The following is a 143,086-nucleotide window of genomic DNA, read 5'->3' on the forward strand; positions in this document are numbered from 1 at the left end:
AACCTAAAAGCGTAACCGCGTAGAGACGGGCCGGCGCTGCTCGGAGGCGCGAGTTTTTCCCGGGAGAGCCGCTGCCCGCAGGGCTGCCGGGGCGGCAAGAGTTACGGGACGGGGCCGTGACGCCACGACGTTGCCTGGGAGACGGCGCGCTGTTTTCGCCAAACGCCCAATAGGCATCGGGGGAGGTGATGTCATGCCGCCGGCGGCGACTTCTCATTGGCTGGCCTTGGCGGCGGGGCGGGAGCGGGGGGGGGGGGGTGTCGAGGACGGCGGGGAGGGAGGCGGGAGCGGCCCCCGGCGGCGTGGGAGGGCGGTGGCGGGACTCGGAGGAAAAACTATTGGGGGGCGGGAAGAGAAAGCGGGTCCCGGCCGCGGGGGACAGGCCGGGCCGGGCCGGGCCGGGCTCCCCGTCCCGGTGCCCGTCGCCCCTGCAGGGTTGTTCTGCCGAAACCGAAGCGCTCCCGGAGGTGTGAGCCTTCGTGCAGCAGGTTTAGAACAGACGCGAGGCACTTCTGGGACGCGTTTTAAATATTGCTGTGTTTCAAAGCGCCGTAGCAAAACGAGTGTCTTTTGTTCTCCTTTACTGTAATTAGACAACTACAAAAATAGCTTTTCGATTTTTTTTTTTAGCGTGTCCCCGCCCCCCCAGCTGCAGCAGTACCGTATTAAACAGTACTTGATGATTGCATAGGAGTTCCCTGGGTTTTTATCAGCGCTGTTAAAGTTTCTTAGTAAAGAAAAATAGATGTTTTTATACAAATTAGGTCTGAGTTGCGTTCTCCCTTCATCTGGGAACTTCTAATCCTCTTTCCTTTTATCCTTTTTAATTACTAGGAAGATTTTAATACGAATACGAAAAGCAGATGGAGCTGGTTTTCCTGCAGAGAGAGCCCTGTAACGGTGCCGATTTAGCATGCTTTCCTTCCAAGCCTTCCTTGAGCTTTTGAAGTGCTGCTAGCAAAGTGCCTGGCTTCGAAATGGGCATCCCGCGTTCCGCTCCAGGGAAGGGAAAACTTCCCTCCCCTTAAATGGGTGTAAAAAGATTTGTGGTGTTGGGGTTTTTTTTTTTGTTCCGGACAGCCCAATCCCAAGGTGGCTGCCTAAGGCCGATCCCCCACGCGGCCAGGGCCGGGACCCCACCGGGGGGCGGTGGGAGGCGGCCCGTGTCCCCGGCGGGAGCCGCGCTGGCCCCTCCCGGGGGTGGGCGGCAGGCGGGGCGCGGCGCGGCGGCTCCTCCTCACCGGGCCGGGGTTAGTTTCGGAGCGAAGCCGGGGGCGACGGTAGCGCGGCGCCCGGTGGGAACAAAGCGGAGGGCGGGCGGCGGGGCCGGGCTCTTCCTGCAACAGGTCTCCTCGGGCCGCCGGTCTCCCGCTCCGAGCGGCGGGGCCGGTACCGGCCGCCCCCATGCGGTTCGGCTCCAAGATGATGCCGGTAAGTCCCGGGCGGGCAGGGCCGCGGGGGCGCGGAGCAGAGCAGCGCGGCGGGTGGCGCCCGGGAGCCGCCCCCGGGGCGCGGAAAGTTGGAGTGGGGCAGCGGGAAGGGAAAATGGATCCTGCGGACGTGGAGGGGGGCGACCCTCCTTCCCTCCGCGGTGCTGCAGCGCAGGGGCTTCCCCTCCCCCCCCCCCCCCAAACCCGCCCACCCCACCCCCCGCCCTTAGCTTTTCCTTTTCTTCGTCTTTCACGCCGGGATCAACTTGTTAGACGGGCCCGCTGGAGCAGAGCCAGCACGGGGGGAAAGGGGGGGCCGTGGGGCCCCAGCAGCACAGGTTGCAGGGGAGGGAGGGGGACGGCGGCGCGGGGTCCACGGCGCCCGGGACCTTCCCCCTCGCCCCACTCCTGGGGGGGATAAAAGACTGCCCCGCTGGGGCTGATCCCTCCGCTCCCCGCCGGGCAAACAGGCACCTCCTCTGAACCCTGCTTTATTTAAGAAAAAAAAAAAATGGTATGAAGTTCTTAAAGTTGGCTTGAAACAAGCCGCATCTGCTGCTTCTAGGGGGTGGTGGTTTTGTTTTCGAGTGCCCGGAATCCAAGAGGAAGATGGTGTCCATGTTGTTTACGGTTCAGAAGGATTAGGAGCTCTCGGGATTAGGTATTCCCAGAGTTTCAGGAGTTGTTCACGGCTGTATTAATGTTAAACATGCCTTGCTCGGGGAGGTGTTTCTCTTCTAACACTTTCCAAAGGGACGGGGAGGCACCAACTCCTATCGGGAGTTTTAACATGAATTTTAAAACGGCACCGGTTTTGTCATCTGAAGTTGGATGAAAGGGTAGCACAGCAGCTTTGCAGAGATTTCAGCACAAAATACGTGAAGGTGATGACATAAAATACTTAGTTTCCTTAACAAGTATGCTTGGCTCTGAATACCTGGTTTTGCCAGCAGGGATGCCCCATGGAATCCATAATCCGTTGTTCTGAGAGACTGGAATATGTACAGAAAATCCCAGCAAGCTTAATGCCTGCTTAGTCCGAGTCGAGGGTGCTTTAAAGTGTTCTCTCTGCCATCCTCGCCTGGGCGATATGGCGGGCCTTACCACGCTCGATACCGAGTAGCTTTGCACACATATCTTTGTACCCTTTCAACAGCACTCTTCTATTAAAAGATTATTTCCAGTGTAACTCTTCCAGAAGCTGGCTGAAGCAAGCAGGGAGGGAATTGTACTGGGAGGTGAAACTGGGAATCTCTGCTGGAAGGGAATGGGTGTTTCAGGGATGCTTGTTTTGCTGTCCATGTGAGGCTCTTCCTCTGCAATTAGGAGGAAATAATGAGTGATGATTTGATCCCACAGAACACTAGAGAAGGCTGGGTGACTATTGTCGTAACTAATGAGAGAGGAACAGATAGAATGTGAACCCAGCTGGAGATGAAATAGCCATTGTGTTGTGCAACAGTGGTGTTACCTACCTATGAAAAACTAAGAAAAACATGCAGTAAATATAATAAGGTGTGAAATCAACCCGTGTCAAAACCGAGCCTAGGTAATCACCCTCATGTAACAGCAAAATCTCTGAGATACGCTGTTGTTGGCCAGTTCCTTATCACTGAGTTCAAATAAAGGAGAAAACAAACAGGAGCAGACTTACCCCATCAGTGTTTGCAGGTGACAAGTTCCGGAGTATGCATCGCCCTCGTGGCTCAGACTTTTCTTTGGCTGATGACTCAACTCATTAGTGATTCTGGTTTTTAACCCATAAATAAAGGGATGGATCCAGCCTTTTCACATTGTGTTTACTGTGGATAATGAAAGATTTGTGAGGGTTGAATGTGGCTAAAGGAATTAAAAATATAGGTATTATGAGTATTAGAACTTTAACCTTTAAAAAATAAATAAACCCAAACTAAACAGATACTGAATTTCAGTATAATCTTCAGAGGGGTAAGATGTCCAGCAGTTATATAAAACTGTGTAGAAGGTTGTTAAAAGTGCTGTGGTCTATTGGCTGTAGGGCAAATAAACAGGCACTTGCCACTTTGAAAACATTTTATAGTAAATATGTGAATCTGAAAGTGGGGAAAATGCAGTGCCGAAAGTAATTCTTACTATTTGTCTTTTTTTGTAAATATTTCTATAGATTTGCTTGTCGTTTTTTTTTTTTTTTAGGTGCATTCCCCCCTCACCCCCCGAACTAATTCTCTTTTCTCTTTATACAGAGATTGAAAGAGTTTGGGGTGGGAAGAGAAGGGGGCAGCACATCTGAGTGCCCTTTTATATATGCACTAGTGAGGTGTTCATGGTCTTGAGTATCTTTATCTGCCTTGTTTGAGTGGTAGGCTGGCCCTAAACCACCTGCAGAATGTTGTTTCTTGCTTATGATTTTTACAGTGTCCCTCTTTCCCACGCTCCAAATAAAATGGTTTATATAAGATTTTAAGTCTCTGCTCCAGGTCCATCTCTCCCCTGCTCCACAAGGTAAAGTGGGCAAGGGATTAAACAACATGGGAGGAGGGCTCTGACCCCAAGTGGGGAATACAGCAAGCATGAGCCCAGCCAGGAATTCACCTCTAAGTAGCTGCCAGTGAAAGGCCTGGAAACTGCTGTAGCAGCATAACTACTCGTGTTCTTGGGACACTACCCTGAAATGGGAATGTTTTTCTTGCGGTGATGACAGATAGGAGTTAAACTGCTGCTGTAACCATATGTCAGGACAATGTGATTAAAAGTGTGCATAAGGGTGTAATACCAAGTAATTTGTGTGTAGCTGTACTGATGAAGGTAATAACAGGGTTAACATTGGCAAGCTGTGTGAAGTTGTCTCACCTTTCATCTGCGAAGGCTTGTGGGAGTGTGACTGGTACTGTTAAGTAGTGAAAAGGAGCTGGAAACACTTTCAAAAATAGCATATTTTTCTGCAGCATAATTGCTCTGTCTCCCTTATTTTACATTATTACCCTAAAGATGAACATATATTGAAAAATAATTTGCATCATTATGCATACTGATAAATGGCTTTTCAAAGGTAGTAGGAGGTAACGCAAACTGAGCTATTCTTTAATGCCCAGTGAAGTTTTTGGATCAAACCCCCTTGTTGATTTAAATAAGGGCCCATTTTACAATTTGTTTTACATACAGTAGTTACTGGGATCCTCCTTGAAATCAGGATGGATCCAGACATGCAGAGACATTGTTAGGGTTAGGGACTAACTTGGCAAACTGGAGAGTGCTTAAATTCCTTCCATCATCAGAAATTACTTAAATTTCTGAAGTGGAAGTTTCCCCGATAACCATGTGTTCTTTCCTAATCAAATTAAACTATACTTTAATGCTGCAACTTTGATACCACAAGGAGTTGTGCTTTCCTTCTACAGCCTGTTGAATGCCTTGTTCCAAGTGGTCTTCTCTAAGCTGTGTGCACTAGACTTAAAGTACATATTTTTCATTGCAGACTACTCACTACTTTGTGGATGTGTGTATTTTTTTTAAATGTATTTTTAACCTTTAAAAACATCCTACAATTAAAGCTGGTTTGCTTGCTCCATTAGGCAGTTAATTGGAATTGCCATATGAATTCTGAATTACTGAGAGAGTGTAGTAGTAGCAGCCTATCTTGGGCAGTTTTCTTGGGAAACACTTCTCTTGCTGCTTAGTTAAAGAAATTTTAACAAAAATTAATCTCTTGTGCTTTGTAAGAGCAGCTGTAAGTTTATAAACAAACTGACACCCCCCCCCCCCTCCTCCCAAAGAGTTTAACAACTTGTTATAATACCAGTAAGTGATCTGCAGGATCTCAGCCCCATTGCCTATAGTCTTTTAATTATTTAAGCTCTTATCTGGTTTATCAGTCATTAACAGTTTTAGGTTTTTTTTGTCTGCCTGTGTGGATTTCAGTGTGTGAATGGGACTTCAGACTGTGAGCTCTTCCGACCATATGCCTCGTATCTTCATCTGACTTAAGTATTGAGTATGAGTTATGTGTTCTTTTAACTGAATTTCCATTTAATGTTAGTCATTTAAAAGTTTTAATATTGTGATTGTATTCAGACATTTAATGTGGTATTCAGTGATTAAAGTATTTTGTCTAGACTGCTGAATAAAACTTAGGTGATTATTTTGCTGAGCTTTCTTACCTCTAAACTTTTCCTACCTCTTACACTTCTCTTATAAACTGTGACCTGTCATTATGACAGTAAGAAATATTGCTTTGAGGTTCCCAGAGTACTTCCCCCTGCCCCCTTTTCATGTTGTTATAACAAGATCTTTTTTCTTTTTTTCTGTCCTGTGAATAATTGTTCCAGGAATAGTTTTAAACGCATTTAATTTCTCAAATTACTTTTGGGATACCTTAGCCTTCCATCTGCAATTTGTGTTATATTATGCTGCAGTATGTTAAGTATCTCTGTTTCTTTGTGTGGCTTTTATCAGAAATGGGGGAAGGGCAATATTACAAATTCATACCAGGTCAAGCTGTAGAGGCCATAGGAATAGCTAATTATGCTGCTTCTGATCTGTTCAACAGTTCAGCGTGTGAGTGCCTCGTGGGGCTCTTGCAATTACTGTTTCAAGGGCCAGTATGCAGTGATGAAGTTTGGGATGGGTGGATAATTCACTGGATTTCTCTCTTCTTTTTTTTTTTTTTTTTTTTCCCCGTGGTGTTGCCAGATGGGATCTCTGCTTTATTAATGAGCAGGCCTGCTTTGTGAGATTAATTTACATGCAAGTCATTTGGACTTCAAAAGAGACAGGTGTAAAGGTTATTTCAGTAGAATAAACTAGCAGAAAGGCAATGGCAATGTGCCTAGCATTCCTTTCAAATTATTGATTAAGAAACTGTCTTAAAAATACTCTGTTTGTCTAGCCGCTGTCCTTGTTAACAGTCTGCCTCGGGGACTCTCCTTTCTTTCCCACTGTGTCTGTTATTGAGCTTGTTTAATTATGGGCAGAGTTGTGCCTTGCTGCTGTACAGCCTCTCTGAAGAGGGAGCTGGATAACTCCAAGGAGACTGACTCAAGTTACCTCCCATGGCTTGGTGGCACAGCTGGAGGAGGACTTCTTGCTCCCTTCTGTGTGGGTGCACTGATAACAAAGGAACCCCCAAATCCTTTTAATCTGTGGCTTTTGACTTCCTGTGAGGTGTGAAAACTTACTTAATGCTCTGGAAACTGGAAGGTGCTCCTATTCAAAAGGTAAAGAGCAGATAAAACTCTTCTCTTTGCTCTCAGTTTTATTATCTTTAGGCCTGGTTTCTCTCAGCTTAGTCACTTGTGAGTCAGACAAAGTCTTTTTGATCCTCAGTTCTCAAACACTCAGATGATATTGTGTATAAAGGTCACTAGAAATCCTGGACATTATGTGGAGTATACTTAATTACCTTAGTCACTGTTGCTTAACTGTTCTAGAGGTTTCAGGCCTTTTCTGTGGAACAGAAAAGTAGCGTTCCACAACTATTGCTGTAGTTTAGGGTAAATATTTTAGGGAGAGGGAACTGTAAGTGAATCAGGGAAAGAATAGCAGTTGTGACACTGTCATGATACTGAACGTGTTAAAAGGCAGAAACCAGTCTTCCACTTGCTTTTACTATTTGCTTTTTGTTAATCATTAATATTCTGGATCTTGCTGCTGGTGTTTGGAGTTAGTCATGCGTGTGTCCTCACCAGTTGTTTCACCATAGCGATGGCATTACACGGATGCTGCACCTAGTTGTTTATAAAGGATGAGCCCTTTGTTTTTTTGTTGCTGTGGTGTTAACAACAAGAATTTTATTACTGAGATGGTAACATCATTTCTGTACCAATTACTTTGACGCTACAGTGATGCTTCCAGGTCTTAATACGATATGATCTTTTGATAGATGGCTGTGTGCAGTGCGTTAGCTTTTTTGGCATCTCTTTCAAAAATGAGAATTAGGGGAACACATCTTGCCTTTTTCTGGATATTTTTTTATCCTACTTTTACACCTTTATTTAATCCTTTTGGAAAGTAAAGCATATGCATTTTAAAATCAAATGTGTACTGCAGTTATCCCTTGTTTTGCATGGTTGTCTTGATGATGAAGTTGGTTCTGGAAGACCTTTACCTGCAGTGTACCTGGGTCATAGGTGTAGTACCCAAACTCAAGTAGAAACGTGGACACTTTCAATTGCTGACTTGAAATCTTCTGGCGTTATAATTTTGAGTTGTTCAGTAGCAAACATCTGGTCTGTAAAATACTGACTGCTATGGATCAGAGCATTTAATAAAGAAGGTGGAAGCTGCAGGGAGGTTAAGCCAGTTGTTAAAGGTCATGCAGTGAGTTCAGCCTGGGATCTGGGAGACCAGGATTCCCATAGAGTCAAACCAACTGGTACACTGTGGTGCAGCTGGAATACAAGTCTGTCATATCCAAAGTAAGTGATCTTGCTTAAAGTAATTACACTGCCTGCACTCCTACTTCTGTAGGGTTAATCATGAAGGGGGAGAGACCATTAATGGTAGTTCATACTGTTACATGCTTGAGAACAGTCCCCAAAAGAGGTGCTGGTTGATAAATCCTTTACATGTGTGAAGTGAATATTCCCTTTTCACTTTTTAAGGCATATCTTGGATATAGGAAGCAGCATGTGGGTTTTGTGTGTTTTTTCTTTTGTCAAATAGGTTAGATTTTCCTTGTCTTTTGATACTTTTGTGAAGCTTAACTGCTTAAGGAGTAATTTAGATCTAAGCTTAGATTACTAGTTTTCCCCTATTGCTATAGAGTGTTAAATCCGATTGCTTCTTTCAATTTAAAGCTAAGGAAGAATCTTTGGAATCCCATATTTTTCTTACCTTCAGTTTCCTTCTGTCATTTAAAAGAGGGAAAAAAATTCCATATTTTCTTAGAGCTTCTTCAGTGGGTTCTTTTTTTTAATGCTGTCATTGTTATCGCATTGGAGCTCTATGCTGCACCAAACCACCCATGTGCTCTGGTACTTCAGTGGAGCAGCAGCCTGCCGGTCTGTGAACAGGTTGCAGCCTTGCAGTGTGCGAATAAGGAACTGGAAGACTATATATAAGCACTGGTGTAGAATATCCCTCTTGTGTTCTCAGGGTGTGGAGGCTTGCCCTTCTGCAAGGTGACTGTCCCCTTCTTTGGTTTCAGTAGCCACAAGCCTCTTCAGCAAGACACACAGGAATCTCACCCCCCTGGTCCTTAGTTTTGCTGGACAAAGTTCAAGTTGTGTAAATTGGCTAGGCTAGCAAATCACACAGAAATGTACAGGAAGGCTCTTACCCCCATAGCTGCAGCTCTTACTCAGCTGTTCCAGTCATACCTGTGCGCAGTTATAATGTGCTGGTAATTTCCTTGCTACTTGAGAGAGGTGGCTTTTCTGGTGTGCTCTTTTTTTGGTGCTTTTTTTTTTTTAAGTGTATTCAAGCACCTTTTTTCACCCTGGTCTCTGTCCTGCATAAGTATATGCTGCCCTGAATGCAGAACCTCACCCAGGTCAGTGTTTGGGCTATGCAGAGCAGTGATTGATTGCTCCTGCCCCGGCTCCTCCAGGAAAATGAAACCAGTTCCTGCCATCTTTGGGCATCCTGGGGCTGGGAAGACCCTCTAAAGGATGGGATTCCCAGAACTTCTTTGAGGTTCTCTGATCTCAACTGTAGTAAGACTGTGTGTGTGTCTCAGCATAATGAGGTGTTCAGGAAAAGCTGACACGGCAGGGAGTGTGATTGATTTCTGGCTGCAAAAGAGGGAGGGAGATGTTGCTGAGTCGTAAAAGGTAGGGTGCGTAGGGGCCAGGCAAAATACCCCAGAATGCTGTGAAGCTCTTTTGTGAAATACCAGAAATGACAAAGTGACTCTGGCATGGGTCATGTATGAGCCATGTTTCTGAAAAGCCTACTTACTGTGCCCCCCATGGCCACTTTATCAGTGATAGCCATGCTGTGCCTTCCAGCAGTTTGAGAACACATTTTACTACAAGCAAGGGTTTACGTGGGGAAGCTATGGAAACAGCACTACATGCTTCTTGTCTCTGCATCATTACTCCCATGCTATTGTATCTAGGTCTTGCCCACAAGGCCTGCGTGGTTTTCCAGTGTTGCACAAAAACATTGTTATTTAGAGTGCATCTCTTGCAAATAGCAGTTCGTGGGCTTGGGTTAGAGAAAAAGTTTTCTACCTCCAGGGAAGCAGAATGAGTGGCCAAATAGCAACAGGCTGAGAGGGACAATTTCTGGAATTCTTGGGGCAAAAGAAGTCTGTTGAGGAGCCCAGCATAATATAAATATTGATTTGTTTAAACTCTACTCTAATTCATTTAAATATCTGTGATATCACTTCAGTGACTGCCATTTCACACAAGGCCATCTGCGAAGACCACTGTCGTGACTTTGCAGGTGACAGCATGCAGAGCCACCCAGCAAGCCTACTGCCTTGCTCTGATGATCTGCTCTCCCTTCACTTCTCAGCTGGCGTGTCTGCGTAGAGCCTGGTATTGAGCTCTGGTGAGCGCGCAGCACTTAAATAAAACCTGTCAGACAGTGATCAACTGTACAATCTGCCACCCTTCTGCAGCTTCTGTTATAGTAGCTGAATGTTTCCTGATGAAAGTTAAAGCATGTAGAGTTCCGCGCTACAGGAGCAAAGGTTAGATCGAGTGGGGTGCTTGGTCAGCTAACAGGCTGACTGATGAGGGAAGATTTCTCCTTCCCAGTTCTGCTGTAGGTGTGTAAGTTGTACACATCCCATTATAGTGTGGTTGATTAAGACCATCTGACCATCCATCATTTCCAGTGTTGGAATAGCCTCACTGGTCCCTTTTAACTTGCAAAATAACAAAAAAGGTCCATCTGTTTTGTTGCAAAAGCTCAATGTATCTTCTGTGCCAGTTGAATGCCGTGCAGCTGTAGTGTAATATTCTTCAGTATCTGTGCAGTTACTAATGGCTTTCTGCGTGTTTGCAGCCCAGAAGTGGTAGGACAAAACCCCTCTTCTTTATGGCTTTGAATAACAACTTTAGCTGTTGTTGTCAGATAGATATGATCATCAAGCATAGGCGTTTCATGCTGGTTGTTTTTGGAATTGTTGGTGTCTGTATTGGTTGCCTGGGTTGCCATCCGTGGGCTGCTTACTCTCAGTGCACTGGCAGTCATCAGGGTTTGACAAGTGAAGATCTTTCTTCAAGGTACACTTCCATTGCAACAAGGGTGCGTTCCCACCCAGAACTGGTGGTGAGTTGGAAAGGGCTACCCTTCTGAAAAGGTATGGAGTGACATTACACCTAATTAATTTAATAGTAGGATGCTGCTCAAATGGATGGTCTTGTTCCTTTGGTTTCCATCCCCACCCAAAGCCACGTGTCTTTTGTAGCTTGAATTTAGTAAGGAGTTGGGTGACGGTTAGGAGGAAGTGCTACCTACACTAAAGGCAAAAAGCAACAAAAAGGCTTTTGTGGTGGAAGTGATTTGCCATGTGGCTGCACAATCAGACATGGTGGGGGGGATTTGAGATGAGCATGGCTTGCTTCTGTCAGCTCACCATTTAGGTCAGCTAAGCTGTAGCAGTCAGGTGATACCTTATGCTTTCCTTAACCTCCATGTTGTTTTGAGAGGTGATAAGAGGGGAATTTCTCCACCATCCTTGGGTATTCTCATTCACTGTGGGGATTAAGTTGGACTAATACAAACATATATTTATCCTGGTGAGACTGAGAAGCTCACATAGCAGGAAGCCTCTGCTTCCTGAAGGCAAGTACATAGGAAGCTGGAGCTGACCTTGAAAGCAGTAAAGCAAGCAGACTGTTGCACTTTGTGGTCTGAAATCCCTGTTTTGGGTTTGTTTCTTTTTTGTTTGTCCTGAAGTGATGTGCTAAATGGCTGAACAGCATGTTCTGGGGTCGCAGCATAAAGGAGATGTCAACCTGCAGTGTGCTAAAATGCCCCGGAATTTCACATTGTAGTAATGCATTTTAGGACAGACTGGTCAACTTTTATCACAGAACAGCCCAAACAGTCTGTCCTATGACTTTACCCACACTGGAATTACCCATGTGGTTAAACATGTGTCATTGTTTCAGGTGCCAGAAATGGTGTGCCCTCTGCCTTACCTGTGCATGTCATGAGTGTTTTGGTTTGTCATAGACCTGTTTCGTGGAGGTAGGACACAGATTTTGGCAGCTGTTTTCCCAGAGGAGTGACTAACATGATGTAAGGAGTAGTGTTTTCAAAAGCATTTGGCACTGAGCTCTATGAAGTTGCTGGGATTGGAGCAAAGCAGTGTTCTATACTTCTTTTTTTCTGACTTGCTACATGAGTTGTTTTGTGTTACTATTAAATCACAGAGCTTCTGCTCTCTTGCTTTGTTTTTTTTTTTTTTTTAAACTGTTTGAGATAGACATTGTCTCAAAAAAAAAAAAAAGAAATCCTCCTTTCTACTCAATACTCTGCATCCCTCGTGAGTGGTCCCAGGAGCACAGCCCCCTGTTGCCAGTAAATAGAAGGTAATGAATTTACTTGTTGTGTGGGTCAGGCACTTGTTGCATGATAAATGTGGATTTGACTTGCGTGTTCTGGTGGGCTGAGGTTGAGTGCTTCCTGGTGTGAATGTTGATCATCATCTTATTGGTAAAATTATTGTATATTGACTGGAAAAGCAGAAAATGAGCATTTTTAAACCTAGTAAAGAGTTGGTGTCTCAGCCAGTGGTGTGGTGTGGGTGGCATAGGTACCAGTCTACTGTGATAGCCTGTTTTGTTTAGATGTAGGTTGTGTTAAATATGCTTTTATCCCTGACGCAGGCATAACTTTGCTTTTCTTTGTGAAGGGTCCTGGCTTATACAAAACCTTTTTTGATTGCCAGGAAAAATACTAGGCTTTCTTCTTGTAACAATATACGTGCATCTTAAAGGACTATTTTGAGAGGTATAATTCTCAAGCATCCCAACAGGCAGCACTTAGCGTGGCTTTTGTTGGCCTTTAGCCGTCTAGGAGGCTAAGGGAATAGTAACACTTATTCCCAGTGCAGGGGTGTGTGCAAAACTCTAGAGCAGCAAGAGGAGCTTAGTTTCTTTTTTATTTTCCCTTTTTTAAGGTTTTGGTGTGGATTGGTTTTGGGTTTTGGGGGAATTTTTTTTTTTTCCCCAAAGACTGCCTCTTGGTTTGACGCAAGTACAGAAAATTGAGATGAGATGATTCAGGCTTAAGCTTGAGTTCATAACCTTGCTCATTATGCTTGGATGTTGCCTTGGCTTTAGGCTCTTGTTAGGCGCAATATGTATTGCGATGTTGAAGAATCGGAGGAGGAGCAACTGTAAACCCCTGTGGTTATGTTGTATGAGTTGGACTGTTAACCTTTTCCAGAGCATAGTACATATTTAAGAATTATGTGGTATCATTTTTTTTACCTGCCTGAAAATAATATTAATTACTTTCTTCTCGTGTACCAAGTGTTTATAACTCAGTGCTGAATGCAGAGGTGAGGCAGAGTTTGCCTGAAGGGGCAAGCCTCCAGAGACCCAGTTCTCCTTTGCTGACTCTAAGAGGAGGAGGAGCAAGCTTCAAGTAGGACACCAACAGTACAAGTCCAAACACTGTGTGTAGGCTTGCCTTTCTGCCAGTCAACTTGCAGCGGGTTTTGGTGGAGCGTCCTCAACAGTACAGAAGTGATGGCTCTAAGGAGCCACGAGGAAGAATTTGGGGAGAAAGGGGAAGAGTACTTGGGAGTGGAAGGGATGTGTAGAGGAAAGGAACTTCACAGATGGTAATGAGGAGAGATCTGTGAACATGCTGCCGTGTGGTACAATATGAAGAATGTATTCAGGGTTTGTTTACCCTGAATTCCTGCAGTTGTTTAACTAAATTGGTGCAAATCCAAGTATGGATTCAGGTCTGAGCAGAATGAGCTGTACATGACGTGTTGGCAAATGTGGGTGCTCAGTAAAAGGCTGTGGTTTCCTACATATGTTACTGAAACCAGTTTAGTTTATGTATCTTAAAAAACAAACTGGCATGTATCTTTTAGGACATTTTCTTCTGCTTAATGCTGATATTGCAATAGATACCCACAGTGCAAAAGCATAAGTGGCTTTAAAAGCTGCCCTTGATTTGAGATGTTCTTGCCTTCATTGATAGGTGGTAGCTCAACCAAGGAGCATGGAGTGTGTTGCTCCTGTGCTTAGTTTTCATCCAAAATAGTGAGCTTTGTTTGCATAGACCTTTCTGATGTCTGGCTTGTAAGAGGGCTTTTGGTCTCTTCTTGTGTATGAGAATGACTGAAGAAAAACATCAGGTCGGAAAATGTAACTTGGGTTCAAAGTAAGAGTCTTTATTTGGAAACATCTCTTCTTAATGACCTTGTGCTCAATGCCCTACTGAAAGAGGGGGGGATGTAGGTTAGGAATCCTCTATTTAGCGGTCCTGAGCTATGCCTAAACTAAGATTTAGGCATAAAATGGCTAAACTAAGATGACTATTTTCTATACGGTTTGGCAGGAAGATTGTAATTGCATCTTCCTCATTTATAAGCCTGAACTGAAGCACTGTGTTCTGTCTTTGAGGTCGCAGTCCATGAAGTAGGAGGGCTGCGAACTGATATCGATTAATTTCAGATGGTAACAATGCTTGGCCAGAACTCAGACTGTTTTCCTTGCAGCTCTTCAAATTCCCCTAATGATGATTCAGATGCATGCCTTATAGTGAGACGTAATGTGACGCTTGTGCTATAGCGTTTGCCCAGTTTAACTAGTGTATACCAAAAGCAGATGGCTTTCATTCTGTTCTGTCTGTGTTAAGGATAAGAGGGAAGGGGAGGGGAAAGCTTAGTCTTTGCTATTTCCAGTGCACATAGATGTACATTTTAACTTCTGGAAAAATTTGACATTTTTACCAAAGATAAAATACAAATACATAATAAACTTATCTTTAAAATAATCTATACAAGCAGAAACTACCATGCCTTTGAGAGTAAAGGCTGAGTCTTGTTTTCTCCTGTGATACAATTGAAAGGGAAAAGGGCTGTGCTTTATATAGACTGGGAATAATCTGAACAATCCCACAGTGCTTCCTACTGTACTCCACCTACCATGCATCATAACTTCCTTTCTCATATTTATGGCCAAAAGCCAGTACAATATAAACGGAGTAGTGTGTGTGGCAAGTGAGACAGCAAGAACCTAACTCCATGTGTTTGGGTGTGGCTATAGGCAAATATTAAACATTACCCTGTGTTTCTGTTGAACCTAGTTTGATTGAACAGCTGAATATGAAAAGGATCTGGGGATAGAAATCATCCCATGTGCTTGTCTTCTAGTAAGTCTATTACAATCTTTGCTTACCTTAAGCTTCAGGTAGAATAAGCAAGCATGCTGCCTACTGAAGGACTGATTTAGAGTTCTGAGGAACTCGATGCGAAAGAGTTGCTGAATTACTTTATTATTGAAATATACTTTGCGTTAAATGGAGAGCTGTAACTATGCACCAGCTCAGAATGCTGCCTATCAGAACAGGAAAATGTGCCATTGTGCAGAATGTCTTCTGTTGTCTAGAAAGTTGCATCAAGTCAGCAAAAATTTCTATTTTAGCAGCTGATTTCTTTGCGGCTATCTGGGAAGGTGCAGCATCAGTGTTCCCGCTAGGTAAGATGTATGACTTCCATTTAAAACTCTTTGTTTGGAGGGATTTTATAGTTATCAGGAAAGACTCATCTGTGGTTAAAACTGTGGGTATCAGGTCTGTGGGTGGAAGCAGTTATTTCTTGTTTCTGTCATCTGTACTTGAAATTTGATAGTTAATTTATTCATTCTGAAAATTTTGTTGCTAGTTTTTCAGCTACCTAAAATTAACTTTCAAAAATAGATTTTTGTTCAGGATGTAAATTATATTGTTGTAATTATTTTCCACCCCATGCAATGTTTTCTTAAAAAAAACCCGTTTTCATATACATGTGAAATATATGTTCTGTATTGGTGTATATTGCTGCTGTGTAACCACACTGTGTAGAAAAGTCATTGAAGGGATTGCTATGAGCTCCTCTTTGGAGGCTTTTGTTTATACAGCCCATCAGGTGTACATGCTCTCCATGTTGCAGGAAGATATATTGCCGATGTTGAAACATTTGCAGTGTAATATGACAGGTATAACTCAGATAACAATAGAGATACTATTACTGCACAGCTTGGCATTGTCAACCTTAAGAGTGACTTTTAATGCCTCCTTAAAAATAAGAGCTAGGAAAATTTCTTACACGAGGTAAGACCATTACTTAGCTGTGCTATGGAAATATAAAAACCCCCAACGCTAGTCTTGTGTGGTACAGGGGTATTAGGTTTCTGTCTAAAATGCAGAGACTATGGCATGTGGTACAGAATGAAGATATTAACCCTAATGCAAGGTAATGAAATGAATCATGATTTCCAGAGGCAGTATGCTTATTTGGCTACCAAATAATGTTCTTGTCTCTGTCATTGCCTTGTTGTATGCTTCAGTTTCCCTGCCTGTAAAGTAGGAGACTGCTTGCTGGTGTCATGACTTCCTGGTCATAAGATGCTTTGAAGATGAAAAATACTATGTGAATAGGTGCCACAGTTTGTATTGTATATTACATGCTGTGCAGGAAGACTGTGTAAAGTTAGGAATTAAGCTAATGGTGAAAACCAAGGTGGTTTTTTTAATAAATTCTACACTTGATTATAATAATTTATAAAGGACTGAGTTTTGCCCTGGAAGATTGTTGTCTGTTGTTGAAATTTTATGATCTGATTTAGATATTTTACTAGAAACTGTTTTGGGGAAAAGTATGTTCATCCTTTAAACTCATGTAGTTTTAGGAATTAATGAAGTCCTTGTATTTTAATTTGCATCATGCACAGTAACAGAATTTTCCTCTGAATACTTGCATCCTGAATAATTAAATATTATTAGTGTATTAATTAGAAAATGTCCAATTTAGCAACCTTTTAATACCTAAGATGTGTGATAGCAATTTTATAATAAGTAGGGAGTACGAGAAGTCTGATCCTTACAGAAATACCATCAAAGCTGAAAAGTAAATTGCATTTCTATTTCTGCCCCCCTTTTAATCAATAATTGAGGTCTTCTGTCTCAGGAGAAGATTGATATGAAGTCTTTGATATGAAATGATATCTTGATGGGTGTAAATTGTAAGGCATGTGTTTCCTCAGGTTCATATTCTAAACAGGTTTGGAAGCTGTGTGTAGTTGTGGTTTTTTTTGTTAATATTAAAAGCAGGTAGCAAAATGTAGTGTGGTTGTAGCTTACCACTTTTGTAGAGCTAGCTATTCTTAAATATTTTACTTTTATTTGAAAACTTGTTTGCAGATGTTAAGACATGTTACGTCGTATTTATTATCAGTGCAATTGTACGAAATGATCTTGTTGATGAGCCTAACGACAGATGGGTCAGATTTGCCGGCAAATGTAAGGATATTTGGGACTGATGTGGAGAAGAGTTGCAGGATTATAAAGTGGGGTGTGACTTGCTTTAATTGGTGCCCTATTCTGTCCTCCTGTTTGATTGCTTTTCTTGCTACATTCTCTTCCTGTTCCTGGGTGTGTTATAGTCCAGACTTAGTGGCTGTAGTTGGAGGTGATGCATAAATAATATGGGTTGGAACAAAATTATGTATTTCATGCTGAGAGGACTCAAAGTTGTAATTCATACCATTCTGGATTTTTTTAGATTTGTCTTAGGTATAAAGGTTTTTTTGAGACATAAAGTCCTCCTTTATGTTTGGTGCAGTACTTTGCCGTTCAGTTGTTTAAGTCATATGTAGCAGTAAATCCCTGCAAAAAACTATCCCTTGCTTTAGCTTACGTGTCCTTGATCACACCTCTGATGCCCTTGGTGCATCTGATCGAACTGCCTCATTTGGTGGCTCCATAACTGCAAACTTTTATTTTTCTAATCAGTAGCAGTGTCAGCCGAAATCTGTGATGGGATTTTAAAAGGAGCTGCTTCAGTAGGTACAGAACACATCCCTGGTTTCCTGTCAGTATGCCACAGTACTGGAATGATTTTACGTTTTAAAGCTTTTCAGTACCTATAAATAGTGAGTATGTCTTGGGACTGGGGTGGGCAATGAGGGGGAAATCTTTTGAATTTAATTAAGGATCTGACTCCTGTTTTAAAAGTGCTGAAGCTATATACTGGCATTCCTAAAACTCAATCTTTAAAAGTTTGAAAGAAAAAAATACCTTGATCCAAGGCTGTGTGGAACGGTAGATATTCTGGTATTTGCCTGGGTGCTATCTTTAAAAGAAGTGCAGGATCTGACTGAGATTTTTCTTCCATTTTTTTAATCAAGTCTTTCATTTTTGCCTAGTTTAAAACTTAATTTTTTGTGTGTTGTTTTTTCTTTTCCTTCTGTCTTAATCCCTGGATGCCTGTATATAACAGTTGTAACATCTGTGGTTTCAGGGAAGGGCAAAAGACCACTTAACACTCTAGCTTGATTCAAGCTTCTGAACAAGGTGTAATGAGAATATTCTTGTTTCCTTTGTTTTTCGCTGCTGCACAGCGATCAGTCGGCAGCATAACCTAGCTGTTAGGGTGATTAATAAATGTTGCATTTGAGCCATTCTCAGGAGGATGATGATTTCTTGGGATCCTAATGTGAGATGGTGCAGGCCATAGCAGTCACCAAGGGTTACAAGAAGTGTCGAGAAGCCATGGCGGGCTTTTGGTTCATACCAGCTTCTTTACATTTTCCAGCCCTCTGTGGGGAGAGAGACATCTCTGTGATGGGTGCTCCCTGCTCAGTGCTTGCCCTAGCCTCTGCAGCCAGGCAGGGAGCAGGCTGCCCCAGGAGACCTTGCAGATACACAGGCAGCGGAGCAGGCAGGACTAGCTCCTTGCCTCTCCCCTGCAAGGTGGTAAATGTTACAGCCATTTGGGTGGGAGAGGAGGGACGCAACTACGTAGAGGTCTTCTGAATCACCTCAGCTTTGTCCCTGGAGCTAAAGGGAAGTGGGATGAGGTAACTGTGAGGGTCACGTCAACTTTGTAGTATTTTAGTTGCTTTAGATGCTTAGGACTTTGAGGTATGCTTCTATGGAATTTGCAGAGTTCGGTTGCCTTCCCCCCACCCAGTTCCTAGAAGATGTGTGCTGGAGGTAATGCAGATGCCACTAAGTCTTAGAGATGGCCCCCACACACCAGGTTTGAGTGCTATTGGCTTAATCTATTAGTAATTATCCTGCCCATTGTGGATAGAAATGGCAACCTGTGATCCTTCCCGCGTAGTTGTCTGTATTGGTAAATCCTAAGGATTAACAACTGGATATAAACAGGCACACTGAAGAGTGAACAGCCCTGCTAGGGTCAGATTAGTTCTGCTTTGTGTATAGTACCATGGTTTTTATAATTTTCTTTTAATTCCATCTATGAGCTCATCTTTTAAAACTAACTAATGTTACTACAGATAATAGCCTGTGTGATTTGGTGGCGTTTTGAATACAAAGTTACACAGCATTTAATGTGTGATACATTTTGCATACCTCTATAACTCTGTTCTAGAGCTATTTGGGAGCCTTTTTTTATTTTGTACTTTTCTGTCCCAGTTTTTGTGATTAAGTGGCATTCTTATGTGGTTGCATCCCTTACTGTCAGCCTCTTCTAGAAACACTATATCTAAAAGATAGCATGTGCAGCGACAAAAGATTAAAGCTGAGTATCAGAGTTCCTGCTTGGAAAGCTTTGTCTCTTAATTTAGGTCACTACTTCAGTGCACTATGCTGTAAACAACATAATGGTTGCACCCATCTTCACTATATAATAAATGTATGTGGTAAGCTGATCTACCTGACTGCTTGCCATGCAGCTCTGGCCCACACAAAGCATACCAGAGAGAGAGCAGGGTTAAAACAAATTCTCTGCTGCCTGTGGGTGAGCAGCTGTGACCCTGGCTGGCAGGCGGGATGCTCCCCTCCAAGAGCAGAACTGTGGAGTAAACAGCAGCCAGCTAAAATCCTCAAGCACTGGGTGTCCCGCTCCATCTGCCTGCCTGCCCGCCCTCCATGGGATTCACTGGCTTTTGTCGGTCAGTAAGTGGAATTTTGTTGCCACCTTTGCATTTTCCACATTCTCTCTCCTAATCCTGTCCGTAGAAGTTCCAAGTGTTTGTTTGGGGTGGTTTGTTGTTGGGTGTGGTGTTTTTTTTTTTTTTTGTGTGGTGTGTTTTTGTCGTTGTTTGTTTTTTTTGCCCCTGTAATGTGACAAGGAAATTGTTGGGGGATCTGAACGTTATCCTAAGAATTACAGGCAGTTTTGAGCTCTCTTTCAGCAGGCTTTTTCAGCTCTGAATATTTGTAGAAGTTATTTAGGAATTTATCAGAAACCATTGCTTGAGGAGCTGGGCAAAACCAGAGATCAGAAATTCTGCATGCTTTTGGTGCAAAACCTGGTGCAGTGCCAGGGCCTGAAATGCTATTAGCAAGTGTTTATACTGTCACAAGTGGGACAAATACTCTGTATAACAAGGCATACTCTGTGTGGAGTGTTTTCGTAGAAGTTTTTAAAATAATAAAGGCAGCTTCTTTCATAGGGATGGAGGGAATCTTGGCACTCGAAAGAGCCCTGGAAAGGCTTTGGAGACATTGGGAATGTGCATGTGCACTGTCATATTCTGGGTGAATCCCCGAGAGGGGGTTCCTGATACTGTGAAGATGATGGGGCTAGATTTCACTTTGCAGTAGCATCAAAAATACTTGTTCCAGAGTATTCACAGAAAATCACAGAAATAATGCTTTTGGTAATGTTCGGGTTTTTTGGTTGTGGGGCTGGTTTTTAAGGTTTTTTGTGTTGTTGTTTTGTTTTGGTTGGTTGTTTTTTTTTAGTTTAAGAGGATATTTATACCCCTCTCTTGCCTTGTTGATTTGGACTTCTTATTTTTGACCTTTGAACTGTTGTTCATGAGGATGTATACCCCTCTTAGTCTCTATAAATGAGGACAGGCAAGGATTTGTGTCTTTTCCTACAAAAACAGCTTTTCCAGCTGAATGGAAAAGATTGAATTATGTAGCCTATTGATAAGTTTTCTATTGCTTGAAATGCTTAGTGGAATAATTGCTTTCTGGAGACATTTGACTGACTTTTGTGTGGCTGGAAGTTGTGCAACTAGCAGCCAGTTGATACTGAAGTTGAAAGTAGGTCTCAGAAGAGAATCTACATTAATTTTAGCTAGCAGCTAAACTTTGATAGCAGTTTAATATTAATAGTGTACAGCAAGGTGGTGTTCAGAGGCGGTAATCATCAATATTTTCTATCAAATAAAGCAACTAATCTTTAAAACGCTCCTTTTCTGGTTGTGGCAGGAAAGACATGAGCAAGAATAACACCTAGCTGTGTGGTGTGTTTATACAGAATAATAACCAAAGATCAAGGATCCTTCTACAGCTGTGAAGAGGAAGCCAAAGTAAAATATCCTTGCTTTCCTGTGAAAGGCGTTTTGAGGGGAGACCTTGTATTCAGACTGAGACTAAGGGCGCAGCAAGTTGACTTATGGTTCTAAGAAATCTTCCGATTAAAGATGTTATGGGAATGCAAATTATGTTTGCACTTCAGTGCATATGTAGTAAACTCTGGTCTTTTTCTTACCAATGTAATTGCCATTGTTTTTCACTATTAAACATTTCTGAGTTCTAGATGACTCTTTCCCCTGTTGCGTCAATGGGTGCAGTATATACCTATGGTAAGGTGGGAGCAGTTCTGACACATCACCTTGAGAGAGAAGGAAGGAGCAGTAGGTCCAGATTTTAAACCAAACAATCCTCCAGCAACGTAATTTAGTTGAGCAGAGAATTGCTTCTGTAGTGTCTCACTTGCTTGTATCTTAAAAAGAAATTTGGTTTTGTTTTGAAAGTTGGTATGCACAGTAGATGATAATGAATGATGTTATTATGTTGAAAATAATGCATTAAATGAGAGGGTTGTGACTCCAATGTGCAGTCTGGCTTTGTGCTATAAAGTAACTGTGTGCTGTTGCCTTTGTCTTTTCCAGATGTTTCTGACAGTGTACCTCAGTAACAATGAGCAGCACTTCACTGAGGTGCCAGTCACCCCAGAAACAACCTGCAGAGATGTGGTGGAGCTGTGCAAGGAGCCTGGTGAGAATGAGTGCCACCTTGCAGAAGTGTGGTGTGGCTCAGGTAGGTTAAACTCGCTGAGTTTCTGGGCATTCACCGCTTCTAATAATGTAGCACACAGAGACCTGACAGATGTGGTCCTGTCCCAGAGGGTTTCTGCCTTGCTGTTTTGTTAGTCTTTCTGCCAGACCTGCTGTATGATAGTGCATCTACTGAAGGATGCACACACATAAAAATGGGTTAAATGCGACAGAAGGAGAATCAAGCGTGCAGGTGTTATGTGTGTGCAGTCCTTCTCTGATTCAAACAAGCCTCTGAAGGTTATGGGGGAATTGTTTTCTCTTCCTTCTCCCCACAGTGAGATCCCAGTGGCCTGTGTGGGGTTTTTGAAGTAATAAGTACCCGTAGTTCTGTGTCACAGATGGAATCTTCTCTTTAATTGCATAGCCATTTTCGACTGCAGTGGCAAAGGAAAACTTCCTTTTTTTCTGATGGTGACTCTGTTGCACCTGATAATGTTAATTGAGTTCGGTAATGCAACTCCTACTTCTGGGAGGGAAGGAATCTGTTGTGAAGTGCTCTAAAGAAGGTGTGTGGTGGGTGGGAGAGGAGAGGTAGAAACTACCATGGACTGTCCTGTTTTTTAAGCCTGTGGAAGAGGGGTTTATGTATGTGATTGGTTGTGGCTTTTTTCCTCTTTTTTTCTTTTCTGTGTTCTTGCTGAGTTTTGCCCTGGCAGTTCAAATCTCCCTAGCTTGCAGTGCTCCATTGGAACTGGAGAACATGTCAACAAGCAAATCAAAAGCTAACGTATGGCTAAACATTTCATGGCTTCAGTGGGAAGGGATTCTCTGCTATCTCCTATCTCCATGGTACTTGTTAGATCTTGGTAGTCATCCAGAAGCATTAAAAAAAAAAAAAATCACAGACAGGATTTTAAGTAATGAAAAATAATATTTGATCCAACTTTTTTAAGATGCTTGAACAAAATTATAAAAGTATTGGATGATAAGGCCATATGTTCCTGTCTTCCTCTGCTGTTGGCTCAGGCTCACACCTGTTCAGAGAAGTCTTTGGTGAGCTGGATGTCTGTTTCATAGCATGAGATACCTGAGTTGTCTCTTTCTTTTTCGTAGCCTCTTCTGACAGAGATGTAGTGTTTATGGTATTTCTAAGTTTAAGTGCAACAGATTTTTTTGCTTCTTATAAAAGAAAACATCTTTTCATTATATATGATAATAAAATAAAATCACCAATCTAGCATGGAAAGAGATCTTTCCAGAAAGTGTTTTTATTGTACATCTCTGTCCAACTCTGTCTAAATCAACACAATACCAAAGTCTACAGTGAAAGACGAGTAAAATAAAGGTTTGGGTAAAACCACTGAATTTATAGTTAGCCTTAGCAGTACGCCCTGTTAAAGAGCACAGGTTGTGATGGTGAGGGACGGGGTTCTCCTGTCACTACCAAGGTTGGAGCCCGGCTAAACACCAAAGTCTTGATGGCATTCCATGAGAACAGATACCTAAATATTACTTGCACATTTATTGCCATAAGACCAAAAATCATAATATCCATTTATACTGTGAAAACCTTAACAATCGTTTTAGGAACCAAACTGTTCCCTTCACTAATCCTGTCATATTTACAAATTACTTCTACATACAAACACTGGGGTGTGTGTCTAAAACCGTCTACAGTTTCAAATTGTACTTGGTAACAAAAAATGCAATAGTCTCAAATCATCTAACATTAAGAGACTTGAGTACTTCATCAAGTACATGCATGTTGTTTTGGATGATATATATCCTTTCTTAAGCATCTGTATAACATCTAGTAGCAACCATTTGCAAAATATGTTTTCATGTGTATCTAGGATTTTTCGGGGTGGGAGGGAATGTGATACTTTTGGCTTTTACGTAATCTCATTTTAGATGTCAGTGAAGTTCACTATCTTGTTTTGCCAAGATACACCATGACTTCTATTTTGTTTGTATTTTGCACTGAACAAATTAAACTTTATTTTAAAACAAACATGGCACTCAGCAGCTAACCTTCCGGGGTAGAAAACAAAAGATTTATGTTGGAAAATGACTTATCAGACTCCAGTTACTGAGATCCTTCTTAGATCACTTCTCTCTCTCTTCTTCCGACGCTTGCTCAGGAATTTTAGCTTCTATTGTCAGACCTTATTAAGCATACTTTGGAAGATTGCTGCAAGTGCGCTTGAGGCACTCTGCTCCCTGAAGGGGGCAAGTTTACTACTCTCCCTGTCCTCCCAGTTTTGCTTGAAATTTGATGAGTATCAGGGCAAACTTTCTTCATCTTCCTATTACTGCCAGAATTCTGTTAGGTGACTACCTTGGCCACCATGGAAAGCAGTCCAAAGGTGTGTGTATGTTTGAAGATTTTTTTTTTTTTTCTTTTGAGACGGGGAATAAGAAGAATGAAGTCTGGTTGTCCTTTCTTCAGCTTTCCAAATGTAGTTTTGTTTGGTATTTGAAAACCTCTTTCACCTTCCCTTTAATTCACTGAGTGGTATTGACAGAATCCTTGTGCAAAGGACATCTCCCTTGATTGCAGAGTTTCAGTTGAAGTATCACTCAGCTGCTAGAAATCTGTCTCATAAGCCTGCTGTATATTCTTTAAGATGAAAATCTGACAGTGGTATTGTTTTTCTGTTTTTTGCCTTTTTTTTTCCCCTTGAATTAAGGTTTAGCAGATGAAGAGCTTTTTTAGCTGTCTAGACAAGTAACCGCCAAGAGACTGCTTTTTCTGTAACAGTGACCTACTTGCTTATTCTGTAAAGCTAATCTTTTCTGACAGTGACTTCAGAAATTTTCCTTCCTAGATTGCTTGAGCACAGCTGCAGCATTTTCATTTAAAGAAACACGTTTATGTTGAAAAGAGCTTTTCGCATGCTGAAAACATGTTAGTGACTCCCCCCTTATGAAACTGAAAACGTTTATACCTAACACCAACTATTTTTCCCCTGAAATGATTATTCCATATTAAGATAGGGACTTTGAAAGATTCTCCACTGAATATGAATGAACTACTCTGTGATCCCGCCCCCCCCCCCCCAGCTTAAAGAATGAAAGGAAACATCCAACAAAAGCAATGTCAGGAAAAAGAAATGGGTGCAAAAGTGGCGGTATTTCACTTCAGTCTTTGCTTCTATTATTTCTCAGGCCAGGAACAATATCTTCTGTTTGGCTGACACCCAGCGCAAATGGATCCAATCTGATAATGAGTCTCAGATGTTGTCATAAGATACTATGACAGTATCCTGATGACGTAAAGTTTACTACTGTGAGACATTGACTGCATAGTTGCCATCACTTTTAAAATAGGCATAAAAATGTGTGGTAAAATGTCTAGAATAATAAGGGAAAGGGCCTTGTGTAAAGATTTAGAGACCAATAAGTAATTCTAATTATATCCTGTCTGTGAATGCCCAGCTATGAAGTATGTAAATTTTGGAAGAACAGGATGAGTACTGGTAAATGAAGTTAGCAGATGTAGACTCCCACTGGATTTTTGTAGTATCAAAAGTCTACAAGTAAGGTTTAAAAATTAGAGATGTGACTGAATCCCAAACTTGGGAACCAGAAGAAAGAAAATTCAGGGGAACTTGTGCACATAACTTTTAAAGAAACTTCATCTTAACTGTCTGAAAGAAAATGGCAAGTTCTTACTGGAGTCACTTTTTGCTGTCTGATCTTTTTTCCCTTTGAGCTGTGAATCCAAAATAGTTCAGTTTTTCCATGTTTATCAGAAGTGGGGCTTTCAAAACGCATGCAGTTTGGACTTCATGAGATCTGCTGTCTGAGAGAATGAGCCAGATTTATGGCTGACAGGAGCTATAGGGGAATACTTGAAGTGACAGGAGCTTGCTGAGGATCAGACCCGTTGGGTACTGCCTAGGAGCCTCTTCAGTGTATTTAGTGCTTCTCCCTTCAGGGATGGACTTCTAAAGGGCTCTACCTGCTTTTCAGAGGTGTTGGTTTAATTTCAGAAGCGAGTGGTACAGCACCTTCCTAAGGGAAAGGTAGAAATGCCTTGGGTGAGGGCAAGGGTTAGGGGCACACACTACACCTGAGTAATAACAGGTGTTCAAGTGCAAGATGATGGACAGATATCTTTGTTTTGGTATGTGCCCAAACTATGTAGGGATGTAGTAGTCAACTGGCTTTTTACCTTTTCAGAACGTCCCATAGCTGATAATGAACGAATGCTGGATATTTTGCAGCGCTTTGGAATGCAGAGAAGTGAGGTTCGTTTCTTTCTTCGGCATGAACGCTCTCCCTGCCGGGAAGCAGGTAGGTATTAATCTCAGCTGGTTCATTTGTCTAAGTTCCGTTTCATTCCTCAAGGTTAAGGAAATGGCTTGCATATGTTCTTTATTCATGTTGGTAGTAAGTACAGTGTTGCAGCCCTTTTTGGTCTGATTTATTTTCCTATGAATAGAGAATGCTAGTAACAGAAAACGTGTTTGTTTTAGTAAAGAATTCATCCTCCATTGCCAGATCTGGGGACATTAAATCCAAAGTGAAACTTTTGCAGGTTTTCTAGAGCTGGTCATCATCCAAGGACGTCATCCTGTGTTGGATATATTATCCACAGCTAAATATCTAGAGATCTGTGATAGACTTCTCTTTTAAATCTAGTAAACAAACTGTTGTCCAGTGATGTAATTTATTATTTAGGCTTAGTATGTTTCACCTGGATAATACTTTACCAGGGTGATAAAGTTAGCATACTTGGCAAAAGATGGAGGTCTTTGTTTCTCCCACAATCTACACATTTCTATTAAGTTTCAGGAATAGAATTAAGTGAACTGCCTAGTCAAAATCTCTGAGAATGTGATATCTACGCACTGCAAATCTAAATGTGAAACCTACAAAGAAAACAACTTTTTGCTTTTTAAGGTTTTCCTATGCATCCCATATTAATCTCTTCAGTAAAATCCTTAAGACTTTTACCTTTTAAATCAATCTACTGGATTCTTCCTCCCTTTTTTCTGTTTTCATCCTTGGTAATCTTCCTCGGTATCGGAAATGCTGCATATACGATAAGTGACGTTGTACCCAGCATAGGTTTAGCCATTTTAACATATCTTGATGTTTGAAATGTGTAACGATGATAGAATGAGTATATGAAAAGCTAAAGCTGTGCCATCTTTGTCTACTAAGGGTCTCACAGTGCAGTCTAGTTGTCAGGATGTAATTTTTCAGGTCCAGGGTGCTTGTAGTATAAAAATTATTGGCATTTTATTGGCCACAGCATTGCTAAGCAATATGTTTGAGGAAGAGCAAATTAATAGTTAGGAGCTCTACAGTTAGTCTTGCAGGAATATGCTCTTGAAATAGGTATCAAGTGGGCAAGATGCTAACAGATGGCTTTATGCTGTACTTACATGTATGTCCTACAGGGAAATGAGCGAGCTTGGTATTTGGCATCTGAACACCATTTGTACTTAAGTTGATGGAAACATTAAAGTACGATTCTAGTTAAGTAGCATCTTTTCTGTCACAGTGACTGCCAGGAAGAGGAAAATTTGTGCTTTTAAACTTTGTGCAAATAATCAGCTGTAGATTAAATGGTGCATCTTTCATGACAGGTGACTAACCTTTAACTATTGTTATTCATGTTCTCTGAGACAGTTGACAAAGGCACACCAGAACATCTAGATGCTGGTTTTAAGACACTGTGGTCCAAATGGCTCTCTGTGAATTAACCAGATATTGTTGTGTCATTTGCAGAGAAGAACATGTTTTTGTAACTGTTGATCTGCAATGCAGACTTACTAGAGGTCCAAATGTTGGTTAGCTTTTTTTGTCTCCTTCTAAACAGTCTTCTACCTTAAAATAAATGTTGACATTGAACAGTAGCCTCTTCATGAAATATCTTGTGTCATTAGTTAAGTTTATCTTAGTGGTAAAAGCATGGGAAGAACAGAAGTTCAGATGCTAAACCGAAATGATTGTAATGTCTCTCCTTTGGTATTGAATGCTATGTCTAAAGGGATAGGAAAAATCCTAAAATACCTTAACATCTTTGAATCTCCTGTATTTATGTGTAGGGACTGGACAGAGGTCTCAAGATCCAGCCTTAAAAAGAAATGGTGTGAAAGTGCCTGGTGATCGAAGAATAGAGAATGGAGTAAGTACTTGGTAAAATGGCCAGTATGGTGCAAATGGAGGCTTCCCTTCCTTTGAGATACTGGTGCAAGTCCTACTATGGAAACTAAGAGACTATTTTGAGAGGTTTCTAATGACTGCTCTAAACCAGACACAAAGCCTCTAACAATTATCACCCTTGATTACTGTTCTTAAGATGTCTCTGAGATCCATTGGCTGCCATATCTGTTTTTGCTGCTCTGAGAACACTCAGAAATTCAGCATACTTTCCCTTTTCTACTCCCATTGAAAATTATCTGTGTTTTCCTTCAGTTCATTGATCATTTTCATGTTCAGTTTTATGTTAGATATTCCTTTAGTTCCAGATTTCAAGTTGAGGCGGGTTCGTGTTTCAGCATTGAATCCTTTGTCTGTTACTTTTTCTTGCTTCTGGAGATATAATTATGGATATAAGATTGAATCTAGAGTCAGGAAACATGTGAACAGATAACTAATGTAATAATAGTGCTGCCTTTGAGGGCGGTGGTGTGTTTTTCCCCCCGCTATATTTAAACTTCCCATTTTCTTCAACTTACGTTGAAGTGCTTGGAATTGCAACGATGAATTGCAGCTATGATCACAGATCCATCCTGCTGTGTGCTGAGCATTCTGGGCTCAGTCAGTCAAAGCTGATTCATGCTGAGCTTAATAATAAAGAGCTCTGAAATGCCTCTTTAAAATGCTGCCGGGATTTTGCTAGAAGTATTAATGTTTCAAGAGATGTCAGCTTATGTGTGTTTTTTGATTGGGCTACACATACGTATGAGCTTACAACTATTTATTCATTTACCATGGAAATATGCCATTTCTTTCTAATTATTTTATTGGGTACTCAATTGTTATTTTTTAAGACCTTTAGCATACTTTTCTGCAGTAACTCTATTGCACACCAGCCAAATTAAAAATTCTAGACTTAGCATGCTTTGGATTTTCTTTGACAGGTCAGTGCTCCAAGGATGGATATGACACTGGCAGAACTTCAGGAAATGGCATCACGCCAGCAGCAGCAAATTGAGGCTCAACAGCAAATGCTGGCTAACAAGGTGAGTTTGGAATGAGATTGTTTACAACTGGGTACAAAGGTAGTAAGAGTCACATGAGATGGAGGGAGGGTTAGGGATTTGGGGTTGGGGTTTTTTTTTTTGCCTCTTAGAAAGGGAGTCCTCTGTTTATTTGGCTCCCTTTTTTAAATCTGAAAGTCAACCTGTGCAAATATCCAGTAGTAAAACATTAAAATAATGTCAGTGATACAAGTGACCATATAGCTTACCAAAAAAATTAATCATATAACATTAATATATTATCATTCATCCTGGTGACTCTGCCAGCCCTATTTGTGCTCCACGTGGTGACCAGCCATTCACTGGTTTGATCACTGAACAGCACTTTTGTCTCTGGATATAATACTGTCCTGTAATGATATCTTGCCTTCTCCTGATAGGATTCAATGTGCCTGGTTTCCTGGGGCAGCTGTCTGAAAAAGATGGCATGTATGTGATAAAAGTAACTAGGAGAGTGATTTATAAAATTCTTGTTGAATGATAACAGAAAAGCTAATGAAGGCACACAAGGTGCTCCTGACTCATTTAGGAGAAAAAAAATCCCTGAATGCATCTGCAGAATGGTGGCATGGATTTCATATTCGATTTAAGGGTGGTTGTTACACACTACTCTTGAAAATACCATGGTAAATGCTGCTTTTGGCATTGTTAAATGCAAGCCATCCTGAAGAGTGCTTGGCTGTCTGGGTGGATGAGTTCCCGTGCCTTTCAGAATGTGTTTTACAGGGGAAGAAGGCTGCTCTGGGGCTCTTGTCTTGCTACTCTTCCTCTGTCAGAAGCCCTGTCTCCCTCTCTCCTTTTGAGATCAGCTGGGTTTTCCCTCCCCCTGCTGTATGTTTAACATCTTGTTTGGTTTCCTTGGCTTTTAGTAGCTGTATCTCAGGGGAGTGCTTAAAACTATGGCTTTCTAATGGTTCCGCAGCACCTGCAGAATGGTGTTATGGCCTGTCAAAACAACAAATACAACTTTCTCTGTTTTGTGGTAATAACTGGTATGAAGAAGGTGCAACTATAAATGTAAGAAATCAGTCGATCAACCAAGTGATTAGAGTTTTCACTTGAAGTTCAGCAACACAGTTAATACCTATTCTGTTCTGATTAATTTGCCAAGGTAGAATATTGACCTCAGTTCCAGCTGAGATGTCTTAAATATAAAAGAGAAGCCTAAACTTCTGTAACTTTTGTCTGTTTCACTCACAGGTGATGGTAATAAACCTTGGTCTTATAAATAACACTGCAGTCACTCTATATATGTATGAAATCAGAAATAGGAACTTATATATATATTTACTGGAAAGGGAGTCCTGTCAGATTTTTAAAAAAAAAAAAAATTATGAGTTTGAGTCTGGACAGCTACCTATCAGGTAGGTGTCTGCTGCCTGTGGTTTGAAGAAGAGTAGCCTTATAGGCGGCCCACCATGAGAATTTTTCATTTAATGTGCCTCTCTGGAACTAACTTGCTTTCTTAGATGCCCTTTCAAAGGGAGGCTTTCCATTGCCTCTTTCCTGCCTTCTGAAATCAGTTGCAATATTAAAAATAGATTCTGAGGGGGGAAAAAAAGGCACTTCCTTCTTAGACAGGGGTTGTAATATCTATTTTTTGACATTTTCCTATGTGGGATTGACTCTAAACTAGTGCATACACTGTAGGTGCTGCCAGATTCTCTCTGGAAGGCAAGCTCCCTTTTTGCTCTTCCTTTTCTATTCAGAGTGCACAAGAATCCCTGTTCCTAAATATAACTGGTGGCTTTTTTTGGTTGGTTCTTTTTTGGTTTTAGAAAGTGTTGAGTTCTAATGTTCATAAGCAGTGGTAGTCTTGACTGTTAGTGGGTGCTTGCGAAAGTCTTAGTAGTTCTTCTACCACTGGAAAAACCTATCATCTCCAGAACTGGAAACCATGTGTAATGGTGAGTGATTTAAAGGAAGTCTCTACAGGTGATCTAGTGGTTTCTCTTAGCTCTAAACTGTAGACATCTGTATATAGGAACTGATAGTGTACCATTTTACTGTTACACTGTGGAGAGGCAAAAGGATCCTCTCCCCTGCGATGATGTCTGTTGTATAAACGGGGACCGGGTCACTGAAGGTTTTCCTGTGTATTGAATCATCCTGTGTTGTGATAGCAGTGAACATTACCGGGAAACAATAACTTTTCAGAGCTTTGGTGTGCAGTGATCCCCCACCTCAAGGAGGTTCTAGCAGAACTACTAAAAGTACAGAGAGTGATCAAAATCGTCAATAATTTATGGAATACCTTCTGTATAATGAATGTTGAATATTCTTCAGCATGACTTAGTCATTCAAAATGTGACATATGGTAGAGATCTGTAAAGTACAAGCAGTGTGAAGAAGGTAGAGAGGAAATAATCATTGGATCTTGCAACTCAAGAGCCAAGTAGGGATTAAATGAAACTAGCAAATGTCATGGAACATGAATGCTTAAATTTTTTTTAGACTTCAAAGGGATTTGAGCAATTTCAGGGAAGACAAATTTAACAAGGGCTGTCAGACAGGATACCACCTCTGTTTCAGTAGATTCTTCTACTACAGAGTGGTTGTACCTGGAGGATTTTATTGGGACAGAATCGGTATGTGTTTGCTCTGTTCTCTCAGACTTCCCTTAATGCTCTGCAAAGCCAGGATACTGGGATAAAGCTGATCTGTGCTGCTGTGGCAATTGTTTTTAAGTTTTGAGACTGTTTCTGTCAGTACCTTACCAGAAGTTAATTTAAAAAAAAAAAAAATTCCTTGTCTTGATGTCAGGAACAGCGCTTGAAATTCCTGAAACAGCAAGATCAACGACAGCAACAGCAAGCTGCTGAACAGGAAAAACTGAAGAGATTGAAGGAAATTGCTGAGAATCAGGAAGCCAAACTTAAGAAAGTGAGAGCACTGAAAGGCCATGTGGAGCAAAAAAGACTCAGTAATGGGAAATTAGGTGAGTTGCTGCTTGGGAAAAGTAGCCTGTGATTTTTTTTCATGAAGTGTGGTTCATGGAACTCTAAAATTTCTGGTGATATCAGTGATTCAGAGGACGTATTTACAGCATCCCAGGAAATGTTAAGATTAACAATTTCACATCTTGTATTTACCAAGAAACTCCTGAATCACCTAGAACAAAATATATTTTCTTACTCTATCTTAAAATATCGCATAAGGGCACCCTGTGTTTTGAGCCTAGCACGCTTACTCTCTAATTACAGTGTAGGTTTTTTCCTTACTTGAATATCTTTGTGTGCCACAGTAATTTTTTCCATCCTTGATGTCAATTCCCCACACGTTTAGTGTGTTATTTCCTTGGCCTATAAGAAAGCTTGGCCTGATACCCATGTTGCCTCTTATGCAAGAGGTAACTTAATGGCCAAAATGGCTGAAAAATGTAATCTTTTTCATTAGATATCCAACTAGTGTCTAGCTTGCTACAGTACTAGTTGGGTGCCTGCAGTTCAGCATGTTGATGCAACATTAAATATTTGTGCTGGTGGACAGCAGGTTGATCATGAGCCAGCACTGTGCCCTTTTCACCAAGAAGGCCAATGGTATCCTGGGGTGCATTAAAAGTAGCATGGCCAGCAGGTTGAGGGAGGTTATCTTCCCCCTCTACTCTGCCCTAGTGAGACCACATTTGGAGAACTCTGTCCAGTTTTGGGCTGCCCAGTTTAAGAAGGACAGGGAACCGCTTGAGCAAGTCCAGCGGAGAGCTACAAAGCTGATCAGGGGACTGGAGCATCTCCCTTATGAGGAAAGGGTGAGAGACCTGGGTTTGTTCAGCCTCGAGAAGACTGAGGGGGGATCTCATCAATTCTTAAAAATATCTGAACGGTGGGTGTCAGGGCAATGGGACTAGATTCTTTTCAATAGTGCCCAATGACAGGACAAAGGACAATGGGCACAAGCTGGAACATAGGAAGTTCCATCTCAATATGAGAAAAAACTTCTTTACTGTGAGGGCAACAGAGCAGTGGAACAGGCTGCCCAGAGAGGTTGTTCAGTCTCTTTCCCTGGAGACATTCAAAACCCGCCTGGATGTGTTCCTGTGCCCCCTGCTCTAGGTGTCCCTGCTCAAGCAGGGGAGTTAGACGAGATGATATCCAGAGGTCCCTTCCAATCCCTACCATTCTGTGATTTCAGACTTCATATCAACGCATGTTCTTCTGCCTACCTTTTCATTCTCCTATACATATTATATAGAACTTGTAATTTCTAGCTGGACTCAAATGAAAATATATTGCTATTTAAGGTAAAATATAAATATATTATTTTATTAGGAAGCATTGTGCTTTACAGATGAAGCAAAAGTGTTTTCCTTTGGGGAGAATGCATTTTCTGTTTGGGTTCTGTTGCACAGAATAAACATCAGTTTAAAGGAACAGAAGGATGGTGGAGTAATACAAGATCTAGGAGCATTTGCATCTGTGTTCCTGCACCCTTCCCAGTAGGTTTGATCTTGGTACTTCGCTTGAACAACCAATTCCTTAAACTTTGTTCTATAATGCAGCACTTTTGGCAGAGGGAGCAGCTGATGATAGCTGTTTGTAGTAGACTCTAGAAGGCTCTCTGAGTCTTTGTTTAATATAACAGCTCATGTGTTTAGTCACTGAGTTCCTATGACCTAGATTCAGAGTTTTAAATACCATAAATATTCTGTGTGGTTGAGTAAGCGTCTTCCTGCAGAATTCAGCATTAAGTGAATTTAGGCTTCTACAGTTGAAATTCAGCCTGTGGTAATGTGGTTTTGTTTGTTTTCCATACTTCAGAAAGTAAAAAAATGTTGTTCTTCCCTCCCCATCAGTGCCCTAAGTAGACCAAATTTACATAATCTTGCTAGTGTGTTTGCTTTTACAAATGCTTCAAGGAAGAGCTGGTTTGACAGGGACCATGAGTTTGCAGCAGCTGGCTGCAGCCTCTGTGCAGCAGTGCTCCAGAGGCTGGCAGGGCGCTCTCTGTCCCCTTAACTGCTGCCTTGGAAGCAGCCTACGCTTGCCTGTTTCTCAGGGCAGCTATTGTGCTCTCTCGTCCTCTCCAGTGGAGGAGATTGAACAGATGAACAGCCTGTTCCAGCAAAAGCAGCGCGAGCTGGTGCTGGCGGTGTCAAAGGTAGAGGAACTCACCAGGCAACTGGAGATGCTGAAGAATGGCCGAATTGATGGTTACCACGACAACCAGTCAGCTGTAGCTGAGCTTGACCGCCTGTACAAGGAGCTGCAGGTAATGGAAAGCCAGCTCGTGACCCACAACGAAGGGCTAAAAAGTTGGTTGGATTGTTTCTTACCTTGTCTGAAAGAAATCCCATTGCTCCTGTTTCTGACAGAGCTGCGTGGCTGCCTGCATGCTGAGGATGGAGGGTTAGTTTTACTGGGTTCAAGGCAGACAGGGGAAGGAACTCCCAGTGTATATACCTCTCCTCTCTGCAAAATTTGGAGACTAACCAACATTTTCTCCAGAGAAAATAATCTGAGTTTGCCAGCATGACTTGACTTTTTAGAAGGCTTTTCTCTTTGTAACTGTTTCCTGTCCCCCATCCTGAAAGTTAATTTGTTTTGATTTTTGTTGTTTTTCCCATCCTCCCCACCCCCCTGCCCTGCTTTGTGAATTTATTCAGTTGAGGAACAAACTGAACCAGGAGCAGAATGCCAAGCTGCAGCAACAGAGGGAGTGTTTGAACAAGCGCAACTCAGAGGTGGCAGTCATGGATAAGCGTGTTAATGAGCTGCGGGAGCGCCTGTGGAAGAAAAAGGCAGCTCTGCAACAGAAAGAGAATGTACCGGTAAGTATGGGATATTTAATAACACAAAAATTAGTCTCATTTGTGGCCCATACAGTCTGAAGTTAAAAACTTGCTTGTAGGGAAGGCTGTTCAGGTGCTAGGCTTGTTTTTATCCATACCTGGTGGAAGCCTTGTATTATTAAAGTACTTTTCTTGGTACATTGGTGTTAATCTACTTATTGTTTATGGACAGGAACTCTTCTTATGCTGACGTGGATTTTTTTTTTCTATTACTACCTTATGTTTATATCGCTTAAAGCTTTTTTAAAAAAACCTTTTTAATATTGGGGTATCATTTTCTACTTGGTTTATCTTTTTTGAGTTCTATTCCAAACTCTGATGGATGGATACTGCAGCATAACATTCTTTAAATTTCCTTTTTCCCCCCCACCCCCAAAAGGTTTCTTCAGATGGGAATTTACCCCAGCCAGTGGCTTCTGCTCCAAGTCGAGTAGCAGCAGTAGGTCCTTATATCCAGTCCTCTACTATGCCACGTATTGCTTCCAGACCTGAACTTTTGGTGAAACCAGCTTTTTCGGATGGGACACAAGCTTTGCAGGTACCTGATGGTCCACTGAAAACACAAACTCTGCCCAACATGAGAGCTGGGAGTAGTTCACAAGCTAAAGCTCCTGCAGGTAATAGCTTACAATTAATATTTCTTTCCAGAAATGTTTTGCTTTCTTATCTAACAGTTCTGTCTCTTTTCTGCTTTCTTTTTTTTTTAAGCAAAGTATTGAGATGTCAGTCTTGCAATTTTCCTGCCTTAGTGAATATATTTTTATAAGGACTGAGGTTATACGATTCAATGTGTTATAAATTAAGTAATCCTCTTAGTGAGCAATTTGGGTTGTTATACAGCGTAGAATATAGGAGGATTTTTCTGTAAGCTAGTAATTTGTTTATTTATATTAAAATACTCCTAAAAACTATACAGCCGTCTTTATGTTTCTAGAGGCAGCTTTAGGACATACATAGTAACAACCACGCACCTGGACTTAAAAAGTAGCAAAGCCAAGTTTTCTGATCCTGCATTTTGGAAATGACACATAGAAAGGATTAACCAACATCACAAGAAATATTATAAAGGAGGCAGTTGATTGTAGCACAGAAATAGCAATAAACTTGCTGACATGTTGATGGTGTAGGAATATGGAGAGGCATAAATCCAACACTTGGCATGAGGCTTGGTCTCTCCTGCTTGTAGTGTTAATGGAGATTTGCCTGGCTCTTCTCTGTGGCTTTCTCCTACGGGATACAGTTTCAGCTCTGTGACAGTTGAAGTCTGGAAAAACTGGAGAGTTACAAGTATCTCTTCTGTGCTATCTTGGGAGGAGAGGACTCACTTAGCTGGGAGATAGGAGAAACTCTGATCTTCCCAAAAGCAGAAGATGGGGGCTGAGGTTGTAGATTAGTTCTGTTATCTTTTATCTCCCTCCCTCTATCTCCAGTTCTGGCAGATATTATTAAAGTAGCCAGGACACAAAACCATTCCAATTGTCTCTTGCTGTACTGGAGAATGGGGAACTGTTCTGTTTTATCCAGTTTGTAGATCCTAAAACCACTTGAGTGGAATTTTAGCTCTTGTCCATATGAAACTTTCAATTTTGCTATATGAATGTGTGGTGGTGTGCTAGTTGAGCTAAAACATCACTCCTTAATTTTTAGCTTTTGGGAAAACAACTGCTTTCCTAGAGAGATAGCATCTGACACTTTGTCAGAATGAAACTTTTCTCTTGCTCCTTATCATTACTATTTGAATTTAATATCGCTTAGAATTTAGTAGAGAGCATTTGGTGAAATATTTAGTAGCAAGTTGCAAGCATTTTCTTAATTTCTTTGGAAGCAGACCACATGTCTACGCCATGAATGTAGACATCAGCCTTAATGCAGTGTGCCTATATGCACGTTGAATGTACAGATTTTTCTATTGTTTTGGGTATCACTGGCAGGATATATTTATGCTTTAAAGCATCATGCTTTTCTTTGCACGACATATCTTTCTCATCCCTTCTTACCATTCTGTCACTTAACTTACTGTAAATGTCCAAGGGAAGTTTCTTACTAACTGGAGAGAAGGCAGTCTGGAGATGTTTCTTGTCTGAATGCTCTAAGTGCAGGCATGTGCTAGGACAAATAGTTTTGCTGCTGCTTTGATAGTTGTTTCTGAGCTTGGTTTTACTTTCTCTTTTAAAACAAATGAGCAAAAATCTGAAGTGATAGGAGTTATAGCAGTTAACCTGTATATGATACTTGTACACTGTCTAGACCTGACTCTTACAAAAAACCCAGCTGTAATAAATAAGTCAATAAAAACATTATTTTAGCTTAATCTGTTCCACTTATTCTCTCCTAGGTTCAGTTGCCCCCAGTGCAAAACCTTCCCCATCTGCCACTGACTGGAGTAGTTCAAACACAGACAATCACATTAGTCAAGGATCAGCTTTGACTTCAGGAAAAGGACTTGTGACTATTGAAGGACAAGGTATGTTCTTACATGCTTGGCTAATCTTAAAATATTCAGAATCTAGTTAATGATATCTCTCTCTTCTAAATGCTTCAGTAAATACATAGAATTCATTTGAGAGCACAAAAAACCCCAAATAATATGGCCATATAAGCTTTAGTATGGTGTTGCAGGGATTTTTTTTTTTAAAAAAAGTTGTTTCAGGTGGTGAAGTAGGTACTAATGTCTTCATACATGCTCCTGTTCAATTTGCAAGATAGAGCATTTGGCAGGCCCTCGGGCCCTTAGTGCAGGGGTAGAATGGGTACAAGAAGCATCCCTTGCTTCTTGTACACTGTCTTTAGTATTGCACAGAACAAGACTCTTATTCCTACAATTCTGTTGTCCCTTTTAAAAGTCGTCCTCTCTCAACAGCTGAAGGAGAAACTTTTTTACGAGACAAAGAAAAGAAAGTGCGTCCATTCTCAATGTTTGATTCTGTGGACCAGTCCGCTGGACTGGGCACATTGAGAAAGAACCAGAGCAGTGAAGATCTCCTCCGAGAAGCACAGGTATGCAGGAAACTCAAATTACTACATGCCATCTGGCAGGGATTACTACACAGCTTTGCAAACATTGCTGTCAGGAGGCTCTTTGAAAAGTACCTAGGTCTTCTTTTAAAAGACTGCTTCTAAAGGAAAAAGTCTCTTAGGCTTTTAGTGGTAGTTGGTAACTCAAAATCGTTCCCTACAGTCAGTGTGGTGAAAATCTACATTTTGACTGAATAAGTAAAAATAGCTGTTACCTGCGCTAGTGTGTACGCATTTTTTTTTTTTGCCCCAAAGATTATATGTGCAGAGGCATTTGCATGGGGATTTTTAAATCATTTACACACTTATTTCACTGTTTAATGCAGCAGTGTACTTCAGATGTTTGATTGCAGCAAGACTTCCCACCTAAATCTTGGCACAAGGGCATGATTTGATCAGGTATGGGTGAAGTAACATAGAAGAACTGGGGATGACAAGTGCTCCATTGGAAAACCAGCTTCTTGCCTATGGATGCTACTAACTGCCTCTGCTATCTCTAGCGAAATTACTGTGCCCTGCCATTGCTTGATGTTTTAAACATAGCTGCTGCAGAAAGAATTAAAGGGAATGGGTTCAAAGTATAAACAGCTACAATGATAAAATGTTTCAAGAAGTTTCTTTGTGTTTCCAATGATGTTGTAAACAGTGTTGAAGCAACAATAGAAATCCTAGATACTGTGGTGTTCTTTGGGGATCTCTGGCCCTTCACGGTATAACTTCTAAAACATGTTTTGCTGTTTAAATCTTAAATTAACTTCTATTTGTCTTTCAGATAGCCAATAAAAATGTGACAAAAGTACCACCACCTGTCCCCACTAAACCAAAACAGATAAACTTGCCTTACTTTGGTCAAGCCAGTCATCTGCAGTCTTCTGATACTAAGCTAGATGGAAACCTGCAGAAGCTGCCTTTGGCTATCGTAACCATGGGGAACAAACAAAAGCCAGTGGCACAGCAGCCTTCCCATCCTTCTCAGCAGATACAGCAAAGGATTTCTGTACCTCCTGCAGGTCCTTCCTCAAGCCAGGACCAAATTCTTCCCTCCTCCAAACAGGAGAGTCCCCCAGCAGCAGCTGTGAGACCTTTTACCCCCCAGCCGTCCAAAGAGACTTCACTCCCACCATTTCGAAAGCCTCAAACTGTGGCCACAAGTTCAATTTATAGCATGTACACTCAACAGCAGACTCCTGGGAAGAACTTCCAACAGGCAGTGCAGAGTGCTTTGACAAGGGCACAGACCAGAGGACCACACTTCCCAAGCGGTAAGCATATCTACTGTCTTCATAAATATGCTTCCACCTGGTCTGTGGGTACAAAGCTGTTCCTCAGAGAAGTTAAGGAGGTTAGTGTAACTGTAAGGATCTTAGGTGGATCTGGCATGTTGTATATCAGCATTAACAAAAAGTGCAGAATATGTGTCTTGCATTTGCAAAATTACTAAACACGGTAAACCTGGTTACCAGGTTAATTCTGTTTCGTTGATCGTAACGTTCTGCTTCTTTGCCCTAGGTAGGTGAATCAGGTTTTGTGTTGTTCTTAGGTTTGTTGGTCAAATATTCACCCTTGTTTTTTCAACACCCCTCTCTGAACTGTTTTGCAGTGTATGGCAAGCCTGTGATGGCAGGAGCTGGTGTACAGAATCAGCTGCCGCAGACAGAGAATGTCTACTCGAACCTCCAAGGCAAGCCAGGCAGTCCAGAGCCTGAGATGGAAACAACAGCCTCCGCTCATGAGAATCACGAAACAGAGCGAATACCCCGTCCTCTTAGCCCAACCAAACTGCTGCCTTTCTTATCCAATCCATACCGCAACCAGAGTGATGCTGATTTGGAAGCACTACGGAAAAAGTTGTCTAATGCACCCAGACCACTGAAGAAACGTAGCTCCATTACCGAGCCAGAAGGACCTAATGGCCCCAATATTCAGAAGCTGTTGTATCAGAGGACCACTCTGGCTGCAATGGAGACTATCTCAGCTCCATCACATCCCTCCAAACAGACTGCATCAGCTGCCAGTCCTGAAAGCCCAGCAGAAATCCCAAATCCTTATCTAAGTGTAGAATTGGAAAAAGAAACAGCTGCTTCTATGCCAGAACCGGCTATTGCTGAGGAAGCAGAAAACACACCAGCAGATCAGAGTGAAGCTGTTCTTCCGTCTGTAGCTTTGGACACTGTACCTGAGGGAATATCAGATGGTGATGAACCCACGCAGCCAAAAATGGAAGAACCAAGCCTAGAAGCTTCACTGCCACTGGAGGTATATATGGAAGAATATCCTCCGTACCCACCACCTCCCTATCCATCAGGGGAACCAGAGAGTTTGGGAGAGGACTCACTCAATATGAGGCCTCCTGAAGTTACTGGACAGTTTTCCTTGCCTCCTGTAAGTATTAGTTAGCCTACAACTTGGGTGGCCTGCCAATAAGTCATCTCAAGCTCTGCCATAAATCCTGTGCATTTTATTGTAGAGCTTATGCAGATGTGGGAGAACAGTCATGCCGAATAGGCTAGAAGTCTTTCTGTGGCTATCTGTTCTATTTGTGTGATGCTCTTACTCCAGAGTGAATGGCAGTAATGAAAAGTCTCTGTTGTCTCTAGAATTAATGACATGATGAAAAGTTTCAAATGAAATTTGATACACAAATAGTAAAACTCTCCTGGGCTGTAAAGAACATTCCTTATAGAAGTCTGCGTACTACATCCAAAATGTACTTCCTTCTTGAGAGAAATTAAAATTATCTTTTTTTACAAGCATTTCCCACTATTGCTGATATGAGATGGAAACTAATTATCTTAATCCTGGATTGGGTTTATCTGAAAGTTCCCTGCTTGAAAAACAGGGAGAAACAGACTTCTTCAGTTTCTGCTTTAAAAACTCATTTGTACACACCAACTGCTTGCACTTCCTCTAGTGAAATGTTTTCTGAATTTTTCTTTGGAACCTGATTTAACATCAGTCAGTTCTCAAGTTGCATCAAAATGGAGTCTCTTTGGGCTAAGGGGAGGCAGCATTTTACCATCTTGTTTATTTTGGAAGTTACCTGTCTGTGGGGTACGGTCTTATCTCACTGTTATAAACCAGAAATGCTTACTGCTTTCAGTTCCTCAAAGAGTCTCTTTTAAAACCTGTCGTGAATGGAATTTTAATAACTTGGTACATGAAAGTGTTGGTGTTTGTGTTTTGTTCCGCGCCCCCCCCCCCCCCGGCCCCAATCATTTCAGTGCAGAAGAGTTAAAAGCTTTAAATATGCTTTTTAGCCGCCTTCATGGAATAGTCACTGCACATTTTCATGCTTTTAAGACTTTTGTCCTTGCTCCCTCTTACAAGGCAGCCTGAGTGGTAGGATTTCCTAACTTGTAAGCGCTTGTTTCTGGTTGGTTTTGTAACAATTCTGTGATGGCGAGAAGAAACCGGCCCAACTTCTTGATTTCATATTTAAAACTTGGGTTGTGCTGACAAGCTCTTTCTTTAAAAAGCCTGTACTTTTTGAGATTATGTATAAATCAAAAGGCAAAAGAGTATCTTCTGGGAATCTCTTCTTGTATATCTTTATCTTCACATGTTTGCTCTTGCAAAACACGAGTCATTTCTATTCATCTTTGCCTGGACATCTGTCAGAAATTTACATACCCTTATGAATAGTGTTTATTGCTGCTGCACAGCCAGCTGGGGAGAGCGCTGAGCTCATGTGTGCATATTCTCTGAAGGAAAGAGTACAGACTCAGCTATAGAAATTCTTGGTTTCCCGTATCACTGGGAACATCTAAAGCATTTTCTACACTTGGTTCTGTGTTCTTTCCAGAACTATTTTCTGTAACTATTTCTGTTCCTGTTAAACACTGCTAAACCTAAGGAAATGCTAGGAATTTAGCATCAGTGCTTAAAAAGTAGCATACTTTGTGGAGTCTTTTAAGGCTCTTAGTTTGTGTAACAACTTTGAGAACTACTGCTGAAATGGTCTGCATACAAAAAATTCCCCCCCCCGGATCTTTAGGGATTTGGGAGTTTTATGATTTTCATGTGTTTGATCAAAGTGACTTCTGTATTTGCGTAGAATAGTGAACTTCTAGAGATGAAGGCATATATATTTCATAACATACCTAGCCTACTATATTCATAACGTGTTGGGGAATTGGTAGAAAATAGTCTAAATTTAATATTAAATACTGCCTTAATTGGTCACTTCTGCTGTCATTCCCAAATAAGCAATTCTGTGTTTTGTTCTTGCCAAGAAAAAAATGCCTGTAACTTGTGCCTGTAACTTCACAGGGGAAGAGGACAAACTTGCGTAAAACTGGCTCTGAGAGAATTGGGCATGGAATGAGAGTGAAATTCAATCCCCTCGCATTGCTTCTGGATTCATCTTTGGAGGGGGAGTTCGACCTTGTGCAGAGAATAATTTATGAGGTACAAATGGTAACTTGTAAGAGAAGGAATACCAATCCTGGTTCAAATTGGGAAGTTGCAACTTTTCTGGACTGGGGAAGCTAAAATAATAGTACACAACGTAGATCTACCCTTGGGGAGATAAGTTCTAAGAGGACATGGCTGCTTAGAGGTCAGTCTTAAATCTAAGCGCTGGATACTTAGCATCAAGGCCGTAAATTTGCAGGACAGCTCTTTCCTGATTTCTTATGTAGTGTTTCATCCCGTCTGGCATGTTATCAGATAATTTGATAAGCAAAATCCACATGAATTTTCTTACAGTTAAATAGGCAAATATCAGAACTTTGTTATAAATGCTTTTAGTAAGTTATCAAGATGCTATTTCTCCGAACGGCTTTAAGTTCTCACTATTAAAAGGAGGCTACAAGCTTATATGTGAGTCTTGTGAGATTGGTTATTGCTGTAGTTGTTCTGCCTGTTGCTCATGTCCTTCATAGAAATATGGCTCAAAATCATTTTTTATATGTGAAGAGATGTTTATTGTAGAGATTCTAACCAGAATGTGAATGGCTCCTTTTCTGGCTGAATAGGTTGAAGATCCTAGCATGCCCAATGATGAAGGGATTACTGCACTGCACAATGCTGTCTGTGCTGGACACACAGAAATTGTGAAGTTCCTGGTGCAATTTGGTGTGAACGTGAATGCTGCAGATAGTGATGGATGGTAAGGTGTTCTTTAAGTGGTACCTTACAGGTGCTCTCAACAAGAGAGCTGCAGTTTGGGGGCTGCTACAGGCCTATTGCAAGACCCCTCAGTTCGCTCCTAAAGAGCTGGCAATGACTTTTCCACAGTAGAGCAACAGCAGTTATCATATGAGAATCATATATATGGGCATCATATGAGAATGCGCAGAGGAGAAAATAGGCAAATTATACTAATATTCCCTATATGAAAAAAGGTGTATCTGAGGCCCAGTAGGGTGGGCACAGTTGTCAGGAAATTGCTCTATTTCTCTGAGATCTTGAAAACAGCTTATGCATTATGAGCCATCTGCTGAAATCTGAAATTCCCAGTGTCTTCTCTGTGAGATAGCCTTTAGCTTACACATGCTCTGGGCAGTATCTGGCCCTGCAAGTATCGGTTCTTTGTCCAATACTTGGACAACTTAAAAAGAAAATAAAGCAGGAAACCACAACCTACAAACTAGGCTTGTAACTAATAATGGGTTACAAATCCTTCTCGCAGGTAGCTAGGGAGCTTATTTACAAAAGGCTTGGGGCAGTGTCCTCTTTTTCTTCTTTGCTTGCAGGACCCCGTTACACTGTGCAGCATCTTGCAACAATGTGCAGGTGTGCAAGTTCCTGGTGGAGTCAGGTGCAGCTGTATTTGCGATGACCTACAGTGACATGCAGACAGCTGCAGACAAGTGTGAGGAAATGGAGGAAGGCTACACACAGTGCTCCCAGTTCTTATACGGTAAGTGATGACAGCGCACTCCAGAACTCAGCTAGTGACTCACCTGGCACTTTTTGGTATGTTGTTGGATGAGGAATGGTTATGTTGCACACTTACGTTGTGTGCCCATGCCTTGGGTTCCTTTTGGAAAGAAAGAGGCTTTAGCCAGCTTCTTGTCACAGAATGAGGTCTATTGAGACTAACTTGATAATATTCAACCAATAGAGAAGATCTGAGCAACAAAAGGTTTCCCTACATGAAAAACCTTGAAATGAGTTAAGTGTGTGCATTGACAAATACATTAGTGTGAGGTGATGATCAGGTGAATTTTACCACATAAGTTTGGGTTTGCCTTTTTTTTTTTTAACATAAGACCAAAAGTGGTATGGATATTTCAGTAGGCAGTTCGTATCTGCTACCTGGTGTCTTTCAATGAGGAGTATTTCCTAATGTGCGCTTTAGAACCAAGCAAGCTATTGCCAAGTTTCTTCCTGAATGGAGGTTAGTACAGACTGAATTTTACTTTCTTTCTGGCCTTTTTCTTCTCCTGCATTTAAAAAGAAATCCCACATTAAATTTGGATTTTATTAAAATACAGGAAAACTTGTCTTTTAACGGAGAGAATGAATTCCCTCTAGAGTGTGATGAGTATTAGTCAGTGAGGTTTTAAATTAGTTTTCTGTATGTTTTGTATGTAGTTCTTGTCCCCTAGGCACCTACCAGCCAGAGTGTCATCAATCCGTAAGAGGTTAGAGTCATAGCAATGTAATGCAGTGTAAAAAGCTGTAATACAGCCTTTCTGGTTTTTGTGGAACACATGAGATCTGAGTTTCTATAAGGTGCTCAGCCAGTTTATTTCAGAAGTCTGTCTATCTGTCCTCATTAAGCTTGAAAACTGTATCTCTTGGTGCCAAATATCTAGTTTTCCCTATGAAGGGAGGAAGCCTATTTAACTAGTGTTGAATGGGCTAGGCAAAATCCCATTTAGTTTTGTATCCGGACTCCAGCAGTGGTCATCAACAGCAAATGGCCAAGGAAGATTGTAGGACTAGATTATAAATAATACCTGTCCAATCTTTCTCTTGAGAGATTTCTTTCAGGAATTTGTTGAATTCTTAAATTCAGGTAAACAGCCCACAAGATCCTGTGGGACGGAGATCCATGGCTTTATTATATATACCATAAAGAAACATATTCTTTTTGTTAGTTTTTTTGGACCCACCATCTGGTGTTCTTACTTGATAGTCTGTTTTTTGTTGGGTTTGGGATTTTTTTTCTTGTGTTGTGAGATACTTTTCAATGGGTCCTGAAAGGAGTGTAAGGCTTTGGTTTATTGCCAGTTTTTCCAAACTGAACTACTGAAACTAAGGTATCTCTTGATACGTTGGCTGTTCAGCTATCAAATTTCCATTTTGTTCCATTAGGAATTAATCCTATTGCTAAGACTGTTCCTGGTTGCCTACAGTTACAGTAAGAAATTAATTCACTAGCTAAATCTGTTTCTTGCTGTAAAAGAAATTTGGGGATGTGTATCTGTCTATTTCCAGAACAGATACTGCAATAAAATCTGGCCCTCTAAACTCATCTAAAAGGTGAGAAACCTTAGTGTAATTCATTGATTCACTTAATCCCTTTCTATTGTAAATGATGCACAATACTGAATATCATCAAGAACAAGTAGGTTTAAATAAAACCACTGGTCCTTTAGCATTGATTAAACGACAAGTCTGATGCTGCTTAAGTATGTAATTCTTCACTTTCTAAGATTTAATGCCTGTGCTGTCTCTAAGAGCATGTTTGTGCTGCTACCCTGGTGCGACTGGTAACACTTCATTAGAAGACCAGGTCCACTGTGTGAATCTCCTCTTTGCTTTGATGTGCAGTGCTCAGTCTTACCTTCCACATGGGTGCAGAGCACAGCTTTTGCTAAACCTTTAATTATACCAAATGCAAAGCAAGGGAAGAGTTTCTCTGAGCAGAACTAAGCATGCAGTGGAAGTAATTTAATTTTACGTGATAGGCTGGTATGCAAAAATGAAGAACTTGATTTGAGCAGACGCTTCCTTCAGCAGACATCCTACACAATAGGTATATTGTCACTTCCCTTTCCACCTCTTGCCTATTACAAGTTTTGCAGTACGATGTGCAATGTACTCTGCCCCAGCAATACCAAAACCAAACAAAAACCCAGCAGGATTCAGATTTTAAAATTGAACAATTACCTAAGAGAAAGTGTGTGTAACAGTTGATTGATACCTTTTCGCTTTGCTGCTTAGAAGCTGAGAAATGTGTGCAGAAAGAATACTATTTCATCTTTGGCTACAGCTGTAGAACGAGCAAGTTCTAAGTAACATCTGCAAGGTGTATGCATGTACTCCAAAACACCTTGGTCCAGAGCAATTTAACAGAATTGTGTTTCTGAAGTCAGTGTTTAAAAAAAACCAAAAAACTAAAATAGTGGCAGAAATTAAGAACTGCTGAGGTAAGTGTTTGAGTTAACCAAAAGCAGCTGGCAGGAAGCAGATCTGAGATGCAACTTGTTTTACAGTTCTGAAAGCGACATGGGTGGCAGATGACACCTCAAGCAGCAAAATGAGAATTATGGTCAACATAAGCAAGTATTGCTATCTCCCTTTGACAGAAAGAAGTTACTGATGAACTAAGTATAAACAAGTGTTTCTTGCTTATCACTTAAGTGTAGAAAGCGTGAACACTAGCATGAAAATACAACCTTTTATCAATCAGTGCTCCTCTCCCCATTTACCTTGTATTTTTTGAACACGTTAGGAAGGAGTCTGCTGTATGCAAGGGCTAACTTCACAATGCCACTTGTTTCAGGACTGATGACAGCCAGGTGCTAAGTGTGATAGGAATCAAGGTTGGTTGTTGTGTGGTGTTTGTTGAGGTTTTTTTTTTTTTTGTGGGGTTTTTTGGTTGGGTTTTTGTTGCTGTGGTTGGTTGGTTTTGGTTTTTTCCCCTGGGACTGCTCTCCAGTAAGAGTACAGCACTTTCCAACTCTTGTCTTTTTTTTGTTTTTTTTATTTTTTTTGTACTGAGCTGCTCTGTGTTTTTTAACGTTGCAGGAGTCCAGGAGAAAATGGGGATCATGAATAAAGGAGTGATTTATGGACTCTGGGATTATGAGGCTCAGAATGATGATGAGCTCTCGATGAAAGAGGGAGACTGCATGACAATCCTGCGCCGGGAAGATGAAGATGAAATTGAGTGGTGGTGGGCACGGCTGAATGACAAGGAAGGCTATGTTCCCCGCAACCTGCTAGGGGTGAGTCCTTGATATTTCCAAAGTCAAAAACCCCCACCTCACTATGTGGAGTATACACAGCATTATTCGTATACATCTAGGTTAGGTGTGATTTCAGAAGTTAAGGGGAAGGAGTTGACATTCTCCATGTACTCATTTGAGGAGCTGAACACCTTGGCAGAGTGGGTTAACACCCTAGATTACTTAAACACTGACTACGTTAACGGGTGCATAAAAGAACATGTATCACCACACTGCTACACATGGCAGGTTCTAATACTAACCTTGTCTCACCATCTTGAGTGTTAAGACAAACACAGCAAAATTCTATTGTTATCTCTTTTTCTAGTGTTGAAAAAAGAGATAAGTTTGCCAAATAAAGACAGATCTTTCTTGTATGCTCTTTAAGCAATATTTAACCATATGTCAAAGGCCTTAAACTAATGGCTTCTCTTTTAGTCATCACCTTCTATACTACCCCTTTTATTAAAAAGAACTGTATACAACTAATAGATATTTTCAGTTATGTCCCCATATTTCTCCTCATGGCCGAGTTGCTAGAATCCTATAGCAGATGGACACATGTATAAAAATTCCATTAAGCTTTCTTCTACATATCCAGTTGCCCTGCTGCTGGAGATACAAGGTTCGGCCAATGCTAAAGATTAACCGCTGTAAATTTTAGCTGATTGATATGTGATGCTTGAAAGAGGCTGAACCTCATTCCTCATGCAGATAATCCTTACTCTTAAACTGGTTAGATTTTGTAGAGCGACCATATCTAAAGCAAAATCAGTTTTAATCTCTATCACTTTCAGGTCAGGCCTGCCCACAGTGTACTTTTTCTGTACTGAAACTGTACTAAATTATCCCTAACATAGTACTTCTGCTCAGATTCTTCCTCTCCAAATGTAAACATTTCTAAATTGAAAGCAGCTATCAGCCCTGCACAGTAAGGTCAGAAACGGCAGCTTTTCTTTTTTTCCTGCCCCAGGGTGAACTGTGCGTGTGCTACTTCTTCATAAGCTTGTGCACTCAGCCTGAGCACAGGTGTGTAAGAGCACAAGGAGCATTTGTGCTTCTGTAATAAAAAATACAGGGCAACATAGCTTAGACTGGGGATCACAACTCATACTTCTAAGCACAACACAATCCAAACAGAACCTTTGGGGAAAACTACCCAAGCCCAGTATTAATTTGTTATACTTTTGAGTCTGCTCAGTCATGCTAGTACTGCTACCAAAGTATTCTGTGATTATTCTCAAAAGCCGTTACTAGACTTCTAATATAGCAGCTGAAATCTAGGCTAAGATGTTCAGCACAGAGGAAAATGTTTGGTAGTTCAATACATTCTTATATATTAAGTTGTATTTTTATCACAGCTGCTTTATCCTTTTGCAGTTAGGTGCACTAAATAAAAACAAGGGTGAAATTACTTGCATCAGTACTCTACCCTTCTTAGTGACTCACTAGCTCCCTAGCTGTGTGAGAGCTCTAAAACTGAATGCAAATACGTCAGTATTTTGACAGTATTATCCTTTAATACCAAACAATCTTTTGAACACTATCAGGTGTTATGCTACTGTAACTGACTGACTTCATTTCTGCTAGTGGTGAAATCATAGCAGGCTTAGACAAACTGTGTGGGTGAAGCTGTTGATCTTCTCTTAATCATTAGCTGACTCTGAAAAAGAAGGTGGCCAGAGCCCGGCTGAAGAGAGAAGGGGGCATCTTTAAGGATAATTTAGCTGAAAAAAACCCAGGTTGTAATGCAGATGTGCATTGCTGTTTAGCGCATGGTGGATTTGCCTTTCCTAATTGTATGAAGTGTACCCTCCTATTTTTATATGCCAATAGCCATGCACTGCAGAACAGTAGTTGTTCCCAAAGCCCTTTGCATGTGGAAGCCAAGAGCTTCCCAAGCATCTGAGCACTGCTGCATGCTGTGTCCCATCCATTGTCACCCTGCAGCTGAGGCAGTCCCTGTACTTCTGTGCACAGCTGGAATGTGTGACTAGTACACAGCTCTAGGGCCACAGGGTGGCAGCTACTGGTTTACTGCTGGGTGGTTAAATGAGTTTAACTGTCCGCTCACTATCATTTAACTAAAGCACAGCTCCTGCAGTTCCACAGTCCTTATGCAGCCAGACGTTCCCAGCTTGCCCAAAGCTATAGAGATCTAAAAGTTGATAGGCATTGAGAGAAAGCAAACCAGACACTAATACCTTTCTCTTTCCACTTATAAAACAGGGAAAAATCCTATAGTTCACTGAACACAAAAGTCTCTTGACTTACAAAGCCACATGCTTTTCCTAGCCCACCCATCTGGGTAGAGCTGAAGGTACTGAATTACGTGCTGTTGAATGCCTTCCTTTTGTACTGACATGGTTAGTATTTTCTGAGCTTGCCTAAGAATGCTAAAGTTACATTTGTTAGTGCTCTGGGTGTTTTTTATAACCATGCTTTTGCTACTAGAGATTACATTAGAATTGTAGTGCCAAAGAGAGGGGTTTTGTTCCTTTTTTTTTTTTTTTCTTCTTAAAAAAAGTAACCTTTTAAAGCACTAAGATTTTAAATCTCATTTCTGTTTTACCCTCAGCTGTATCCAAGGATTAAACCTAGACAAAGAAGCTTGGCATGAAATAGTACAGAAACAAGACTCTCAAAGTACTAATCATGGATGACTTACAAAAAAAATTCATTTTGTGTTGGTTCCAATATCATGAGACTTATTTCAATGACAATGTAATTTGAAAGCTATGAAGAATGTGCTTTGGAAACAAATGAAGGATTCATACATTAGCAAATGGATGAGGGCATTCTACAAGATGAAATAATGCTTACAAGTAAATGAAATTCTGCTGCCTTTGGTTTAAGCAAGCAGTTATCTTCAAGTACCCACTCTGATTTCTTCAAACATGGCAGAAAAGAATTTCATGTTTTTGTGTTAAATGCATGGATCTTTTCAATTTACCATTGAAGGAATCATCATAAAACAGACAACTTGGCTTTGTCCAAATTTATCCCAAGGCTTTTTCCAGATGGGAGAAATTAAAAGTAAGTATGTGCACAGCACCCAAATGCCTATTGCTGGAAGCAGAACGTTTGCTGAGCTAAACTGAAGTGCATCTGAACAGTGGCAACCATGTGACCAATCCATTAAGCAATAACTTTGAAAAATGCTGTAGCATCTTAGGAATTCCATGTATTCAAAATATTATGGGCTGTAACAGACAACGTAGTTTTAGATTCTTCTTTTTACAAGGAGCCTCATGTATTTATTGTATTTTGTACTTTTAAAACTAAGTGTAGAAACTTTCTGTAGTCCTTGACAACTTACTTGTTTTTACTGGACTGTGATAATATTAAACTTTTGTCTCCTCTTAAGCTTTAACTCTGGGTGGTTTTAGTGTCAAGTTTTTATTAGACCATCTGAAAATGTTAACATTTAAGACACACTGCTCTTCTGCATTACCCTAACATTCAACTACTTTCTGTATTAAATCGAAGCCTTTCTCTCTCATTTGTTCAATACAGTCTTTCTGCGTTTAAAATTAAGCCAAATATATTAGTTGCATATAACCTTTGTTAACCTTAAAAGCCATAGTTAAGAAAAAGATTTGGTACAAGTATTTTCCAAATAAAGACTCTCCTGTGGAACTATCCTTTATTCCCAAATAGATAGTGTTCATTATCCAATGATTATATTTAATAGAGAGGATCAAATCTTCCCTTGAGGCTGCTTATGAAGTGCCTCAACTACTATGAAAACATGACCCTGAAGGCAAAGTCCTTACTGCTTTCTGAAAAGGTACCCATAGATACAAGAAATTGTTTGGAGGAAGGAGGACATGACTCCTCAGGTGTGCAAACAGTGGGTGAGTGGGAATTCCTGGGAGCAGCAATCTGCTCATGTTCACAGCCTCATGATTTTAAAAAGTTGGGTATGGGGTATACAGTATCAATTACCTTTCTTAGGAACCTTTAATGCTTGAAAAACTAATCTTTTAAAGTATCAGATAAAAAACCTCCAGTTTGGTCAAATGTGTACTTGCTACTCAAATTCTTCAAGGAGTATTTAACCAGAATAATGCTGGGGCTTGACAGACCACATACAAGTGGACCCATATTGTACCTAAACACCTATACTCTGAATACAGAGATATGCAATACCATCATCCTTTTTCTAGTTTCAGATATGCAGGATGGAATGTAGTAGTTATTCAAAAAGCACTTATTAAACCAGACTGTCAACCCTATAATAAGCGTTCTTCCAGCAGTCACATAAAACACCTTAAATACAAAGATAGTAGCAAAGCAGTGTTTTCAAAAGTTGCACAGAGGATTGATACTGAATTAAAGGTTTTGTACAGAGGAGCTATAGTAATAAAGACTGTCAGACCCATGAAAGTGAGGCTGCACATTCTTCTTTTGTTGAAGCAGACCAGTTTCCTTCTTATAACTGTGTGCAAAATCTGCCATGCCTCAGTTTAAGGCACATTTACATTGGGATATGCTTGCTTATTTTCACCTGATCTTGCTCTTTTTGAGGTCTCTTGAGCTGATGCCAGTGGCTCAAATGACAGTAAAGCACACCCACTATAACGAGAGAGAGAAAGGAAAATGGCCAAAGGTTAAGTTTAGTAAAAAAAAACCCACCTGTAGGAAGTATGCATGTTCCCACTTCTAGCATGAGGAAGAAAGTCTATTGTTACAGAAGTAATTTTAGGATTTACATTTATATCTCATTTAAGGCAGAAGCGTTTTGGGATGATTTGCACATTTCTCATTTAGGTCCAGAAATAAGTTATGTTGGGGTTATAAGCAAGTTGAACATATGTAGGAGGGTATTTTTCTATGAACTTAGTCCTTTCTGCAGGGCACATGTGGTGCAGAAAGCAGCAGAGAGTCAATACCATGAGTCACTACTGTACCTGCTTTTCATTCTGTTGCTGGCAGAAAAGGCAGGGCAAAAGCCTGCATACGTATCAGTTAAAAATTACTGCCAGTAAGGGATAAATGGCTTCTGGTTCAGGTAACCTGTCTGTTCATTAGGGAGTACAGTGTGATGGTAGGTACATGTTAAAAAAGGGTAACCTCTCTTAAGGCTGCTTATAAGCACACAAGCTATATAAAATCAGCATATATGTGAATACATACAGCCAGCCATAATCAGTCAGAAAGGAGCGGGACAGTCTCTGCTGTTAACCCCTTCCCCTGCCCCACCCCCCCAAAAAGACAAAAAGAAACATTTTAAAGCCAAATGAACTTACATTAACAAGGTTCAATTCTATTGTTCCAGTTTTCTCAGTATCCAGTTTTCTGAACATTTCTGTGGTAGGAGAGAGATGACAGACAAGGTTGAATATAGGAACAAATAGCCTTCCCCTTCCTTGTGCTTCAGGATCAAAAAGGAATTTATTCCCAATTTAATCTAAAATTTATGACAACGGTCTACACTCCAAACCAGAAAGGGCCACTCTAAAGCCATTGCAAGAACAAGACCAAACTTCTTTAATGGTTCAGTCTGTAATATTAACACTATTTGTCAACCTGTGTTTAGATTATTTTTTTAAAATTTTCTTTTAAATCAACATTTAGATGTTTGCATGGAAGACTGTCTGGCTCCAATTCAGCAGTCCGGCCTGAAAGGCTAGTTGGTTTCTAGATCTAGGAGGAATGTGTAGACTGAATTGCCAGATTTATAGCTCAGCTTTGAAGTCATTTTGGTTCCAATACAAATGTTTCTGAATAACTTATCCTGGACTTGAAAACACAAAAGCAACAGGGTCTGTCTAGTTATTAAGCATGTACTCACTGAACAAGGTTTCCAGCCGAATCAAACACCGGACAAAGTTATCGAAGTCAATGATGAGGTCTTCATCAGCAAACCGAGCCACAATGATTTGATGTAACTGGCAGTTCAGTTTGAACCCTAAAAATACAGTGTCAAGGATTTAAAACCAAGAGTAAGAAAAAAAAACGCAGAAAGCTCCAACTAACAAAAAAAAACCCCAACCTTATACACTGCCATAAATTCAATTACCTACTTCTGGTTAAATTCTCAAATTTTAAGAGTATTTACTCCATTTTGGAAACTCCCAACAACCCCTTCTGTACGTCGAGTGATTTAGAGCTGTGACTAGGTCATGTGTGTTCTTCCTGCTGCGTGTGCACCCACACCTGTACTCCTGTTTCCCTGGGGAGGGGACATAGCCAATTGCTCCAGCTCGTGGTCCTTCCCTGGGTGACGAGGCAGCTGCCAGACTCAGCCCACTGAGACCTGAGATGAAGCAGTGGCTTTCTGTGGGCAAATGGATCTCTGTTTCCAAAGGGTATCTAAACTTTGGGACAAAAAGAAACGCTGCCTCATCTTACGTGGTGACAGGAGGGGAAAGCTCCAGACAGCCCAAATGCAGACATTAATATGGCCCCAGAAGATCAGTAAATTAATTTGGGATCATATGGCTCTGTGATACCCCTCCCCCCACTCACTGTCGTAACCCCAATTTGCTTTTCAGTGGTTGCAGTAGCAAACTGACTCTTCTTTTAACTCTCTTGTGAGCATCAACCCGTGGTCAAGCCAATCCCATTCCCTAGGTCACAGTGTCCTGGTTTTCCAGGCTCATGCCAAACCCACACACACCCAGAGAGATTCATTGAAAGACAACAGTATGCTGTTACTAGACCAGATTGTTGCACTTGTTTGTGCTTCTCCAAAAGCTCGTCACCATGGAAGATAACTGCAAAACTGTCACTCCTTTGAGATGCTTTTAGTGTGCCTGCGTGGCAAGACACTGCCACACAAAGACAAGAGGCCAGGCTGAGCATCTAGATTAAATGGAGGCCTTTCAGGTCTGGGAACATGGGATTTTTTCATCTTAAAAGTGAAATATAGGAGACTAGTGAGCATCTATGAACCCAGCTTGAAACTGATAGAATCCTAAAACCAGACAGACCAATATAAAATACCTGCTGTTTCCAGTGCTCTCCTCATCTCGTACGAATTCATGGTACCAGACCGATCCACATCAATTTCCCTGTAAATTTTCTGCAGAACACAAAACCCGAAGTCAAAACTTGTCAATAATTCAGAGTATGTTTTGACTTTAGTCAGAAGTCAAACATTTCAAAATGCAGCCTGCGTGCTGTTCAGGACTGTTTGCAACATGTCTGAAGTACTTATCCCCAAGTTCAAAAACCAGCTTTAGAAGGTACATCTTTTTAATGCAACAGCCAAAGCAGATGAAGACTCCAGAGAATTCCTTGAAGGCCTGTGCAAAATGTCACTATCACTACCAAAGGAAGCAGCAAGACTGACATCAAACTCACGCTGTTAAGTGCGAAAGCTAAACATATTTGGACATGAGTTAAAACAGAAACCCCTCCAAGAGTAAGGCAGGAAAAGAGGCAGTCTCTCCTTCAGCCCTTCACCTGAGCACCCAAAAGACAAGCAGTTGCATCCCTGGACTCCAAGGGACAAAACCTGGGGGACTGAGGGCACAAACGCATCATGAGCTGAAGTGAGTCCCTGCTTTGGGAAGTGTGATTGTATACACTGTATGAGACAAATCATACCTCTCCATTTGATTGCTTGTTCTCCCAAAAGGGTTGTGTCTTACCTGGTATTTCTGAATCTTTGTCCAGAGGACATAGAACTCCTTCAGTCCCAGTTTACCACTCCCGTCATTCTTCTTTGAGTTAAGGTAATCTCTTTGGAGGGAAGGAAAAGGGTTGTCCCCTCCCTGTGCTGGGTTTACTTACTTAAATAAAATTGCAATTAAGAAAAAGATGCAAGTCCTCTCTGAAGGACTTAACCTGTTGAATACACAATTGTTGCCCAAGATGCCTTTCTAAATCAGTATGATGTTTGATTCATTTAAACTGTGATCAGTTCACAATCTCTTTCTGCTCCTCCTTTGGCAGCTCTCTATCTTTTCAATACACATATAAAAGAGCCGAGACAATGCCATTTTGTTCTGCGTAGTTCGTTCAACACCTGCAGTTACGGAAGCATGAGTCCTAATTCTGGATTATAAACAGGAAAAGCCACAACAAGCCTGCTATTTGGAGAGCTTAAGTTCTTGCACAAACAGCTAACAAAAGAACCTGGTCATTGCGTTGCTCCAAAAAACCGCTAAGGAGTCCCTGCGGATTGCCCTATTTTACTTCTAATTATAGCAGAGCATCATTCTGGTTTGGTAATTTTCCTTTTTTCTGACTATGCAATTCAACTCCCACTGCAGAGGGAGGCTGAACACAATTATTCTTGGACTTGAATCCTTCTACTCCTAAGAATAAGGGCAAAGGCGTAGGATGAAGATCATAAAAGCCAGCATACTCTCTGGCTCCTGTATTTGTTTCCCTCATTTTCTATTTGCTACTCATGGCTTTACGATGCCCTTACCAACTCCAGCCAGATAACAATGCAGCAAAATGCAGTGTTCAAATTCTACAGCCAAGGCTATCCACACCATACTGTCAGCTAGGTGCCTTTTCCCAGCACACACATCACACTGTCCCCAGCTAAACCAAACATGCAACAGTTGGGAAGACTTCAAAGCAGATCATCCTGTCTGAAAACAGATTTTCTCTGCTATCTGGGAGAACGCATGTGCCATGGTCAGCAGCAATAGGAAGGGCTACCATTTTTGTTCAGGGGAACCAGGGTAAAACCAACTTCTCCACCTCAGGAGTCACTAGTGCATCAGTATGGACCCACCACTACAAAGGCAGCAGCTCACCTGCTCCAGTACAGACAGAAGTATATCATCTAGGAACAGCCTTAAAGGATACATCTAACAGGTCAACCATTATTTTGCATGTTTCAATACTAAAGCCATCAGATTTAATATCTTGGCCTGTAAAGAAAGAGCAAAAGATAAGATTAGCATTGCATTCTGTACCACAGCACCTTTGTAAATAGCTCATGAGCTCTGTAACCAGCACGCAGACCTCAGCCCTTATTTGCTTCTGTGTCATTGGTGGCTTCCTTTGCAACTGGCAAGGTGACATTTTCAATTTTGTGTATTTTTTTGCTTCTATGTAGCATGTTCTTAGCGTTTTATGTTGTTTGCAACCTACACATGCTAGTTACTCAACAGCAATCTCCTGCCTACTTCAAATCCTGCCCTGGGAATAGGTGCCGAGCTGTATCGCTGCCAGAGTCTGGGCCAGATGAGCGCAGTGAGCAGCAGGGGATGCCTGCCACCTGCTCTGGGAATTATTAATATCATCTGAAGCCTTTGGGATCTGGAAGGTACCTAACGCAATGCAGACTGTGGAGGATGTGGTGCCTGGAGAGCTATAGTCAGGATACTTGCATATAGGTAACCGTACAGTTCCCTCAAACGCTGGATGGGAGACCGTTGCCTTATGTTGCTTAGGTAGCCCCTCTGAGGTAGCCACAACTTCTGGCAACTCCTTTGCATCCAGCAGAGCAGGAGGCAATGCTCACTTAGCGGTGTGGTCAGTGGGGTCAGGACTTGCCAGCAAGGGAGAGCTTCAGGTAGGAGGACACAAGAACAAGAATTACAAGGCTCTTGGCAAAGGGTCATAAGATAGTCCTTGTTTTGCACGAAAGGGACGCAGCACTGAAGCAGGCAAATGGACGCTAATAAGCAGCCCTGTGATTTCCTGGTGAAGAAGCTTAGGGTGAAAGTTAGCTGTGATGTTTCCCCAAGCAAACAGTGAGTCCCCAGTTAGCCGGGTTAGTAGGCATGCGACAGAGGCAAGAGCCAAAGATAAAGCTTTCCTGCACTTATTGTCTGCCTGCAAAGACAAGGGCGGACTTTTGTGGACAACATGGATTTCTGACCTATAGAGGCCAGTGGTAGGTAGCTTCATGCAAGGTAAGATGAGCAAATCAACCTTGGTAACCAGCAATCCACCATTGCTAACTGGTTGGTGCACACAGACATACAACACAGTCCTGGCTAGCTGGCTAAGATTTCACTTTGGAAATTAGAGAGACACTTATTTCTCCAAGCACTTATTTCTTGAGCACGGTTTAATGGAAAGGAAAATATTGCAGAACCAAGCTCTGAATCACTTCACATAAAAAAAAAGCCCAAATTTTCAAAGTTTCTCCTCCTCCTCAGGGACACCCCTGACCATTGGCTGGGCTACTGTTTGAATCCTGAGTGATTCAATGCTCAAGCAGCAGCAATACCTTCTCTTGATTATTATCAAGTGTTAATCAAATCCATTCATCTTCCTGGCAGCCAATTCCCAGCAGCAGATACTGGGATAAAAGGCACCGTGCCAAAGCACACGCCCTGTGAACACCATCAGCGCAGGCACAGCCCCAGCATTTCCACAGCCCCCTGAAGGAGTGGAGATAGCACATGGCTGTGGCCATTTGGAGAGCCATGCCGCAGGTCTGGGGCAGAGCTCAGGGGTTTCACTCTGCCCAGGTCAGTGCTGCACTCTGTACCCTCACAGCTACACTGGAAACCTGCTGGTGGCCAACTGAAGGCATGGTTGGAGGAAGGTACTTACGTTTAGCCAAGACTTTATTCAAGATGTTGCGCAGTTCAAAGGCGGAGATCTCCGCATCCTGCAGAAAAGAAGAAAACAAGTTCTTCACTCTGAGTTGCAGATACGATCTCGTAAGCAGCCTCTGATTCCTTTGAGTGAGTTGGCCAAGTTCAAACATCCCCTAGTGTTCAAGTTTCCCTTGGATTGAAACACAAGAACTAAGCTCACCCCACCACCCATTCCCAGGAGCACCACCAATTCCCAGGCATTAGCACAGCCTGCTGTGAGGTCTGCCGGAGCCCTCGGGCAGGTGAAAGCAGCCAGGCGAGAAGGCACAGCCCAGCCCTCATCATCTCCTGGAGGGACCCATGCGCCTGCACCAAATGATCTGCCTGAAGGACAGAAGTAGGGAGCTGCAGAGATAAAAGTCAAGCCTGCAGTTCAAGGAGAGCAGAGGTTGTTTGCCAGCAGTGCTCACAAATCCGTTGTGTAAGCAGACGGGTAGCTACACAGATTTATTCATGCACAATTATGCACATGCTCAAGATCTGACTCAGCACAAGAATTAAACTCCATCCTGAGGGAGGCGTCTCTCTTACCCACTCCCCTATGTTACCAGTAAGATGTTAACAGAAAGAAAAGATACTCACACTTCCTGCTAGCTGTCCAAAAAGCTTTTTAAAGCTGGGTTCAATGTCATCTTCACTGATCTCTGTCTAGAAGAGAGAAATAGAGAATACGGAAAGGAGGAACTTTTCTGCCTGAGGAGGGCTTAATGCATTTCCTTGCCCCTAGTAAAACACATTTTTAATTACAAAGTTAAATGTACAGAGTGCTTTTACTTTGATTTCAATCAGGGGTGCCTCAAAATGCTGGTGTTGCAAACACTGCAGGAATTAAGAGCTTTTGCAATGGCTTTAAAAAAAATTTTAAAAACTGAGAAATTCTTTATTTAAAAAATCACTACCAAATTCAGAACTTCACTGTTGCTGCTGCTACTGCTGTTGGGCTAGCTGTTTTCATTAAAGAAAAGCAAGCAAAATGTAGTTCTCATCCTGAAAAAAATAAGGGAGGGGGGGAGGCAGAGAAAACCCACACAGAGTGGTAGATGCATTAGTAGGCGAAACATCCCCAGCTCCAGCAAGACTAAACATATGGTGAGCCACTTCTTACTTATGGAAACATCATCACATGCAAAAACACTCCTATGGCTAAAGGGCTGCACTCCCGGATTCCTGGAGAGCCGAAGGAATTTCCTGTGGCTCCAGTTACCTCTGCAGGGAGTACCTGATCTCCTCTACCCGGCAAGCCCAAACTCACTACTCCAGATAAGGGACAACGTGTGTTTCCATTATTGCTTAGGATGTTTCCATTTGCGGAACATTCAACTACCGATATTGAAAGCTCTGTTTCTGAAATAGGACAACAGTTCTTGACAATGCCTATAAAAAACACTGCCCTGCACAGGGACAGGCACTCCAGCCCCACTTACCACAAAGTTATCTCAATTTAAAACATTTAAGTTAAGATATACCTCTTCAAAATTGGCCTCAATTTCATCATCTATAACCCTAGAAAAATAAAGAAATCAATATTAAAAACAAAACAAGTCACTTTTCTGATGCCCTTGTTTCAAGTTTCAGTCAAAGAGGGGTTCTTTAAATTATGGGAATAATGATGAATATTCAAAGCTCAGAGGTTACTGGGTTAAATCAGCCACAGACACTGCATACCACCAGTGAAAGCAGCATTTTGCCAGCTATGGCAACAAGAGTTTCAAAACACATTACAAACTGTGCAAGGACCTGCAGAGACAGAGACAGGATTTTGGGTCAGGCATAACCCCTTGGGTCACTTAGTGCCACTGCCTACAGACCTCAGCCCAAGACCAGGCTCTCGGTTGCAAATAAAACCTCTATCTAGTAACATTTTTTTCCTTTTTCTCCTTTAAAACAGCAACAGTGAGAGACAAAGTCTTTTGGATGCAACAGAGTGGGAGGAAAAGTGTCTCATGCTGTCCCCCAGCTGCTGTGGAAGCATCACACCTACAGACACCTGCTAAGGGTTCATCAAAAGCTGAATGTGCCTTCACACAACTGACATCCCAGTTTTCTCACCACTACAGAAACATGCAACAAAAGATTACAGAATAGTAGCAAGGTTTTTGCTTGCTTTGAGCTAGGGAACTCAGTACAAAATATCCCTCACCCCTTCCCAAGGCCTTAGCTCAGCTGCTCTTTAAGATTCAACACATCTAAACTTTTTCATGGCTTTGCAGTTCCATTAAAACCCATTTTAATTTTATCAGATTTGGTTGAGGAAGTATCTTGAGTTTTTTCCCACCCTGATCTCAGACACAGAATTGTATAGGTTGGAAAAGATCTTCAAGGTCATCGAGTCCAACTGTTAACCTAACACTGCTAGTTCACAACTAAACCATGTCCCTAAGTACCACGTCCAAACATCTTTTAAATACCACCAGGGATGGTGACTCAACCACTTCCCTGGACAGCCTGTTCCAATCTCTGACAACCCTTTCAGGGAAGTAGTATTTCCCAATATCCAGTCTAAACCTTTCCTGACACAGCTTGAGGCCATTTCCTCTCATCCTATCCCTCATTACTTGGGAGAAGAAACTGATCCTCACCTCACTACAACCTCCTTTCACAGAGTTGTAGAGAGCAATAAGGTCTCCCCTTAGCCTCCTCTTCTTCAGACTAAACAACCCCAGCTCCCTCAACCGTTCCTCTTAAGACTTCTGCTCCAGACCCTTCACCAGCTTTGTTGCCCTTCTCTGGACAAGCTCCAGCACCTCAATGTCTTTCTTGTACTCAGAGGCCCAAAACTGAACACAGTATTCAAGGTGTGGCCTCACCAGTGCCAAGTACAGGGGCACGATCACTTCCCTCCTCCTGCCGGCCACACTATTCCTGATAAAGGCCAGGATGCTGTTGGCCTTCTTGACCACCTGGACACACTGCCAGCTCACATTCAGCCGGCTGTCAACCAACACCCCCACGTCCCTTCTGGCTGGGCAGCTTTCCAGCCACTCTTCCCCAAGCCTGTAGCGTTGCATGGGGTTGTTCTGGCCCAAGTGCAGGACTCAGTGAGCCTTATTGAACCCCATACAGTTGGTCTTGGCCCATCAATCCAGCCTGCCCAGATCCCTCTGTAGAGCCCTCAAGCAGATCAACACTCCCACTTGGTGTCGCCTGCAAACTTACTGAGGGTGCACTCGATCCCCTCATCCAGATAATTGATGAAGATACTAAACAGAACCAGCCCCAACACTGAGCCCTGGGGAACACCACTTGTGACTGGCCACCAACTAGATTTAACTCCATTCACCACAACTCTTTGGGCCTGGCCATCCAGCCAGTTTTTTACCCAGCAAAGAGTATGCCTGTCCAAGCCATGAGCAGCCAGTTTTTCTCCAGGAGCATGCTGTGGGAAATGGGGTCAAAGGCTTTACTAAAGCCTAGGTAGACAACATCCACAGGCTTTCCCTCATCTACTAAGCAGGTCACCTTGTCACAGAAGGAGATCAGGTTAGTTAAGTAGGACCTGCCTTTCATAAACCCATGCTAACCGGGCCTGATAGCTTGGTTATCCTGTACAAGCTGCATGATGGTACTCAAGATGATCCGCTCCATAATCTTCCCCACCACTGAGGTCAGGCTGACAGGCCTGTAGTTCTCTGGATCCTCCTTCCAGCCCTTCTTGTGGATGGATGTCACATTTTCTAATCTCCAGTCAGCTGGGACCTCCCCAGTTAGCCAGGACTGCTGATAAATGATGGAAAGCAGCTTGGTGAGCACTTCTGCCAGTTCCTTCAGTACCCTTGGGTGGATCCCATCTGGCCCCATAGACTCATGTATGTCTAAGTTGTGTAGCAGGTCACTAACCATTTAGAACAACTCTGGCTGGGTACCCAGAGAACAACTGGCCTTACTATTAAAGACTGACGCGAATAATGTATTAAGTACGTCAGCCTTTTCCTCATCCTTTGTCACTGTGTTTCCTCCCACATCTAATAAAGGCTGGAGATTCTCCTTAGTCCTCCTTTTGCTGCTAACGTATTTATAGAATTATTCTTTTATTGTCTTTTACGGCAGTAGCCAGATTACGCTTTAATCTCAAAAGCATGAGATAATTTGATGCAAACAGTGTGTTCGCAGACAGCAGAAATCACACGCGTTTCTTGTCTCCCAAGCAGAGAGCCCAGCCTGCTGTGCTCTGGGGTTTTCTTCTCTCCACAGACCAGCCTGTACTGTGACACCCAGCTGCCTACAGCCCAATAACTACAAATGTCTCCCCAAGTAGGGCTGGTAATAACAACAACAACTATTTACTACATTATACTATATTATTATCATTATTATTATCCCACCATTCCTTCCTGCTAAGTTTACTCAAACTTTCCTCAGTTGCTAATGGGGGAACTGGGGACAAACACTAACTGCCGTGACCCCATCCATACAAGGTGGTTACACATCCCCCTTTCCCGCTCCCTGCGGGAAGCAGATCTACCCCAGCCCTGGGCTGCTCCATCCTTCCACGCCTGCAAGAGGGACCAGAGATCGCTCACATGCCCATACCGCTCTTACATGGTTACAAAAAAAGCTACATACGTGGAGTTGGCGTTTTTTTCAGAGAAGACTCGCAGACAGAAATCCCCATTCTTGTTGGGCTCAAAGGTCGAGGGCACGATGATATATTCTCCTGCAGGGAGCTTGAACCGATTCAGCACTTCTCGGAGGTTGATGAAGGTGTTTGATTTTTCCCTTGCTTTGTTGGTCAGGAAAAAGTTTTTGCTCAGATGAATATTTGTCTGGCCAGAAAACTTATGAAAAGCAAAGAAAGAAGGAAAAAAACCCTGACAGTTTGCACGTGTTTGCATTTACAAATTAAAAATATAATAGATATGGCAATTAGTTATGTATGGCGGGGGGGATGGGGCGTGGGGAAGAGATGTTCACTTAACAGAACTGAAAGAGAGAAGACAAAGGGGGTGGCTGCATCCCACCACAGTACTACTGAGCTGTGGGTGCAAACGTATTTTGCAGATCGTCTCAATAAGTCATTCGGGTCACGCCCATGTTTTGCAGATGATGATTGGCATGTGAAGACTTTTGGCAAATTCTTCCACTAACTGTTTTTCTTTAACGCGAGATGGCTTATGACCAATGTCCCTCTGGTCTCCAGAGCTGGTGCCACCAGGGTACTGCAGCTCAGCTCTGCCTCTGAGGTTAGTCTGCCTTAAAGCAGAGAGCCTGCTTATGGAGGCCTCCAAGATTAAAATAAATGTTACACATTATAAAAGCATATTTTGGAGTATAACATCTTCCAGAATAAACTCTTCTGTCCAGGGTCTTACAGGTGGGCTAGCTCAGCTCTAGAAGCAAACATCAGGAATGTGCATGGTTCAGAAACACCCCCCCCTTCCCGTCCTCCCAGATTTTTAAGAATGCAAAACCTGCCAGACCTGCTGCCATGGTGGGAGATAAAATTCCACCTTTTGGAGGAAAGAAAAATCACAGGAGTGTAGATAGTCTCTTTTTTATGGAAATCAGATTTTTGGACCGCTAGGGTGAGAGCTGAGCAGCTAACAGAGTACTGCTAAAGCACTCAAAAGGTATGCAAGAAATTTAATTAACTGGCAGTCCTGTTTCTTTCCTGACAAAACCAAGCTTTACATAGAAGCAGCTGGTTTGAGCATAGCCCCAGGAGCCGCAAGGCACCCCGGCTGCTTTGCATGTACCCTTGCAGGTACAGCAAGCCCCATAATGAGCATACCCCAGCATTTTGCTCAACCTCACTCGCTCCTCTGAGGTGCAACAGCTCAGAGGCATTTGCGGCCCTGCCTCATATTGCATAGGCATCACTGCGTTGCACACCCCTCTCTGATCCCCAAGGCGTGCTATTAGCTACCTGCAGGTAGAAACAGAGAGAAACCAATAAAGACAGCGCTTAGGGAAATAAAAATAAACACCTCCTTGGAACATTACTTGTGTGTCAAACTCTGCGCAAACCTGAGAAAAGCAGCTGTGCTCTGGGGAAACAGGTGTCTGTCTGCGCTGGGAGAAGACCCATGGAAGAGCAGCTTTGCTGAGTTTTTGCAGTACAGAGAGCTCTTATCCCAACCCAAGATGCTCTGGAAATACAACATGGGCTCAAGGCCCCTCCCAGAATAAATGGTCTCTAACTTTAGACTCTGCACAGTCAATATTGTCCTGCAGTGAAGGAGGATCCTCTGAACCGTTTCATCCCACAAGCCATTCAGCCCCAACTCTGCACCTTGACCACCAATGCATGCTACATACCTCTGGGGGTACCTGCAAGGGGAAAAGGAGAGAGTTATTTGCTTGTTGAATGGCAGCTCCAGGGCTATTTCTTTTCACTGCCGGTTAGTGGGTACATCTACACCTCTTGGGAAGGGGGGAGGGGAATGGTTAAGTCAGCTCAAAGGGGAAGGTGAGTGCTGAGCCCACACTTTTTTTGCTCCTTCATCTAGAAGCATAGAATACTATAGGTAGGAAAGGGCCTCCGTAGGTCACCTGATCCAACTCCCTATTCAAAGCAAGGCCAATATCAAAGTTAGCAACATTGCTCAGGACCTTGTCCAGCCGAGGTTTTGATATTTCCAGGAATGCAGATTCCATCAGTCCCTGTGCTTGACCACTGTTTTTGTGGAGGATAATTTTCTAAACATCTAAGTGGAATTTTCCTTGCTGCAGCTGGTGTCTGACTCAACCCACCTGAGTTTTGACAGAAAGCCCAGTTCTGAGAACTGCACCGCCCCATTTATAAGGTGTGCAAGTTTTCCTTTTCCTCCCATGCACCTGTACTGCCTTACTTGCCTCATAAATCGCGAAGCCGATGGTGTGCATGTCCTCTCCCATCTTCCTCTGCTTCCGACGGTGCTTCTGAATCAGGCCAACAAGGAAAGTGCAGCCCCTCTCAGGGTCATCGGGATCCTCATCTTCTTCCTCCAGCTTGATTAAATACTGTGGATTCGTCCAAAAAGTGTCTGGGAATTGGATTTATGCAAACTGCTCAGAGGCTTCTTTGAAAGCAGCCATGCTGGTACATACGTGTCAGCTATGACAGATGCAGTTCTGACTTCCAAAATCAGCTGTGAGAAGGAAAAACTAACACTCCCCCCACAGCCTTTACAACCACAGCGAGACCTTCATCAGGGAGCAACATTTCCCAAACACTTCCACTTTTTGGACATCAGTCCTAGATATCCCATGTATACCCTCCTCCTCAGGCCACCCCAAACCAGCTCCCAGAAGCTCCCAAAGAAAGTACATGTGGATGAGTAAAGGGTTTCTCCAGTTTCTCTTACTTGGATAATTCCTGCAGCCCCCTGCAGTGGCTCCTCGCCTCCAGTTCCCATCCAGCTTCAGAAGGCTCCACTTCTTATACTTGTCACTTGCCAGTGTGTCTGGAGTCAGGTTGCAGATCTCCAGGCGGGAGTAATGTCTCAAGAAGTCATTGAACGCCATCCTGTGGGAGGCAATGCCACAGACGTCTCCTTTAAAAGGGCAGCTTTTCTATACAACAACCTTGTCTATCCCCTCTCTCTCCTGCTGCAATTTAGCACTAGGATTTGGGGTGAATTTGCTCATTCATCTTGGAAAGTGTACTGGAAGATGATACTTTCTGTGAAAAAAGCAGAGAAGACATTGCCTTCAGCCTGACTGGTAACCCCGTGGTACTTACCAAAATTCCCCATCTTCATGCCTTCTGGTCAGCCGCTCCCGCACCTCAGGGTCAACACCACTCCAGTTTGGGCAGCTGAAAGACAACCCCACATCAACTACAGGGTATGGTAAAGGTTAAATCCTAACATAGCTGTTCTAACACAGTGATTTCACTTTCTTACAGCTCCACACAACTGCAATACTCCACAATCTCTAGCTGATAGCAGCTCCAGGGCTCTCAAAACATAGCAGAATTAAAACACAGGAACCTGGTATATTTGATACCTCACTTCTTAAATATCCAAGGTAAGGATCAGAAACAGTTTCATTTGCATAAAGTGCTAATGCCTTGACTGACAGAGTTTTATTTTAGAAAAAGCGAGACCCAGAATAAATACTGCCCAGACACAGAAGTGAATAAGCTCCAGTTTTCATTGCTAACAACAGAAACGGATTTTTAAAGCCCTTTTAGAAAGTAAGTTTTCAGAAGCTCACCACTGAACCTGGCCTGTTAAAGAAGCAGAAACTACAGAGAGGCTTGTAGGAACCACCTTACACAAAGGCAGGTGTTTGTACGAAGGGCAACACATGCTGTGACACCTACATGGAAGAGGACAGTGGTGGCATGCTTCTTTTGAAAGCTCAGACCAAATACCACATCCAGATGTGACTTAGAGAGGAATTTGAGGTAGGGAGAAGACAGGTGAGAGCAGAAGCACAATCATACCTGTGCAGTAAAAGCCTACAGACAATGTGCAAGCCATCAACTCACTTGTCGTTCCACTTTCCAGTCCACTCCACTTCCCCCCAGGGATTTCGGATTCTGATCAGCTTCTGCACCGTTCCTCGGAAGTTCACCTGATGGGATCAGAAGTGTATGGAGAGTTACCCAGGGACTCAGCACTGCGCTCCCTTCCACCTTTTCTATGGGAATTAAAGGACATGACAGAGTAAGTGTCTTAGTGCTACACAAACACTGAAGTGTATATACACAAACATGCACTTACCTGATCTAAAAGACATGAAGCCAAGCTTGTCCAGAGAAGGTTTTTGTGCAATCAAAGCTCACAATAACCATCAGGTCTGTTTTGCGCTGCTAAAAAAGTTACCTCTGATAGGGTTTCAAGCAAAGGGAACACAAAGCTGCTATAGGACTACCAAAAAGCAGGTACAAGGGGATATTTTTCTAAAGCTGTCATCTAGGTATAAACTGCCCTTTCACATTCAAATGCCTTTTTCCCCCTTCCTATATATATTCTGAGCTGCACCTTTTAGAAGAGATGCGATACTCAGTCTGGCCACAACTCCTTTGACCACACAAATGCCCCAGCATCAGCCCTGCCACGACAGCACCTCCTTGCACTGCCCCAAGGCCCTGGCTTGTTGCCTGCTGATCTCTCTGTGCACAAAGTCCAGGCCAAGCAAAGCTGTATGAGTTTCAATGGGAACACCCAGTATTTATGGGGAACACGCAGCTCTAGTCCAGAAATTATGTTCTGGTGCCAAAGATGAACTATCCTTACAAAGCCTGCACTTATCTTCATAGGAGAAGCCTGGCTAAATCATGCCTGTTCGTGAATTAAGGTCAAACTCCTTCTTTGCTGCTTTCACTGTGAGAGGAGGCCCAAATGCAAGCACATAGACCTGCCCATTAGCAGCATCCACCTCAGTGCAGCATGCCAGCAGCTCTCTACACCTCATTCCAAAGTTTCAGAAATTATTTCAGAAACAATTACCAGTGAAGTGACTGAAAGACTGTTACACACCTGGAAGGACACCATGATCTGCTTCTTTTGTTTTCACTCGCCTTACCTTTGCCAGTTACCTGCTCTTGGACAGGCACCTTGTGTTCGAACACTGTGCCCTGCTGAAAGGCGTTTAAGGGAAAATAATTCTTTTTGTTTGTTTTTGCTTGGCACACATCTCTCGTACATCTTGACGTGTACTTAAGGTACAGCACTGCCTGTTACTTAGAAATGTGTTGAGGGGCCTGGTCACCAGCAGAGGGTAGCATGCCCTCTGCACAGGGCTTCCCACTGCCTGCTCACTGGGATATAGCAGTGCTTACAGAAAAAAAGGGTGGGTTTTTTTGTCAAAACCTCAAGAAGTCAAGTTTGCATTTATCCAAAACATGCCAACTAATTCAGTATTTCTTCAGAAAGGAGGGACTCAAAACCTGATTCAGCAAAATGGGTGAGTCTAGAGAGTTTGCAACATCGAAGACAAATTTGTGACTGTCATGGCCAGGGCCACATACAAAGCTCGCTGCGTTTCGCCCCTTTGGGGTGGCACGCCTACCTCCTCTGCCCCGGTGACTGAGTAAGCATGTCCCTTCACCAGCTTCTGGGAGGTGACTGCCTCTGTCTCTGCCGCACTGGTGATCTGGAGAGGGAAAGAAGCTTGGTGAACATGGCCTCCCATGAAGCAGGGAATCCAGCAGAGCAAAGCTTACTCCTCTAATGGAGCTTTAGTCTCAATGGGAGGCTGCAGCGATGGTTTAGCTGCTGCACAGAAGCAACAAGAGGGATCTGCATGACAGAGCAGAGAGAGGGGAAGGCAGCACGTGTGGTGGTGCTGGAGCCCCCAGGGCCCACATTCATAGCATGGGGCGCACACCAGAAGTCCTGCACCACAGCAAAGCTCCCTCCCAGCTCCAAAACACTTGGTGTGCTGCATCCCCTCCCGTGCATCTCCAAACACTGTACAAACAGGATACACATGATGAACTCCATGTTCTCAAGGGACCAGGAGCAACACAATGGGTGACCGGCCTGAGGCCGCCCAGGCATCATCACAGATCACACCCCAGTCCCACAAGCTCTAGTGCTTTGCTTCAAGGTCAAAGCACTCCTCCTGGCTCCACAGAAGAGTGGGAGGGTCCCCTTCGTTTCCCCAGAACTAGGACCTGCCATGCAGGGGAGCAAGGGAAAGGCTGCACTTTGGATGCCATTCATTCCTGAAGGCATATCACCCTCTCACTTTTTCATGGCCATTACAATACTTGGGCAGTCTGGCCTATAAACACTGCAGAGAAAAACTACTTCTTGCTAGAAAGTGACCGCTTGATGTCTTGCTCTAAAGGTACTTAGACCTCCATGAAACATGCATTGCCATCACCTTCCCACCATTTCATAAAGTGTGATCTTTAAAAAAAGTATATCTGAAGTTTGAAAAGATGGTGGGATCAAGCAGGCAGGATTCCTGCTGTCAATTTATGCCCTATTACTGCCCTTCAGCAGACTCTCCATGTAATGCTTAACCTCTGTGTCCCCATTTCTCTCACAGAAGAGGAGATTTTACAGGATTTTTCAAACACTAAACTCATTAATTACTGTAATTAATTAATTGGTAATTAATTAATTACCAAGAAAGAAATATATTTAACAACCTGCCCCCCACCTGACAACAGATTTCTATCAATCTGGGGCAAAAAACCAGATGTCAGGCTCTTATCTAAATGCAAACTAGTAAAACAGGCCTCAAAAGTGCCATGAAGTCACACAACAGACATTAACCAAGTACTTTTCCTGCTGTGAAGCTTCCCTCTCCTGTGGCTCCAATTTAACTTATAAAATAGGAGGAAATACTTCATTTTATATTATGAACAAAGTTCTTGTTAACAGTTTACCTTTCCCTTAGACATAACTAAGATGTAATCTCATTTGGGAGCAGGGTGATTATCACAATAACCATATGTAGACTCATTTCAGTGAGTCTAAAAGCGATACTGAATCCTTGCAGGCAGGGCCAAAGATCCTGTTTTCCTTCTGGTGCGGGTTCAGCTTTTGGTGACATGTTTTCCTTTTAGAGGCCTGCCAACAGTCCAAGCCTCCCTGCTTCAAGAATAGAGCCCAGATTTTTTGGGAATGTTTTGGTACAATTTGTGTGACAAGCAGGCTACGGGCAAGGATGGAGGTTGCCACCTCTGAGCATCTGACCTCAGAGGCCATTAGCAGCAGCATTCTGTCCAAACCCACTCAGCCAGTATCAACCTGCTGCCAAGCTACAGGTTTTCTTAAGAACAAAGATGTATATCAGGACCCCTAATGAGCTCCCTGTACGCTTTGTGACCATGAATCTATGAAACAGCAAAAGCTCTAGCTCTCGAAGAAAAAACCAAGGAAGGCAATGAGCTTGTACACATGAACTAATTAAGTCTACGTTTCAACCTGTTCTCAGACATAACCCCCCAAGAAGAGCATATGCCTGTGTCACACTTTTGGGTCAAATTCTTCAGGCACAAGGCAGAGCAGAGAACCATAGGCAGAGGTTCTGTGCACCTCTGTGGATGGAGCACAGGACCATCCCCCAGCTGCCTGCATGCCCAGCGAGAGCCGAGGACCCAGCAATAAGCCTGCTAACTCACATCAATGGAGCAGCCAAGGAGAGAGCCTTTCTGAAGTGCCTTCTGGATGATTCTGAAGAGGTTGGGTGGTGCCTTCTGCAGCTCATACCATTCTGCAATTCCACCGGTGAAGTCCTCGAAGCCTTCAGTGGTGGTGCCACCAGAGAGAGACTCGTAAGATCCGTTCAGCCTGCATGGAAGGAGACACACACACACACAACCATCAGGCTCCCTGTTTTCTTCTTCTCACACATAAAACCACCTGGTTCCCTATTCTCCTCTTCATTTGGAGAGGGGGACTCTGTTGTGCCAACTGTTACAGCATTTCTGCTTTCAACAGCAGCACAGCAGCTATGAACATGCCCCCCCATTCAGCTTTCCTTCTTAGACCTCTGTACTTGGAAAGACCAGCATCAAATCTTATACAATTTTATACACCGGTTGCAGGTTCAGTCATATAAATGACAAAAATAATGAACACTATTTGAAGAAAAAATAATATTAAAAAAAATCAAGACCAAATAATTTGCCTCTCTAGTTCCACAGTCTTTCAATACTTTTAAAAATAACAGGTCTGATTGTCAGGTTATCTAAATAAGCTCAATGTCTTAAGGCAATTGAAAACAATGATGTTGTATGGCAGAATTCCTCCCTGACCACCCCAAAACTGGAAATTCAGATTTTAGCATCTTCACCTTGAACAGAGGCCTGAGCACGTGGACTGGCATGCTTTGTACGCTGAAGCACAGCAGCTGCAAGCCCTCACAGTTGCATAGAGCACATGAAACAGAGCTTCCCAGGCCCTGGTGACAGGAGGCAGTGCTCTAGGACAGCCTCCTAGCCAAGTTTTTCTTGGCTACCTAGAAAGCCAGTACTTATGATTACTTGTCTTAAGCATGTGTCAGCAAAGCTTTAGTAAAGCAGCCGTTGTGGGATACCCCAGAAGTTGTAAAGGCTAATAATTAGGTTGACATTTTAAACGCATAGTATCTGTGCAGTTGACGATGCTATGGAGAAGCAGAGGCATTAGATCTGAGCGGAGTGAAAGGCTGGCCTCAACTCACTTGGCATAGGCCTTCTCCAGCAGTGCGCTCCAGAACTCGCTGCCCTCCGCTGAGTGCACAAAGAGCAGCTCCCCGTTCTTGGTGGGCAGCCTGTCGTCCACCACGACGTCCACCCACTCCCCATACTGCCAGAACTGGAAAGACAGAACAAACACTTCATCACTGCCCCATGCTGTGCACTCAGATCACCAAGTCATTTAGCCGCTAACAGCAATTTCCTAGAGGAAAAGCAATACCCCTCACAGCCAACTTTGCCCACCCTGTTCAGGGGTGCATGTCCTCAGCTGGACCTGCCAATAGGGGAAGGACCACAAAGACAGCCCCTCCTCCCAGCACTTTGAGGGACGTCAAAGAGCCAGGCAGAAAAATTGAGACATCCAAGGAGGGTGGTGGTGGTAGAAGAAGGAAGACCGCTAACCAAAGTGTTCCAGGAAACACCACACATGTAGAGATAGCCAGCCACATTGAATCCTGGCCAACAGCACTGGGGGGAAGGCTGTTTTCCACCTACCTGGAAGTGGAAAATTCCAGCATATTTATCCTGGAAGCTCTGGTCTTTGGGAACAACACGGGCCAGAATTTCTTCATTCAGTGTGAGAGAGGCAATAGCGGCCAAGAGCCAACAGTCCCCTTATTAAAAACAAAAACATAAAAAAGGAAAAAAAAAATACACCATTCATTATTCAAACTTTATTCTTTAGTTTTCGTACTGCATAGGGACTGTGCATTAAAACCAATAATCACCTCCACTGTGATGAGATGATCCCTCCCATCACTTTACCTCTCAGGCAGATCAAATGTATGCACAGAAATACTCGCCATTTCCAGACAAGCATTGTATTTCCTCAAGACCAAAGTAGTAAAAAAAGCAAAAGCAGGCTTTCATGACCTACCAACACAGTTATCACCCATGCTGGGACTATTTGAAAGAAAACTTAATATTCAATTGAGTGTCTATAGGTTAGGAAGGAGCATAGGGAAAAGGCGAAGAGCAGGGCCTGTGGGCTCACGCAGGTACTCAGGGGTGCAGTTTCGCCTCAAAAGGCCAGTGTCTTCTCAAGCATGGACTGTTTTCCTTTCCTTCCTCCATGTTTAATAAACGCCTGTTGACTTGCCATCCAGAGACATATCCTATGGACCAGCTTCCTTTAAGGTTTCTTGCCAGCCTCGTACCAAACAGGAGATCCTTTCACCTTATACAACTCTGGAGGCTCTTGCTAGAGGCCTCTCTATTTAGTCCCACGTCTCGTCTCTGCTGCTAGTCACCAGAGAGCCAGGGAAGGTCTGAAGGCAGACACTGTTCCCCAGTCCCACACACATCTTCACCCTTCCTGGGATGGAGCCAACATACACTGAGCCTGCAGCCAGAGTCCCAGGGTCTGGGCTGTCTGGATAGTATTTTTCCACACCATCTCCGACCAAGCACAGGGAGGAGGAGACCACAACTATATAAACATTACCCCTATTTTGTGTAATTATTTTCAGATACCAGCATTACTTTAACAGAGTGGTTACCTTGCTGCTCAGCCGTGGGTTTTCTGCAGCCCATTAGCAAGGTGATTAGAGACTTAAAGACCCAGCTGATCCCCTGACTCCCACAGCCCAACACAAAACTCCTTGTTACCGTTAGCAGATCTGCCATTGCCTTGCTTTGTGAACACAGGAACGTCAGTACTATGCATCAGACTCCACAGAATGGTCCTGCAGTGTGTGTAGGACTGCAGATTCAAGAAACATGAACCAGCCACAGCTGCTACCAAGTCAGAGACCAGCAAAGTAGCAGTCTCTATACAGCCAGCTCTCTCCTATAGGAAAAGGGTCAAAAGCCCTCAGGTAAGAAGCTGGAGTTCAAATGGGCAGCTGGGAGAAGTCCTCAGGCAGAAGCAGCTTTTGGTCACCCTCAAGCTCAAACCCAGCACCACTCAGATAGCGCAAAGAGGAACACAGGCAACCTGCAACTCCCTCCAGGCTGCCCAATCACTTTTCACAGCTGAACCCCAGCAGCAGCTCTATGAATTACATTTGTCGCATGGCCCTTTTCACATCTCATGAAAGGTGGAAGATGTGGAATTTCAGAATAATTTCCAAACTCCAGATGTTTTACTATTCCATAACCTAGAGGGAAATAACCAAACATAAAACGTTCCCTTCAGCCCTGCCTCTGGCTGCTTGTATTGCAATGGAAAAATCATCACATCAGAGACATTTTTCAAACAGGAAAGTCACCTTGTCGTTCTCCTGCGACAGCTTATGAAGCAATGAGTATGTTCCCCTCCCTCCTCTGCAACAGCACATCCATCTCACCCTGCAAAATGGCAACTCTTCTTACAGCCTCCTTTGTAGCATTGAGACCCTCTTCCCTGGCAGCTGTGCACCCTCTGGTGCCATCGTGCATTCAGAGGCACCGCCAAGCACAGCAAGTGGGCTTGCAGGGAAAGAGACTGGGGTCATAAGATACTAAGAGACATTTCTGGATGGGCTAATCTACAATTAACAGTATGATCCTCTGGCCTCCAGCCATGTGAAGGCTTTAGCAGTGACCCTTCAAAGCAATTCTCCTTAAAGACGAGGACACTAAAGGGCTCTGCAAACAAACCCCTCCGTCAAAGAGCAACAACAGTTCAACTTCAGCTCAGCTTAGATCTGTGCTCTCCCTTACACAGCCTGCCTGCACAAAGTTATGTTTGTAAGGTTTTCTTGTTTGTTTTTTGACCAAAGGAGTCGCCAGACAAACGTGGCAACATTTATAAGCGCTGGGGAGAGGCTGCTGAGAGATCCCTTCTGTACTGAGGATCCCTGTTTTTATTAAGTCTCCAGAAAAGGTAGTTTCTGAACAAGAATTGGGGTTCTTTAAAGCCAAGGGACAACTCCCTTCTAGAGAATAGCCCTGGCATTTTAAGTGGAGCTCTTGAGGGGTGAGGCTGAATTAATATCCTATTGTCTCCACTGCTTCCTCCTTAAATTGTTTTTCTCCCACTGGTACTCATCCCACAGCAAGTTAATTCATTAACCCAGACAAAAAAGTCTTTCTGTTGTCTTACTGAGTTAAAGGAGGTTACAGCTTGTGACAGGGCTCTTCTGGGTCAAGTGAGCAGTGGATTATGTGTTTTGCAGCAGAAATATCAAATGTCAGAGACACTGTGGGAGAAGGGAATGGATGTAAATATACACATGCACTGGATCAGCGCACACCACAGGAGAGCTGAGCACTTTCCATCAACACCCAGCACTGCACATGGGCAGATAACCCTTGGCCTTCCCCACAAAAATTCCTTTTCTGTCACTATGAGCCACTGGCTCATAGGTGTTTTTAAGGTCAACAAAATCCTAAAAGAAAGGAAAGAGTGGGATCTTCCTTCTACTTGATGTGCTACTGCCCCTCCAGCAGGAACAATCACTCTCACCTGGGAAAAGTTAGCAAGCCTTACTAAGACTTTTAACTTCTAACAAACAGGCAATCTCAAAGTATCCTGGTCATTAGGAGCAGGCATGAAACAATTCACAAATATACAAATGGATAGATTAACCAGCCTGATCACAGCACAGGCGCCAAATGACTGATAACCTGCAGAAGAACAATGCCAGCACACATCCCAGGCTCTGCAAGGCTCTTACAGACAGACACGCACAACTCAGACATGGAGTGAGTCTCTGGCAGCTTAGGCCTATACAAGCTAGACTAAAGCCAGCACAGGTATGCTTACCTAGACTGCTAGGATGCTTTCACATGGTTAGGTAGATACATGCTCTTATTCAGACTAAATTAGATAAACCCAGAACAAGAGCAACTCAGCCTGCTCAGCACCGCCGTGCTAGTCCTAAGGCATAGCTGGATAAAACCATGCAGCTCCTGGCCCCTACAACAAAGATGCAGGCAGAGCTGAAGGCACTTTGTGTATGCTTTATTGGGTGGGTGGAAACATCTGGAGGCATGTCCTATGCCCCTTGTTCACAGTCAGCTGTAGAGGTGTTTCTCCTCTCAATTGCTCAACCAGCAGCGTAATACAGAGTTCATGTTGCACGGCCTTACTCAACCAGGCAAACTTGACCACTCCAAGACAGCCCCAGAGCATTTGACATTGGTGTTACTACCCCCAGAAAAACTGTGCTGATTTAAACTAGCAGCAAGTCTGGCTCAGAGAGTGGATGTCCCACCACTCTTACAAAGAAATACTAGCATTTCTATTCCCCAAACAAGGCAGGGTCTGAGCAGGCAGAGACCAGCACAGAAAGAATATGTGAACAATTCAACATGACCACAGTAGCTCAGGAAGCCTTGGTCATAAAGCTGGTCAGGCATCTATATTAAGAGCATATACCCTTCAATGCTACAATAGATCTTTGAGTCAGGTTTCCTCTGCACACAGGAAGCACTGAAATTCAAGCAGGAGAAACTCTCCCCAGAGGACCTCTAAGCCCATAAGCTGAGTTTATAAAGAATTTCCTTTACTTTCTAGCTGTCCCATCAAGGCAGACATGAAGAGAAAGAAAGAGCAGACTTTGCTGTAAAACCTCTCTGTTGAACTTTATACTAGTTTCTAAGGAGAATTTGGAGTCAGACAAACATATAGATCTTAACTTGGACAACTCTGGGCAAGGTCTTCTTGAGATTAACAGGCAGATACAGCATATATGGGAGACACCACCCTTTGGTTTCCACATGTAAAAGTGCTCAACAGTCAGGATATCATCTCTCCCTTTCTGAACACTTATCACTAAAAGTAGACCTGATAATTCAAAGCCTGGATGAAAACAGATCTTGTGATAATACCTGGAGTTTTAGCCTGCACTAAATAAGCCTCAGCAGGGTCTTTACCAAACAGTCGTAACTTTAAGAACCGGTACTTTTGTAAGGCTCTTGACAGTGACCTCCCTTTGATAGAGAAGGAAAATCCAAGAGGAGGCTAACAGACTTACATGAAGAATCTGAAAGGAGTGTCAGGAAGGCTAGGTAAATCACGGTGAACTTTTGTAAACACACAATACAACAGGCAGAACAAGGTTATCAGAAAAGGGAATATTATCAGGCTGTGAGTTTATTTATATTAACAAGAAGTACTACTTCTTCCTGTCATGCTTCACTTATTTCTATACATCCACCTCTGCATTTACCTAATCTCCAGATATGAACAAGAATGTTACAAAAATGTAATTGCAAGGCAAGCATAAAGAGCCGTAAGGGCTTAAAATTGGCCATTCTGGAGAGCAAAGAGATGCAAAGCATCCCCATGAAGCAACTCGAGGCATGTAAGCGAAAGGCAGCTCCTTTGGTCACTGCACAGCTCATGTAAGAGTATGGGGTCAAAGGGAAAATGTACATTCAGCCAATCACAGACACATCACTATTTTAAAACACTCATAGCTATAGATTAACAGCTACTGAATGTATTTATATTAGTACCATGGGACTCCAGGAAGTTTTCTGGTTAGAAACATGAAGCTGTGGCAACCCACTTACAGTAGAGTGGTTGCCAGCATCGGAAAACCATGCATCTGATTTTCTAAATTCATCCTATTCAATCCATTATTTTTCCACACATTTTTGTGTAAGGAGATGACACCTGTGTCTAAACAGCCGACAAGAGAGATACTGTGCTGTGTATGCCTGGTGTTGTGATACCATGGTGACATCCCCTCCAAAGAAGGTGGTTACGGGCGGATAAGCTTCCTCTCCACACTGGCTCTGGTGTAATGAGTCACCACATCCCACGTGCTGCCATTCTTAGCCAAATACCATCACTGAGTTCAGACCTGATACTGCAAAACTAACTCTGAAAAGTTTCTTCTAAAAGGAAACAAAAACAGAACAAAGGAAAATCCAAAGCCCAAGGGGCAGAACTTTGGTGTCTGGAGAACCTAATGAACTGCCGCCTTGGCAAGGGGACAACCTTTTCCATGCTGATGATCAGCTATGCCTTTTGTGCATTGCAGTGTCGTATAGTCCAGATCAACGACAATGAAACATATAGGCTGCATCTGGCCCACAGACCAAAGACTCCTGGTCTAGAAGGAACATCTGTACCACTGCTCATTAGCTGAGCTGTCAGTTACACATCCCCAGCCAAGAAGCCTGTTGCAGCAGTGATGGGTGCATGCGCTTTGGATGCCTCATCTGTCCCCTGAGATACTCTAAGATGTTCTGAATGGCTTAGCAATAGCGACGAAACTCTACGTGGGTACAGGTCTGTTGCTTGGTGATTAAGCCTTTTGGGTGACAAATAGACTACAAAAGCTTCCTATGGAAAAAAGCAACATAATAAGAAGTACAGGTTTCCAAGAGCACCTGGTATCTTCCAGTGCAATCTTTGTGATATCCTAAAATGTGACAGGACATCAGTGTTAGCACTCAAAGTTCAAGTAAATGGAAGCTTAAGCAAAGGTATCAATACAAATGCCGGTGTCAGATGAGGCAGTGGGGGGGGGGGGGAAAAAAAGCAGCATTTGTACAGCACATCTGCTAGCCTCATTGTGTGAAAAAGTAGAGATTCTATACAGGCTCTTAGTAACTCAGTCACTAAACAGAGACAAGATCAAATAACATCTAATTTTTAATCAACCACTAAACTGTCACACAAGACCAAAATCCTGCCCAGATTCATAAGAAGATAGTGGGGTGAGTCACAGCATTACTTAGTCATGGTGAAAACAGGAATATAAACACGAACACTAACAACCTCCTATTAAATATTGTTTCAGAAGATAAAATAATACAAGATATGAGTCAGTTTGTATCCTTTGGTGGTACTGTATAACCTCATGAGAACATCTGACTGGTCCAAAGACCTCAAGACAACGAATGTGTTCATCAGTTTAAAACAAGGTTTAGCATTAGCAACAGCAGCTCCACAACTTGAAAACTAAGTTACAAATCTTTCATTACAGTGCTTTTACTGCCACAACACCTGGATAGAAAAGCTGGAAGTCTACAGAAGGCAGGAAGCAACTAGGTGCTTTCAGAAATGAGCATCTATGTAAAATGGCAGCTGTTGAGATGGCATTACAATAAACTGTCATTTCACATTTAACTACTCCTTAGCTGTGAAGTTTCACAATTAGGGAAAAAAAAAAAAAAAAAAGAGGACAGATGCCTGGCATGTGTGTTAAGCACTGGGACATGCTTTATGCCACAGCAGTCGTGGTGGAAGACATTATATTAGGCAGAGAGAGAACACACAAAGGAAGCTGGGGACATGCCAAGGACTTTGCTGATGACACAACAGAGCCTAATCCATGCCACAGATCATAATGGGGCATGAGGTGAACTACATTCACAATCTAAGTATTTTTTATTGTCAGGGGTATTTACACAAATTGTATATAGTTGTTAAAGCACCAACCTGAGTAACTCCTGAAAGAAAACATAAGCATAAAACGTGAACTCAGCTTCCCTATCTGTTACATTTTTGGACATGAAAACACAAATAGCAGCAGTGGGACTAGAAACTAAGAATCCACAACGTGGCTAACATTGTGCTGGTGAAAAGCAAACGAAGAGAACTTCCTTCCTTTGCCAACCCTGCTCTGAAAGCACAATACACGGCACATATTAGTCATGCTTCCCTACACCGAGAGCTTTCCCTCAACCGCGCTATCAGTCTAATCTAAAACCCTCTCCCTACAGTTACGGAATAAATATGAGCCTCACTGCTTCCACTTCAGCTTATTTCCTCTCACATTCCCACCGCTGTCCTCCTTACCAGCCTCCACGCTGCCTTCTAGGAGGAAAGGCATGGAAGTACTCGCGTAAAACCCCTGTTAGCACGCAAGGCAGGAGAGAGGCTTCGAGATGGGGATGGCTGTGCCTGCACAGCCAGGTTAAGCCACCCACTTCCCGCTGTCCCCTGGGGCTTCCCCACAGGTCCTGGGGCTCCTCCAGAGTAGCTGACCCACAGGCTGCCATGGCACAAACTTAGTGGCAGTCATAGCAAAAGCAGAGGGCTCACAGGCTGGCCCATCCTTCCTGAAATACCCCTAGTTTTGTTTTCCTCAAGAGCTATCGAGCAGCCAGGAATCCCTCCGTATAATTTGTTTCTCCATACTGCATCTTTCCAGGTTTCAGGGTGTCTCTCCTGCTCAGCAGCACTCTCTCCCACTGGGGAAAGAAGCACCTCACTATGCACTCAACTGCTCTTCTAAGCAGACTGTTAAAGGCAGAAATTAGTCAAGCTACCCTCAGGTACTCAGACACAAAAGGAACTGGTAGTGACCAGAAAAGCCATCAGGAAACCAGCCTGTGCCATCCCTACTCGGTGCACACAGCAATGCTGTGCTCAGTGGCCAAACACACATCGTCCCTACCTGCAGCTGGACAGGCAGAGGACAGGCAAGAAAGATCTGATTTGATACGAAGAGAGGTGGTAGGATGCAAAAGAATGTGTTTACAGAGTGAGTTACAGCCTAGTATAACCTCTAGTGTCCTGGGGCAGCACCCACATGGAAGACTCAGCTTTCTGCCTCCACCTTACCTAAGGCCCCTTGGCAGATGTCTGTGCGAGTGGCTCCACCGGCTATGAACTGCGGGCTGGAACACAGCTCCTGCGAACAAAACAAGCCTTGCATTACATATATCTGCAGGTAAGGGAGGATACAAGGCCACACTTGCAGCAAACTTAAACAAGTGATTGACCACAGCAGATGAATGCCACAGGGACGGAGCAGGTCAGGAACGAGTGCGGGCACCAGACACGTTAAGCACAGTGACAACAAGAGATGGTGACCAAAGCTTGTGGGCAGCCATCTCACTTCACAGTATGTGCCAGCAGGTCCCCTGCATTTTTACACACATGCACACACCGCTCTGCTATTACCTCCCCGCCACCGACTATGTCGGGGTCTCTCAGAAATGCCTAGGCACCCTGGAGTCCATCTGACCCGATGGCTCCCGTGGCCAGACTGGGCTGCTTCGGTAGCCAGAGGCGCAAGGCTGAGTGAGGGCTTGTAAAGGAAACCTCTGCATCGTGGTCAGCTCATCTCTCTGCTAAGGAAAAGAGTTACCCGAAGTGACAGCCCCAAGAGCTACCCAAAGCAAGCCGTTTGTCCCCTCGGAGAGTTCAGGATGGAGGAGCAAAGCACTTTTTTGCTGTTTGTTTTCCAGATGGAGCATGTCACCCAGCCAGCCAGGTCACCGGGCGAAGGGACACCCCCAGTGCCCGGGGCGGCCGCAGCCTCACAAAGCAGGCGCACCGGGATTTCGCAGTGGCCGGGGGGCTGCCCGGGGAGGCTGCGGGAGCGCGGCTGGGCCCGGGGCCGCCCGCACCGCGCTCGCCAGCCGCACCCCGACCCGGGGCCGGGGCCGGGGCTGGGCGGCGGCCGGAGAAACGCGCCTCCGGATGGGCCGAGAGGGAGAAGGGGGAGCAAACAGCACACGCACAGCCCCCGCAGAATTAAATTAAACCAAATTGGGGGGGGGGGGGGGGGGGAAATCGGGGTGAAAAGGCTTGGTGGTGCCGCGGAAGGATGCAACCAGGACCGCCCTCCCCCCCATCGCCGCCCTACCGTGGGTCTGCGCCAGACAACGCCCTGTGTCTTGTAGGAGCTGGGCCCCAGCTCTCGGTAGCCGAGGGCGGTGGGGCCGGCGGGGAAAGAGGGGTCCTGGAAGAGCCGCCCTTCCTGCAGGCACTCCCGCCGCAGCGCCCCGAAGTCCTGGCCCAAGTAGGGGACGGCGCGGTCGTGCCGCCCCGCGCCCAGCGCCGCAGCCCGCTCCTTCGCCACCGCCGCCGCCATCCCCGCCATCGCCCCGCTCCGCTCCGCCACGCCCCGGCCCGGCCCGACACCCGCCCCCCGCTCCTCCGCGGGGGTCACGAGTGCCGCCGGTGCTCAGCCCCGCGGCATCCCCCGGTTTGCTCGAGTCCCTCTGCGCCGGGAGGCAGCTGCACCCCCTCCGAGTCACGGATGAAGTAACCTCCCCCCCGCCCTGGTTTCCATCTCTGTTCCCCGTGGACCTGACGGGAAGCGCGTCTCCCTCACAGACGGCACCTCATCTGCTCCACACCTGTGCCAGCCCTGGGTCCCGTATTGCTATACGAATCCATCAATTTAAAAAAATTTCAACATTTCCTGCCTAAAAAACAGATGTATCCAGGTTTAAATCTGGAAGCTTAGAAAAAAGTCAAAGGAAGGGAAAAACCTAATATGACTCAAAACCTAATACGGTACAGATGTACTCTGTACTGTCATCCTGTTACGATTTTGAATGCTGCACACAACAGAAATCAGTTACAGCTTGATTCGCTGGTGGTAACCAAAGCATGTGTTCCTGTCACTGCTGGCATTAATCCACCCGCACACCCCTCCGTAGCCCAAGTTGCACGCAGCAAGTTCCCCCCAAACGTGCGCCTCCGTCATGCGGTGGAGGAAAAGGAGTGTCTCTGTTTTGGCTGTATGCTGCAGCCAAGGATGGCTGAAATGCTGCTGCTGGCAACCCTCCAAGGGAAAATTCAAATAATTTTTCATATTTTAGGTCTGACTCAGGATGTGCTGGGCGCCAGGCAGCGTTCCCCGGGCGGCGCTGCAGAAGCTGATGGCCCTTAGTGCTGCACCCACTGCCTGCGATGGCTGCCCAGCTGCCTCAGAAGGAGAGGCACCTCTTTTTGTGGGTCATACCCCAAGCCCTGGATGCACTAAACGCTTGTTTGGAGCCATCCTATCTGGCTAAAATGAACATTATTGTTTGAAAGATGTCTAAAGAACCATAAAATACCCAGCTGTGCTGTTTGCTGAGCTTCAGTGAGAATTTTTCCTTGAAAACTCTGAATCAGAAGTTTTTCTTCTTTGCTGATATACGGTGCCTTCATGTCCCAAGAGACACTGTCCATTTGCTTGGTGGCTTTGGACTTCAATCTCTCATGATTCCTCTGCTTATACTCAGCATAGGCCCAACTTACATAGGTGGGAAACCATAGCTATTGAATAGGAAACAAGCGTTGAGCATTCAAATCACAGTATAGTAGAGGAGGTCCCCAAAATCTTTTTGAAGTTAGATATGAGTGGTATGAGCCACACCAGCCAGCAACACCTGCGTAGATCGTGGCCATCCAAGGGAGCAGTCCTGAGGAGATTGTCCAAACCTGGCCTGGCACAGACCAACTTTATTCTGCTTTGAAGGTGTCGGTTCTTCCTTGCAGGTCAGAGGGGCCCTCTTAATGAAGACAATAGTGGTATTTGTAGCTCAGTATTGAGGCACATAGTACATCAGTCACACACAGAGAACTGGAAGTGAATCAAATAATTTTATGTGCTGTAAGTGCTCTCTGAACAGAGCTGGTACATGCTGTGTACACTCAATTACCAGTACGCCATTAGCCAAGGTCTCCAGCATAGCTATGCTGAAGCTCTAGCAGGGCACAGTATGACACCAGAGGATGTTTTTGCTCAACTGATTCGATTCATTAAGCACTGCTGAATTATCTCACAGGCAAGGCGGCCATCTACTGAACCAGCAGACTGAAAGACAACAGCACCTTACAGAGTTTAACTAACAACGAGCCATGTTGCATCCTAATGCGACAGATACAGGAGCTGTAAAGCTGCTCAAAAGGTGTTTGTCTGGCTCCACACTGTGGCTCAAATCTGTATAGCTGCCACAGGTCAGACTTCTATAATTTTTCAAGAGTCACATTAAAGGGAACCAGCGTCAGTTTAAAGCAGTGGTTTTCACTGGTCCAAAAAAAATGGTTTTGGTTTGTGAACTCCTGTAGCCACTTTCCAGTAGATGCAAAAGTTTAAGCTGGGTTGAAGTTTGTCATATAATTGGTTTGCTTTTTTTAGTCATCTCCCTGCTTCCCATAGATGATAGTCACAGCCCACTGTAGGGTCTGCTGGCAACATGCCAACAGCCTCTGCTTAGACAATGATCAAGAAGATCAAGCATGTACAAGCATGTTATACAGCTACACTGTGCTGTCAGTTACCAGGGTTTTCTTAGAGTCTCTGCAGTGGGACGGGGGTTGAGACAGAGCCACACAGAAAAGGAGAGGGACAGAAGGGAGCAAAGCCAGAAGGAAATCATGCCAGCAAGGATTCAAGCAGATGGTGGGATAGGTATCCAGAGCAATGCAGAGAAGAGGAATATTTGCTACCATGGCTTTTTAGACTGGTCCCTAACATATAGGGGCTGTACTGTCCCAGGTAGTTTGATGATAGACAAGGATATGTTGGTGTGATATCACTTATTATATGGGAAGTTGGCTGTACCAGCAGCCCCCTGAACAGCTGCTGGTACAAAGCTCTCTGCAGCCAGGTAAGTCAACAAGTCAGGTGCTTCCAGTCCAGCAGCGGCTCACAGAATCATAGAATCACAGGTTGGAAGGGACCTCAGGGATCATCTAGTCCAACCTTTCTAGGAAGAGCACAGTCTAGACAAGATGGCCCAGCACCCTGTCCAGATGACTCTTGAAGATGTCCAACGTGGCCGAGTCAACCACTTCCCTGGGGAGATTATTCCAATAGTTGACTGTCCTCACTGTGAAGAATATTCCACTGTGTCCAATTGGAATCTCCCCAAGAGCAATTTGTGTCCATTCCCCCTTGTCCTCTTCATGTGACTCCTTGTAAAAAGGGAGTCTCCATCTTCTTTGTAGCTGCCCCTTAAGTACTGGTACATGGTGATGAGATCCCCTCTAAGCCTCCTTTTCTCAAGGCTGAACAAACCCAGTTCTCCCAGCCTATCCTCATACAGCGGGCTTCCCAGTCCTCTGATCATCTTGGTGGCCCTTCTCTGGACCCCTTCCAGCCTGCCTGCATCCTTTTTGTATAGAGGGGACCAGAACTGTACACAGTACTCCGGGTGTGGCCTGACAAGCACTGAGTAAAGCGGAATAATGACTTCTTTCTCTCTGCTGGTGATGCCCTTTTTGATGCAACCCAGCATCCTTTTGGCCTTCTTGGCTGCAGCAGCACACTGTTCGCTCATGTTGAGCTTTCTGTCCACCAGGACCCCCAGGTCCCTTTCCACAGAGCTGCTCTCCAGCCAGGTGGATCCCAGTCTGTACTGCACTCCTGGATTATGTTTTCCCAGGTGCATGACGTTACACTTCTCCTTGTTGAACTTCATAAGGTTCTTGCTGGCCCACTCTTCCAGCCTATCCAGATCTTCCTGCAGAGCAGCTCTCCCTTCTGGAGTGGCTACTTCCCCACTCAATTTGGTGTCATCCGCAAACTTCATCAGGCTACGCTTGATGCCATTATCCAGATCACTTATAAAGATATTGAACAACATTGGGCCCAATATTGATCCCTGGGGGACTCCACTTGTGACAGGTTGCCACTTGGAAAAGGAGCTATTTACCACTACCCTTTGGGTGCGGCCTGTCAGCCAGTTCCCCACCCACTGCACAGACCACTTGTCTAGGCCATAACCCATTAATTTCTCAAGGAGGAGACTGTGGGGGACCATATCAAAGGCCTTGGAGAAGTCCAGGTAGACAATGTCCACTGCCCGCCCCATGTCAACCAGGCAAGTCACTTTGTCATAGAAGGCCACCAGGTTTGTCAAGCACAATCTGCCTTTAGTGAAGCCATGTTGGCTTTTCCCAATCACATGCTTCATTTGACTTGTGATGGCCCCCAGGAGGATTCGTTCCATAACTTCCCAGGGATTGAAGAAAGGTTAATGGGCCTATAGTTACCTGGATCCTCCCTCAAGCCTTTCTTGTAGATAGGGGTAACATTTGCCTTCCTCCAGTCCTCTGGGGCATCCCCTGTTCTCCACAACTTCTTGAAGATTACGGAGAGTGGCCTTGCAATGATGTCAGCCAGCGCTCTCAACACCCTTGGGTGGATGTCATCAGGGCCCATTGATTTGTAGGGGTCAAGATCCTGTAGTAATCCATGTACTAACTCTTCCTTCATTGATGGTGGGTCAGTGTTTGGATCAACTGGCAATTTCATTCCCAAAGCCTCGGTCCCGGCAGTGCTGGTAAAGACAGAGGTGAAGAAAGTGTTGAGGACCTCTGCCTTTTCAGCATCGTTGGTGATTGACTCTCCTTTTCCGTTTAACAGTGGGCCTATGTTTTCCTTCTTTTTCTGCTTATGGTTGACATGTGAGTCCACAGTTAGAGGGATGGAAGTTCTTTTGAGCACTACATGAGCCAGTCCCTTGATCTTCTACATACTTACACAATATGCCCATTTTCTTTAAAGAAAGGGGTGATTTCCACTGGACTGTAAGACCAGTGTAATGCTCCTAAGTAAAATAGCAGCCCTAAGAATAGTTACGCACCAATGTCCCCCTAGAACTAGGCAACTTTAGAAAGAAAAAGAAATCTGACTTTTTCTTAAGCTCTCTGCACACCTACAGCTCTTTAAAAAAGTCACTAACTCCCATTTTGCAAGCAAAGTGGTTTCAGCTGTTGCTGCAGCAGCACATGCTGGTTGCTGATAAGGAACACCCAGCTGCCACTCAAAGCCTTCAGTCCCAGGTAGGATTGACTACTTCTCCCCTACACCCACACTCAGCAGTTGTGAGCAGCTCAGTGCTGCTCTGCCTCACAGCATCCCTACTCTCTCTTGCTCAGCCGTCCTTCACTCTACACAGATATTTGGGGAACAATGGGGAGCAACTAGCCAATGCCCAGGAAGAGGGAAATGGGGCTATGCACCCCCTGGACTCCTGCTCTTCTCCCCAGGAGCTGACCTGTCCTCACCAGAATGAGCTGGAGGAGGCTTACAGCAGCAGTGGTGATGTTTCACAAGGGAGGGAATTGCCTTACCCTCTGGAGCTGGGATCTGGAGAGGGATTAAGATTTCCTCATCAGTGCAAGACTGGCTGCAGCCCTGGCCAATACAGTGAGAGATGGCAGAAAGACCTCGGTCATCCTGCAAAATGCAGTCACCCTTCCCAGCTCCTTATGGTGCTGAAACACCTCACAGCCTGGTTGTGTCACAGAGCTTCACACCTGGGGTGCAGGCATTACTGCTGCAGCACATCATCTTCCTTCTCCTCAGGCACCAACAGTTTTCTGGCTTTTAAAAAACAAATGAGCAGGATCACTGGTAACTTGAGATATGTTTCCTTATAGGGAACCCACTAGGCTGCAGATTGTAGCAACATTCCCCCAACCCAAATATTTAGTGAAATATTTCATCCTCCAAAAGAATAATCTTATAGACAAACATTTAGGACCTTTCATAACTCACATTAGTCTGCTTATTAATAATCACTTCATTTTCACAGTAGTAGGGTGGGTAGGAACCCATATGTCTAGAACAGGAGAAGGCAAGCCCTCTAAATCAAGCTAATCTCTTTTTGCTTTGTAGGGTCTACAATACAGCTAAGCATCTTTAATTCTCATTAGCAAAGTGCTGCAGTATGGGACAGCTGTTTCATTTCCCTCTAATGCAACACAGCAAAGATGTATCTAGAACTGTTAGGTAATTGGCAGTTATTTTCTCCTAAAGATTTCCACAGTTTTGATTTCATGGAATTTGCAGGTTCCTCTTCGAAATCAAGATGATTTTCCTGGTTTATTCTCTTCTTACTCATTTCTCTCACCCTTTTGCTGTCAACAAGAAAGGGGAAGAGGGGAAAGAAAACAGGAAGAGTGAGACAAAAATATGCAAATCCCAGAAGGAACAGAAATCAGAACAATTTTAATTTTTTTTTCTAGTTGTTGTTTCCGTACGGGTTAATGCCACTTCAGCAGCAGTTTTTGAGAGTCATGGAGAACCTGAAAACTTTTTCCCCCATCACAGAACTGTCAGCTGTTTCTGTAGGCAACTGTACAATCATAACCTTTTCTCTTCTTTATATCCTCTAGATGGTGCTTGTGTATCACTTTCTACACAAAATAAATCATTCTGCCACTAATCAAGCTTGGAAATGGATTTGAAGTGCTGTGCTACAGGTCACTAGGAGCAGAGGTTTGTGGTGGACACACTGGGTGGTTACCTGGTCCAAGCCTCCATCAGAGAAAAAGGTTGTCCTCAGCCTCTTCACAAATGTGAGATATAGGACAGAAAAAAATGCTATGGCACATCTTACTGGAATTCATGAAGATTAAAATCTGATTGTATTTCCTCTGTGTTGCACCTTAACGCACTGGTGATGTACCCTCACCCCTTCTGTGCACAGTCGTGTCTAGTGGCAACTGGAGTTACAGAGTACACAGCACATCAAGTGTATATCCAATAAAGTACACGGGAAACAAAAGATTCCTGATCAAAATGACATTTCTCAAATGCTGGAGCACCATGATTTTCCATGAACAATGTTGCCAAAGCTTGCAGCTTACAGCAAGCACAGCAAAATGGGAGTGTGCCTCTGGGCCACAGGAACAGAGGAAGTTTCAGCATAAGAGGCTGGTGCAGGGAGGGAAAGAAACCAGTATTCTGTCTCACGAGCAGAGAAAGTAGTTACCTCTGAATGGGTCTATTTATCAGGAAAAAAAAAATCCATCCTGGAAAGAAAAACCCTCCCCTCAACCCTTTATTATTACACTCTCTATTCTGATTAAGTACATAGACATACATAGAGGTACTGAAATGTAACAGAGATTAAATTCTGGGCATCCTTCTCCTTTATTTGATTTTAACAGTATTAATTTAATTTTTAGATAACCGGTGTAGCATTTCCCTCAGCTCAGCCTTCTCTACCTGTGCCCACCTGGAGCCAGCCAAGTCAATTTCCTCTTTTTCATTCACGCTCTTCAAATATTTGCGGACTAGCAACCTGGCTAGCCTCTGTTTGGACTACTTATCTCAACCGGTTTCAGTCCTGAAAAATTCTCACTTTCCTTCCCCACAACTCTGGTCTAAAATTCCCATGGGGTAGTCATCAGACATGCTCTCTTTGTCCCGCTCACAGGTGGACGTGCAGTGGGCTTTGCTGGGGAAACCTGGGCATTAAATAGGAGGACAGCAGAGAGCAGATGTGCTCCATGGAAAATTGCTCCTGCTTCAGTTCTAGAACCTACAGAAATTTGCAGCCACCTTGCCAAGGAGGTGTGCACCCCTGTGTCAGTACAAAATAAATGGGTAGAAATGTAATTTTTCTACTGCAGGAACAGGAACCACTATTTTTTAAGGTCTAAAAAGCCTTCTGCACCCAAGGTTTTTTTTTCCTTTGAAACATTGTGTATGTAGGAAGCATCACCAAAAGACTAAACATGATGGCTAACTTCTCACTAGCTGAGTTAAGACCCCAATTTTATAGATGGGGAAGGTACAGTGACTATTGCCCAAGGTCACACTGGAGATGGGGTGCAGGGGTTACCAGCTTGCCTCCTATTTGGTGATATAATTTTTGACTTTTGGCCTGTGTCATTCACATGGCCAACTGGCCATCTCTAGCTCTGTCAAGTTCATGTCTTGTATTGCCTCTTTGTTAATTCATAAAATCACACTGCTCTGAGAGTGCCAAAGACAATATTTTAAAAAAAGTTCACTTATGCCAGAAGTGGGTTCAACTTTTCAACTTTTGCTGGATTTAAAACTCACTGACATCTCCACAGCCATGTAAGCTGTAGCAGTAGATACCCTGCACCAGGTTTTGTAGCTGCTTTACCGTTTGACAGTACAGAGCCTGATCTCAGAAGGAAGGAAAGGAGTTTTAAACCGTCTTCATCTAGACTTTTAAAGCGCTGGTCCTCATGCCTGACTTTCAGCGCACTGAACGCACACAAACACTTTCCATTTGTAAATAGGCGTGTCTGCAAAAACACCAGTTTCCCTTGCTCCTTGTTAAAAGTATATTTTAAAAAGGGGCAGGGAATTCACAAGCTTTTAAGCAAATAACGGGTGAGTAGTACAAGGCAGTGCCCACAGTCCCAGAGGCGCTGGCTGTGGCCCCTGCCAGCTCCCTGCCCATGTGTCTCAGGTACATCTTGGGTACATATTTGCAATTCTAGTACCTCCTACCTCCTGGGCTGTTGGAGCAGGTAAGGCAGCCCCTGGCTCCACCTGATCCTGCTACCTGCCTATATTTCAGCTCCTCTTGTCCAGAAGGCAACGACAGGGCTGTGCCGCACACCGGGAGGGTGGGCAGGCATGTCCAGGGTTGTGGCGAGGCTGTGCCAAGACAGAGCAGCTGCAGATGGGCTCGGATCCAACAGGAATGCCATCAAGTATTTGAAGCAGGACTACAAAGCCCTGAAGCAGCAGTGCCTGCAGGCTGGCACCCTGTTCAAGGATGAGGAATTCCCAGCCTGTCCTTCTGCACTGGGCTACCGGGACCTGGGACCGTACTCCTTCAAAACGCAGGGGATAATCTGGAAGCGGCCCACGGTAAGAGTGCTTTATAACTGCCTGTTTTACTGGGTTCAGATCTAATCAAAGCCCATTTGAACATCCATGTAAATCAGTGGTAGACCTGAATACCCACTATTCCTGTATGTTTTGTCTTTTATTTCTGCCTTGTTTTACCTCAATGGTTAGCAGAAGCAAGGCTGAAAAGGGGGTGGAAAAAACAAATCAACATCTTCTAAGCCCTTTATAAAGCAAGGAATCCTACAATTGCTTCAGGGGAACCTGCTTCCTCTCTGTCCATCCCAGCTCCATGGAGCTACAAGGCCAGGGTACAATCCAGAGACAGATGCAAATGCCCCACGTGCATCCAGGCGGAGCGCAGGGCACCCCAGGAGATATCAACCATCAATTGTAGCAGTACCACACCACGGTCCTGCCACTGTACACCTCAGGAAATCAGCCTAATACTTCAATAAAGTCTCTGCCTTGCTACAAGCCACCTATAACAGTTAAAGAGCAACTGACTGGAACTGTTATTACTGAAATACATATATCCTATAAACGGCCTTTCATTTAAAAATGGCCATTTAATTAGGAAAGATTAGATACTGAACTTCTTTAAAACCACAAAATCAGGGCTTCACAGATTTTTCTACACTTTCATTTTTCAGTCATTTTTTTCCTGTCCCTACTGTGTCATTTTGCCCCACCTTGCAACACCAAAAACAATTGAAAAAAGGTGAAGTAAGTAAAAAACCCCAAACAGCTTACCTTCCTCAGGTGGGGGAAAGGAGAATGAGAGAAGGGAAAATTTCAAGGTTTAGATTTTTTTTTCCCTCTCACCTGAAAAGTGAGAAACTAAAACTTGCAGGTTTAATAAATCGAAGTTTTTACCCTGGCAACCCCATTTGACCATTGGCACTTCACTCTAGCACCTGAATCTTTCAGCAGCAAATACTGTGGATGTATCTCTTAGCTTTGCTTATTCTGGGAGACCTGCAGCCTTAGAAAACTCTAAATTACACTGTGGTTCCTCATGCAAGAGCAACATTGTGCCAGGTGCAGGCAGAGGCACAGCCACAAGCGTAGTGCGGTCAGGAATGACCAAGGGCTGAAATCCAGCGGAGTTAAATGTCCCAGCCCTGCTTGCCAGAGACCTGCCCACATAGGACCCCTCTGCCCTCCCAGCACTCAGCAGAGTCACAAGCAGTTTATGGACACTCAACCCACAAGTACCTGGACCCACTGGCTTATTGTAATGCATGGGGCAGAGTCCAACCCTGCTGCAAGGTGGCACAAGCACATGTGCTTGGGGCAAACCCTCTGCTTTGCTCTCCTGTGGAGGAACCCAGATCTGACCTGCTTCTGTGGGTTGCGGATGACTCCTGTTGGAGATCGCAGCCCTGCTCGTTGCTTGGACTTTTTCGAACAGCCAACAAGTTTCCATCTGCAAACTGCCCACAGTTGCAGGCGGTGGGATCACTGCTCACTTACCTGCCTGCATCTGAAACAGGCAGCAGGACCCAGTGGGTGATCTGAAAGAGACCTGCTGGAGAAATGTGCCCTGCAAAATAAATATTCACTGCTAAGGTCACCCCCTCCAAGTTTGTGACTGCTGGTTTGCAGACAGTGTGTGTTAGACACTCTGCCATCAGTACCTGATCTTCTGATTTAAACAGTGGTTTATAGAAAGAGAGGAGGTGGAAATGCATTTGAGAGAAATGTGTATGTGCCTGAAAAGACAGGTGTCTAGGTGAGTAATACATCATGCGCAGCTGACTGCCACCAGGTGCACTGATTCAGAGGGAGAAGAGAAAAACCAACACAAAACCTTTTCTGTGTGGTAAGTAACCTACTCCTGTCCACTGAGATTAACCAGCTGGATAACCACAGAAGCGAAAAGGATGTTGCTGCGATCACACCTATTGCAAGAGGAAATTCATAAACTGGCTCTTCATCACACACACACACTCAAAGTCCTGGGCTGGCCCTGTCTCCACAGCTCAGTGACACAGGGATACTCAGAGCTGAAAACGACCACCCTCTGGGAGAGCAGGCAACTGCCTAAGCCTTCCCCAACACTGGTCACCAAGTTAGGCTTCCTATAGACTGCCCTTGCTGTCATCCAGAAGCTCTTAGAAAATGCTCGGCAGAAGGGGAAGGCTTTTGTCTCTAGAGAGACAATATTAACGTCCTTATACATATATATATATATATATATATATCTGGCATGAATTGTTGGAGGGCTCAGAGTTGGGGTAGGAGGGATGGTCGTTGCCATTACTTAGTCAGCGGGCCCCAAAGGGCCAGGAGGAAAGCAGGGGGGGGTTTACTAATAAAAACATTTGTGTGGTTGGCTTCCCAGGAAGTGGGGGAACATCCTCCATGTCGGCGGCAGTGGAAGCTCAACACAGCTCCAGTGTCAGATCCAGCAGCAACGGTCACAAACTCATTTGCACTCTTGAGCCAAAACCACAGCAAGATAAAATAAGATGTAAATGCCAAGGTTGAATTTTCACCTCTGGTCCCACAGTACCAAAAATTCTCACCAATATCACCGACAGTCTCAAGTAGCAAAAGGCTTCAAGATTTGCCTCCAAAAAAACACATGCAGTTTTTAATTTAATAAGGAAACATTGTTCTGACACCATGTTAATCAGAAAAAGGACAATGGATATATTTTTTAATAAATGTTGAAAATCTTTAATATTTTTTGAGCTTTCACAGTGAAACAATGAGCAAGAAACAGGAGCTTTTCAGACCAGGAAGGGTGATGAATACTTTGAAAATGTGTCTTTTCAGGAGTTATGCGCCAACCCTCAGTTTATAATTGGAGGAGCTACTCGAACAGATGTCTGCCAAGGAGAGCTGGGTGCGTACAGTGCTTCTGAATTTTATTTTGGAAGAAGAAAAAAAAATTAAGCTTAATTTAAAAATTCCTCATACAGAGACCGTTTTATTGGCTATCTCCCAGGCACAGCATGGAGAGAGGCAGATACCCAAAAAGGGCACTCATGCACCAGCATTGCTGCCTGGGACAGGGTGTATATAGGCTTGTAGGAGCATTATCAAACCTAGGAGACACCAGACTGTCCTTTGGAGGTAGGAAGCTAATTATCCCTTTGTGAAGCAGAAAACTGGCTTGCTTTTCACCCCTTGAGACAGAGCTGGACACTGACCTAATCATGAGAGCACCTGCCTTGAAGTAAGAGAGCGGGCTTCATGCCCGTCCCAGCAAGAGTAGCTCCAAAGACGCAGGGGACGAGGGACACAAGGGAAGTTTCACCCAGTAGCCTAGTCATTAGGGATTTTTATCTGGGAGGCAGAGCAAGTTCTACCCACAGTTTCACAGAAAACAAGTACACAATAACCAAGGAGCAGAGCAGGAATTGGTTTAGTAGAGGGGCTGGGGCTATGACATGCCATTTCACGACAAGCAGGATGGCCCATCTGCTTGCAGGCATGAGTTAGAAATAAGGACCAAAACATTAACAGAGCACATAAACTTTGCAATACCATCCACAACAAGCAAATTGTTCCAAGCCCTTCACGCTGAATGCTCCTTCTGCTTGTATGGCGTTTGGTGTAGAGCTGCGAGCAGAGGCAGGAGTGGCCAGGCACAGGGCATGCTGTGCAACCACAGCCAAAAAAACAGTGTTGTTTCAGCTGCCTGAATTAGGGGCTGACACTGATGAGATGTCTCTCAGACAGCACTTGTCCTCTCTTGGACATCCATCATAGCAAAACTTTCTTACCTGTTTTTCTCCAATGCTTGTTGTTGCCTAAACAGAGCTCCTATGCAAGTGGCCAGAAGGGAGCTGTAAGGGGGCTTTATTCCCCCTTCAAATAGCTGCAGCAGCAGCCTTCTTCCCTGCCTGCCTCGCTGATAATATCCAGCTCCAGAAGACAGCAGCAGCAACCTGTTCTGACTACATATAGAGGCGAGAAGGCTGAAACTCTTGTAATGAGAATTTGATAGATTAAACACAGAGAAACCAGCCTTTCTCCCTCCTGCACTGCTTACCACAGTACTCCTGACCTTACTGGCCTTCTAGCCTATCCATTGTGCAAATGAGATTCAAAGAATTTCTGCAAGTCATTTGCAATAAATAATACCAATGCTGGTTCTGTAAACACAGCACTATTAAAGCAATTGCTAAAAAATTCCCTGGTGACTGGGCCTGTGCTCCAAATGCTAAAAATAAGATGCCCAATCATATACTTGCTCCAGGGTATTTATTCAGCGGATGCTGGAACAGAGTATGGGGAAATCACTTACTGTATTTTAGGAAAATGGTTCAGATAAGTAATAAAAGCGACATATCTTGTCACCTCCAATTTGGGAAGTTTCTATAATAACATAAAAAAATACAGACCATATGCCTGACGTAAAACCTCATTTTCCTTGACAGTTTACAAGCTAAAGGACTGACGAATATTACCTGCTCTTAAACTAGAAGAGGTCAAGGCACTATTTGTGTTAAGCCTACAAATTGAATGCAAATACTCTGAGCCCCTTTTTATTTCTGCCATCTCCTGAATGCCTCTGTGGAGTCCCAGTCCTTTGTGCTAAATGGGTTTTCATTGGAGTGCAGTCCCAAAATCCATCAAACAGCAGAACTGGGCCCAGAAGCCTCCTGTGAATCTGGGGACAGTGCCTGCCACTGAGCTTTCCAAGCCAGCCTTCGGTGGGCAGTACCCCTCGTTATGGTCCTGAAAGAGGCCCCTAAACCTAGAAGAAAAGGCCCAATATCTGACTCTGTTTTTGTTAGGAGCTTCCTTTTCTCTCTCTCTCAAAGGGAAAATAATCAAAATAATCCAATTTGTTTCTGCAAGGCTGCTTACAATCGCTTCTAACACAAACTGACCCTTCACAAAAACAAACTTCAGAATATAGGCATGGGACTTCCCTTTTAGTGTTCAGGTATTTGCTTTACATCTCTGAGGCATACTATGCTTTTTTGGTATTTGATTCAATACCTTGAATATCAAAGCCCTTGTTTGCTAAAGCCCTCATGTAAAACGCTTTTATTGAAACAGATCCTGTTTACATATTCACATAAGCCACGTATGTGACCTGTTAAGAAGTCCTTTAGGGAAATAGAACCTATTTTTAATAATCTTCTCTGGCATGTTTCTTTTCTTTTAAAAAAACACCGCAGGTCTACGTTTATATGAACAAAAGGAACAAGAAAACCCAGAGTTAGTCTCACTCCATTAAACTTATTTCTTTGTCAACAGTGTAAGCTAGATGAATATCAGCTTGGGAAGTTTGATGGGAACTTGAAAGACTTGAAATATTTTAAACGTTCTTTGAACCATATCTTTTTGATAGCCTCGTAACAACTTGAAATGCAATCATATAGTCTTAGTTATTAAAGGTGACTTATAAAGTTTTCTTGCAGCTATCTGAATAAGTTAACCCCAGAATTATTTGCAGAATGTTTTAAGAAAGTGGCATAAATTTAATTTGAAGAATATAAAACATACTCAAATCCTCTCAGTTTAATATTAGCTTTCCAGATCTGCACCATTTATATTCATGGGGTAACTTTTTCTGTGAAGGCTTAGAGGGTACTCCAGGCATTGCAGGTCCCTCAGCCTGGGCTGTCAGCTGGAGAAGTCCACTGAAGCCAACGCAGATGCACCAGTTCACACCAGCTGAGGAGCCCACCCTACGCAGGCTTTGTGCACATTTTTTCTTATGGGCAGGTTTGAGAAGGTTACAGGTAGGTTGGAGAGCAAACCAAAGCCTGACAGCTCTGACATGGATCAGATGCCTGCTGAGGGATCCTTTGGAGCTCCTGTAGGCAGGAGAGTGCTTAATAGCACTGGGTTTGTTCACCAGTTTTGCTATAGACATTAATATATGGCCCTTCTGCTTTCTGATGGTCGGTCCTGTGGGCCCAGGGGTATAGAAGAACCTTGTCCTAGGAAACAGATCCCCTAGATCTCAAAAAATACATTCACTGATAACTCTGAGACCCCAAAGAGAAGAAATCCTGTTCCTTTGCTGGCTGTTCCTTTGCCTTTCTGTACCAGGTGCAGAGCTTAATTCATTTCCATAAAAGAAATTTAGGAAGCCTCCTTTAGGAATGTCAAAGCAGGAACAGCCTGCACTGCTAGAAATTTTAAAGCTAGTGGGTTAGTGTTTTTTTGATGTCTGGTAGGATGCCCCAGGTACTATGAGTTCTGATGAAGGGCTTCCAGCAGAGACTAAAGCCGAGAGTCAAATCTGCTTGACAAACAGGGAAGCAAGAGCCACAACATTGTATTTGGATCCCTTCTGAACACCAGGCATTGCTAAAATAGCAACAAGCCAGAGTACAGTCAGGACAGAAATGCTTCTGTACTGTCCAGTTAGATCTTGGAACCTTTTGGCTTAAACTCACCATCACTAGGTCAATGAAGAGTTTAGATGCTCTGCATCTGGACAATTTGATCATAGCTAAACAGAAACTGAGGACTGCTCTGTGGCAACTGAAACTAATCAAATTTCTCATTTATTTTATGGCCTCTGTGAGTGCAACGCACTTGGGTAAACATCATCAATATAGGGGACTCGCTGAGCTCCCAGGTCACCAAGGGTTCAGTATTCTCTGCAGCAATTTGATTATTGCTAAAAACCAGGAGGCACCTGTGTAGCACTAAGAACACAAGCCATCTCAGTACATCTGTGAACCATGAGTGATTTTATTTCAAGTACACTAATAGGCAAAGTAATTCTCCAAGATCCAGTGTGTGAATATATACAGATGTATATATATGTACACACAGAGAGCTAGGCACAACTAGGCTTCATGTTTACCTTTTCCACCACAAACTCAAGGACAGGATTGCTTATTTCAAATTTAAAAAAAAAAAAAGGAAAAGAAAAGAACAGAATTGAACTTTACCAACATTGCAAATGACTTCAGATCCAGGAATCAAGCTGGCTTCTTTTTAGCACATTCAGCAGCAGCAGTAAACACTGTAATTGGCACTTGTCTGAAACTTTTGTTCATAAAATATGTTACTGAGCAGAAAGCAGTGTATGTGCCCATAGGTGATTTAGCCTTGCAGGGATAATGCTGAAAAGACTTCTTTTTTTAAAATTTATCTTCATAATCTAAAAGGCTATAACTTCCAATGCATACAGCAAGCAGAAATGCTTTTTGATATTGTAGTTTTTCTGACTATAACTGTATTGGAAATAAATTCTAATTAAATATTTAATTAATTGGCCAATTGGTCTCATTTCTTCTCCCTCCAAAAATTCACCTTTTAGGAATGGTATCAAATAGCTTCGTCACAGTTTGAAAGATGCTTATAACCTGCAGCTGAATCAGGACAAGCATGAGTGTTTCTGCATAAGCTGCCTTTCTAGGGAGCTTGTGCTGCCACACTATACGGTAGGCATAACCACAAAAAAACCCTCTGAGATTTGCTGCTGGCAAAATGATGTTGAACTTTGAAAAAAGGAACTGCAACTTGTACTTCTTTACATCTAGCAATATATTTACCCAGTAGGGCTAAGAAACCTTATTAATGGGCCAGGATCCTATTGTGGTTGCAAGAAGATAAGAAGCAACCTGGGTAGTTTTGGCTCCATCCTGGAAGCTCCTTTGTATGGACAGATACCTCCATCCTCTTTAATTTGTCTTAAAGCCAAAATCACAAGAACCTGAATGTAACGTGTTGCTTGTGTATAAAAGATGGCTCCAAACCATCTGCATATAGGCACCTCATGCAAACCTTCCTTTTTATCAAGTTACTGCACGGTGGCCAATTCCCAGCTGATTCCTTTTGGAGGGATCGCTTAATATTTGTGCAGGCACAAGCTTAGCCAAAGATATTAGTCCCCCAAGTAAGGTTAAGAAATAGTACTCTGCATTGCTTAAGGCAGACATAACTATTTTTAAGGCCAAGTTCACCACTGCAATTCTTCCAACACAATTCTTTCCACAGATGCTTTGAGCAGACTTGCCCCTAATACTTTCCAGGGAGGTTAGACTGCACAGTGCGTTTGCAGGAGGCAGAAGCGCCAATGCCGCTCGCTCTCCCAGATGCTAAGATGTTAATTCATATCATAAGATAGCTGTAAAGGATTTCACGCTGCATTTGGCATCTTATGGGGATGAAATTCTGAAATTGTTTAGTTTTGAGTCAGGGAAGTAAATAATGTATTTAAGGAAACCCCTCTCCTTTTGCTGATTCTTCTGCCTAACTGTGCATCAGACATACACCATCCTCAGCAAAGCCCAGAGTACTTTCCCCTTCACTGGCTATAAAAACCTGGCCTGGACTGGAAAGGGGAAACCCTTCCAGATGTTGCACATTGGGAGAGCACCGATTTGCCACTGCTACAGACTTCCTCTGCTCTCACTGGGGGTGGTGGGGCACAACAGGGACACCAGGACCCCCCATCCTACCACCTTTACAGAAATAGTCTTCTGTGCTTCACAGCATGCCTGGAACAGCCAGGGGAGCAAGAAAATCTGGGGTAGTTGAAAAATATAAGGCTTCAGTTCTAACTTTAGAAGGCTTTTCCCCTTCCCCCTCCAGTCATTCTAGAGGGTGAGGCTTTTGGCATCATTATATGCACAGCAGCAACTTTTTCCTATTTCCAGTTTAAACACCTCACAACCCTTTAATTTTATCTTCTCTTCTACAAAGGAAATCTTACCTTTCAAGTGAGAACTCTTGGCTCAAACAACTTTTCTGCAAAGTAACACTTAACCTGCCTCACACACGGTCTTCAAACTTCACTTGCAAGGAAGAGCAGGACAGAGATTTTTATCCTCCTCTTATAAGAAAAGTGGGTGGATGGGGAGAAGCAGGTAGTCCAGCCATTTTCTACCCCTTTCCAGCTTGAATGCTTTTTTCTGAATGTGACAGCCAGGATGACCAGGAGCAATCCTCAAGCAAGGTTCAACTGGCACCTTACATACTAATATTGGGTTTTCCTTCCTCGCTGGAAATGCCTGGGCTAGCACACTGGGTAGATCATGGTTTTGCATCCATATCAGATCAGCCAGCTCAGGTGGCTACAGATCATCCCACCAGGAGCACTTTACAGGTGTTTCTCAAGTCACTGCTTGCCTAACTGGAAACAGCTGTTTTTTGCTTAGCTCATATGAGGCATCAGTGTAACTCCCAGTGGGGTACAGGCAACACACAGCACCAGGCAAGTCCCTGTATCGTACCTTTACAATTGTAGTCATTGTGGTACTAAATCATAAAGCCCAAATCAATATAAAGACTTAACTGCTACTCTAATCTTAATCATGCTGCAGATAAAACCCTTTCCTTGGTTTCTTTGTTAGTTTATTTCCACTGAAGCAAGAGCAGTTATGCCAATTCATTTTGCAGAATATGCACCTGCACAAAGAAACTATGTCTTGGCACAGATAACCCACAGGGAACCAGGAAAACATTAGTACCTTCAGAGCAGTTTTGTTTTCCTAGACTTTCTGCACACATGAGAACACACAACCACGAAAGTTCTTTCTACTGTTTGCAGTATGCAAACACTGTAAGCAACCCATGAGTCACTGAGTTTCCTAGGCACACCACTTTTGGTGTGATACAGGCTTCCATTTACCCAACCTCCAATCCATAACAAGCAGGTAACCCAGCAAATTGCTTGAGCTGTGAGACACCCAGCCTCCAGCGAGGGCTAGGTGTGCCCAACCTTTCCAGGATAAGGTGTGGGACAGAGAAAGGACTCACCTCCTTGCCGAGTTCCCAGAGGACTTCAGTTTCTATTAGAACCATGGGCAGTTCTGTAGCAATAACCCTAAGTACTGGTTCAAATTCAGACCTTCAAAAAAAGGGGCTAAGAAGGAATAGCCACCCCAATGTTCCTGCTATGCATTGAATCTTCTCCAAAAGGTAGGATTGGAGGTCCCACCACCCTTCTATCAACTCAGAAGCTTTGCCCTCTTCTGGATACCTTCTAAGCCCTTGTCTCACCTAGGTGCGGTGGCTTGGGTCTAGTTAAAGTACCACAGATCATTAGCTCTGCACTGCCCAGCCAGGTGTTGCAACCCACATATCTCAAAAGCCTTCTCTCTCTGGCTATGTTCTTGACCTCCTGAGGGTATTAGAAGCTTAGATAAAGCAGCTGCTTTCACAACTTCATGAAAAAATCAAAATAACAAAGTTCCAAACCATACCATTGAAATTACTACCATGATCATCATCAGAGGCCCCACAATACCTGTGTGGTATGGGTGAGTGGAAAATGAGCAAAAGAGATAAATAACAGAGATAAATAACACAACAAAACAAGAACGGATTGCTGAACCATTACTGAGTCTGACAGGACCTTGCAATACGCTTAATGCTGGCATTTTAGTCTAGATGGGAGCATGCCATAATGGTGTAAGGATCAGCTCAGCAAACCCCTATTTATTAATTAACTTCTCTGCCTTGTAACATATGTGCTTTTAGGTGATTGCTGGCTCCTAGCTGCCATTGCATCTCTCACTTTGAATCCAGATATCCTGTACCGTGTTGTTCCCAAGGCTCAGAGCTTCCAGGAGGACTATGCTGGGATCTTTCATTTCCAGGTACCTATATGACCAGAGTATTGAGAATAAAAGAGGAAAGTGCTAGTATTTGCTAAAAGCAGCTTTATTGTGTTTGGCACAGGCTAAATATTCAAGAATTACAGTGTGTAAGTGAAATTTGTGTGGGGCAAGGAGGGAAGAAAAGAAGAACAGAGTTAAAAAATATGAAGTGACACCTGCTCACTGCCTAGGTTCTGCTGTCCTACAGCTGGTAGGGCTCTGGTGAGTTACACAGGTTTTGTAAACTGAGCCAAACCATCAGGCCATGTGAGTCAAGGCAAGCTCTGCTCCTGCTGACTGTGGAGAGTGAATTCAGGCTAGTGCAGTTTCTCCTTCTTCCTTTCCCTTCCTGTGCCTTTGTCTGAATTTCCTTGCCTGCAGACCCAGTGTGTTGGAACTGAGCCAGCCTGCTTTAACTAGAGGTTAGGCTCAGGTGTGAGCAGTATGGATTCATTCTGCAAACCTCAAGAAGGTGTTTTGGTGAGGACAGATGTTGTAGAGCACATACATACCTATCTCTTCCACCAGCTCATTTCAGCTGAGGGGTTATTGTGTGAATTATGTTCTTTCCTTTGAGGACTGCATCAAATTCTGGAGTAAATGTTTCTAGTGTTCAGGAAAAAAATCAGCATTAGCAATGTTTCACACATTTCCCAGTATTTTCAGAAAGGATTAGCACTATTGAGTGCTTCCCCTTTGGGTGACGTCTCCTTGCAGCATTTTTACAGGGGCACTGTTGGTTTCTTGGTTTAGGGTTTTTTTTTTTTTATTTATTTATTTATTTATTTATTTATTTATTTATTTATTTCCCCCCCCGGGGTTTTGGACTTAAAAGAGTAGACAAGAAAAGAGACTTTAGAGTATCCTGTTTACATGTTAGATTTCTGGACTCTCCACCATGTAAGCTCTGCATGGAGCACAGACAGTGTTCCAGATGGTGTGCGCAACTAGTTGCTGTTGGTATTACCTATCAGCAAAATTTAGTACAGCATTAAGAAGCCTGCTCAGCACTTCACAGGGCTGGGAAGAGTTTACCTCTATTACAAGGGAGAGGAGTCCAAAATGGGAATGAAACCTTAAAGTGTCTTATCCAAGGGGAACTGATGACAGGTGAAGGGGTAGGAAGATAGTAGAGTGGAGCTGTTATGTGCACACCAGCCCTCATCATCTTTTCCTTTCTTCTTTTCACCAGTTCTGGCAGTACGGGGAGTGGGTGGATGTTGTGGTGGATGACAGGCTGCCCACCAAGAACGGGAAGCTGCTCTTCGTTCATTCAGAGGAAGGCAACGAGTTCTGGAGCGCACTGCTGGAGAAGGCCTATGCCAAGTATGGTCACTAAGCGGGAGGCAACACTCCTGGGTTTGCAGAAGTTGACTGCCTAGGTGGTAGTGGTTTTAGATACACTGCACTTCACTCAAATGCAGCCACCATTCCACCATTATTTACAGTTTCCTCTAGGTCCATAAAGGGTTTTGCCAACTGTCTATTTCAAGGGGCTTTACTTCTGGTCCCCAGGTCACACTGATGATCACACAGACTGAGGGATACTAAATTATGAGCCATTCTTTCTGCAGTGCCAATGCTTCCAAGTGGAAATGGCACCTTATATACCTTTTATAATCTCCCCCACAGATTGAATGGCTCTTATGAAGCTCTCATAGGAGGGTCCACTATGGAGGGCTTTGAGGATTTTACTGGAGGCATCTCTGAGTCCTATGAGCTGCGGCGGGCTCCTTCAAACCTGTACCAGATCATCCAGAAGGCTCTGAGAGCTGGGTCATTACTTGGCTGTTCCATCGATGTAAGAGACTGCTGCCGCTTTACTCTCTTCACTCTTCTTCTCAGGCCTCTGGTCCATATTGGAACAAAAGCTTGGACCAATGTTAGACGTAGGTAGGAAGGTCTGAATTAAAGGCATACTACAATTAATGGGAGGCTTTTATTAATTTCAGTTATAAAAAACTTTGGATGAGGTTCTAAATAACCAACTCTTGTCATGCCTCCCTTTTTACAAGACAGTTTGTGATAACACTTTGAGCCATGAACTGGGGACTGGTCTTCCTGAACTCTGTCTTCATTCTGAGTATCTTTTCTCATTCAAATTCAGTGTAATTCCAGCTCCAGACAAACAACTGCCAGAGATAAACTCTTTGAGATACTTTGTTGTGGCCTGTAGTCTGATTCTGGCTTTAGTTTTCAATCCTAAAGATTACTGACACCTGTAATATAAATTCTCTCAAGTTACAGATGATATTTGTACATGTTTTGGAAATTCCACTCCTTTCACATCCCATTTCATTATCTTGTTTGAAATCCTCATTCCTGGCATACAGGATTACTAGAGTTGAAATTTTGATATTCTGGCTCTCAACTGGGGCATGCTAGAGCCAAATTCATGAGAACATGTGTTTGCAGGTGACTGGATCTATTACCTGAGCTGGGAACTGGATTTAGATTTCATTGTACATTCTTGAATCTCTGCTGCGCGTGGACTGCATATTTAGGGGCATAAAACCATGGAGGTGAACTTTTACTGTGGATCTCACCTCTATTTAATACATTTTGCATCAGGAATATGAATGTTTGTTGTGCATACCACTTTGGATATCTTCCCCCATGTTAATCTGCTTATGAAAAGTGTGTTTGTACAAAATATGTAGTCCTAAATGTGTATACTTTTATTGCCCCAGATAACTTCTGTAGCTGAAAAAGAAGCAATCACAAGTCGGAAGCTGGTAAAGGGACATGCTTATTCTATCACTGGAGCAGAAGAGGTAAGCCAGCCTCTCCAGGGCCATCATACAAAACAGCTTGGGGTTGCAATACTGCAGTGCCTTCAACTTTCTGATGCCTTTCTGTGACTGACCAAATAAAAATGTTGCTACCTTATGCATCCTCTTACAGGAAAAGTATCTGTAGTACTTAGCCAGGTTGAAAGCTCCGTACTGGTAGCAATGTAGAGTATACTTGTGTTGTACCAACAGGCTGGAACAGAAAATGTAAAGGTGGGCCAAGCTGTTACTGAAATAGAGGGTACAGAAAGGAGACACAGGAGAGGAGGCAGCCGTTTCCCCACGTGTTCCTATGCATGAGGTGGGAGCATGTACTTTGATGATCAGTGCTAATGGGAAAGGAGTAAAAGCGTCTTTCATTAACTCCTCCATTAGTCTCACCTTCACAGTGAGCCCTAGATACTCCTGCTTCTCTGAAACTGGAGTCATTACAGAGGTGTCCATGCCAAATAACCTCTTTCCAACCTTGCTGTGTTTTGTGATGTCTCCTGCTTTTGAGGATGTAGCTATTCAGTTGTTTTGTAGATGATGTTTTTCCTTGCAGGTTGCTGTCATTATATGAAATGGTGAGTGCTGCAGCTAATGGCTCACTTTGTAGCACAGGATAATGTAAAATAAGGTTGGAAGGTATCTAGGTGTCTTTTAACTATTACCAATTGTAATAGACTGCATCAGTCAAGTACAAATCATGTTTTATCCTGTCTGAAAAGCAATTGCCCTGTGATGATTGGAATAATGGAAGTGCTCAGACTCTGTTTGTTGTGGATCTTTCAGGTATATTACCGAGGACGGCCAGAGAAACTAATGAGGCTTAGAAATCCCTGGGGTGAAGTGGAATGGACTGGAGCTTGGAGTGATAAGTAGGTTTTTATACGCCCTTGCTTCTCTCTCTTCAGTGTGTTTTGGTATCTTTTAAAAATTAAATTGGGACTATACAGTTAATCCAATCACAAAACACATTTAGGAGAGATACTAAATCACCTGGAATAAAACACTATTAATTTATTAGCAAGGTTAGATATTGATCTGCTCTGCCCAGCGGACATTCTTTCCTGCCTCAGGCAGAGCTTTCTAATAAGAGAGAACAGTCCATGTTTTAATTGTGAGCAGCCCAGTGCAAGCCATATCCATGTTATTTTACAAGATGACTTTTCTCACATTGAACCTACTGACGGTGCCCGGACCTTAGCAGGGTATGCAAACCAATCCCGTTCCTGGGAAATACAGCAAAGCTAAAACCATTGTGCCTCTGCTTCAGCTCTAAGGTTGCTGTGCTCTAAATCAGACCAGTATTTGTTTTTTACTGGAGAATCTTGAAAAAATGCGGATGCTAACTAAGCTAAGGACCCAGAAGTTTGAAAATATATCAGAAACTCCCTGGGCTTCAGCTACCTTGGAATCTCATGAGAATGGCAGTGACAACACCTCTTTTATTTTCATATTCAGAATGGCATAAAATTTACTTTCATTTGGGCCATGATGTTTTTTCATGCAATACTTTGAGATTTCAGTTTCCTGTCCTGTCTGACTGCAATACCAGTGCTGATGTTGTATAACACTTAACGGTAGAAAACAGAGATAAATATTAGTATTATTCTTACCTTTATCAGAGCCGCTTTGCTCAGCCCCAGGATAAGGTGCTTCAGGCATGCACACATGCCACATGCTGATTTTCTTGGACCTGTTTTACCGTGGGACATCCCTGCTGAGGCAGGCGCAGAACTGCACCGTTGCATGGGAGCAGATCAGAGCAGATTCCAGCTTGATGCACAGCAACATCAGAATGGGGAAGGAGCAATGCTCTTTTCTGCAGTACATTTTCTAACCCCAACTTTTTGCTTTCTTGTTCTTTAGTAACCGCAACAGCGGAGTTTATATAATTTCCCTAGGGAGACTATCAAGCATCCCGACAGATCTTTCAATGGAGAAGTTCTGCCTGACTTCCAGGCTGCATGTTACCTAATCCAGCCAGCCTGCAATATTTATACATTCTGGCACCTGGAAGTGATAATTCAGTTTAAGACTTATTTATTGCAAATACAGTTGCAGTCTCATTCCAGCCCTGTATAGTCAGGTTGCAGTGTGTACTGCCATAGGGAGGGGCAGGTCTAGCTGTTGAAGAAATACATACTCCTTTATCAGCTGTAACCAAAGACAGAGCCTAACACTCTGATCCTGTAGAATAAAATACAACAACTGAACAGCTTGCTTTTGTGCTTTGTCTGCAGTGCTCCTGAATGGAATTATGTTGATCCCAAACTAAAACAGGCACTGGATAAACAAGTAGATGATGGAGAGTTTTGGTGAGAATCATCTGCTTAGCTTAATTGTTTGGACATTTTATGTGCACTCATGCTTTTTAAGCAGTCTTTTCAGTTGGATGGAGAGAAACTGCCAGCGCGCAGGGGGTTAATAATGATGCGTGTGTGTGTGTGTGTGTTGTTAGCCTCTTGTTTATCTCCCTTCCCATTCAAATATTACCTTTTATTAGGGCTTGCATAACTCAGTGCTTATCCAAAATATAGAGACCAGATGGTAATAAAATTAATGAGGTGGCAAGAATGAACCTCAGCTGCTCTATATTTTGAGGTTTGGTTTTTTTTTTTTTGCTTAAATGCTACACTCTAATGACAAAGTTTAGATTACCAGCTTGGGAAGAGTCTGTTTACCCAGACCTAATGGAAGGCCCATCCCAGTTAGCTGATTATATGGATCAGTACTGAATCCATGTCACTCTGTCCTAGACTGGAAAGATAAACACCCACCATCTTTCAGTGCAATCAGATATATGGGCCATAAGGCACTGAGAAATGAGAACAGACCTCTGCCTGTGGCATGAAGTGACCAAGCTCTGTCACTCATTGAAACCTACTAGGAATGGTAAAAACAAACATTAATGATAGAATTAAAGCAAAACACAGAGACTGTTTTTCCACAGAGTGACTCTTTCATAAGGGCTAACTCTTACTCCCATTAAATGGCACTTCCTTGCACATTGTGTTCCACCACTTTTAGTGAATTTACTTAGGAAGTATGATCCATGAGAGACTGCCCACATCTGGGGATGACAGAAAGTAGTATGACAGAGCCCATAATGTGTAACAGCCATTGAGAACAACTGCCTCTAGGAGATACACCTCATTGAGAGAGAGGGAAAGTTTGTTTCCCAAAAGCCAGTTCCAAGCTTTAGAGTTCAATTAAATGGGGCTTTGGGCAGTTCTGTGGTACCAATGTTTGCTGCCCTGTTGGGAGAGACATCCATTTGCACACGCCTCAACTGTTTCAGGCTGATGGACTAACCCTGGTCTTTTTGTGCACCAGGATGTCATTTTCGGATTTTCAAAGGCAGTTCACCCGCCTTGAGATCTGCAGCTTGACTCCCGACACGCTGACAAGCAACGAGGTCAATAAATGGGACCTGACCCTGTTTAATGGACAGTGGAGACGGGGTTCGACTGCTGGGGGCTGCCAGAATTACCAAGGTGGAGACCCAGCCAAGTGGGCATTTGGTGAAATACCAACACAACAATCAAAATAAATGCTTGTGTGCCAGAGGGGGCTTCAGTGGGAAGCACTTGGAGGTGCAGCTCTTTCTGCAGGGTTTAGATATTAAGCAAAAGCTTGGCAGCCTAAAGCAAGATCTAATTCACACTTATTTCCTTGTTGGGGATTACTAACCCACTAAGCAGTTAATTCATGGCTGTATTTAGGTTTTTTTTCTGTCTGCTTTTCCTGCTCGCAGGGCTCTTGCTACTGACTGGAGTAATCCTCCGAAGGGTTGAATAGGCCAGGAAAGTGTCACAGTTCAGTGGCAGTGTTTTTTCCCATCCATTTTCAGGTTAGACCTCTGGAGAGGCTGTCTGACATTTGGTCCTCTTGCAACAATAACAGCTTTGGCCAAAGACGTTTCCTGGAGATAAATGACTGGATGGAATTAACAATATCAGCTCCTCCTTGTTGGTCATTACTCCCCAGGAAATATCTTGGTGCTTTGATTTGCCATGGCTCCAATTGATATTCAGCATAGCTGTGAAAGCATAAAAACATAACATAATGGAAAGGACTGGAAAAACTCCAGGCAAAAGTTCTTCCAAAGAGATATTCTCTGTAATTCTAGTAACAGCCGTCTTGGCTACAATGACAGCAAAATCTCTCCTTTTTGTCTTGCCTTGGGAATTCTTAGCGACATACTGGACCAATCCCCAGTTTAAAATCCGTTTGGATGAACCTGATGATGACCATGAAGGGAGTCTGAATGAGCCGTGCTGTACTATACTGGTGGGTTTGATGCAGAAGAACCGCAGGAGACAGAAGAAAATGGGAGATGCTCTGCTTAGTATTGGTTATTCGCTCTATCAGGTAAAGTTTGCTCCCGATTAAAGACTTTATTCTCTGTTCTGTTATACTGGAAAAAATTAACAATGTGCTCCATCTTGACTTTCAGCACTACACTTCAATAAGAACTGGATTTTGCAAGATGACTTAAATCCTTCTCTGATTTATGCCTGACCCACATAATGTGGGAAGATTCAGATAAATTTAGGCTTAGTTTTTGTCCCACTTTAACAGGACAGCAGTGTAAAACTAGAGGCAATAATTTAGCAACAGTCTTATTGAGATCTTTCTCTTACAAAATCTGAATGGGGGCAGGCTCAGGGTGCCTGGCAATTCCAGATAAGTGTTTCTGATTACAGCCTATCGTTAGTGCTCAGCAGTCACTTTCTTTTTTTAAATTATTTTTCCCTTGTGTTTCAAAATTGGTTTGATTCGTTGTCTACCATTATATTGTTCTGGTTCAGTAATTTTGGTTTTTTTTTTCTGATTCTCCCAGTGTTGCTTCTGTCTCTAGAAGTATAATGTAGGGAAAAATTCTACAGTGTCACCTCTAATTTCTGTGATGTGAGCAGAGAGAAGCAAATATAAAAAATTCCAACCAGTATTATCATTCCCAATATCATAACTGGAGAAAAGCAATTAAATGCTGTACAGATTCCATTGGATGAAGATCATTAACCAGCACAGGTGGGAGCAGATGGGAATGGCTGACTTTTGCTAATATATCTTGTGCAGGATGGTTCAAAACTAGCAAAGGTTTTCCCTAGTGCCTAAGTTTCTGCATACACAAATGGTTCTCACCAAGCACATTTCTAAGCTGCCATCTGTGTGGTGCCAAGCACCCCAGCCTATTGGCATCCAGCATTTGCACATTAAGGGTGTTTGTTGCTCATATCACTGAGTACAACCCTGGAGAAGTTAGCAGCACTTTTGTGCTTTACATCTATTTCATCCCATCTGCCTCCTCTGTGATCTTTTCCATAGTGGAGTAGACCTGATGACCCTTTGCAAGGTGGAGACTTTCTCTTGAAAGACCTGTCTGCTAAGTCATCTCAGGTAGACATCCAGCTATGATCCAAGTTACTTGGGTCACACACTGTTGTAGATTTACATCACCGCAGATGATGCTGTGGCTGAGGAGGTCCAGTTAGGACAGAATAGATGGTGACCTAAAGAGGAGAAGGTGAAAAAATGTATGCTCAGGTGTACCTGCCCTGCAGAGCTTTTGTAAGTCATGTAGCTCAAACTGCCTACTGATAATCACTGCAAATGTGCCCATCACCGAGCTCCTGCCTTCTGGTATGCTGCTTATAAGGAACAAGGTCTGAAGCCATCTCAGGCCCCAGAATCACTGTATGGTCAACATTTTCAAAAGCTCTTTTGGGACTTGGGAGGACACGCTCTTTGGCTCTCACTGGAATCTGTACTTTCAGGACAGCTAATTGCTTTTGGAAAAGCTACCTTATATTTGGAGTACAAATTAACATAGCAATTTCGTTAATTTAGGAAGGGCCAAATCTTGAAATTTGTTACTTGTTCTAATTGCCTTACAACAACCTCATCATCCTCAGGCTGATTGCTTGTGATGGTAGCTTTATATTTTCATCATATTCCAGTAACAGTAGACTAGTAGATTTTTGGTCTGCTGTAATAAATTCTCAGTTTGTTTTTGGTTAGCAAAGTGGGCTAACTTGTTGACTTTCCTGACTGAACATTTAAAGGCTTACCCAAGCATTTCCAACACACAGTATCATTCACAACACCATATCAGGAGAAAAACAATTAAATGTTGTATAGATTCCTCTGCATGAAGATCCTTTTTTTCATTTGGAACAGCTCTAGCAGAAGCTAGAACTTCATGTATAACTGATACTACAATATGTGGTTGTAAATGAAAATGACAAAAAAGTGTCTGAAGAAGGCTTTATCTAATTTTTTTTCTCTAATGATAAATGCGGGTGTGTAGCAGCCCTTTAACATCAGCTTTTTCTCTTCCTTTCAGATTCCTCAGGAGGTATGTAGTCTCTGCTGAAGACTTCTAGCCTCCAGATGGGCACCTCCTGTTCCTTGGGAGAATTTAGCACCAGGAAGACTTCTTCCTTACTAATGACAGCTCTTCTGGAGAACTTTGTTCTTAGATCGCTGGACCAATATCTCAATGTCTAAATAACCGTTTCCAAGGGACTGGGGCACAAGGCTTTATTACAGACATATGAGTCCCAATCTTGACTTCATTTATACTTGTTGTATAACAGAGGTCAGAATTTGTCTATTTAGTACAGGTGAAGGCAGAACAGGCTCTCTGCACTCTAAAATTGAGAAAATGTAGCTAATGTTATTTCAAAGAAATGCCAAACTCTGGATGTCCATTCCTTTTATAGTCCTGGGCTTGGGGCTCCTGGTATTGAACAAACCCCGCTCAACCTTTCCTAATCCTCCCCAATGTCAATACTGCTGCAAAGAGACTTTTCAATCCTGAAGAAAGAGACCCCAGGGGTGTCTGGCAGTAGGAATAGCCTATACTCATTACTGAGGTCCAGCAGCCTGCACTGCCAATTTTTCCTTGGCTTTTCAGCCCTTTTCTTCTCTCTCAGTAAATTAATGTGTGGTCATGTAGCAATTAACTGTGTTCTTTTAACAGCCTTGTAGATGCAAAGAGAAAATGAACTTTATATATTGAAAAAGATAGGGATCTGGCTTCTTAATCTTTGCAGTCCCACTATTAGCTTAAGATTGAGTGGGGATAAAGGATGGGGTTGTTGAATAAATACTAAATCCAACTTTACCTTCAGAACAAAAGAGGAAAAAACACCATATTTTTCTACAATTTACAACAGAAAAACTGAATGATTATAAAATGTTTGATAGCATCTTTGTATACTCTGACCTTAGATGGCCAGAAATCTTATCCTTATGCACCGTTCCCTACCCTGTGTCAACCACACAGCACTTTTTGTGGATCATTGAATCATACTTTTTGAAAGACATCCCTGTGGAGCAAGAGTCGTGAATAGGAGGTTTAAAGCAGAGATGTTTTGTTACACTACTGTTTCTAGTTACATTAGTGTTTTGTTGTGTGAGCTATGCTATGTTTCACTTGTTCAATATTATATCGGTATCAAGGAAAAATTAAGTATTATTTTCCACATAATCCAGAGGAATACCCTTAGTATTACTAACAGAAGTTGGGTAAATCATCTAATGTGGCCCCAAAAGTCACACCCTTGTGACTACTAGTGTGTTCTGTTTACTATTATTTTCTGTCTGTTTAAATAAGTCAGAGACTACAAGTCCTATGCAATTAGGAGAGCTATACCATATCATAAATTGCTCAAAAACATTCTGAAATTTAAATTTGTTCATAAGCAGCCTGTGAAAACAAAAAATGCTCAATACATGGACTATTTAAGTACAGCAGGTACTAGTTTGACCAGATATGAGCACACTTTATGATCTTTTTATTTATTTTATATCCCAGACTATGAAGAGGCATGTGAAAAGATAATCTTTATAAAGGAAGATACTTTCCCCTTCTAATTGTCTGCCTGACTGTTTCCCATGACAAAACCCTAGTGGTTATCTTTTATGCTATGACTCGCTCATTTATTACTTTATGCTAAGAAAAAACTTGAGATGGTTTTAAAGCACTGAAACTGAAATAGGGCATCTGGATTACCAGTGAATTGTCAAATGGTTTCTAACAAAAACACATCTCCCACAGCTGGAAAATAACACAGATATTCATGCAGATCGTGCCTTCTTCGCAAGGAACCAACCGGCAGCCCGGTCTGATCCTTATGTCAACCTGCGTGAAGTCTCCAGCCGCATGAAGTTGCCCCGGGGAGAGTACCTCATTGTGCCATCCACTTTTGAGCCTTACAAAAATGGAGAGTTCTGCCTGCGAGTTTTTTCTGAGAAAAAGGCTAAAACGCAGTGAGTATCTCTTCTGTAAAGCCTCCTCTTCTGCTTGTGAGGCACATAAAGGAAAAGGTCAGGTGTTGCACCCACATTCTGTATTCTATCTTTTCCCTTAACCAGCAATATAGGCTCATTTCTAGGACCTGTTTTCTTATGTAGTCTACCATATATGAGACACACACCTCCATGGTAGAGAGTTATGGCTCTTCAGATGGCTTCCAACAAGCACTCAAGTGGTAACTAGGTCCCTCAGGTCTGTGAAGTAGAAGTTCCCACAATTAAAGAGTGCAAGATTTGGGAGTATGATGATGAGGAGATGTTTTTAAAAAAGGGTTGTATCAATAGCAGCCATTGAATGAAAAAGCAGGAGTCTGGATACAAGACAAAAACAACAAGGTTGGATTTCCCAAGGAAAATATCTTCAAAGGGGTAGGAAAGACAGAGATGTAGGAAGCAGAAAACCTGGGGGTTTGTTCTATGCATTTGGTAATACCTTATATTAAAAGAGCTTGTTTTGGTAATTTTTTTAAAGGCAAACGATAGACTTGTCATTTCTTGGTGTTGTGGTTTTTTTTCTGTTTTTCCTTAGGATGATTGGTGATGTGGTGGCTGCAAAACCATATGAGGTATATGTCTCAACTTGCCAGATTGTTGGTTTTCTTGTTTGTTTGGTTTTTTAACAGCCTTTTCCATAATGTGGGGGCAATAAAAGGGTGAGATTTTTATTTTTCCCCTGAGCTGGGATCACAGTATATGTTTGTGCTCAGGAAAAATATTTTTTGGTTATGGGGATTCATCCCCATGGCCTAGTTTCTTGTGCACTTTCATGTACCTGGGTCCACGTGGAACAGAAACTGCACCCTCGTAGACTGGGCTGGAATGCATTAAATTGTCCTTCCATCTAGCACAGGAAGGAGGAGGTGGGGAGGGCACTGAATTATTCTTTTCATAGAAACAAATAGTATTCCTGAAGCCCAAGAGAAATTGCGAAAGCAGACTTCCAAGGAACTGCTGAATTGCTATGGCCAGGTGCAGCAATATTTTCATTGCAGCTATTTTACAAATCTATTCTGGTAGCAGAAGAGAACTTTTTCATCAACCTTAGAAAGTATTTACTCCCAAATGAAACCAGTCCCTGGCTGGTCGTGATTTAAGTAGTGCCTCTGTTTCACCATTGCTGCAGAACAAGTGCTCATTTTCTGTTGCTGTAAATAGTCCCCTGTAAAGCTGCTTTACGATATCCACAGCTCTCTTTCTAGAACCACCTTGTAAACCACACTCTCGGTCATCTCTTTCCTCTAGCCTCATGTCAATAACAAAGATATAGATGATGAGTTCAAGACTCTGTTTCAAAAGCTCTCTGGAGAGGTAAGTGGATTAAAGTGAAAGAAAAAGATTGGGAACTCTGTTACGATTATGCAAATATTTGACTTGCCAGTTCCTTTTACTGTCTAGTCTTCAAAAACCCAAGCAGTTCTCCCCTTTTATTAACTCACAGTTTCAGTTCAATTTATTTTACAATAGAACAGTATTACTACATTGTTCCGCTTATTGGTGCTAAATGTGATTTGTTCCCTCAGTAGTGCAGGGCATGGAATAACTTTGAAAATAGGGGTGGTGGGATTAAGGACTGTGAAAATATTATCCCATGGTGAAATAAATTACCTGTGGAGTTAGCATATAATTCTGACAATTACCTAGTTGGCCAATTCCTTCCTTTTTGTTTAGAAGCCCTGGGAACTGGAAAAACTGTTGGCTGAACTTTCTCTCTATTTATTGTATTTGACAAACCTCAGTATCTACAAAGCCCTGCTGTGCTAGCTTGTGGCTGTAATGAACAGGTGACCACTGGCACTGAAGAAGGAACACATCTTGTTAGTTAGAAAGATCTTTCTGAGTTTTGAAAGGGCAATTTTAGTATTGTTTGGTTGTAGTTTCACAGAATCACAGAATCACAGGTTGGAAGGGACCTCAGGGATCATCTAGTCCAACCTTTCTAGGAAGAGCACAGTCTAGACAAGATGGCCCAGCACCCTGTCCAGATGACTCTTGAAGGTGTCCAACGTGGCCGAGTCAACCACTTCCCTGGGGAGATTATTCCAATGGTTGACTGTCCTCAGTGTGAAAAATTTCCCTCTGGTGTCCAATCGGAATCTCCCAAGAGCAATTTGTTTCCATTCCATATGTAGTTTCCATAAACCTAGAAAATCTCAAGTCCTTTCCTGAATCTCTTCAGCTGAGAAAGAAGGCAGTCACCCAATTCAGTCAAACCTCTTAAAAAGTTAACATTTACTGGGTTGTGACACCTAAAAAAACACCATTTGAAAGGCTAGGATATATTCATAGCTTCTGAGGGTCTTCTCCATGTGATTTCTGATAGTAACTGTAAAGTGTTAGAAAAAAATTAAAGATTTACATGCCTTAGAGAAGGGTTGGAAGGAAAATGGTCCCCGGATGTCTGACAGCAAATGAATATAATTTGTTTCAAATAATTTTTGCGTTAAGACCTAAAATATGTTTTCTGTCCAGGACCCTGAAGTGACTGCAACTGAACTTCAAACTGTGCTAAACCAGGTTTTGGCAAAAAGTAAGTCACAGTACGTAGTTCCCACTAAATGGAGGTGAGAGGCACGTGCCGAAATGGCAAGACATAAAGTTGCTCTTTGGTCAGAGTAAATGTCTGTGCCTGGGTCCATCAGCACACAGATGGGATATGTGCTGGCGAAACCCAGCTTTATCAGCTAAAGGTGATGAAAAACTGAGGTTTTGTTCACCCCTAGCTGAGTTTCTCCTGGCTCATTGAAACTCTAATATGGGGACAAAAAGTACCACCTGGTGCTCCCCTTCCAAGAGCCGATGTCCCCCAGAGGCACTATAATCCTTGTACCTTCTTGGGAGAACCACCATGAGAAGATACTATTATGCTGCTGCATAACTTCTGTGGACAGATAGAGGCTTACTACCCCCAAGACCAATAGCATCCCCTGCCCCAGTGCCAAAAATCCCATGTTAATCAGCTGAAGGGAAATAGTGGAAAAAAAATGGCAGACCGGTTACTTCGCTAAGATTTTAAGGTGGGTGACATCTCCAAGATTGTCTGCAGAAAAATATTTGTCCAGAAGTACATCTGACTTGGATTTTACTTCCTTTTTATACAGGAAAGGATATTAAAAGTGATGGATTCAACATTAACACTTGCAGGGAGATGATCAGCCTTTTAGATGTATCCTTTGAATGTCATTTCATCACCTTCAAAGTTTCTGGATGTCCTTTGCAAAAATTGCTGACAAGGTAGGCTAAGTTTACACTTTCATTGTCCAGGCGCATGGCTGGAGGCATAAAATTCATCCAAGCAGCTCTATCAGCTCAGGGTGGCAGAAACCTGAACCACTGAATCATCAGCTACTTCTATCACCTGCTCTGCATCTCTCGTTGCTTAAACTTTTCCCTAAAAATAGCAGGGAGGAAAAATAGGGACCTTCTGCCTGGATGCACCTGTGCAGTTTTGGATGCATACATAGAATGCTCGGCAGAAGGCAGGTTTTGAGCACAACCTCAACTTCCATCTTTAAGTCAGGTACTGCTTATAGAGCACAGAGCTCAAAGCAGCAGAGGCAGGCTGGAGAGCCTGTTCAGAGGGGGAAGGCTATGAGTACATCCTGTGCCTCCCTCCCTTCTGCATAGCTTGTAGGACACATGGGTGCTAATAACCTTTGTATAGCCAAGGGAAAAGGAGAGGTCAGCACATCTGCCCAGCACTCCTTTGACATGCTGGAAGGGTCAAGAGTCATGCTGCCAGGAATGCACTAATGTTGGTCTCTTGACATGTTATGTTGAGGTCAGCAGGGATTAGCTATGGATCTTGTAGATCACTGGCTGTTAGGAGAAGTGATGCTTTTGCCCTGCATTCCACAGCCTCTCATACCCGACAGGGCAACTTAGTAAGTACAGCATCATGGGGGCAGCTCCTTGTTTCTGCATCATTTTCCATAGGAAGGAATGTTCAAGGCCCTGAAGGACATGGGAGAAGACTGTGTAGCCTGCTATTGACTCTTTCTGTTCACTCGCAGTTTCTGTCTTTGCTTTCTAACACTTGTCCACTGCAAGGCCAGTGCTTTGTTTCCCTAAGGGCTTTAATCTACTGTTAGCTATACAAAATGTGAGTGGATCTAATCATGCTTATATATTTAGCAATCCCATGTGTCATTCCTTGAGAGTGCAGATAACCTAGAAATTCTTGGCATGCCTTAGCTAAGCAAATGTAAAGCTGTGGGCATGCTTGTGTGAGATGGAGATATATTACAAATGAGAATGAATACAGCATTAAGATGGGTGTTTTGTTTTATCAGAACTAGTTGCTCTCCAGTTTTGCTAATGATAAAAGAATCCTGATTTCTGAAACATGCCTTAACATCTGCAGACCAATGGGACTGGCACCTTGGGGCTTGTAGAATTCAAGACACTTTGGATGAAGATTCAAAAGTATTTGGTAACTTAATATTTCTGACTCTCTCCCCTTGCCTCTCAGCTCTCAAGTACAGATCCAGAACTGAGACAGGGTTAAGCCACCACAGGCAGATATACTTGGAAGCCTTCCTTCTCATGGCTGGAGTTCATTCCAGGGCTCAGAAACATCCCTGATTTAAAAGGACACAGGCAGATCCTCTTTCACCTTGGTCCCACGACTCTCCATAATTTACAGTACCTTACGGAAAGCCAGATTAACCCTCTTTCATTGCTGGCAAAGACAGTTCTCTGCTGCCAGCTGTATTAAAGCTCATATGAACATGGCTCTGCTGTTGCAATATGTTACATTGCTAGCTGAGCACCAGCAAACACAAGAAACACATATTTTTAGGCCCTACAAAAATCTGGCTTTGTATTTTTAAAATCTTGTAGAAGTGCTGAATTATTTTTCTGACAGAGGATTTAATATCCCAAGAAGGGTACCCAGAATCAAGCAGTCTAATGGAAGGTCAAATTTGGGCCTGCCTTGTTTGGTGATATTCTGTTTGGGCAAGTCTGGTGCTACCATGCTTGATGCTGGTCAGCACAGTCATCTGTCCTGGAGGTTCATGAAGGGGTGTTCAGCTCTCCTCCAGCCGGAGGCACCAGCTCTGTCCTGAGGCTGGTATTGGCAGAGCAAGCCCTGAGAGCGAGAGCCAGTTCTAATCTGCGCTGTAGGTCTGGGTGGCTTTTAATTCTGGGTAATAAACCTGGTGGCAGTAGGAAGCGTCTGTCATCTCATCTGAAATATTAAGCAAAATGGACTTTGCCTGTTGCAGTGTTTGCCAAATGATAGGATATTTTCCTTAACGGCCTGTCTGCCACCAAGTGACATGAAGGCAGGCAGGCTGCCAGCCCAATGGAAAGTGTTTCCCACCCTGCCTTGCTTGCCAGTAGCTACTTGAAACACTTCCCTTGCTCATTAACATTTCAAAGAGTAGCAGCTTGGGTTGGTAGGGACAGCCCCTGTCCCAGCCATCAGAAGGCCAAGGCTGTGCCTGCACAGCAGAGTTGGCGGTGTGGACGGAGCAGCAGTAGGCGTGAGTGTCCTGGCCTTAATCTAGCTACAGGAACGGGAAGGATGGCAGGGCACAAGCTGCAGAGTGGACCAACAAACCAAGGTTAGACCCTAGAGGATCCCTGGTTATTTCATTCTGGCTGCTACCTCCTGGTGAGCCTCATGTTACCACGTCTTCACTACTGTTGTTACCTGGCCATGAAAGCCAAAGCCTGCCTGCCTGTGCTTGCACCCTCACATTGCTGCATGAGCACACATTGAAAAGCCATTTCCACATTCCCCCGTTCCTCTGCTGCAGGCAATCTATAAGAAAGTGGACAGTGACTACTCTGGTACCATCGACTCCCATGAAATGCGAAATGCCCTCAGAGAGGCAGGTGAGTATGCTGCTCAGGGATACCATTGGATCACTGAAGTCCCCCCCCCAAACATCAGAAGAACAGTGGAGCCTTTAATGGCTTTGCTTCCCTCCTGTCTCCTAGACCCCAGCATTGCCAGTGCCGTTCTCCCTTCCTGACAGTCATACACCGCTATGTCCTTTTGCTGTTCTTTACATCAAAACCCATCCTCTGTTCTGCATTATGAACCACTGATATTTTTGTCCATGCTGTGACCATTGCTTATCCATTTGATTATTACTTGCTCTATTTTTGGCCTCGTAATTTCTTAATCTAATTGTCTTCTTTCAGAGTTATGTCCAAACCCATGTTTTCCTTCATTTCCCCCTACCACCTTTCTGTACACTAGAGAAGGTGCAAGCCTGATCAAGGCATGCCCCAACAATACCCTCTGTGATGTGTGCTATTCACTTTTGGAGCAGTGCTTGCCAGCTCAGGGGAGTCTAGAGGATCTGCCTTGTGCTCAGTGGAGTCCATGTGAATGATCCAGAGACAGAAATAGCACTAATATGGGCCTGAATAGAGCCCAATGTGTTATGTGAGCAATTGGCTCTACTGCAATCACTGCTATTCAGCTGCAACACCAAGACTTGCTAATTAGGGGTTTATCTGGGGAACATAGAACTGGTTATGCTGTGAAACAATGTGAAATGTGCAGTCTGACAAAAAGCTGTGGAAGAACTTTATGCCTCTCTTCACCCAGCACAATGGGCTTTTGAAAGGACCCACAGCAGAGGTGGGTGATGGCATCCAACAGACCTTCTGGGAGGAAGAGTCCTCAATTCTTCACCCTGGTCTGCCTGCAGCTTCAGCAGTCCATGGGTAAGTCACATCAAAGACAGCAACCTCCTGTGTCAGTGATTCATGTGCTTCCCATCCTTTCAGGTTTCACACTAAATGATCAGGTGCAGCACAGCATTGTCATCCGCTATGCCTGCAGCAAGCTAACCATTGATTTTGATGGGTTTGTGGCCTGTATGATCCGTTTGGAGACTCTATTCAGTAAGTGCCTCTGTTCAACAGCCAAGGGGAGTCCCTGAAAACTTTGGGGTTTCATTAACTATTTGATGTCTTTTAACTGTGAATGTAGCTAATTGCATGGTAATATGAGGGTGCCAGAAAAATTGTGTTTGTTGGAGAAAGCAGCAGAGAAATAGCAAAAGCCTTTCTGTCTGAATGACCATGGAGTGTGTGTGGGGCATGAGTTCATACCCTACCTTGTTCTTCTGCTTTGCAGTCATCTACACTTTATGGTCAGTGCTCTGGCCCCCAAGTTGTCCAATCTCCTATAAATGGTATCATTTATCATTTACAGTCCCTACTCAGACCTGATTTACTGGTTTGTCCCTGGATCGTACCAGATGCTACTGCATCAGATTTTATAGTTGTCCTGTTGCCAACTCTCAGTTTGCTGCTGTAGATCTGACTATTCCACCCCATGAAGCAGCTTAGAAATGACTTGTAAGAGGAAAGAACAGCTGTAACATTCCCTTACAGAACCAGTCTAGATTTCCTGTAGATCATGGCAAAAAGCCAGACTTCTACATTTTTTTCAGACTCATTCTCTACGTGCCAAATTCTGTGGTTTACATCCAACATTTTTCCCCCCTCTTCTGCTTTTCAGAAGTGTTTCATCTCCTGGACAAAGACAAGAATGGAGTCATCCAGCTCTCTCTGGCTGAGGTGAGGCTGGTCAGACTGAAATACATCTGGTTAAGTTACAGCAATGGACAGCACTAAGATACATTTATTTAAAATGATTATTAAAACTGGTAAACTCAGTAGTGATTCAAAGGGATAATTTCTTTATGTGAAAAGGCTCTTCAGCTTGGAAGGTTGGTCTGAATTAGAATGAACATTTATCTTATATGAGCAAAAAAGTAAAGATATGTTCAAAACACCTAAGGTTGCTTGAGGAAGTGCTTACACAGTGTTTTTCACTGTCCACTTTCAGAGGGCAGTGGTCAATTCATTAGAAAACACACAGCAGGGAACTGTTCTTGTCTGGCAAAGAATGTACTGATCAACCTGCCAGAATTAGAAGAGACCTTTTAAGATGCCAGGTCGTCTTTTCCCCACATTGCTTTTAATGCAAATTTCTCCTGTTGAAGCTGTAATAAAAGCAATCAGATTGAGTATTCCCTTTGCAGAATACAAATATATCTCAGGAAACAGCTGGAAGAGGCCCCAAGAGGTCCATGCAATCAGTCGTCTAAGCTGAAGACTGGCTCAAAGGGAGGAGGATGGCTAGGAAGCCCTGTGACCCTCAGTCACAATTAGTTAAATCTAGCTAAAATTGTACATTGCATACTCCAACCCTAGGATCTTTCAAAGGTCACACAGCTTGCCCTGGAGAACTCAGAAGAGACCCCACTTGCAACGTCTGAGGCTGATTCTGGCAATAAATTTCCCCAAAGTTCCAGACCATATGGATCCTATGCATGTAACAGATTAAAACACAGCTCCAGCTTTTCCCAGCCTGCTCTCCCAGAGCTGTTGTAGAGTGCCCTGGTGGCATCCTGTGGGCCTTCCAGATGTTCTGACTTCTTGTTCTGTTTCTCCCTCAGTGGCTGTGCTGCACATTGATTTGAACCACAGTCGATGAATTCAGCAGAGACCTCCGAGGGTCTTCTGATCATGGAACCACTCTTCAGCTTCTTGTTATGGAAAACGGAGAGAGAGAAACTTGTTTTTATTACTGGCAAGTTATTTTAAGCCCACTAATAATGAAGGGATCTCTTGTCAGTCAGAAAATCAATACACCCTTGAACGGAAAAAGATAAACAAACAAATAAAACAAACCCATACCTAACCTCCTTTACTTTTCCTGCCCAAAGAGTACTGTGTCACACTGAAATGTCACAAGTTTTGACTTACCACAGGTGGGCCCAGGTGGCTTTGGTTTGACTTCTGACTGTGTGTCAAAGTTCATCAGTGTTCAAAAATGTGGAAGGGATTGCCATTGCCTGCAATGTCCAGCATATGTTTCGTAGATGGAAACCCATGCTCAGAGCCTGGGCAAAATTTGTGTTGCTGCTCTGGCTACCTCCCTTCTCAGACAATTGTCCACTTTGGCTCTGCCAGGCGCCCGCAGAGGGTGGGGGTGAGGATCTTGGAGGCAGACAATATGCTGCTGAGAGCACAGGGGAATTGGGCATGGGCACAGCCCCAAGGATGAACACAGAATTAGGCAAACACCATGGCACTCGTCCATGAGTCTTGGCTCAGCCTTCCAGGAAAAGGAGCAAGGATGGAAGGCTATAGGCAAGTTGCTGCAGTTATTTCAGCTGAGTTTTTCTCCTGTGAATGCTTGTCCATATGTGTACTTCAGTGCCCTAAGGTGAGGTTTAGAGTTTTAGGAAGTAAGTGATTGGAGCCCAGAAATCCATGAAGGTAAGGGTGAGGGGAGGAACATAAAATGCGTGTGTCCAGGAGCTTGAGTGTGCAGTGGATGTACTAATGTGGATCACGATTTAAAGAAGAAACTGAAGCTAATAGTCACTGGCTAACAGTGCTATGCTTTCCTAAGATCTTGTAAAACCTTTGTCCTTTAAAAAAAATCTCCCTGCATTTAATTTCACAGTATTATAAGGAGTAATAGCATAGCAATGGAGGCAAGATAATCTAGCAGTCTTTTTTAGCAATGGGAAAATATTTCTGTAACTTGCAGTAATGATCTGAGGAGATGACATGTCTTTGACACTTCTCCCTGGGAATGGAAGGAGTGCAGGCAGAGATCTGTCTCTCCAAGGCAAATGTGGAGCTAAGGCTCTGTCCCCCTCCCTCTTCAGTGCTATGTTTGAGAGGGACCTTTCTCCGTGCCTGCTTCTTCCTAAGCTCTTTCCTTAAGCAGGAAGAAAGCTGTTGTTTGGATCCCTTCTCCAAACACAGAATGCCTTGTGACAGCCCCCAAGCCTCTGCTTGACATCTCCCAGCATTTCTTCTTAGTGCTGGCTACAGCTGTCTGACTAAAAGGGATGTATGACCTGTTTCAGTGCATAGCTCTGCCTTTGTAATAAATAGCATTCACTACTCTCATTTAGAGGTACTCCACCAGTAAAAGGGAAATAAATACTTTTTAGTTCAGGTCACAGGATAAAAACAGCCAGCAGGGGAACCATAGGCTTTCCCCTGCTGTCCCTGTGCATCACTGGTCATGACATGCATGCAGCTGTCTTAGGTTGCCACTAGTTTCTCATAGTAGATACTTGCCTGCTGACCAACAATAGATGTCTACGTACCTCCACCTGCCTGGAAGACAGAGCTACCTGGTGCCAACTGAGGTCTCCAAAACCTTGAGAATTTTCTAGTGAATGCTTTCCCTGCTTAGTAAGATGAACGTGTCCCTCCCTGCCCTATATCTTGAGTATGCAACACATCTCCTTACATGCAGCAGGGTTAGCTAACTGCTTGCAGCTTCGGATTTGCTTTCTGCTCACATGTGCTATTCGTGAGTTCATTCCAATTATGATCACAGAGAGGCGTCTCTCAACAGGACTGGAAAACTCAAATATACACAGAAATCCATTGCATGCTCCCGGTTCTTCTCCCGTTACATCAAGCAAGATACCCCCACCACAATAACTCTCACAGTTATCTCAATGACTCTCACCCTCCTGTACAGGGTGGGCAGAGTGCTGCACTCCATCTTCCTTTATCTTTGGGAAGCAGGCAGTACCAGAGGAACCACCTCCTCTTTCATTTGTTCTTTGAGCGCAGCACTTGGCTATCAGGTCTCAGAGAACAACTGCTCAAAAATAAGCCTTTTTATGGGATTGAATGCACTTCTCCTTTTTACTTGACACATCTGCAAAAAGATTATTAGCTTCCACCTTATTTTCCTTCCTTGTGCTGCAAGCTGAACAAACGTCTGCACTCATCAGTCCTCCCAGTTAGTTCTGATGGGGCTAAAATGCCTGTTGATTAAAATGCCTGTTGATTAAAATGCCTGCAGCAGCTCCTGTGGCAGCAGTGGGGCATGGTGGGCTGAGCCAGGGCTTGGTCATCTGGACTGCCTGCACTCTCACACCCTGCATGCTGGCCATGCTTCATTTTCAGAGCTATGAAGCACTGCTAGCTCCTATTAGATTTGAGTAGCTCAGTCATGGGGAATTATAATGCAGGCAAGTCACAAAGGTTCATGAATTTGTGATACGTTCCCTGTCGCTATGAAAACCGTGCTGCATGGCATTCTCAGCACTTTATAAATAAGGTGGGGCAAAAGAGATGCCCACGGAAACTCTGCAATGGCTCTTTGGATCTTTCCTTTCTCTCTCCACTTTCTCGTAGAAATGTTTTCATTTGTGCTGCAGCCTTGTGAAGTGAAAACTTGAACTCTGTACATTGCTCCTGTAAAATGTGATTCACATTAGGCAGTGTTCAGTGTTCCAACCTCCTCGTGCACGGATTGTCTTATGGCTGCCTACAGAGGAACTTCCCGTGGGTATAAATCCTATCACACCTGACACCAGCTTTGCACCAGTGTATAAGTCTACATAAGGTGCAAGACAATCACAGGGATCTGGGATTCTGCCTACAGGGTAGAAGGATAAAAAGAATCAACTGTGTACATGCAATTACCTGTCGCATGCTCATCCTCCCGGAATGGGAGATTTACAGAGGGATCTCTCTTTTCACATCATTGCAGGCTAATGATCAGATCCATGGCTTACGAGTAAGCACAGAAGGAGCCGTCTTTTTCAAACTCCTTTTTGTTCTTTACTTCAGACAATCCTGTTGAATCTGACTCAATGGTATATTTTGGTTCTTCCTTTCCATACGGTTCAAACAACCTGGCAGGCCTGGAGCCACTGAGATACTGTGAACACATTTTTCCTTTCCATCTTATTCAGGATGTACCCAACATCCCAGCCTGCTGTTGTTGGTGTCCCAGCCTAAGCTTATAGACTGGAGATTCAAATGAAGTCCATAAAAGCAAGTGAGATTCTGGGTGCGAAAAGAACACAAATTCCAAAGCTTTTGAAGTTTCTCCACCACTAATGATGTCCCCAGCGATAGTTAATCTTAAAGTAGTGCCCTGCTACTGCCTGACAAGCTTGTTGCCATGGTGTCTGTCTCTGTATATCTGGCACGTACAGCATAAAATCCTCTCTTTCTTTAATAGAGCAAATTACTTCACTTGTTACTGTTGGCTGCTCGTTAACTCCTTCCTCTGTCTTTGAGATTTTGATGCAAGCCCCCATCCATGCACCATCGCCTGCCTGTGTGGGTGGGAGGGCTTGGCAGGTGTCATTCTTGGGGAGGGTTGTGGTGGAAGACAAAGAGCATGAAGCAGAAAATGATCTGTAGGAATGTATCTGGGAGATGGACTAAAGAAGCACCTGAACAAATGTTGGGATAACAGCCAGGAAAGAGTTGAATGAATCAGCTTTTCATCCATGCAGGAGATGACAATGTCAGGAACTGGGGAAAATGGTTTCTTCTTTGACTCTTGCTGCTTTCAGGGAAGAAGGCATGTGCGCTCTCTTCATAATACACAGGGCTGACTTAGAAAAACAATTGTTCTTCTCTTATTCGGAAAACTCTGCAAAACATTGCTGGTTTTATCTATTTGCTACCTCTAAAACTACATTGTTAGCTCAAGGGGTGATTCATGTATTTCTTCTAACCCACCTCCTATTCACTAAAATAAAACCCCATACAAAACCAGTGATGCTTTCTTTAAGTTCAAGCTAGCTGGTTTGCTCCTCGATATGGTCTCTCACCATATTAGGTTTGCCTAGGTTAGTTTAAATTGAGTAGCTTGATCTAGCTCTTATACTGAAGATAACAGTGAGGGATTTCTTCCAATGTCTTAAAGCATTTCAGGTGTCCCTACATTACCACATCCGTTTTGATATTCTCTCTCTTATTCTCCTAACTGCACAGATGGTCACATTTTTATGTCTGCTATATGCTTCCTGTCAGCTGATATGGCAAAATGTTTCAGTGTTCCTCTGTTACATGTAGAAAAACACTGAAGCTGGTTTTGAAGGGGAATTTCCATTATCATCCTCAGTTGTTCACTCCCTGCCAGCCAAGACATAGGCCATATCCAGATAACAGGGTCTATACCGGTGCTCCAGACCTGGTACATCACCATCAGTTGCTGAGGTGGAGCAGCAGGAAAGGCTACAATCACTGGCAAGGGGAACATCACCCAGGTGCTCTGCCAAAGCCACATACCACTTTGAAGCAGCTCTCGTATCACAGGTATGTGGGGTGCAGGGTCCCCAAGAAAACGGCTACGTTATCAATGTAGAAAGCACCACAAATCTCTCCAAAGATGTGTCTTCACTGCGTCATAAACACATGAGTACATGAAACATGTTTCACTGTATGTGGGTGTATTCTCTGTGTCTTTACTCAACCCTGTCGCTCTGTGGGGACACTGCTGAACTTCCCACCAAGAATGTTGCTGCCCTGGTAGTGGCAGCACAGGCTATGAAGAGAAAATATGCAACCAAGCTCAGTAGCATCGAGGGTCTGTATTTAGACAGAAGAACAAAGAAACCGATTTACTACAAGGTACCCATAGCTCTCATTGTGTCTCACACCTCTGAAAGAAATCAGGCTACTTCATTGCCTGCTGAAGCTTTTAAAGAAAACATGGAGTAGGCTGGAGCAGCATGATATTGCTTTAATTATAAAATCATCAGTGCTCTGTTTAATAATGAATGGGATCCTTTTGCCACAGCTTAGGTGCAGATAGCACAGGATTTGGGATTTGCAGAGATTTTTTACTTGTGTGTCTTATTTTCTCTGCACACCTTAACTACCTAATTAGCCAGCATTCCTAGGCCAGTTCTTGTGCACAGCTCTCTGGATACTTGGGTTTTAATGTCATCCATCTCTGATATCATCTATGCAATCTTGACCAGAAAAGACAATACTTCCTTTTATTTAAAGAGATTTACTTGGTGATTGATATCAGTAAGATATCTGGCACAGCTGCTAAGCTAGCTAGCTTAAAACTGTATGTGTTCGTAAAACTGTATGTGTTTTCCTAAGCTGTAATCACACTCTTAGATTGCATGTAAATTTACCCAACCCACATGCCAAAGCAGGTATGATCTCTTGGGAGTTTAAAGGGGCTTTGTGACCAATACAGTTTATAGAAAATTGTGTTTTGCTACGTTTTAAAAGTTCGTCATATTTGCTCATTAATTTGCAGGGAGTTGGAACTCAGAAAATGCTGTGCTCATCAAACACAAGACTGATTACTGATGGTGGCCAGCGTTGCAGCAGACGGTGGGGCATCCTGCAAGGTCTCTGTGCTGGAGGGCAGCGGCATCGCTAGGGGCTGTTCCGGCATGCAGGTTGTGTCACACGAGGGATGCTCCCCTCTGCCATTTGGTGTCATCTTCTGCTGCAAAGCCTCACCTGGGAGATGGTAACCGTGAATACAGTCAACTAGGAAAATATTTTCAGTTTCAGAAAGAATCAGCATGGAATTGATTAACGGGAAAATGGTAAAATGAGAAAAATGATAAAGTACCAACCTGATCTCTAATTTGTAAAGCACCTTTAGTCAAAATTCTGAGAGAAGGAGCTATCTAAAGCAGCAGTTGTGAACTTAATAATAATGAAGCTGATTCCAGCAGAGAGTGCCAGCCTTCTACATGTTAATTTAATTTGAACTCAACTTAATTTTAGGTTGGGATTTCGTGTGTGTCTGTGATTTTATACATGCTGACAACGGCTGAATTTCAGACATGCTGGTCTGGTGCATGAAAACTTCAATGAGAAATTATCTAATCATATTTTAGTGTGCAACCTGACTAGAGCACAATGAACAAGCTTTATGGAGAGAGAAAATAAAATAAATTTCAGAGTTCATGCCTTGCATTGTGTGGTGATACCAGTAACATGAGTAACAGGAAAAAATCATTACTTTAAAAATTATGTGGATCACAACAGGGATTTCCTGTGTGTTCTGTCAAGCTAGTAGAAAGGTTAAGTGCAGCCTTCTGAATTAGGAGCTTGAGGTTCAATTCCCTTTGCCAGTGACTTCCAGGGTATCCTTGGGGCATTCACTTAAACTGCCCCCTCCCCCATGCATTTACACACTAACTCCAAAGCTGCACCGCTCATACCTCCACTCAGAGGTGCTGCAGATTTTGTACTGGAGCTGCTGGGGTCCCTGAAAGCTCTGTTTCTCTAAATGTGCAGAAATATTTAAGTTTTGACAGTTTTCAGATTTTGGCATCTAGCTCAAACTCAAGGCTAACCAGGTTCCAAGTACTAGATGTTTCTCTAGGAAAGAGTCCTCTGAGACTCAGTCCAAGAGTCTCTCCAAAGCACCTCAGGAGGATCCAGTTCTTTTTGAAACACAGTGCTAGCGCTGCTTTCAGCTGAAATATGCCTACAAAGGAGTTGTTTCCCTGCCGCTTTCACTCTCCTCACATACATGGCAGTGTAGTGGTTTAAGCTCTTAACTAGGATGGATGTGAGAAGCTCTGCTTCTAGCTCCCCTTCTCTTTAGATGATGCAAGTCAGCATCTCCTGTCCCCAGGAGAGGCTCTACCACCTAGCCCAGGGGTGATATTGGAGGGGAGATGCCTCTCCATTTTTCCTATGGAAGTTATGCCACTATACAAAATTAATTCAAATATTTACATGCCAGGAATACAGAAAGCTTGGGTGGGACAGAGCACTCTGAGGGGTAGATCTGCATCACGGAACAATGTAGCCTGAGGTCTGACCCCCAGAAGAAGTGCTGCTCATGGGTGGCATCTCAGCACAGATGACTCATTGGCAAAGGTCTATGATTCCTGCATCTTGGGGCGTCCCAGTGACCCTGGCACCAACAGACTTATTTTTGCCTGTCCCCATATGAATCATTGAGCCAGCTCTGTCCATAGGATTGCCACTATTATTCTAGTTTAGTACCTGATGTCCTATCACCATTCTGTGATGTAATGGAGCCATATAATGGTGTTGTCCTATTGTCAGTAGGGATGTACCCTTTTTTTAAGACAAGATGCATTCTGGGAACAGCATATACATGAGCATGTCTTGAAAAATCACGGTATTTGTCAGATCAGGATATTGCGTCTCTGAATTCTTACACACAGAACAGATGAAATTTGCTCAAATACCAGGAGTATGGTTTTCTGTTTGTTTGTTTTTTTTGTTTCAACTTTGTTTTACTCTGAATGAACACTTCTGGTTTGGTATTCATTAAAAAAAAGGTAAGTAAAATACTGTTGGCCAGGTCTCCTTTATTTCATTTAAAAGCAGCTGGCAACATAGTGGTAATTGGCTTGAGGATATTTGGCGAGGAAATGTTTCCATCCCTAAATTCAAGATCATTGCATGGCTGGATGGAGACAGCTAAATCAGAACTCAGCTAGAAGATGAATGAATGAACCTGGCCGGACCAAAGAGGTTCGTTGCATTGAGCAAAAAGTGAACAGCATGTTTTGACATTGGTTTTGGTAGGTTGAATTATTCTGATGTGTGTAATAAATTATGCTCCATGCCACTGGAGTGGTCAATAGAGAAGTCTGGGAACACAGCTCATTCAGAGACACTGTAAAACCAACTATACCACCAGCAGATCTCAAAAGCACTGCAGAGGTAGACAAGACTGTGCTGCAACACGTCTTCAACCTGTACTCCCTAAACATTTACTTCTAATTAATTTTCTTAATTGCATAACAGTGCACTTCCTAATTACACTGGGGAACCACTCTTGGATTGTAACAGGGTCTTTATCTATTGCTCAGATTATTCTTGCTGTTGCTTTATCAGCATACTCCCCGGCCTAATTTTGTGCTAGCCTGTATGTCTACAAGCACAGACTGCTTGGGGAATGCTTGACAGATCTTTCAGCTGATGCAGCTACATCTCCAAGGACCAGATGGATACCCTTATTCACAGAGTTACTACTTGAGTAGTGCCACTGAAATCAATGGCACTACTGTGGAGACACTTACTGCTTGATGTAAGGGTTTTGTTAAGAGCTCCTATAAACAACAGCCAGAGGAAGCCATTTGCAGTGCACGTCCACACTTTTATTGGTCCTACAATACCCAGGAGCTAGATTATGTGTTCTTGAGTGCTATCTGATTTGGGGAGTAACTAAGTCTTTATCAACAGGTGGCATGCTCCTGAAACAGAGAGCAAAATCAGCCCCCCAAATTAGCCATTTTCACACGATGCTGACAGAAACGAGGAACCCATACCCCCAGATACTTTCATTTATTCTGTCATTGTAACTGGCACACACAACGGTGTAGGCAGGTATGTAATAAAACCATGCAAGAGTAATTACAATCAAGGAGTAAAAAAGACAGGCAAACCAAAATTCCAGTGTGAGGAGTCTGGTTTTGAAGGAACACACATCCCAGCACTGCCAAATACACCTGCCAGGCAGTAGTGCACTTTTTGTTTTGCTTGGCTATGCACGTGACTGAGGTTTAAATACCTGAAGTGTATTCCACATTTGTCAATGGCACTGATGTGCTTTAACACAGCATTTGTGCCTCTGGGTTTCCACCACTACTGGGAAGTGGCTGGAGTCTGGATCCTTTTTGCCCTCTCGGCATATTTTGCCAAAACCAATCAAAAATTTCATAATAATGCTTGGTAAATTTTGTATCTCTTTTCCCCCTTTGTTCTCAAATTTTGTAAAACTTGACTTCTTAGCCAATGGATTTCCCATGAGCTCTCCCAAAAAAACATCTGCTTCACTCCAGGAGGAGGAGGTGTTCAATACAACATCAGAGTGATACATTTAAACTTAATCAAAGGAAATACGTTTTACAAAACACTGACTAAAATGCAGGGTGTGTTGTCACTGGATGTTGTTGGTCTACTGTATTTGGGCAGGATGAGAAAAATGATCAGACAGTTGTATGGATAAAAAGGGTAATCAGTGTTCTAATAATTATTGCTAAAACACCCTTTGGAAAATTATGAAACCTCATGATTTCAGGCTTTGAGCTGACCTCTAATATTAGAGATTGAGAGCAAACCTGTTGTGAAGTTGAAAATATCCCTCCAAGTGTGTCTACTCTGAAACACTCGATCTTGGGCACTTTCAGACAGAATAGTCCACTGGATGGACCACAGATCACTTCCAGGAGACCAGTGTTTCCTTGACTGATGTCAAATACACTTGTACTCATTTGCTGTGCAGTTACTACCAGCGCTTTGTACTTCACCCCTCTGCATTGCCAGGAACCTAATGTCAGCTTCTGCTTTGCTGAGCAGAGAGGAGTTGACATGTCACAGAGCAGAAGGAACTTGTGCCCTCTCAGAAAGCTTTCACTTTTCCTCCTCTTCCCTTTGCTGCTTTTACTGCATCCTAAATAAATGCAGCTGAGTGGTAAGTTATATGTTTATTCTTTATTTAAAGACTTACAAGGCAATAGAGAGACATGAAAGGTATTTGAAAAGCACAGTTCTGGCCAATTATTGAATTAGCTGAAATATGTTTGACCAGTAACAATTACTCTAAAGCAGAGGACAACCTATAAAAGTGTAATTTTCTTCTTCTATAAAAATAACTTACAATATGGGGGCTTGAGGGCACTAAGACACGTATTAAAAATACTTCACATAATCCTGGTCTCTGCCAGTTGTGAAAAACCTCTCTGGGTCCCTAGGGCACCCTAATGAAGTGCAGCATAGGGATAACCCATGGCTCTGTTTTCCGTATCTGGTGATATGGTGACTATAGTCCCCAGATCACCTGAAAACATTCCTTCATAATTCCTGTTTTCTAACAGCTCTAGAAAATTACTTGTGGGATTGAATAAAAACCCGCTAAAATTTTTAATAGATGTCCTGATAGAATCAGTACCCAAAGGGGAAGCATCTGGGTACATAAAAGGGACAAATATTTCTGTCTGTAAATATGCTCCTTAGTGATGATGATATACAAGCTGTGATGCTTCCTTTTCATCTAGCCCTTTTAACACAATCGCAGCAACACAGGGCTTCAGACTGAGTTTTGCCCTGTCATCCATTCCAGCAACCAAGATCTGGGAGACGGATCTGCTTTTAAATTGGATAAGACATGTACCAGGTGCCACATCCACGAGCACTGCACAAACAATGAAATCCAAAAATTGCCTTTCAGCACAGCCTGATTAGAACCAGTACAAAACAGCAGCGAGGGCTGCCTGAGCCTCAGAATCCGTCTTACAGCTTGCCCTCTGCAATGCACCTCAGACTGCACTGCCAGTGGGTTTCCTACCATCATGCTTTCTAAGAGTATAAATGGAGGATGGCAGGCTGTGAAAGCAAAGGATGGTTATGCAGTTGCTATTAGACTGGGACTTGGGAGATTTGGGTTGGACTCTCAATTGTGTCACAAATGACTTGCGTGATTTTGAGAAAGTAATTTCATCTCTCTTGGGGTCTCCATTTCCCATATTTGCCATTCTTTCTTCCACAGGTTGGCTCTCCCATCTACATAAACTAGACATAAACTGCTGCTCAGCCCATGTTTCTGCACTAGCACCGTGATTCAGTCATCACATTGGGATCTCTCTCTATGTGTGACAGTCTGCTATACTGGAGACGCAACACCATGCCAACTATGCAAGTCCTCTTTTAAAAATGAAAAGTTCCTCTGCATGCAGGCTGGCAGACCCCTGTGTCTTCCGTCACCTACAATATCCATTAGAAATTGTATGATCAGTTTCCAAGCAAATGAGTTGTTAACTTTCTTAGTGACACCCATAAACCTGGGCAGATGTCCCAGACCATCATGATGACTATGGGTTCCACCAAACAAAAGAGGCCCTGATATTTTTTTCAGCCTGAATCCTCAGTGGCATCTTTGCTTTAAGTGAATTTGCAAAGTATAAATGTTTGGGAACTCAGTACATGATTCCCCTGGTGATATAAAAGGGAAATAAAATCTGGACCACACTTTTTAGGGTTTATAGGAGTAACAGGAATAAAAGGCAATAAAACATGAGTTATCACTGAAGTCACAAGTTTGACTCTAATACAGGCAAAGGTCAGCTCAGCTAATAAAACAGTTCATTCTTTCCACTTCAGATTAGGAGGGTGCTTTAATCCTCAAAACGTCCTTGTTGAATGTACTCACATATGCCAGTGCCCATGGCTAGCTCTAAAAATAATAAGCATGATTCATTTCAGTTTTGGATATGAGTTGAACTGTGAGGATCATGACTCACTACATGGGGAAAAGTCAAGGAGATATCACCAGTTTATACTCAGATGAAGAAGTTAGTATCACTTGTTTTCAAAAGCAATTTCAAGGCTGGAACTGTTTAACTGCAGAGATCCAATGAGTACTTGCACATGACAGGACTATTGGAATGATAACATGCCAGCTCCTTTTGGCAGGGCCTGGTCATTTTTAAGCAGAGCTTTTCTGGAATGTTTTTTTCCAGCTCACTTGCTCATAAGCAGAGGAAAACTTCAGCTCCCTTGGGCTCTGCTGTTACATGATGCTGGGTGCTCTCAGCTGGCTGGTGCATGGTGGTACTGGAAAGATATGGCCTGCCTTGGAGTTCAGAACAAGCTCTGTCAGAAGAGAATCAAGGTGAAAGACCCTTACAGGAATGTCCACCCCATTTTTAAACATCCTCTTCTGAGAAACCTGTTTAAGAAACATGGCCAGAATGAGACAAATATGTATGAATGATGGAGAGGCACTGCAAGTATCTCATCTCCCAGAGAGACTTCTGAGAGACTCAGTCTGATCTATCCTTGCTGAAACAGTCTTGGTTTTTGTTGAAATTCTAATTATCTCTGTTTCTTTTTTACATGTGGAATTTATTATGTCCATTTCTATCCTGAATGCAGTATTTTCTGCCTCTAAAGGCACATGGACAGGTTGCAAAACTACTAGGTATTGATTTTGTTGACACTGCACTTTAAATTAGAGCTAATTTCTGAGCATATGCAAAGAATGTTGAGAATTTGTTTTAAAAAAGAACTCCGTTGAAACATACTAAAATTGGTAGGTAACATTTAAAATAACAACAAGCCTTATGATAACCGAATTTTAATATTAAAGAGATGTAACTTTTTTTTCTTAAAAACTAAATGTGTAAAATGGCAGGGGATCCATGATACCTAAAAAATCGATTAGAATAAAGCATCGCCCCTGGCTTTCCAGATGGCTGTATCCTTTATTTCCAGCTAGAAAGGGGAGCCCCTAACATTGTATTCGATATAGCTGTGCTGCCAGTGCCTTCTACCTGTGCCTGCCTGCTGGAACTGTCTTACAGAGACACCTCAGTGCAGAATCAAAATATCTTAGCACAGGACTTATCCCAGGCTTGAGCCCAATCCCAGCATGCATCAACTGCTTCGATGCAAACCTGGGCCCAGACGCAGGCTTTGGGTGAGCCTTGGCACATGGCTGGGGGAGAGGAAGCAAGGATGAGCCTGTGTATCCTCTTGCCTGTGGTGTGGGTGACACCAGTCCCCCATCTGGGTCCTCCAGCTCTACACCCCATGGCAATGAGCCAGAATCTGAGAGGCATATCAGCCAAGGTCCTTCTTGGAAGCACATGTCATCCTATAGGACATCCTATGTCCATCCTATGGGATGGACGAGCCACTAGAAATTCAGAAATTCAGGGTAAGAGAGTACCAGGGAGTAGAATTTGACTAACTCTTAGGATTGTAGTATTGTTTTTTATAAGCAGCTGAATGTCACTGTGAAAAATTTTTACATTTTGAAGAATAAACAGAATCTTTTTTTATTGCTGATTTGAATCCCTCTCTATGCCTTTGCAGTGCCCCAAGGCTGACATTTCATGTCTTTATTATATTAATTTCTTAGTCTGATTTAATTTTGGGTTGGTTTGGGGCTTTTTTTTGCTTATTTGATAAACGTTTTGTGTGTGTGACCTGAGCACCGCAAGACAAAGTTCAGTTGGGTAATGTTAATGAAATCTGGGAGGCTGCGAGAGGAGATCAGGAGATGTTTGAAGAAAGTGGTTGTATTTCACAGTGTTGCAGCAGCTGAAATTAAATTCTGATTAATATTGTTCACAACCAGTAGTAAGTGACTGTACTGACCTTTGATTGTCAGTAGTTTTTTAATACATGCCAGAGGTCAAACAAATAAAAGACCAAGGATGTGTGGCCAGGGGGAATGATGGGGAGAAAACAGGGAGGGGGTTATTAATGTGTTATATGTGGCGTGTACATGCCTGCTATTTAACTACAGTTCATTCCTACTTCATACCCTCAGGCATCCTGAAGCTAATAACCCTGTCATCTGGAGAGATAACACAACACTGATCATCACAATTTCACTAAATAAGTAATTTTAAATTAATTATATCACATCCTAATAAGACCAGCTCTGGTTGACTCCTCGCTTGGATTACTTTGTCAGGACTGAATATATTAACTTTACAGAAAAAGCTGATGTTGAGTGTCACCTACTATCTGCACCTCACAGAATTACAGAATGGTAGGGGTTGGAAGGGATGTCTAGAGATCATCTTGTCCAAACCCCTGCTTGAGCAGGGACACCTAGAGCAGGGAGCAGAGGACTGTGTCCAGGCAGGTTTTGAATATTTCCAGAGAAGGAGACTCCACAACCTCCCTGGACAGCCTGTTCCACTACTCTGTCACCCTCACAGTAAAGAAGTGTTTTCTCATATTTAAGTGGAACTCCCTGTGTTCCAACTTGTGCCCATTGCCCCTTGTCCTGTCATTGGGCACTATTGAAAAGAGTCCAGTCTCATTGTCCTGACACCCACCCTTTAGATATTTATAAATATTTATGAGATCCCCCTGGTCAGTCTTCTCTTCTCTAAGCTAAACAAACCCAAGTCTTTCAGCCTTTCCTCATAAGGGAGATGCTCCATACCCCTGATCAGCTTTGTAGCTCTCCGCTGGCCTTGCTCAAGCAGTTCCCTGTCCTTCTTAAACTGGGTGGCCCAAAACTGGACAGAGTTCTCCAAATGTGGTCTCACTAGGGCAGAGTAGAAGGGGAGAATAACCTCCCTCGACCTGCTGGCCATGCTACTTTTAATGCACCCCAGGAATACCGTTGGCCTTCTTAGCCACAAGGGCACAGTGCTAGCTCAGAGTCAGCTTGCTGTCCATCAGCACTCCCACTTCTCAACACAGCTGCTTGTAGTTCAGCCCCCAGCCTGTACTGGTGCATGGGGTTGTTCCTCCCCAGGTGCAGGACCTTACACTTGCTTTTGTTGAATTTCATCAGGTTCCCCTTGGCCCAGCTCTCCAGCCTGTCCAGGTCTCATTGGATGGCAGCACAGCCTTCTGGTGTATCAGCCACTCCTCACAGCTTGGTATCATCAGCAAACTTGATGAGGTTACACTCTATCCCATTGTCCAGGTCATTGATAGATATATTAAACAGGACTGGACCCAGCACAGACCCCTGGGGAGCACCACTAGTGACAGGCCTCTATCCAGACTCTGCCCTATTGGTCACGACCCTCTGAGTTCTGCGGTTGAGCCAGTTCTCTGTCCATCTCACTGTCCGCTCATCCAACCCACACTTCCTTAGCTTGCCTATGAGGATGCTATGGGAGACAGGGTCGAATGCCTTACTGAAGTTGAGATAGACGAGATCCACTGCTCTCCCTTCATTGACCCAGCCAGTCATGCCATTGTAGAAGGCTATCAGGTTGGTCAAGCATGATCTTCTCTTGGTGAATCCATGTTGATGACTTCTGATAACCTTGTCCTCTACATGCCTGGAGAGGACTTCCAGGATGAACTGCTCCATCACCTTTCCAGGGGTGGAGGTGAGGCTGACTTGCCTATAGTTTCCCAGGTCCTCCTTTTTGCCCTTCTTGAGGATTGGAGTGACATTTGCTTTCTTCCAGTTCTTGGGCACCTCTCCTGTCCTCCATGACCTTTCAAAGATGATGGAGAGTTGCTCAGCAAGAACATCTGCTAGCTCCTTCAGCACTCACGGGTGCATCCCATCAGGGCCCATGGATTTGCGAAGATCCAGTTTGCGTAGGTGATCTCTGACCCAGTCTTTCTCAACCGATGGAAAGTCTTCCTGTGTCCCAATTTGTCCTCTCTTCTCTGGGGGCTGAGATGCCTGAGGTCCAGCCTTAGCAGTAAAGACTGAAGCAAAGAAGGCATTCAGTATCTCCGCCTTCTTTGCATCCTGCGTCACCAGGGCCCCTTCCTTGTTCAGCAGTGGGCCCACTATATCCCAAGTCTTCCTTTTACTGCTGATGTATTTAAAGAAGCCCTTCTCATTATCTTTAATATCCCTCGACAGATTTTGTTCCAAGTGGGCCTTGGCCTTCCTCGTCGCGTCTCTGCACACCCTGACGATGTTCCTATATTCCTCCCAAGTGGCCAGTCCCTTTTTCCACATACTGTGAACCTCCCTCTTCCATTTGAGTTTCTCTAGAAGCTCTTTGCTCACCCATGCGTGTTTGCTGGCTCATCTTCCTCATAAGAATGTACCAATCTTGAGCTCGGAGGAAGTGGTCCTTGAATAACTGACCAGCTCTCTTGGACCCCCTGCCTCCTAGAGCCCTAGCCCATGGGATTCCTCCAAGCAGGTCTTTGAAGAAGCCAAAGTTAGCCCTCTTGAAGTCCAAGGCTGTAATCCAACTTGTGCTTCTACCATGCAGTATCCTGAACTTGACCATCTCATGGTCACTGCAACCAAGGCTACCCTCAACTCTCACATCCTCAACCAGCCCTTCCTTGTTCGTTAGTATAAGGTCGAACAGCACATCTCGCTTCGTTAGCTCCTCCACCACCTGCATCAAAAAGTTGTCCCTGATGCTCTGCAGGAACCTTCCGGATTGTGCATGGCTCACTGTGTTGCTTTTCCAGCAAATATCTGGGTGGTTGAAGTCCCCCTCGAGGACCAGGGCCTGCAATTGTGAGGTTACTTCCAGCTGTCTGTAGAAGGCTTCATCAACTACCTCTTCTTGATCAGGTGGCCTGTAGCAAACATCCACAACAGTGTCGCCCATATTTGCCTATCCCTTAATTTTTACCCACAAATTCTCAGCTTGTTCTCCTTCCACTCCAAGGCAGAGCTCAATTAATTTTGGTTGCTCCCTCACATAAAGAGCAACTCCTCCACCTTGCCTTGCTGGTCTGTCTTTCCTGAAAAACCTGTAGCCATCCACGACCACATTCCAGACATGTGAGCTATCCCACCATGTCTCTGTGACTGCAATCAGATCATGGTCCTGTGACCGCACGCAGACCACGAGTTCCTCCTGTTTATTCCCCATGCCGCATGCATTGGTGTACAGGCATTTCAAAAAGGTACTTGAGCATACAGGTTTCCCTGGAGGAGTGCATGAGGATCCACTATAGCCATGCACACCCTTAAGGTAGTTGGTCTCCTGATTGTCATTGCGTGAGGCCACTAAGGCACCGTTACCACTGCTCAGGTTGACCTGTCTTATTGCCCCATTGTATGGATGGTATTAGCCTTGCTGCTTTGGCCCCCACCCGCCGAGTTCCTCAGTTCCTCTCTGACCTCCTGCAATCCTGATGAACAAGACTCACTGGTCAGGAAAAACCAGATAATTTTTCCCTTCTCATTTAGCACTGTATGATGCCATCCTGCAGCTGCTCATGTCTCCCACTGTCTCCCACTGATGTTGTTGTTACAGTCACCTCAGCTATGACAGTTTATCTCAAGCCATAAAGGACTGCAATCTAAATGCAAGCCTGGAACTTGTGACTCAGCTGTCCTACATGTAACTAGGTTCCAAAGCAGCTCCCCTGACCATTTCAGTAAGCCCAGAGTCTGCTGGCTGATAATGTAGCCCCTTTATTTTGGTATCCCAATGATATGAATGGCACTAGCAAGCTGCGGAGAGGGTTGGAGTAATGGGCATGTAGCAGAGCAGGCAGAGGGAGATCTTGGAAAGCTCTCAGCCTGCCTGTGTAACAGCTACTTGAGAAATGTTTATTCAAAATGCTGTTTCTGTCAGAAAGTGCCTCTGTGTTGAAACAAATCAGGTCTACTGTATTTTCAGTCTCAGAGTAGAGCTGAAGCATAAAGACATGAGACCTCCTCCAGCCTTGTTCATCTCTGCTCTGATCTCTAGCAAGAAGCACTACAATCCAGGTGTCCAAAGTGATGGAAAGGAAGAGGGAATGGAGGTGCAGAGTGTTACTTCTTTCCCAGTACATCTATGTGATGTTCTTTTTAATTGCATGATTCATCAGTGAGCGATAACAAATGGTGGGTCCTAAACAGTAGGATTTGCTAAAGGGGAGAATAGCAATGAGACCAAGCCCTGTGTTTGTTGAAACCATTAGCTAAGCCATGGCTAAGCCTCCTGAGGTAGACAAAAACTTGCCCTCTCTGGGGGAATTATAGAGTGTCACTCACCACCAAAAAGGGTATGCAGGATTTTCTCCCCCAGTATACGGTGTTAGTGTCTTAAACTAGTGTTGAAACTATACCTGTAAGTACAAATGGGGGCAAGTAGAAGCCATCACGAACTGTGCATGGGACATTAGATTACAGCAATCCTTCAGGTCATTCTTTGGGCCCATGCTAAGAAGGATTTTCTCCCTTAAGACCGTTAATCATGTTTGCTCATGGGCTCTAAGAGAAACACAAGGTTAACTAATGTTGCCCCTTTTGCAGATGTTTTTCCTTGAAGAGAAAGTGACAAATCTCAAGAGACACAGTAGTTCAGAAGGCACTGCAGGAATGACACCAAATTCCTTAGGATTTGTATCCTCCCAGCAGTCATATTTTTACCCTAGGAAAATGAAACATTGCCCGATTAACAATATTTTATCACTTGTAGTAGAAGAGATTTCCTCTCTCAACAGCTATTTACTTTATAGTTTTCTCAGTAAAATTTGCATCTGTTTAAGATAACTGAGTCTAATGATTTAATTGGCAACTGCTATTAGACGTTCTCAAAAACTTTGATCTGAATTTCAGGTTGATAGTAGCAGGAGTGAATTATAGACTTGAGTCTCTAGTCAAAGGAAAGGTTTCAGTGTCTCCCCAGAAGGAATGTGGTTATGATTAATGCAAACAGGGCAGTATAACAGTTGATGAGAGCAAAGACTGCTTATGGGGGGAAAAGGGCTATTTACCCTCAGAATTAAATTGTTATTTTTATTGTCTAGCCCAAGTATGAAAACTCTGTGTCTTAAACAGACATAATCGAGGGACACGTGTTGTCCCATGACAAGGAAGTATTGGCAAAAGGAAGTGTTTGCTTTTGGGTTTATTTTTAATAAGACTGACTTTCTTCAGTCAAGGTCACTTTACACTTATGTCACTTCTGTGTATTGCCTTAGTTGAGAGATCCACAGAGGCATTGCATGGTTGACTAAGCCTACACTGTAATAAAGACTACTTTTATTTCAAGGTGGGGGAAAGATTTTCAAGGTAACGTTTTTACCAAAGCTCCTGAAGTTATGCAAATCAACAAAATCAACACTTACAGCACATTGATTTTTTAGTTTACTAGAGGCCTGAACAGTCCAAACTGGAAACTGAAATGGTGCTAGGAACTGCTCTAACTTGTGTTCTAGTTCATGTAATCCCACAAGCTTTCTGCATCAGGAAAAGAACTGAAACAGAGAGATGCTGTGACCCTCAGCTCTGACTCCTTGTCTCTAGCTGCTAACATACATTTGGGATGTTCACCAAATGGCTCTGATACAGAGTGCGTTGAGGAACTACAGGGTCCAGGCTGATGCTTTGTGTCCTGTGCAGTAGGACTGAACTAGAACCATACATTTACCAAGGGACTAATTTAAAATGTATGTTTTTTTGTCAGCCGCTTCACACAGGCATGGTGGTCTTGTCTGTAGCATTACGGAGGGCCTTTCTCATTCTTCTGCTTCTTGGGCGACATAGTTTTCATGTACTTTTATCTTTTCTCATATGGGATTTTTGCCATACCATCCTTGGCTGAGGCAGGCCTACCCAAGCAAGCGCAGACAGTTTCAGTCTTGTAGCTTGGATCTGGAGCCTGTATTCAAACCTCTGTGGTCTTACAAAGGGTCGGAGGGCAAGATGTACACTGCTGTTGGCTTGTGCTGGTTTTGGCAGAGAGGGGTTAATTCTCTTCACTGTGGTGCCTGTGGTAGTCGGGGACCTTTCCAGCTTCCCGCGCTCTGCCCTGTCGGCGGGAGGCTGGGAGGGATGGGGCCATGGCCGGGGCAGCTGACCCTGACTGGCCAGTGGCATGTTCATTCCATACCATGTGACACCATGACCACTATATTAAGGGGGGGCAGTTGCGGCTCGGGGGAGGCACGGCGTCAGGTCAGCAGGTGGTGAGCGGCTGCATCATGTGTGGTTTGTTTCAGTGGTTCATCCCCCTCCCTCCTCCCCTCCCTTCCCCCCTCCCCCCGGGTTTCGTGCCTCTTGTTGTTTTCCTTTCCATTCCATTTTTGTTGTTGGGGTTTTTTTTATTATTTTAATTATTAAACTGCTCTTATCTCAACCCATGAGCGTTACCCTTCTGATTCTCTCCCCCATCCCACTGGTGGGGGAGTGAGCAAGCAACTGTGTGGGGCTGAGTTGCTGGCTAAACCACGACAGTCTTTTTTGGCACCCAACGTGGGGCTCAAGGGTTGGAGACAATAACAGCTGCTGGTCACAGCACTATGTTGTCATTTTTGCAGTTTGTGTTAAAGATCGGTGTTTGTTTGTTTAGCCTGCTGCGTTCTGGTGCCATTAGTAACATTTTGCCTACAAGATTTGTTATACAAACACTGGTTTTCAGCTTTGTCTGGTAGTTGGGGTTTTTGTTGAAAGCATTACTGTACTTTGGATACCACCTTGTTGAGGCAATTAGCAATTATACCTCCTCCTCTGAGAGATTTTATATGGAGGAAATAAAGAATGGTATCTTTGTAACTTTTTTCTATTATGTCTCCGCCTTTATTACAACAAGCTTTTTGTATCTTGAACATCCTTGGGTGGTTAAGGTGCACTTATTGTTAGTTTTTGGGCATGTTTTTTTGGTTTTGACTAAGCAACTTAAGAATATTACCCAGAAATCTGCCCCGAGGCTTGATAGTTACAAGTGGCAGGGCATGTGGGATAGCATGGGCAAATACCTAGGGCAGTGGGCACCCCCAGTGTTTTGGAGTTTCACCCCTGAACAAGTGCAGAATCCTGAAAAGCTAGTAGAATATTTGGAGAAAGTATGTTGTTACGCTGGGAACTCCAGAGAGACACAGATAACTGCAACATGCTGGGGCCTGGCCCATGTGTACCAAGCCCTGCTAAACAGTATTCAGTGCCCCCAAGGGGAAGAGAATGTCTCTGGATTGAAATGCAAAGTGACTGGCACTGTAGTCACTCCAGCCCTGACGACAGGCACTGCAGCTACTCAAACCCCCACGACAAGTACTGGAGCTAGCTCAGAAAATAAACCCGTACCAGTATCAGTTGCCCCCATACACAAGAAGAAATATTGGAAGTGGACATCAACTCATTTAGAATGGGATGATGAAGAAGCAGGGCCGTCACGAGGAGAGGAGGAAGAAGTCATAAATGAAATAGAGACCACATGATCCCTGTCCTTGAGTGAGTTGCGAGATATGCGAAAAGATTATATCCATCTTTCAGGTGAACACATTGTCACCTGGCTGCTCCGATGCTGGGATAATGGGGCCAGTAGCCTGGAACTAGAGGGAAAAGAAGCCAAACAACTGGGATCCCTTTCTGGGGAAGGGGGCGTTGACAAAGCAATTGGAAAAAGAACACAAGCCCTCAGCCTCTGGAGGCAACTCTTGTCCAGAGTGAAGGAAAGGTATCCATTTAAAGAAGATGTTACATATTGCCTAGGAAAGTGGACAACTGTGGAGAAAGGCATCCAGTAGCTAAGGGAATTAGCTATGCTTGAGGTGATTTATGGTGACCTGGACGTTCGACAGTCATCCAAAGATCCAGATGAAGCCCAGTGCACACTACCCATGTGACAGAAGTTTGTATGGAGTGCACCATCCTCGTACGCAAACTCATTGGCAGTGATGTCCTGGAGAGGGGACAAGGCACCAAAAGTGGTGGAGGTGATTGATAAGACTCCGGGGTTATGAAACAAATATCTCTGCCTCGCTAGTCTCTGCTGTGGAGAAACGATCCCGAGAGGTCCAGCAACTCAAAGAAGATATGTCCTGCTCCCCACTTCTACAAAGCAGTGTCTCAGCTGTTAGGAATACGTGTCCTTTGGCTGAAAGGAAAGGATACACACCATGGGCCACCCTATGGTTCTACCTGCGTGACCACGGAGAGGACATGATGAGGTGGGATGGCAAGCCTACCTTGACCCTAGAGGCACAGGTATGTGAATTGCAAGGAAGAACAATCACTCAGGGAGGTTCTTCCAGGAAAGCTGCTGCTCCAATTTCCAGTGAGCAGGTCCCCAGACAGAGGAGTAGAAGTGCTGGCTTTACTTCTGATCTTAACAGAGACACTTGTGATTCATACTTATAAGAAGTGAGTGACGAATACTATGATCAAGAATAGAGGGCCCTGCCTCCAGCCAGGTGGAGGAAAGGGATAAACGGGCTTACTGGACTGTGTGGATCCAATGGCCTGGCACGTCCGGCCCACAGGAGTATAAAGCTTTAGTGGACACCGGCACACAGTGCACCTTAATGCCATCAAACTATATAGGGGCAGAACCCATCAGTATTGCTGGAGTGACAGGGGGATCCCAAGACTAACTGTATTGGAGGCCAAAGTGAGCCTAACCAGGAATGAGTGGCAAAACACCCCATCATGACTGGCCCAGAGGCTCTGTGCATCTTTGGCATAGACTATCTCAGGAGAGGGTATTTCAAGGACCCAAAAAGGGTACAGGTGGGCTTTTGGTTTAGCTGCCTTGGAGACAGAGGAAATTAAACAGCTGTCTACGTTGCCCGGTCTCTCGAAGGACCCTTCTGTTGTGGGGTTGCTGAAGGTCAAAGAACAACAGGTGCCGATCACCACCACAACAGTGCACCGGCGGCAATATTGCACCAACTGAGACTGATTCCCATCCATGAGCTCATTCACCAACTGGAGAGCCAAGGAGTCATCAGTAAGACCCACTCACCCTTTAACAGTCCCATATGGCCAGTGCAGAAATCTAATGGAGAGTGGAGACTAACAGTAGACTATCGTGGCCTGAATGAAGTCACTCCACCACTGAGTGCTGCTGTGCCAGACATGCTAGAACTTCAATACAAACTGGAGTCAAAGGCAGCCAAGTGGTATGCCACAACTGATATCTCTAATGCATTCTTCTCAATCCCTCTGGCAGCAGAGTGCAGGCCACAGTCTGCTTTCACTTGGAGGGGCATCCAGTACACCTGGAATCGACCGCCCCAGGGGTGGAAACACAGTCCTACCATTTGCCATGGACTGATTCAGACTGTACTGGAACAGGGAGAAGCTCCAGAACACCTTCAATACATTGATGACATCATTGTGTGGGGCAACACAGCAGAAGAAGTTTTTGAGAAAGGAGAGAAAATAGTCCAAATCCTTCTGAAAGCTGGTTTTGCCATAAAACAAAGTAAGGTGAAGGGACCCACATAAAAGATCCAGTTCTTAGGAATCAAATGTCAAGATGGACATCTTCAGATCCCAATGGATGTCATCAACAGAATAACAGCCATGTCCCCACCAACTAGCAAAAAAGAAACACAAGCTTTCTTGGGCATTGTGAGTTTTTGGAGAACGCATATTCCAAATTATAGTCTGATTGTAAGCCCTCTATATCAAGTGACCCGCAAGAAGCCTTTAAACAGATTAATCAGGAAATAGTTCATGCAGTAGGCCTTGGGCCAGTCCAGGCAGGACAAGATGTAAAAAATGTGCTCTACAGAGCAGCCAGGGAGAATGGCCCTACCTGGAGCCTCTGGCAGAAAGCGCCAGGGGAGACCCGAGGTCAACCCCTAGGGTTTTGGAGTCAGGGATACAGAGGGTCTGAAGCCCGCTATACTCCAACTGAAAAAGAGATATTGGCAGCATATGAAGGGGTTCAAGCTGCTTCAGAAGTGGTTGGTACTGAAGCACAGTTGCTCCTGGCACCCTGACTGCCAGTGATGGGCTGGATGTTCAAAGGAAACGTCCCCTCTACACACCATGCAACTGATGCTACGTGGAGTAAATGGGTTGCACTGATCACCCAGCGGGCTCGAGTAGGAAATGCCAGTCGCCCAGGAATCTTGGAAGTGATTATGGACTGGCCAGAAGGCAAAGATTTTGGATTATCACCAGAGGAGGAGGTGACATGTGCTGAAGAAGCCCCACTGTGTAACAAACTGCCAGAAGATGAAAAGCAGTATGCCCTGTTCACTGATGGGTCCTGTCACCTTGTGGGAAAGCACCGGAGATGGAAGGCTGCTGTATGGAGTCCTGCACGACAAGTAGTAGAAACTGCTGAAGGAGAAGGTGAATCGAGCCAGTTTGCTGAGGTAAAGGCCATCCAGCTGGCCTTAGACATCGCTGAATGGGAAAAGTGGCCAGTGCTCTATCTTTATACTGTCTCCTGGGTGGTGGCAAATGCCCTGTGGGGATGGCTACAGCAGTGGAAGCAAAGCAACTGGCAGCATAAAGGCAAACCCATCTGGGCTGCCACATTGTGGCAAGATATTGCTGCCCGGGTAGAGAACATGGTTGTAAAAGTAGGTCATGTGGATGCTCACATTCCCAAGTGTTGGGCCACTGAAGAACATCAAAACAACCAGCAGGTAGATCAGGCTGCTAAGATCGAAGTGGCTGAGGTGGATCTGGATTGGCAACATAATGGTGAACTATTTCTAGCTCGGTGGGCCCATGACACCTCAGGCCATCAAGGGAGAGATGCAACATACAGGTGGGCTCATGATTGAGGGGTGGACTTGGCCACGGACGCTACTGCACAGGCTATCCATGAATGCGAAACATGCGCTGCAATCAAGCAAGCCAAGTGGGTAAAGCCTCTGTGGTATGGGGGACGATGGCTGAAATATAAATATAGGCAGGCCTGGCAAATTGACTGTAACACACTCCCACAGACCCGCCAAGGCAAGCACCATGTGCTTACAATGGTAGAAACAACGACTGGCTGGCTGGAATCATATCCTGTCCCCCACGCCACTGCCCGGAACACTGTCCTGGGTCTTGAGAAACAAGTCCTGTGGCGACATGGCACCCCAGAGAGAATTGAGTCAGACAATGGGACTCATTTCTGAAATAACCTCA

The 143,086-nt window shown here is 43.5% G+C and overlaps 3 protein-coding genes across 6 annotated transcripts; 2 read left to right on the forward strand and 1 right to left on the reverse strand.

Annotated features, from left to right (window-relative positions):
* The first annotated feature begins 1,242 nt into the window (after positions 1-1,242).
* Positions 1,243-50,041, forward strand: TP53BP2 (tumor protein p53 binding protein 2). Of its 2 annotated transcripts, none has more exons than XM_075088782.1 (18): positions 1,243-1,431; positions 21,413-21,560; positions 25,706-25,819; positions 27,583-27,662; positions 28,621-28,722; positions 31,504-31,678; positions 33,767-33,948; positions 34,343-34,507; positions 34,908-35,145; positions 36,864-36,992; positions 37,389-37,525; positions 38,316-38,805; positions 39,144-39,925; positions 41,813-41,950; positions 42,520-42,653; positions 43,240-43,406; positions 46,469-46,668; positions 49,247-50,041. In XM_075088782.1, exons 1-18 carry the CDS (start codon positions 1,405-1,407, stop codon positions 49,286-49,288), a joined length of 3,450 nt encoding a protein of 1,149 aa, XP_074944883.1. In that variant the 5' UTR covers positions 1,243-1,404; the 3' UTR covers positions 49,289-50,041. The 2 variants fall into 2 exon arrangements, with proteins under 2 accessions (XP_074944883.1, XP_074944884.1); XM_075088783.1 differs by lacking the exon at positions 1,243-1,431 and adding an exon at positions 14,556-14,705.
* A 994-nt stretch (positions 50,042-51,035) lies between these two features.
* On the reverse strand, positions 51,036-80,029 carry CAPN2 (calpain 2). 2 transcript variants are annotated; one of them, XM_075088785.1, is made up of 21 exons: positions 79,740-80,029; positions 78,710-78,779; positions 70,756-70,874; positions 70,245-70,378; positions 69,202-69,370; positions 67,134-67,217; positions 65,608-65,693; positions 64,855-64,929; positions 64,478-64,638; positions 63,987-64,156; positions 63,450-63,461; positions 61,758-61,969; positions 58,661-58,697; positions 57,777-57,842; positions 57,148-57,205; positions 55,444-55,508; positions 54,270-54,338; positions 53,620-53,698; positions 52,466-52,582; positions 51,921-51,979; positions 51,036-51,246 (listed from the first exon to the last, which is right to left on the reverse strand). In XM_075088785.1, exons 1-21 carry the CDS (start codon positions 79,974-79,976, stop codon positions 51,223-51,225), a joined length of 2,103 nt encoding a protein of 700 aa, XP_074944886.1. In that variant the 5' UTR covers positions 79,977-80,029; the 3' UTR covers positions 51,036-51,222. The 2 variants fall into 2 exon arrangements, with proteins under 2 accessions (XP_074944886.1, XP_074944885.1); XM_075088784.1 differs by lacking the exon at positions 63,450-63,461 and having other exon boundaries at positions 63,975-64,156.
* An 8,093-nt stretch (positions 80,030-88,122) lies between these two features.
* On the forward strand, positions 88,123-118,777 carry LOC142055195 (calpain-8-like). Of its 2 annotated transcripts, XM_075088787.1 has the most exons (21): positions 88,123-88,463; positions 91,227-91,296; positions 98,859-98,977; positions 100,170-100,303; positions 100,610-100,778; positions 101,668-101,751; positions 102,544-102,629; positions 103,998-104,072; positions 105,091-105,251; positions 105,953-106,128; positions 108,107-108,118; positions 109,826-110,037; positions 110,612-110,648; positions 111,325-111,390; positions 112,552-112,609; positions 113,181-113,245; positions 114,443-114,511; positions 115,845-115,923; positions 116,830-116,946; positions 117,569-117,627; positions 118,512-118,777. In XM_075088787.1, the coding sequence occupies exons 1-21, from the start codon at positions 88,227-88,229 to the stop codon at positions 118,533-118,535; spliced, it is 2,109 nt and encodes a 702-aa protein (XP_074944888.1). In that variant the 5' UTR covers positions 88,123-88,226; the 3' UTR covers positions 118,536-118,777. The 2 variants fall into 2 exon arrangements, with proteins under 2 accessions (XP_074944888.1, XP_074944887.1); XM_075088786.1 differs by lacking the exon at positions 108,107-108,118 and having other exon boundaries at positions 88,139-88,463; positions 105,953-106,138; positions 109,824-110,037.
* The last annotated feature ends 24,309 nt before the right edge of the window (positions 118,778-143,086 follow it).

This window comes from Phalacrocorax aristotelis, chromosome 3 (genome assembly GCF_949628215.1).
Source record: "Phalacrocorax aristotelis chromosome 3, bGulAri2.1, whole genome shotgun sequence".
Taxonomy (NCBI): domain Eukaryota; kingdom Metazoa; phylum Chordata; class Aves; order Suliformes; family Phalacrocoracidae; genus Phalacrocorax; species Phalacrocorax aristotelis.

Excerpts from the sequence above, each read along its gene's own strand:
- TP53BP2 (XM_075088782.1), top strand. The coding sequence starts at position 1,405 with ATGCGGTTCGGCTCCAAGATGATGCCG. Across the intron at positions 33,949-34,342 it reads GCCTGTACAAGGAGCTGCAG|TTGAGGAACAAACTGAACCA; the intron begins GTAATGGAAAGC and ends GAATTTATTCAG. Across the intron at positions 41,951-42,519 it reads TGCAGAGAATAATTTATGAG|GTTGAAGATCCTAGCATGCC; the intron begins GTACAAATGGTA and ends CTGGCTGAATAG.
- CAPN2 (XM_075088785.1), bottom strand. The coding sequence starts at position 79,976 with ATGGCGGGGATGGCGGCGGCGGTGGCGAAGGAGCGGGCTGCGGCGCTG. Across the intron at positions 69,371-70,244 it reads CTGGAGAAGGCCTATGCCAA|GCTGAACGGATCTTACGAGT; the intron begins GTGAGTTGAGGC and ends CCTTCCATGCAG. Across the intron at positions 64,930-65,607 it reads ACTGGAAAGTGGAACGACAA|CTGCCCAAACTGGAGTGGTG; the intron begins GTGAGTTGATGG and ends GTTGTCTTTCAG.
- LOC142055195 (XM_075088787.1), top strand. The coding sequence starts at position 88,227 with ATGTCCAGGGTTGTGGCGAGGCTGTGCCAAGACAGAGCAGCTGCAGAT. Across the intron at positions 113,246-114,442 it reads AGATGATCAGCCTTTTAGAT|ACCAATGGGACTGGCACCTT; the intron begins GTATCCTTTGAA and ends TAACATCTGCAG. Across the intron at positions 114,512-115,844 it reads TGAAGATTCAAAAGTATTTG|GCAATCTATAAGAAAGTGGA; the intron begins GTAACTTAATAT and ends CCTCTGCTGCAG.